Source organism: Marmota monax, unplaced genomic scaffold, assembly GCF_021218885.2.
Source record: "Marmota monax isolate L192 unplaced genomic scaffold, Marmota_monax_Labrador192_F-V1.1 WCK01_AAM20220418_F8-fsc00014, whole genome shotgun sequence".
Lineage (NCBI taxonomy): Eukaryota > Metazoa > Chordata > Mammalia > Rodentia > Sciuridae > Marmota > Marmota monax.
The window spans coordinates 18,285,611-18,399,662 of record NW_026695222.1 but is presented as its reverse complement, the minus strand read 5'-3'; the positions used below and the strand labels follow the sequence as shown (position 1 = coordinate 18,399,662).

Here is a 114,052-nt window from a genome sequence, read left to right as displayed (position 1 = left end):
CTTCCTCACTGGACCTGCTGCGTCTGTTCTGCCCCCTGTACCCACTCTGCACCTTCCCACCATCACCTGTCTTCCGTATTCAGGGGAATCTTCAAAACACAGGTCTGATCCTGTCTTTCCTGGCCTGAAATCACTCAGACACTTCCTAGGATTCTCAGCATCAAGACCCAAGTCTGGGATGGGGGTGTAGCGCAGTGGTGGGGTGCTTGTCCACCAACACCCCCCCAAGTTTGCTCTGTGGACCACACACTTCTGCAGGGTCAGCTCAGCCTGGACCTTGCTGGCCTCCCCTCACACCTGGCTTCTCTCACACATCATGGTCTCCTTTCTGTGCTCTGGACACATCTTGTATCCTCTGGACACGGGCTTTGCCCAGGCCTGCCTCTTCAGGGGGCCCTTTCCTTGTCCTCCTCACCTGCTGGACCCCTAATCACAGCTAAGAAGTCACATCCTCAAAGGAGTGGTCCCTGATCAGCCCTGATTAGGTTGGAGTCACCAGCTGAAAACCTGTTCCTCCCGTCAGTGCCCTTTTCCTGAACACTCTTCCCTTTTGGGGACCAGTCACCGTGTCTGTTAGAATGCACGCGCCATGTGGGCAGAGGCTGGATTCAGTTTTGCCAGCTGCATCCATAGTATCTGACACCAGTTGGTGCTCAAGAAACATGGGTGTTGAATCAAAAAAAATTTTTTTTTTGGTTGTTGTTCAAAGGATAAAGCAACAACTTAAAAAACATGAATTCATTCAGAACTCTGGGGCTCAAAGGGGGCTCAGAAACCAGGCAACTTTCTCCTGTTCAGAAGAGGAAACTGAGACTCAGAGACAGGGAAGGACCATCAGGGCTGCAGAGTCAGGGAGGCCAGAGAGGAGAGGCCGGGCTGCAGGTGCGACCCCTCACCTGCCGGTATCCATCTGTCACAGCCCACCTGCCTGTCATCACCTAGCCTCCACCACGGGTATCTGACGAATGCTAACAGACCAGTCTCAGCCCTAAGACTTCAGCAGGAAGACTCTGGAAGCTGCTGGCAAAGTCGCCCTGCTCGTCAATTCTTTTCTTAGTTTTGGAACAACCTGAAGATGCACCATCCGTCCAGAGAAGACCCATATCACCCCAAATCAAGACCAATGAGATGGCTGTGGCCTGAGATGTCGTAGCCTATTCCAGAAGGTGCAACTGAGGCCAGAGTGGGACAGGGACCTTCCTAAAGTCCCACAGGGAGTCGGTAGCCAGGCTGGGACCAGTGCTTGGATGTCCCTACCCTGGGCTCCGGCCTCTACTCCAGGCTGCAGCCACAGGTTGGGATTAGCTTGAAGGTCCATGTGGGCTCTGCGCTGCTCCAAGGCCAACACTCAACAGAAAGCAGACCTCCCTTTACGAAAGTGGCGCGCTGGTATTTCAAAAATCTTCACATTGGTTGCCAACATTTAAACTTTGAGAGATTTTTTACACGCAAATTTCAGATTTCCAGATTCTCTTCGAAAAAACAGATCATCTGGCAATACAAGCCGGCTTGCCGACACTTGGCTGAACTGAGTGTGGCTGTTCAGGCAGACACGCTCTCCCGGTCCCCTCAGGCCAGACTCCCCCTTCGACGGCCTCCCTGGCCCTTGCTGCCCTTGGTCTGAAGCTGCTCTCCCACTGGATCTGAAACCTACTCCCAGGAGTGTTCACACAGGCTTCGTTGATGCCTCCAGGGACCGGGAGGTTCCACTGCTGGTCAAGCGGACAGCGGGGTGAGGGAGAGCTCAGTCTGAACCTGGTCTTATCTGAAGCTGTGCATGACAGGTCCTGGTATAGTGTAATCCCGGAGCCTCATCATCTTTAATTGCCTCATAACCAAAGCGCTCTGTGCTTGTTTGGGCCAAGGCAGATAAGAGAGCCACCACTGGGAATGACTTCACAGACTTCCAGGCCTTGGTGATGAAGTCCAGACCTTGTTGTATTCTGGGCAAACTAGGGACCAAATCTAGAAGGCCCTTCTGAAGTTTCACAGGCCGCCAGAGAAAATACCAAGAGAGTTTGGAGGTCCTACCTGGGATTCTCAGGCAGTGACAGCTCTCAGACAAATCACCTTTCATGACATGCCGGCCGGGGGAGCTGACTCCCGACCTTGCCGGGTGCTGTCAAACATGTCTCATAATCCATGGGGGGAAAGTGGGAGTGGGGGGTCTCACAGAAATGTCAGGGTGCTGAGCACTTCATCAAGAGGCAGCCTGGGAAATCTGAGCAGATGCTCTTCATAAGTTTCTTGCAAATGTCCAACTTTGGAACTTTAAAATAGCAATGGATTTGTTCCCACCACACTTATTGGTCATCCAATCTCAAAGCCAACTGAAATACGAGAGTCTGGATTACTGGATCTGGGAGGGAACTTGGACATTTCTCTACCTTGAGAAGCTACCTACAGCCTCCTAGCCCAGAAGGGTCAGCCAGACTTGGGAACAGCTCTTCCCGATAATGGGTCAGAAGCTTTCCCCATGGAAACTTCTAGCTCTGCCCCAGTTTCATCTACAATGTAGGAACCATTTTTATCCCCCATTTACGCCTGCAGCCACGGGGCACACCGTGCTCGATTTTCTCTCATCTGCAGGCTGCACCTGGCCACCTTCCTGCAATTGGCCCGTGACCCTCTTCAGCATCTTCTCACAACAGCTGTGACCTTAACAGGACACAGTTCTTGCTCAGGGCCCTCCAGGGAGGAGAGGCTGTGTTGCAGCTATACCACGCCGCAGGCTTCCTCTTCCCAGAGTTTACACACAGACTGGTTTTTATTTCCTTAACACGTAGCTCTGTTTACTTGAGCAATATTAATTCAAGTCCACATGATCCTCTGAGATAATTTATGATCATCATTCCCAGTGTACAGATGATGAAACCAAGACCCAAAAAAGTGAAGTCCCTTGGCCAAAATGCCAGTTAAGCGGTGTGGTTGGGACCTAAATGCAAATCATGGGTCTGAAGCAGAAGCGCATGACCACCTGAGCTGCTTCTGCCCTCTGTTGTTGATGTTAACCTCGGGAGAAGGCTCCCGGGGAGACCTGGAAACACTTCCTGATAAGTCAGCCCCAGGTCCAGATGCCATTTGTCCAGTGTCACTAGTTCTGCAGTGATAGCGTTGGAACTTCAACTGGATTCCAAACTCAGGGCTCTTTGCTTTTAGCCTAGAGCTTGCTGAGTGGACTAATCTGATTTAACTGAAGTGGAAATAAATCCTGCAGGGTGGCAATGTCACAGAGATCCTAGCCAGGGCAGCGGAATGCGTTCTAACCTGGCTTGGAGCCTGGATACGTATCTGACAGGCCACTGGCACCCAGGAGGTCCCTGGGCCAGGGAGAGGAGAACTAACCAACCTGAAGAGACAGTAGGAGAGATGTGGAGACCTCATTCATGAACAGGCTGGCAACTCGAGCCCTCCTGGTCTCTGGTGATGTGAAGTGTGTATCACACTTAGACACACACTGCTCATAAATGGCCTTGTCAAGGGTGCTGTGATGGCACGATGGCTCAGTAGTGAGCATCTGTCCCCTGGAGCCAGGGGTCTCCCTGGAGGACAGGGGCTCACTCCTAAAGCTGATCATGCTCTGTCTCTTCTCCCTGTGAGTAAATCCCTGCTCCTTCAGTGCACACGAGTCCTGTCATTCTCGGCAACACCAGCACCTGCAGCGTGTCCCATCCCAGGACTGCTGCTCCTAGTGACAGGCATTACCATTCTCTCTCTCTCTCTCTCTCTCTCTCTCTCTTTCCGGTACTGGGGATTGAACCCAGAGGTAATTAGTCACTGACACATCCCCAGACCTTATTTATTTAGAGACAGGGTTTCACTAAGTTGCTGAGGCTGACTTTGAACTTGCCATCCTCCTGCCTTGGCCTCCCCAGCTTCTGGGATTACAGGCGTGTGTCACCGTACTCGGCCATTACTATGCTCTTTGCTTTCCTCCATACATCGGGACTCCTCCTGGAGGTGGGCAACAGGCACCATGCCCTTGACAGAAAGTTTAGACTTTGTGGGTCATGTAGCCTCTGACTCCACCACTTGACTCCACCACTTGAGGGTGGCAGCAGCGTCCGACGACACGCGAACATACAGCAGGGCTGTGTTCCAGCACAACTTTACGGGAGTTTTTACAGAAGCAGGCCGAGAGCAGGCTGCACACTGGGACATGGTGAGCCTTCAGACACATCCCAGAATTGGCTAATAACCATCAGCTGGGCTGGGGGCGTAGCTCAATGGCAGAGCACTTGCCTAGCATGTGTGAGGCCCTAGGGTCGGTCCCCAGCACCACAAAACATTTACCAAAAAAAAAGTAGCAGTCGAATCTCACCGCACATCTGCCACCTTATGGAACTGAAAGTCCTTTGTATTGCTCAGCATTCCTTCCTTGACGTGGCTAAGAGTGACACCTTTATTTTTTTAAGAGCCCACTGTTTATGCCAACTCTACACCAGAAAAGAGGGAGGGACAGACTTCATAGCCTAGGTCCCCTCACTGGCCATCACCGAGAGCCATAAATCAGGAGGCAGGAGGCAGCTGCAGAACTGTGGAGAAGACTTCCTTTATTGGGACCTCAGTTTCCCCCTTGTGTCAAACAAGGCTGTGGGTTTTCTACACCTAGCATCCTTCAAAGGCAAGGCTGGGCGATGAAAAGAAAGCTCTCTGGAGACAAGAGGGCCTTGGAGCTGAATCCCAGTTCCATCACACCTTGGGCAAGTCATGACGTCTCTGTCTCTTATCTGTAAAATGGGCTTGTTGTGATGTCAGTAAGTTGTTGGGAGATCAGGGTGCCAGCAAGATGGGGTTCTGGTGAGGGCTCACTGTCTTGGAGACAGACACCGTGCCGTGCCCTTACATGGATGGAAGCGAGGAGGTAAACTCCCTTGTGTCTCTTTCTCTAAAGGCTCCAATCCCCATCGTGAGGGCTACATTTTCATGAGCTAATTACCTCCCAGATATGATCACATTGGGAATTAGCCTTTTAACATGACTTGTGTGTGGGGGGAGGTGCAAATACTTAGTCCTTAGTGTTATTGGGTCTTATTGAGAGAAGGGTATTGAAATCTCCACTACAATTGTGTATATGTCTATTTTTACAGTTGTGTATATGTCTATTTTATTTATAGTTCTACCAGATTTTGCATTTTGTATTTTAAAGCTGTTATTAAATGTTTAAATTATGTACTCTTTATTAATTGACCCCTTTATCATTATGAAATAATCTTCTTTATCACTGATAATACTCTTTTCTCTGAAATCTCATTTGTCCTATACTATTATCCAGCTTTCTTTTGTCCAGTGTGAGCACTATGTATTTATTTTTTTTATTTTACTTTTAACCTATTTGTGTATTTATATTAAAAGTTTGTTTCCTGTAGGCAACATATAGTTGAGTCTTGCTTTATTTTTCTTAATCCAACCTGTCTCTGCCTTTTAGTTGAGATGTTTAAACTATTTATATTTAGTGTGATTACTGATATTATCAGGTTTTAATTTACCATCTTGTTATCCATTATTTTTCTCCTCTGCTCTTTACTTAATTTTCCCCTTTATCTATCTATCATCAGGAATAATCAAATAATTTTTACAATTTCATTGCATCTCCTTTGTTTTTTTAGCTGCAATTCTTTGTTTTGATATTTTAGTGGTTTAGAGCTTTCAGTTACTTCTTTATCACATTCTCACTTCATGTAACATAACACTTCAAAAATTCCCTAAGAGCCTTAGAACAGTACACTTCCACTTCTTCCCTTTTGTCTAGTTATCACACATTTCACTTTTTTTTTTTTTGTTATAAACACCAAAGACACTGTTCTTATTTTTGTTTAAAGGTCAATTTGATTATCTTTTAAAGAGATTTAAATAAGAAAACATGGCCTGGGGATGTGGCTCAAGCGGTAGCGTGTTCGCCTGGTATGCGTGCGGCCCAGGTCCGATCCTCAGCACCACATAGAAAGATGTTGTGTCCGCCAAATACTAAAAAATAAATATTAAATAAGAAAACATTACATATTTCCCCATACAGTTGTAATTTTCAGGGTTCTTTGTTCCTTGGTGTAGATCTAGATTTCCCATTTGGTATCATTTTTCTTTTGTCTGGAAAATTTCCTTTAACATCTTTTATTTTTCCAGTCCAGTGGTGATGAATTCTTTCAGATTTTATTGCTATGAAAAAGTCTTTATTTCACCCTCATCTTTTTTATATACTTTTAAAAAAAAAATTTTGTAGTTGTAGATGGACAGCATGCCTTTATTTTTATGTGGTGCTGAGAATTGAAACCAGTGCCTCACACGTGCCAGGCAAGTGCTTTGCTAGTGAGCTCCACCTCCAGCCCCTATTTCACCTTCATTAAAAAAAAAAAAAAAAAAAAAAAAACAACTTTTTTGATAAATATAGAATTCTAGGTTGACATTTTTTTTTCCCTCTAGCACTTTAATGATGCCATGTAATTAGTTCCTGGCTAACAGTGTTTTTTTTTTTTTTTTAATGAGAAGTTTGGTTTCATTCTTTGTTCATTTGCACAGAAGCCTTCTTTTTATTCATTACTATGGTTCAGCAACTGGACTATGATGTGTCTTCTTATTGTAGTTTTTATTCTTCTTGAGGTTTACTGAGCTTCTTTGATCTATAATTTCCGTCAACTTTGGGGAAAGGCAATTATTTCTTCAAATGTGTTTTCTCTTTCTTCTTCTTCTGGTTTGTATTTTTGACACCTGAAATTATCCCATGAGCTGTTTATTCGTTTTTCAGTCTGTCCTCGCTATGCTTCATTTTAAGTAATTTCCATTTCTTTGTCTTTATTTCACTGATTTTTTCTTCTGCAGTGTCCAAATTGTTGTTACCACTTTAATTTGGATATTACATTCTTCACCTCTAAAAAATAGCTCTACATCTTTACATCTATCTCTCCCATGTCTTTCTTCCATATGCTCATGTTTCCCATAGATCTTTAAGTTTTTGTAATATTGATAACTGCTGTCTTAAGGCCTTTCTTAGCTGATTCTATCATCTGTGTTACTCGGGGCCTATTGATTCATTTTTCTCCTGGTTCTGGGTCATATCTTATCTATTTCTCTGTATGGCTAGTGATTTTTTGTTGAATACCAGGCTTGGCAAATATTATACTGTTGAGTGCTGGGTTTCTCATATTTATTTAAACGGTTTTAGACTTTGTTCTTGTTGAGAGTCACAGCCGAGTCGGAATGACCCCTGGCATTTTGCCAGAAGTAATGGTTGAGAGGAGAGCCATGAAGATGATGCTGGATTGATTCAATTGTATATTAGACCTTTACTGTCTGGTAATAGGACGGCTCTTGCTGCCTCGGGCGCCGCTGCTTTGGAGTTCCCATTGAGTTCTCACGAGGTTCTGAGAGTGAGTGCGCGCGCAGCCTGTGCAGCCCGGTGGTGTTCCGGGAGAGTTGGTGGGGGGAGTTCCCGTTGGTGTGTGGTGTTCCTGGGGGCCGCGTGGGTGGCGTTTGGGAGAGTTCCTGGGGAGTGTGCATGGAGTGCTGTTGGAGTTCAAGCAATAAAGTTTCCCGTTTGAACATACAAGTGCTTTGTGGCCGCTCGGTGATTTGTGCCCAGCCAGACTGCGGCAGTTCTGATATGCAGCCAAGTTACTTCCAGATCAGTTTGAGGAATGCTACCAACCTTTTCTTTATTACAGTCTGGCGAGCACAGCCTTCACTCAGAAACGAGTTAGCTCCACTACAGAGGCATGATGTTCCAGTGCACTGGACCCAGGGCTCTGTGTATTATAAGGTCTCTTTGCTCTACTTAGTGGAAACCTCAACTCTTCTCAGCTGTTTGAGCTCTGGGAATTCTTCAATCTATTGCTTATTGTTTGATCTTGTGGTGTTTCACCCGACACTGATACTGACTAGAACTCACCTAAGGGTCAAGAGAACCTTCTGCAGACCTCCTGAGGTCTGCCTCTGTGAAACTTCTTTTTATACATTATTTCTCCCTGCAAAGTCTAGCCACCTCGGTCTTTCTGAACTCCGACTTTTGTCTCCTCAATTCAGTAATACAGTGGGCCTCTGGTTCCCTCCCTCTGTGCTGCAGCATGGAAATTCCCTAAATAAATAAGGTGGGATGATCACAGAGCTCTTCCCTCTCGGGGATTCATAGTCCTGTGCTTCCTGTTGCCCAATATCTGAAAGCATTTGTTTTATGTATTTTGTTTGCTTTTCTAGTTGTTTACAGTAAAGGGCAGTTCCCATAGCACTTAATCTTTCCTGGGTGGATTTGAAAATCTCTAACCCAGTTGTTATCATTATTGGTTTATACTTTAAAATGCCATTTAACAAATATATGATGACTTCACGGATGGTTAGTAGAAACATTTTTTTAAAATTGTGTTTGAAGTTAGTTCATGAATATTCTTGAGTTTTATAATTCTACCAGGAAGCCAGGCTCTGTCTACATTTTCGTGAAATGTTGAACTAGGAAGAGATCTTCAAAGTCCAGCTGAATTCATTAAGTCATAGCCCATTATTTAAATAAACTTTTTTTTTTTTTTTTTTTTTTGTGGCACTAGGGGATTAACCCCGGCCATGGCCTTGTGCACGCTAGGCAAGTGCTCAACCACGGAGCTCCACCTCCAGCCCTTTCAATGAACTTTTAAAATTCACATTTTAAAGTGTTCAAGATTTTGAGAAGAGACCATTCAAGGGGAAAAAACAATAATATTCCCATCAATAGATGATGCCAGGGCACCAGGAAACAAACAAACAAAAATAGACAAATTGGATTATACCAAACTAAAAAATCCCTCTGCATCGCAAAGGAAACAATCAACAGAATAAAGACACAATGGGAGAAGGCATTTGCAAACTATTCACCCAACAAGGGATTATTATACAGATTATATAAAGGAACTCAAATAACTCAAGAGAAAAAAAATAAGATGAAGAAAAAGAAAAAAAAATGCAATTAAAAAATTTGGAAGTGATATGAATAGATATTTCTCAAAAAAAGACATACAAATGAACAAGTATATGAAAAAACGCTCGACATCATTAATCACCAGGGAAATTAAATGAAAACCACAATGAGATACTATCTCACCCCAGTTAGAATGGTTGTTATAAAAGGCAAAAAAAAAAAAATACTAAATGCTGGCAAGGATGTAGAGAAAGGAGAACTTCTATGGACTGTTTGGAATATAAAATTAGTAACCCATATGGGAACCAATATGGAGGTTTCTCGAGAAACTGAAAGCACAGCGATCTCATGATCCAGCAATCCCACTAGGGGACGCCTACACCCTAAGGAAAGGAAATCGGCGTGTCAGAGAGTGACCTGGGCCACCATGTTTATTGTGGCACCAAGCAGACCAGCCAAGTGTAGGGTTTGACTTGAAGTGCTCCCCAAAGCTCATGTGTTGAAGGCTTGGTCCCCAGAGCAGCAGAGTTCAGAGGTGGGCCCTTGGGGAGGTGATGGCCCCAGGAGGGCTCTAAGATCATCAACGGGTTAACCCACTGATGGATTCACACCTTGATGGGCTATTATGAGGTCAAGGTCATGGAAACTTAAGGACAGGTCTAGTTGGAGGAAGCAGGCCATTAGGGCTGTGTCCTTGAAGGGTATATTTTGTCCCCAGGCCCTTCCTCTCACTCTCTGCTTCCCAGCTGCAAAGAGGTGAGCAGTTTGGTTCCACCCCACTCTCCCAAGGGCCATGATGTTCTGCCTTGTCCCAGGCTCACAGGGATGGGGCCAAGTGACCTCAGAAACCATGAGCCAAAATAAATCTTTCCCTCCTTTGTTTTCTTGGGTATTTGGTCACAGTGACAGAAAGCTGGCAAACACACCAAGAAAAACCTAGGTGTTTGTCCATGGATGAATGGACAGATGTGGTGCTATGCTTTGGATCTGCAAGGTCACCCAAAGTCTCATGCCTTGAGGGCTGGGTCCCCAGCTGGTGGCAGTGGTGGTGGAAACTTAGGAGGTGGGGCCTACCTGGAAGGCCCCTGGGGGTGTGTGCCAGGGAAGGGAATATTTTGTCCCTGAGCTGAGCCCCTTTGCTCCACCATGGCTCCCAGCCATGATTTCCTTCTGCCTCACCACAGGTCCAAAAGAAAGGGAGCCAGCTGACCGTGGACTGAAACCTCAGAAACTAAGGGCTAGAGTAAGCCTTATCCTTTCACACCCCTCCCATCAACACACATATATACACACAGGTGAACACACACACACACAATGAAATATTAGTCTGCCATTAAAAAGAATAAAATCCTGCAATCTGTGGCAACATATATGAACTTGTAAGACATTGTGATAAGTGAAATAATTCAGGCATGAAAAAATAAATACTGCATGCCCATTCATAGGAAGAAGCTAAATAACTGGATCTTGTGGAAGCAGAATACAACAGTGGTTACTAGAGCCCGGAAAGAATGAGGCAGAGAGGGATGGACAGTGGATGGGCATAGGGGTAAAATTGGATAAGAGGAGTAACTTCTAATGTTCTATGGCACAGTGGGATGACCATGGTTGACATTTATTTTCATTGTGTATTTCAAAATAACTAGTAGACTTCTCTATTTTGAATATTCCCTATACAAAGAAATGATAAATGTTTGAGATGATGGTTATGCTAATTACCCTGACTTAATCATTACACGTAGTATGCATGTGTCAAAATATCACACTGTACCCCGTAAATATGTACAATTATTTTGTGTCAATTAAAAATAAAAAATGGTGCTGGCACAACTGATATCTATATACAAAAGAACAAAGTCAGATTCTAACTTTATATTAGATACAAAAATTAACTCAAAGGAGATTAAAGATCTAAATACATGAGCTGAAAAGTACAAAATCTTAGAAAGAAGCAGAAGTAAATCTTTGTGGCCTCAGATTTTGCAATGCTTATTTGAATACAATCTCGGCACAAGCAAAAGGAAAAAACAGGTACATTAGCATTCATCAAAATTAAAAATGTATGTGAATCAAAGAACTCTATTAAGAGAGTAAAAAGATGGTAAAATATTTGAAATATTTGAAAATCATAAATTCGATAATGGCCTAGTATCTAGAATATATAAAAAACTTTTACAACTCACCAGCCCAAAAGGTAATTCACAAGGTAAGGAAAGGACTTAAACAGACATTTCCTCCAAAGAAGACACGCAACCAGCACAAGCAAAGATGCTCAGCCAGTACTTAGCAAGGAAATGCTAATCAAAACCATGAGGTATCACTTCACATCCGCTAGGCTGGCCACAGTTACAGGTGGAATCGTGGATGTCCTAGTGTCCAGCATCATGAATGTGACCTTATTTGGAAATAGGGTCTTTGCAGGTTTAGTCATGTTAAGATGAGGTCATTAAGGATGGCCTTGATCCAATATGACTGATGTCCTTATAAGAAGGAAGTCTGGACACAAACACAATGGGAGGGTGGCTATGTGAGACGATGGAGTGGAGGTCACAGTTCTGTGCCCACAAACTGAGGCACGTCTGGGGTGGCAGGAGGTGGGAGGCAAGGAAAGACCCTTCCCTAGAGGCTTCAGTGGGAACATGGCTCTGCAAACATCTCGATCTGATTTCCAGTTGCCAGAAATATCTATTACGTTAAGCCACCCAGCGTGTGGTACTTTCTAATGGAGCCCTAGGACGTTAATATAGCTCTAATTTTAATAATGGAAAATAGCAAGTGTCAGTGAGTACAATGGTCAATTTTATGTGCCAGCTAGGCTTGGCCACAGTGCCCAGCTATTTGGTCGAACATTCACAATGGTTCTGTGAATGTGTTTTTTCGATGAGATTAAAAGTAAAGTCAGTGGACTCTGAATAGAGCAGGTTTACCCTCCATAATCCATGGGAACCTCTTTCAATTAGTTGAAGATATTAATATGACAAAAGCGGAGAAGGAATTCTACGAAGACTGAGTCTAACAGCTGCCAGACTACTCCAGCAGACCCTGAACTCTGCTGTGTGGTGTGAGCCAATCCCAATTCCTGAAAGATCATTCTCAAATACACATGAGCTGAAAGTATAACATCTTAGAAGAAAACACACATCTTGACGACCTTAGATGATCTGGCAATCATATATATAATATGGATCAATTGGAACCCTTATAGGATGCTGGTGGAAATGGAAAACAGTATAGCCACTGTGGAACACTATTTGATGGCTCTTCCAAAAGTGGAACAAAATGACCACATGACCTAGGGATTCCACTCCGAGGTATACACCCCAAGAGAACTCAAGACTTGTTCAAACCCAAACTTGTCTGAGAATATTCACGGCAGCACTACTGACTGGGGCCAAGGAGTAGAAACCACCCAAATATTCCTCGGGATTAACAATCTGTGGCATGTCCGCACAATAGGATGCCATTCAACCATAAAAAGCCCCGAAATTCTGATACATGCTGTGCTGTGCCTAAACCAACATCAGGAAAGAAGCTGGACACAAAAGTGGTCAGGTGAGTGGTTGCCAGGTGGCACATGGGATGACCAGGTGCTGGGAGCGAGGGATATATGAGGAGTGGCTGCTCATGGATGTGGGGTTTCCGAGAGGGGGATGAGAATATTCTGGAACTAGTGGATGGTGAGGGTTGTGCAACGACACAAAGGTACTTAGAAGAAAACACACATCTTGACAACCTTAGATCTGGCAATCATATATATAATATGGATCAACTGGCTGTGTTCTCTGCTTCTTCCTCAGCATGGCCCACCTGAAGTTTGCCTCCTTGAGGGACCCCTGGCCTCCTGATGGCTGAGAACTACTCAGTATGCAGGTCACTGCTCTCACCTGCACCCAGCTCCGCCCCCTTTCCCCAGCTCCCTCACCCAAGCATCTAGCTAGCCACTGGCATCTCATCCTCTGGATTTTCCCAGGCAGGGATCCATCTAGGCCGACAGGGATACCTTCTGAGCTCCAGTGAGGTCTTTTCTCTAACATCCAAGGAAGGGATTGGTAGGGAATCAAACATACCACTGGCTTTCTAGAGCAATTTTTCCCCCAAATTCTCTTCCTTCCCCTCTAACTCCTTACCTTAGGTGGAGGCACTAAAAGGGTTGCAGGGTTTCGTTCGTGGGATCCAGTACTACCTGTCTGCATGCATCAATTTTAACTTCTTGTTCTACAAGTACAAGTTTGTTCCTAATCTGTCGCAGACATGGCATGAGACCCTTTTCACAAATATGTCACTTAAAGTTATTAATAGGTATGCTTATAGCTGCTGTGTCTCCCTGAAAACTAAGAATTCACAAAGGTTAACTGGCATTTCAAAATCCACGGAAGGGGCTGGGGCTGAGTGGTAGAGCACTCGGCTAGCATGCGTAAGGCACTGGGTTCAATCCTCAATAGCACATAAAAATAAAACAAAGGTATTGATTGAGTCCACCTATAACTAAAATAATATAAATATTTTTTAAAAATCTATGGAAGAAATTATGCAGGTAGTGAGTTTACGAATAAGATTCTCAGTAGGAAGAAACAACTCCAGTAGCTGTCTTTCCCAGAATTTCAGACCTGGGAAAGAACAGAGGTTGGTCAACCCTACTCATTTGCTTTAAGCAGCAGCTGAAGTCCCAGGTGGCTGCATGACTTGCCCAAGGTCATCAGAGTGAGAGATCAGAAGACAGTTATCACTTCTTGCAGTTCCTTTTGCTTGTAAAAAAATATTAAATTGATTTATACTGGTAATTTTAATATTTATCAAACCAGTGGTAAAGATGAATTTTTGATGCAAAATAACTATTTCATCTGAAAAACTGAGCAAACTGGGCTTTCAACACTACATAAAGCTGTATGAATCCTAACCTACTGTGCCGGAGAATAATGGATTCTTAATTGGATCTGTGCCTCAGAGTGGAAGAGCAATTTTTAAATGGAAAACTCTACAGAGGTGGTGGTGAGAAATGAGCTTTGCTAGATGAATTATTCCAGGACAAAGTAAGAGAGCAAAACAAGACTAGAAAATGGCTTTGTCTTACAGATCCCAAATAGACCAATGCAGCTGGTTTGTACTGGTGAACTGCTATATTTGCCCCCACCTTCCTGATCTTGCCACCGTCTGTTGTTCCAGGGTCCTTATGGACCCTGGTCTCCTGGGTTTCATGAAAATGTGTACAGCAGCACTAGGACACTATTCATTATCTGACAATTATTATTGGGAAGCCAGGACGTGTCATCCAGAGGTCGCAAAGACTCTATACAAAACAACAATCATAAGCTTTTGAGGTTGGGATGGACCAGCCCAGAAATAATAGTCCGACACCACATTTCATATACAAAACAAAACTGAGGCCTGGGGAGCAAAGTACCCAGTCCAAGAAGGTCACACAGAGAGTTAATGGCTCTAATCACAAAAATGAAGCGTTTTGACAGATTCATGAACTCTTGGGTAGCTCCATCCTCAGCTCTGAGACCTGAGTCATTCTGTAGCCTGAAGTGCTAATTAAACCAGAGGAATTATGGATTTACTATTTATAGGTAGTGGAATTAACTAGGCCATGATTCGTGGGGACACAGGAGGAGATCTTGTCCTCTGAGATTCACATATTACATTCAACTTCTGTATTTTAAAACAGAACATGGGTAATGCATAGCTCAACTTTCCTAAGGCTGGGCCAGGGTAGTCTTGATGGAGCACAGCGGTGACGAAGGTGTTTGCCTCATTAAGACCCACAAGTAACCCCACTTCTGGCAAATGCTGCCCTCACTCAGTGGGTAAGGTCAAATCAATCCTTTCGAACCTATCAACAGCTTCAAAGGACCTATTTCAGACCTTTTTTCTATTATTTTAGGAGTTTTAACCAATAATAACAAGTCAATATGCTTTCACTGAATGTAAAAGGGAAAAAGGAGAAAGGAAGCCTGCAGAAATGCTTTTAAAAGGCACGCGGCTGGGTCTGCAGGTAGCTCCCGTTTTGCTTCCTCTACTGGTCAGAGTGGCTCTCCCTATATTGCCAAAACCAAACGGCTCTCAGGAGGCCTGGTGGTGTTGACAAAAGTGCTGAAAGCGAGGAACTTCCAAGTTTCCATGTCAGAGACTGGCTGTGCATACCCGGGAGGCGTCATTTAACCCCTCGCCATCAGTTCCCACCTCTGCACAATGAGGATAAACCATGGCGGCGCCTCTCCTGGGTACTGTGTGGATTGGCTAATTAAAGCTAATGAAGACCCTGGAAAGAAACAGAAAATACTATGTAAGTGCTGAGTATTTATGTGCCACTAACAGTCGCAAAAATTCCTCAGGGACAAGATTCTATGCAGACAGCACACTCTCCATTGGTGATTACTAATCAGCCACTGCTTACAAAGAAAGCACTGCGTTTTCCAGAAAAGGGCAAGGAAAAGAAGCATCACACAGAGTTGTTCAACAACACCATCTTTATTCAAAAATATATATCTATGAGACATTTCAGAATATACTGCTGCCACCAATGGCAGCCTATACTTCTAAATAAAGTCCTAAATTAATATACAAATTTAAGCTTTAAAAATATTCTTTAAGAAAAACAAAACAAAAGCAAAGGAAGATTAAAGACTTTCTGAGGAATATGACCTAAAGGAAAGGTCCCTTGAGGCCTACGGATGCCCTAAGTAAAGAAACAACACAAACCAAAACCACCCACCCCGCCCCACAGACCACCTCTTACAGACAAGGAGAAAGGTTCACTTAAATTAAATGAAGTAAGCACACTTTGAGAGGTGAGGGAAAGAGAATAAAGATTTAAAAAAGCATTTCATTAAAACAAAACTAACTTCCTCACAGGAAGTCCACTAGTAACAGGTGTTAAGAGGCCAACACATTCATTTACATAATTGCTACAGGTTCATTTCTTGCTCTTGCTATAATAATTACGCACCAATCGGTGGATAATAATTAACTCAGGTGGATAAAACATAGCAGTGGGCTGAATCCCTCATGCTGTCGTATTTTCACTTAGCTGATCAGAGCAAATACAGTCTTTTGCCTGGTTTGTGGCTGGTAAAGTTTTGCCTCCTTGGTGAAAGCAGAGCATCCGAAGCAGGTCTGTTCAGAACCAGCTCCTGCACGACGCTGGAGCAGCACGGCAGGAGGGTGCGCACCAACAGCAGAGACTACAATTTATCTTGCAAGTTCAGTGAAGTCACCTACTGCCCTGTGGCCTCTGGGAGAAAAACCTTCTAGACTCATTAGTTTAACAATGACAGGACAATAGGCAGTGCCAGGAAGCCAGCCCCACACGGCTGCACCCACACCTGAGAAACGGCATCAGCACCACCAGGTTCTCCAGAGCCAAACCAGGCACCCGGCTCGACTTTTCCTTGTTGTCACGTCATGGTGCTCATGTGCAGGGGAGCTTCTGGAAGGGAGGCCTGTCATTCTGTGTAAAACACAGGCTATGTTTAACATGTAAAATGACATAGACTTTTGGTGATTCTAAAAACAGCAACTCAAAACGATGGAGACTCTCAAGCCCCCTGCACTGAATTCCTTCGTACAGGTCTTGGATCCAGCCTAGGGACCATATTCCTATTACACTATTGGGGCAAACTGTCTTCTGCCCTTTCCAATGTCAAAAACAGGCCTGCCAAATTTGAATGATTTTGGTTTGCAGGACTGATCTTTATGATACAAGATAAAAAGCCTCTGTAACCACATTATTTAGTCATAGTGTCAGCTGGCATGATAATGGAATTAAAAACCAAATCAATATACCCAACTTTCCCCTCCCCTGCCGAGATGAGCTGTTCAATAACATCTGATGCAAACGCTCCTCCTCCTCCTCACATGGGGACATGGACATGCGCAGTGGTGTGAAGTGATTGGCAGATGGACATGCTCAGTGTCCTATTGGCAGGGGAGATGTTCAAGTTTAGTCACCATACTGTGGACAACACCCACACAGTGGATTAAATGATCATCGGTGCCCTACTCCCAAAAGGGTCAGAGCCGTACCCCTGCAGAGCCCAGACTCAGCATGCCTCCATGTGGAGCCTTCATCTTTGGGGCCCACCAGTGCCATCCCTACCACCTACCTTCACAGCCAATAGGGGTCAGCAGGGTCCTGTTTTTAGGAACATGGAACCCTTGAGAAGTGCGGCCTGGGAAGGTTCTATGGAGGAACCAAGCAAGCAACTTGCTCTATGATCCCTGTTACTGTCTCCAAACTATGACTTTATGTCCCAGATCAGCTCTGAATCTTATTGCTAGATTCTCTGGTTTGGTTACAAAATGAATGCACCTAACCTTGACTACACAGCACTAGAGGAAGTAATGGAGGAGAGGGGGAGGTTGAGCAATTTGGCAACTCTTTATGACAAAGCTGCCCGTCTGTTGTGCCACCAACCATTGGGGGAAAGATGGTAGACATGAAAGCTAACATCAGCAGAGAGAGCCCTGCAGTGGAAGCCTGTACCTCACCTGGACAAGCCCAGCTCAGAAAGGAGGTGCTGCTTCCATGCCACATGCTATCACAAAGACAGGTTCTTTTGAAAGGTTCCAGAAGTACACGATTTTCCTAACTTTTTGGGAAAGAGAGAGCGAGCTAAGAATGGAAAACCAATAGGGGCAGAAAACATGAAATGGGAGAAAGTGTCTGTGTTCTTTACAAACACGAATCTAAACTGAACTCCACTCACGCTCTGACCTGTGTTCAGGGTGAGAGGTTGCAGAGGAGAGTCGGAAATCAGAGGTCACGGTTCTTTCTTGAGGCGGAGGGATCAGGTGGAAGAAGAGCTAGAACCAGGACCAGAAGATCATTTCCAACCATGACTTGCCCTCCTCTCTCTGGCACAGATGGGAATCTGGGGCATGACACCTGTCCTAGTCAGTTGAAAAGAGGTCACCAGCAGAGGGCAGAGGGGCCAAGCCACCTGTGACGTTGGGCAGCAGCGAGAGGTCTGGCAAGCTCTGAATATGGGACTTCAGCTCCTTGCGGACCTGGGTGACTCGCGCGAGCTTCTGCTTGTATTCCTAGGGAGACAGAGAAGACACTGCATGAGCCTCTGCGCAGCACTCACCCTCCCGATCTCCCAGAACCCACCGCCCCGCTCAGCCTCGGCCATCACAGGGTTCTCAGTTTCTCAAAGAGCAAAGCAGAATGCCATGCTAGCCAGGCTGGGTTCAGGGGTATTCAGGTGAGCACTTGCACTCTGGGAGGAGAGGCAGTGACACTTAATATTTGCTTTCTTTTTTAATTGGTTCTCAATAGTTTTTAAAAGCTTATAAAACAGAGGCTCAAATTTTATAACTATTCTGAAGGCTCCATCTAGCCACGGTTAGCAAAATCACTCCAAAGCTGTATTTTCTATGGCAGTGCTTAGCGATAAACCCAGATTTATCATTTTTCACAAACAAGCACCACTTAAGATCAGAACATTCCCCCTGCCACGGCCTGTGTCCAGGATGGCCTTGTTCCATGCTGGGTAACCACAGTAAGGCCCTGACTAGGCCTGTGAGGTCCCTGCCCCTAGTTCCTCTAGACATGCAGCCGGACTTACCTTCCAAAGGCTCAGCATCACAAAGCCAATGCTCCGAGGTGAAGCAGGCCCTTGCTATCTCTGTGACAAACTCAAGGCCTTCTGAAAACTGCTGCTGCCCAAACTCACTCCTCACTCCTTCCCACCTCCACTCCTGTGCCCAGGCCACCGCCCACACGGGCGCTTGTCCAGGACAGACCTTAAGCTTAGAGGTGCACTTTCTCCCAATGCTGGTGAAGCCCTGCCTCCACCCCTGTCTACTTGCCTGGGAAAATTCTTTCCCTCATCTGGGAGCCAGGTCCGGATCCCAGCTGCTCCCACTCCCCGCTTTCCCTCGAATCCCTAGCAGGCGCTCTGGGCTCTCCCCAGAAACAGCCAATTTCCACATTCCTCTAAGGCATGGCTCTCCTGATAGGAAGAGGCTAGATTTTTCTTTCTTTCCTCAGCTCCCAGCAAAGGTATATATCATCTGTACAGAAAACTGGGCCCCGTGAGATCTGTCTTAGGGACCCCTTGGGGCTTGTCTTTTTCCCTTCTAGGTGTTTCTGCAAGGCTAAGGAGGTTCTCAGGGCCGGACTCGGGCTGTGTAAAACCTCTCCTGCATTAAAGTAACCCAAAGCACAGGCTGAGACTCAAAGACCTGGCAGTGTTTGGGTTGGCTCTGCCTCTGACCTGCTGTGAGACCAGGGACGTGGTCCCCTCCTCTCCCTGTCTGAAAGGGAGGGAACTGAGCACACCACACAATGGACTTTAAGTTCTAAACTCCCTGATGCCAGACTCCTTCCACACACTGGAGGAGGCAGAGGGTTTGAGGGTTTGTGTAAATCATTAATGACTCCCCCATCAAACTAGTAAACTCTTGTAGGTCAGGACAAGACCCACCTGCTCCACCCAGCACTCACCATGTGCCCTGCAGGGCCAATTAAACTGCAGGTGTCTGGCACATTTGCCAAATGAATGACTAATACATGAAACAAACATTATGCATAAGCACAACATTCCTAGATTTGGGTCACAGTCGCCTTTCATTCTTGACACTGAACGCTGACTTCGAACATGAGGTTCCCTTGTCTCTTCACATGAACATTCATGTGAGGTTAATCTAAAGCATGAAGACCAAGGATCTCTTTCCCAACATGGATTCATTTAATAAACCTCTCCTGAATGCCGAAGCAAAAAAGGGTAATAGGTACCATAACACTCGCCTCACCTCAAATTCTCTGCCCGAAACTGAGAAATGAAAGCCACCTCGACTCAGAGTCATCCACTCATGACAACCAAAGAGACTTCACTGGAAAGAGCTCACCAACAACCGTTTGAAAATCACCAAGTTTCTTATGAGCTGAGGGATCAGAAACCAAGGCTTTTTACCCCTGGGGGATTATCAAACTAAAAACTTACCAAGCTCATCAGGTTGAAAGCAAAGGCAGATGACTGATCAGACACCACCTTAAGATTCATGTAGGCAATTAAAAACAAAAATCCCACCTGCTCCTGTTTGGAAGGAGAGAGTGTGTGTATGGGGGGTACCCTGTCATGCTTGGGCCAATAGTATATCCTAGACATTGCCAAAGAAATTCTACTTAAATTAAAGGAAATATATTCCACAAGAAAGCCTTCTCTCAGGCCACTCTCAAAGCAGATGGATCCTGCCCACACCTCCTCTTGCCACACGTTCCTCTTTTTATAGGAGGAATAATTTAAGAACAAGCACCCAGGCTCAGAAGGAAGGTTTCCCAGAGAAGGAGTGAGTGTGGCCTCACTGACGACCATGGAATCCATCAAGACCGTAAAAACAACCCCAAAAGATTCACAGACCAGGAGGCTTAAGCACCTCAGCAAGGGTGACTTGGTACATATACTGAATAGCTAAACACAGGTAGAGACGGCCTTTAGAACATGTACCTGCCCACCAGAGATGATCGAAAGGCCTAGCTTAACGTCCCTAGGAAAGAAGGGCAGGTTAAAATTCATGGCAAGCCCTGAGCAGGTCAGGCTGTAGCTACAGGGATTCTGTAAGCCCTAAATAGACTCAGTAGTGACTAATCTGTGATCTCCCACCCTTTTATTTTTTAAATAGATTTAGGCTTTCCAAATAAAGTCAGCTATAAATATTGCCAGACTTCCAAAACACAAGAGTGAATTCAAGCAAAACTATCCTCCAAATACAACCTTGGCCTTTACTCCTCCTCCTTATGCTCCCTGAGTTGGGTCAGGCACTCCCTTGCTCGCTGCCTTTCTAGGTTATTCTCTTCAGTTATAAACAGGTAAAGGAGATAGAGCTCAGGAAAATCCAAGATTCTCTTGCCTTCTAGCAAAGTGTGGTCTGTGAGCTGTTGCTACAAGACTCCAAATGGTGCCCTCAGCAACTCGTACTTTTTCAGAAGAAATCCAGACCTCTTCCCAAGATGCCGCTAAAACCAACTTCATATGATGAAGCCATTTGGAGCCTTCTACCTCCCTACAGCGTGCTTTGTCCCACAGCCTCTTTGGCACACCAAGTGCCACTCCTGTAGAGAAATGATGGCAAGGCGATCAAAGTTCCTTGTTTAGGAGGCCTTATGCTTATTTATAATGTTGGACTAAGCCTGTAATCTAATACTCACGACACGCTGCCTGGTGCAGGATGGCGGTGCCGGGCTCCTGCCTGGCTGCTTCTCCCTGCACTCAGTGCACCCCAGCCACGGTTTGCACAGCTCCACCCCGCACCCTCATCTTCAGACACTTGCTTTCCAGTTAAGAGCAGACACGGCAAACCCAGGAGCCCTTTGCCTTTCCTTTCTTGCTCACACATAACCCAGACGAAGAGGCGAGGGCCGAGTGTACCCTGCTCACCACGGACCTGCCCTAAGGAGCCAGGAAACAGGGAAGAGTCACATCAGACCTGCTGCTACTGCCCTGCTGCAGGATCCCCAAGCTGGGGACAGGCACCTGTGATGAACTGCCCAGGTTTATCTGTCTGTCAAGAGATGTTTAAAATGTAGAATGTAAGGCCCAATGTGTAGTTCTGAGATAATGCCTAGGATTTAGCTCCTGGCAAAGCTTTAGAATTTTCACTTCACAGATTTTCTGATCTTGTAGGAGAAGATGTGTCTGGACATCCCTCTGCTTCCTGTGGATCCAGCTGACACGGTGAACTGATCATCATGGAGCACCGAGACAGCTCACTGAGGGAACAAAGCTTACACATTCTTTTGCCTTTTATGGTCAGAGCAGTAAGCCAGACCAACACACTGCAGATGAGCTCTGAGATAAGAGGGTTAGAAATGACAGGAGCTGACAGGGCAATGAACTCTCTACAGGAATTTCACTTTCAAAACAAGCAATATCATAAATATTTCCTCAAGCAATTCATGTAAGAAATACTGATCAAAATGTAAATACTATCAAACTTATTCTCTTCCTTGCTAGGAAGTATTTACATTAGAAAAAACACATTAATAATAACATCATGGATGGGGTTTAACTTGGAAACCACTCTCCAGCATCCAGAATCAAGACTTGTATTTCCCTTTATGGTGCCCTGTTGTGCTGTTGGACATATGGTATATAAAAATCACCCCCTGCTCAGCTACCCCCAATTAACAGTCATAAAGGGTTATTATGCACGAAGCAGTTTATGAAGGCCCTGAATAAAGGTGACCTGCTATGCTGAATCTGAGTAGAAGAAGTGCTTCATTGCATGGAGCTTGAGAGTCAGCCAAAGAAGCTGATGGTCATTGGAGTAACCCTCCAGCCGGCCTGGAGCTTACCCAGTGCCACGAAGGTCCACAGGACCACACTTACAGATCTTGGTCTCTACTTAAACAATTTCATTTGTTCATTCATTCATTCATTCATTCATTCACTTACTCTTTAGAAAATACAACATATAAATTGTATTTGGATTGGTAATAAGAATGCTACCATTTTCTTCAGAGATCAATGTGGGAACAAAACCCATCACTGACCTGGCAACCTCTCTCAGCCAGCTCCATGCTCCCATGACTTAGTGGCAGCTGTGACATTTCAAACTGATACATTCTGGGATGTCACAGCAGGCTTAGAGCTGCTGAATAAGACACTGTGGAAGATACAAGGAAAAGAAGAAATTGTGGCCTCTCAGCTCCATGACCAAAACACACCAAGAATTTCCCAAAAGGAAAAAATGACAAAATAGCTAGAATTAGAGGAACATTCTCAGAGCACTCCAACCATCCATCAGAGTCGATGCAAATGGACTTTCTCAACTCGGAACAGCACCACAAAGTGTTTTCAGGTACTTCTTCCCTCCCAGAGGCCCCTCTACATCAGAGGCAATGAAGATAGATTTGACTGTCATAACAAAAACCCCAATATGACAGGGATTGGCAAAAGCAAGGGAGGAATAAAAAGTTATATTTCCACACACAGACTGACACAAATGAAACAAACTAAGTAAAAGCAATTTTAGGGCCAGGCAATTTTTCAAGCATTAATGTAATCATAAACCTAAATACATACAATGCCACAGACGTCTATAAAATGACTTAAAAATAATTATCTACAAAGAACAACAAGGCTTACTTACAAATTACTCAGTGGGGTCTCTCATTAGATAAAACCAAAATGCTAAAGACAATCTATAAGTTTTTTCCTCTAAAATTAACCATCAAAAAGGTATGGTTTGTTCAAGATCCTCCATAAACTGGCTTTCTCAGGGATCATTTTAATGGAGAGCTGGTTATTGATGCTGTGCAAACATCAAAGGCACAGACCATTCACACCATCTCTCCCTTTGGGCTGAATACTGGGAGTCAAAAATCCTGAAGAGCAGTTGAGAACAGAGTAGAAATGAAAAACTTTTCACACAAAATCACCTTCTCTGATGCTCACTGTGACTCTACTTGCTGGCGGGTCTACCAAGCAGTCTAGAGTTTACTCCTCTGCATTTGGATATAACTCTCTCCATAAGCAATAAAAAGACCAATTCCCTTCCATCAGCAAACTAAAAAAGAAGGAAAATCCATGTTTCCCACCTCCAAAAGCCTGAGTACATCACATCCCTCCCACTGGAGGGAGGTGGCTGTGGCAAAATAGAAAAAATTCTGGTGAGTCAGAAAACCCAAGTCTGAGTCGTATTCTGTCACTGCCTGTGGTGTGACCTGGGATGAGGCGAGAATGGGAATGATGCCTATGCTTCAGGGTGGGCCCCAGGCTGGGCTGAGGCCAGCACCTGCTAGGTGTTCAGTGTGAATTAACAGACCTAAGGGGGAGAGAACGATTGGCCTGCTCATATCCTAGTATTTCATGAGCAACACTTTATCTTCCTCATTTATAGATTAAGATGAGATATGCAGAATAGAATAAAAAAGTATTGTTAGTGAAATGCAAAATCCTTTCAACCAAACATCTGAGTATGTCCTTAAAATTTAGACATTAACTACAAGCTTCCTTAAGGAGAGAAAGGTCCTTTGGCACCTTTCTTCTTTAAAGGTCAAGTGTCAAGGCCAGAAAATAAGTCCCAGAATTTTTAAACTAGGTGGCATCATAGTCCAAATCCATCCAGCTATAGGCCCAGAGAGAAAGGAATTTGTCTGCAGAGCAAGTCCAGATCTCAATGGGAACACCCCCAAAGTGGAAGGAGTCCCCATTGAAGTATACTATAGCCTCGCCCAGAGATGAACCGAGCTGCCACTGTGCCTGCCACCCCGAAACCAGAGTGCTGGGCTAAGTATCAGGAGAGGACTGGGCACACAAGAGTGACTACGCAGACAGACACATGCAGGGGGACAATCAAACCACCCAGAAGCGGATCACAGACTGTGTGGGGCTGAGGAAGAGAGCTGAGACAGCACATGTGAGGGGCGGGCATACAGGCTGTAAGGGGTGGGGGTCTGTGGAAAGACTTCCCTTTGCAAATATTGTGTGACTTAAGATATAAAAGATGAACAGAAATTAACTAGGTAAAGATAAACGGGAGGAGCACTCAAGACAGGCAGAGAGAAAGGCATCCATAAAGCCCAAGACTGAAGCAGCAACATGGACAACACCACAGGACACAGCAAGAGACCCTGCTGAGGAGCTGCCAGGGGCCAGGCAGGGGTAGGGACGGGAGAGGGGCAAGGAGTTGGGTTCATATTTTAGGAGCAAAGAGAAGCCATTTAAATGTATAAGCAGGGGAATGACAAGTTCTAAGCTGTATTCTCAAGTCATCACTGGGGTGCCATGGGAAGGCATCGTGGGGCCTAAGAGCAAATAGATGGATCAATAATGAAGCCAGGCGGAAACACGCAAGGGAGGGGCGGGGATGCATGAGTTTGAACTAACCTCCAGGTAGAAGTGGAGACAGAGTCAAGAAAAACCAAGCGGAGAAAAATTGCAATGGCCTGGTGACTAACCAGCTGTGGAAGACAAGGATGGGAGGGCAATCTGGCACAGGTGCAGCCAAGGAACTGAGGGGGCTGGAACAAGAGGAGGCTGACACGACGGATCAGAGTGGGAACAATTAGGGAGGAACACTGGGTGGGGTCTAGGGTCTGGTTCTGATGACTAGCAATGCCACTCTCTGAGTGAGGTTAAGAAGAGGAAAGGACCGGAAGACAATGGTCTGTCTTGGCCATACAATTGGAAGTGTCTGGGCTAGCGACGTCATCAGCTCATAGGTGGTAACTGAATCCACTGTGAGTGTGATCACTCAAGGAAAAGGTCCAGCATGAGAAAAAGGCGAAGGGCATACGTGTGCAGGACTGAGAAGAGAAAAGTTTCCTGAAGCATAAAACAAGTCGACCAGAACAGCAACAGGTCTACAGAGACTAGAGAAGGAAAACGGGAAGGTGTTAAAAAAACAAAAACAAACAAACAAAAACTCCACACAGTATTAAATGCTACTGAGGGGGGCCAAAATGAGAGAGAACAGAAGACAGAGACTGAGAATGTCTTTGGGGTTTTGAGATTAGACTGCTGGATGGGGGGCTGCCCATGCTGCTTCAGAGGACTGAAGATACGCACGCCAAGCTGTGACGCACAAGGGCAAAGGGACATGGTGTGGTTGGAAAGGGACAGTAGAGTAGAAGATGTGCTCATCTTTTCAACATTAGAGTGGCAAGGCAGACTGCGTGCCAAGGACACCCTCAAGCAGCCTGCTGGAGGCTTTTTCCACAAATAAGAAAGTCAACTGGCCCTAAAGGTCCTGCACGCCAAGGACAGGTGGAAATTAAGAATTTCAGGTGAGGGTACGGGAAGCTGTTGCCCAACATGAAAGTAAAGTTGTTATTTTATAAAAAGAAAAAAAATCACATCAATGATAAAAGGCCACAGGGACCAACAGGCACCAGTGGAGAAATCCAGGAAAGGCCTGGCATAGGCACCAAGGGTCTCATTACGGAACTACCATCGGGTCAGCAGCTTCTTTATGCAAACGACTTCTAGTAAGTCTCTGCCCCACAGAAGAGAAAAGCTGTGAACAAAATAAAAGGCCTTGGAGAGCACCTGACACCTCACTCCAGGCATCGTGGAGAAGTGGGTGTATCATCCATAACCACTGTCCAAGTCCCAAAAAGGTTCAGAAGACTGCTGGTAAATTATGTTGAGCTGAAATTTGCAAAGTTATTGTGCTTGAAATTCTCAAAGCAGCTAACGACTGAATTAAGCAGAGAGTTGAGCACCCTTTTTCATCACGATGTTTAAAGATGAAGAACCTAAATAAGGAACAGAATAAATAAGGAGGTAGGCAAAACTATAGCAGCAGTTGACTGGTGCCATCTTTTCCTTCTTTTTGGTACCTGGGAATGAACTCAGGGGAGTTTACCACTAAGCCACATTTCCCAGTTTCAGCCCTTTTTATTTTTTTTAAGACAGGGTCTCACTAAATTGCTGAGGCTGGCCTTAAATTTGTGATCCTCCTGCCTCAGCCTCCCGAGTCATTGGGATTATAGGATTGTGCTACTGTCTCTGGCTGGTACCATCCTTTTTACATGAAGCTTTCCACAGTTTTGGGGGCTCATGGATTTTGACTGTACAGGTTTCGTTTTGACTTCTGATAATAAAGGACATTTCTGCCCTAATCACAGAAAAAGATGTTTCTGATCTTATTTCAAGTCCTACATTTTTATATACAGAAAAAGAGATGTAACTTCCAAGATTGCAAAGGATCCCGTCCATCAATTTCACTTTCTCCAAAATCCCTACTTGAAGTGGCAGAAGACCCACCTTAATCATAGGAGGAACATTCATAAAGGTCTTTGCTCAAAATAACACTGGGTCAAACAGACAGTTAGCTACTGGAGTTCAAATTTCTGTAATCTGAACCCTCCTCTCAAAATTATGCTCACTCAAGTCAATGTTATAATAAGTATCTGCTATTTTCCCACAGCTGTCTCAAATGTAAACAAGATCATTTAAAAGCCAGAAGAAAGTCCCATTTGTGTAATTAACTATTCAATATTTACTCCTTCATAAAACAAAGACTTAACTTGGAAAGAGCTATATATGAAAGCTTGATGAAATCCTAGAATGCTTTGAAAAAGAATGAGCCCTCTTGAGGCAGGAATGCACACTGGTAGCAAAGACCCTGAAATGCACACAAACTTCAGTGGACATAAAGACAAGCACACATCTGCACATACACAACCCCTTCTGGAAATGACCTGAAGACTAGCCCAAAGACAGGAGCTCAAGGCAGAGATGCTCTAAACGATTACTGAGTATCCAGCCACAGACATGTAAGCAGCCATTAAATATGTTTACAAAGTTTTTGTTAACAAGGGAAAATAATTACATTAAGTAAAATAAATGGAAAACTATTTGCACATTCTAATTTTAGAGGAAAAAATAAAGGAAATATATCAAAAATAGTCAATAGAGCTAGGCGCAGTGGCACACGCCTATAATCCTAGTGGCTTGGGAGGCTGAGGCAGGAGGATTGTGAGTTCAAAGCCAGCCTTAGCAAAAGCTGGGCGCTAACTAAGCAACTCAGAATGCAAAAAAAGGGCTGGGGATGTGGCTCAGTGGCTGAGTGCCTCTAAATTCAATCCCTGGCACCCTCACCCAAAATAGTCACCAGATTTTGAAAGAAATCATGATGATTTTTAAAAAATATTTATTTGCTAACTTTCTTTTGATGAAACAACTGAGTGTTAGGTGAATATGATCAAGGGCCCAGACGTTTTACTTGTATATGTACTTTTGCACTAATACACTCAGTAAGAGGTGTTCCAGGAAGCAGGGATTAATGCTGCCTACATTGGGCTAGAGGTGCAGCTCCAGGTACACAGCTTGCCAAGCATGCACAAGGCCCTGGGTTTGATCCCTAGCAGTCTCAAAAAAAAAAAAAAAAAAGAAAAGAAAAGGGGGGTTGTGCTATAGATAGGAAAACAATACAGATATGAAAACAGAGCTTTGAAACCATGTCACTTTTTCATTGTGAAGTCTCAAGTACTGGCAAACCATGTCATTAGGTCATCAAGTATATGAAGTACATTTTCTTACTCCTGGACTGAAAAGAAATATCCCAAATTTCATACCGTAATAAAGAGCATACACACACACCCTGATACATAAAACCTTCAGATATAAATCTGGAGGGTCAGCAGGGACCAAAATGAATAGAAGGAATCTAAGGATCGGATGAAGCTGCTAAACTTCCTATCACAGAACCAATGCACCAACTCAAAAAAGTCCCCACACACTGAAAGGAAGTCTGAGGGAAAAAAAGACCCCCCACAACTGTGTAAGGGATAAAAAGACAGAGACAGCAAGCCACAGCCTGCTGCATGGGAGAGGAGTGGAGTACAGGCCCCTCCCACCATCGCCAGATAGGTGTGAGCAGATCAACCTGATCCTACAGCTGCCCAGATGCTGAAAGTGCTGTTGGTCCAGCAGGGAGCACTGGGTGCTAAACAACAGTAGTGTGAAGGCCTAGGGGCAGTGTGCTGGTGCTACTAGGGCCTCTCAGGCCCCAGGAAACACAGTGGATGATCACTGCAGTTGGCAGATTCCAGTATTGGTCCTTGCTGACTTTCTTTGTGACCTTGAGCAGCTCACATAAACCCTGAGCTTAGTTTTCTTATCTAACATGAAGATTAGACCACCTGCTTTCATCTGCATCTACTCTAAGAGACAATGAGATAGTGGCTCTGATCATCATGGGGGAGAGAACTGACTCTAAAGTTGACAAAAAGGAGCTCTCTCTCTCCACCTACTGCCTGTCCCATTATTGAAACAAATGCTTCTAACCATCTGCACCCTGCAGGAAGGTGGGGGATGCTGCCAAAAACAACAGACGGCCATCAGTTTGGTTTAGTACCCCATCAGCTGCAGCCAAAGAATTTCTCAAGTTGTAATAACCACAATGCAAACAAAATATGAAGAGTCACAAGGCAGTGCTGGATTCTAGATCACTCCCCGCTTCCCAGCTGCTCTGTCAGAAGCAAAGACTCTACTCTGAGTATTCATTATAGCCAAGTGGGAGGTGCCAAGCTGGGGAGAAAGAGCAGCAGCCCTAAGTTCACTGAGGCCCACCCAGCCCCCAACATCAGAGCAAGAGATGTCACTGGCACAGCTGGAGGGCAGGCCTCTGTAGCAGAGTGGACTCTCTTACACTTACAGAGGTCACTCTGGAATGCTTTCACACAGCCATTTTAATCTCCCTACATAAGATGTCATTTCTCTACAAGAAGATTCTTGGGAATTGCTTAATTGATTCAACTTTGGCTACTCCTCTGCGCAGGATATTTTCCTGCTGTTTACTTCATTGAGTCAAGTTTAAACTAAATAATACAAACCTGATGGAAAGTAACCAGATGTCTGGCCTGAATTCTAACATCTCCTCTGGGTCTGAGCTGCTTCACCAATTCAGAAATCAAGCACACGATCTCTCAGGTTCCTTACAACTCCAATAATTCTGCAAACAACTTCTCTCACTCCTATTCAAGGCCTCTGTGTCCAGGAGAGAATTAGCACTGACTACTGCAAGGCCACCCTACTGCCCTTGATCTGTGGTCACTGATACTTATGGCATCTAGATAAGGCCTATATGTCAAATGCACCAGTAAGGGACACTCCAGGATGCTTCTGAAAATCCTGTAGCAGACTTAAATAAATGGAAAGACATCTCTTATTCATGGATTGAAAGACTTAAGATTGTTAAAAGGGCAATACTTCCCCAAATGATTTATAGTTCCTATATTAAAATTAAATATACAATCCCTATATTAAAATAATTAAAATATACAATCCCTATATTAAAGTAATTAGAATATACAATCCCTATATTAAAATTACAATGGCCCTTTTGGTTCTCTTCAAAAATGGAAAAGCTGATGCTCATGTTTATATGGAATCACAAGAGATCCCAAGTAGCCAAAACAACACTGAAAAGAACAAAGTGTGGAGATTCGATTTAAAACTTGCTACAAAGCTATAGTGATTGACTATGGTACCATAGGACTAGAGACATGGTCAATGGTACAGAATGGAACAGTCCAGAAACAAACCTACAAAACTGTGGCCAATTCATTATTGACAAGGATGCCCAGAATTCTACTGAAGGAAAAAAATAGTCTCTTCAACAAATCCTACTGGGGCAGATGGATGACTACATGCAAAAAAGTGAAGTTGGCCCCCCTATCTCACAACATACACAAAATAAACTAAAAAATGGATCAACAATCTAAATGTGAGAGTTCAAACAATAAAGCTCCTAGACAAAAATAATACAGAAATAAAACTTCATGACTTGGGATTTAGCAATGGGTTTGTTAGATGTGACACTGAAGTCAAGAGCAACAAAAGAAAAAATAGATATACTGGAACTCACCCCCCTAAAAAAAAACCCTTAAACTTTTGTATGTCAAAGGACAGTATTAAGAAAGGGAGGTGAGGATACAGCCTGGTGGAAGAGCAGGTACCCGGCATGTGCAAGGCACCAATATAAGAATGGATGGATAGATTGGGTGGGGGGAGGGGAGGCATGCAGGCAGAAAGAAAGAAAAAAACTACAGAACAAGAGAAAATATGTGCAAACCATCTCTCTGATAAGGACATAGTATCCAGAATACTTAAAGTCAAATAAAAACAATTTCAAAATGGGCAAAGGACTTGAATATTCTCCAATGAAGATATAAATGGTCAACAAGCACATGTAAAGATGCTCAGGGCCATTAATAATTAGGGAAATGAAAATCGAAATCACCATGAGATACCATTTCACATTTATTAGATTGGCTAGAATAAAAAGACAGTAGGTGTTGGTGAGGATGTGGAGAAATTGGTAGCCCTGTACATTGCTGATGGTAATATTAAATGGTGCAGCTATTGTAGAAAACAGGTTCCTCAAAAAGTTAAACATATGAGCCAGGGACTCCACTACTAGATACACATGCCCAAGAGAAATGAAAACATATCCATACAAAAACTTGTATATAACTGTCTCAACAGCAATATTCCTAATAACCAAAAAATAGAAGGAATTCAAATGTCTTAGACTGTGTCAGATACATGTAACAATTGATTCTTACTCTAATAATAATTATTAATCAGCCATAAATAGGAATGAAGTACTGATACATGCTATACCATGAATAAAATTAAAACATTACACTAAATGAAAGAAGCCACACAGAATTAGATAAAATATCCAGGACAGGCAAATCCGTCAAGACAGAAAGTGGTTGCCAGCAGCTGGGAGAAGTGAGGCATGAGGAGTCACTGCTTAATGGAATGGGGTTTTCATCTGGGGTGATAAAAGTGTTTTGGAACTTTACAGTTGGTAGTTGCACAGTATTGTAAACATGCAAAATGCCAATGAAATCAACATTCTTTAAAATGGCTAATTTCATATAAATTTCATCTCAACCAACAAATGTGCTGCTACATTACCCAAAGCTCTTCCCTGTGTGGCACGTAACCTATGTGCCTGACCGTGCAGCATGTGTACTACAGAAAGGATGCCCCCTTCCAGTTCTAGACCACTGACGGATGCAAGACCTAAATACAAAGAACTGATGTTGAGAAGGTAAAATTGCAGGTACCTGTTTTTATCTTTATTTTTTTAATTTATTTTATTTTATTTTTTTAAAGAGAGAGAGAGAGAATTTTTTTAATATTTATTTTTCAATTCTAGGCGGACACAACATCTTTGTTGGTATGTGGGGCTGAGGATCGAACCCGGGCCGCACGCATGCCGGGCAAGCGCGCTACCGCTTGAGCCACATCCCCAGCCCCGTTTTTATCTTTAATGCTTGTACAAATAGGTCTCTTTCTCATACACACATACACTAACTCCTTATTCTGATGGCTCCGATGAATATACCCTTATCACACTTTATCCAAAAAGACAAGATAGGAAGTCTCTCCAATCTAGTCAGAATAAGGCTTGTGGGCTTTAGAAGTCACTTGTGGTAACAGACCCGACAACAACAAACCTTTCCTTCTTCTAAGCAGTGACATTTCGAGGTTTTTCTGGCATCTTTGACCTCTACCTTTTATAATGGACACTTTTTCAGAGCTTCACATCCTTAGCCTCAGGTCTGGGTGGCCACACACACTTCCTTCCACGTGCCACCATTTCTAAGTTTCCTCACGTTCATGACAAAGCATTGCAGACCTTCAGCTTTCCCTCTAACCTTGCATAGAATTTAAGGGGAAGGCAGTAGGCCAATGTCAACCATGACGCCCAGAGGCAGGAGAGGAGGGTCTAAAAAATTATCAGCTCAAAATGAACCATGATTCTACTTAAAGGAAAGAAGTAGCACAAAGAAGAAAACCCAGAGGAATTTCTATCAAACAGCCATTTTTCTTTCCTAACATCGTCTTTACAACCAAAAATTAGATCAGATATGTTAAAACCACTCAATGTAACCTAAAAATAACTTTTTCTTTATTGGAAAAGTCACAATAAATGATGGATTTCAGTCATAGAACAAGTATTTATTGAGCAACAAATATGTTCCTGGCACTATGAGAGCAAAGAGCACACAGTTTAGCACACTTTGGAAGCCTTGCTGAAGGCATATGGTATTCAGGAGCAGTCCATGCATTTGATAATCCACCTAAACATCTCATCAAATTAAAATATTCTTAGCATTTTTCTTGGTCTGTTTTAATTAAGACACAATGAGGTAGAATATTCTCCTTCCTTATAACACTTCTCATATTCTGTGTTATGGCCTTGTTTGCTGCAGTGTCCCCTAGTGGGACAGGGCTTTGAGCAGAGGAGTACAGCTTGTCCACCATGACTAACAGGTGCTGCTGACTCTATGAAAGCACATGCAGCCCCTTAAAGACAGAGACCCTGGTTCCTGCTGGCATCTCCAGCACCTCCTTCCCTCACTTTGTCTTTATCTTTCTTCACAAACCTAACTTGACCAGTCCAGAGGATCCCCTTTATAAATATAATTCCTTTCTAACAATTGCTATTTCCTTTTACAAGAAAAGTTTTAATGCCTGACAGGATGTCTGAATTTACCTTCAGCCACAATCAGAATTGTTACTTGTATTCTTAATTTCACTACAAATAATCAGTTGGTTTTGGTTTTATATTCACCTAGGCTGTTTATACCAGAATATGATTTCCTTGAAACATAATCTCTTCCTTTGAGCCCTAACTGCCCCTCCTAGATCCTAGGCTCTGAATCAGCATATTCCCTACCTAGAAGTTTGGGACTCACTAAATATCTAGCACAATATTTTGAAGTTTAGGACTCACTAAATATCTAGCAAAATATTTTCAAGTGAAAGCAAAAAAGAGATGCTTATTATATGAAGCAGGATATAAACTTAAAAGAAAACACAAACAAGCCCAAGTGTTAACAAATTAGAACTTCTGGGGGAAAAAGCATGCCAAATGAATTGTTTTTCCAAAGAATTCCATGTATTTACATACGGAGGGCAATGAAAGGATTAAAAAGAAAAGATTTAATTCATTAGTTTTAAAATAAGGACTGGCTGTGTTACAAAAATAAAGGTTAAAAAAACAGATATATCTTATGTACTCTTCCCATCAATAAGAGATTTAGGAGGATTTGGAGAAATTCAGAGTATTAATGCATCTTTCAAGTTGCATGTCAGGTTTCACCATCACTTCAAGGATGTATAGAATAAAACCAGTCTATTACAAACACATGAGAGAGAATCTCAGCTTCTGCAGGGCAAGCTGTTCATGATTTTGGTAAGCATGGACAAAGAACCACCAGCTCTTGCCGTCTTGTAGTTTAGCTAGTCATTTGCACATTTCACTCTGTTTTTACTTTGGCTCTGCTCAAGTGGCTGAGAGACAGTTTGGTAGGAGAACTCTTAATTCAGACTCTGTGCTCTGCAGTGCTGGGACCTTCCTGTTCTGCTAAAGGACCAGGATTCCAATGTCATTCCACAGCATGAACTAGCAAAGGGACGTGGGCTAAAAGGCTACAGAACAGACCCAAATCTCTGATCCATTTCTGTGTCTCACATGACACCCATCAAACCACTCGTTCTACAGAAACCAAAATGATTCCCCAAGAAGTCGACAGGAAAGTGCAACTATGTGTTGAGAGTAGGGGGTGGGGGCAGGGGGGGCAGAACAAAGAGTTAACTAGCTCTACCAACAGTCTCCTTCTCAAAGACTCTGTCCTCTATGGTAGCTTGCCACGTTCTACCCAATAACAGCTGCTCATGATAATCAATGTCTGACAGATCAGAGAAAGCCCTTAATGTGTCGCCAAGGGGCAGTTCAACAGATGGCATGGTGACTTACAACCAGAATCATTAATTACACTCTCTGATTAGTCCCAGGGCACAGTGCTGAAAATGCTTTCTCAGTGAAAGATGAGCATTTCAGATAAATGACCGTCTGGTACTGCCTGCAAAACTCCCTTTAGGATTTCTGGTCAGCGCCAATTTCTACATTTTTACAGTTGTTTCCCACCTTCCATGTTCAGGTTGGTTAGGGATATGGAGTCCCCACCACCACCGGCCATCTCAGCTCCCACAAGCACTGCAGGTAAGGATACAGTGAAAAGCGCCACCACTCATTCCCCTCTCAAGCCAGCTGACTGTGGGTTAAGAAACATAGTCAGCACTAGTTCCATGTCCCCTCCCTGAGTGCCAGGGAACATGAAGGAGTGGGCTGGCTTTCCCTTTCCCTCATCTCCTGAGTGGGCTCTCAGAATATAATGTGACTGGTTTTCCAAATCAGAACGGTCCTCCCTTCACAGAACCATTGACCACAGCTCTTTTCTATGTATCTTAAAAAGAGAAAAGTAGACACTCCTAACAGAAAGGAGGCCTAGCAGCTTAAGGCAACAAAATAATCCCCAAATGTCCACACTGCTGACTCTGTTATCCCATGGGACTAGGTACTGTGTACTTAATTAAGAAGCCAAATAAGTGCATAGTGAGGAAACACTTCTCAACTTGCTCCCGAGGGCACTCAGACTTATGCCCTTGGCCCAGGGTAGAAATGAGTTCCTTTTTGACAGTTCGAGAATCTAGCTCCAGATACATTACAGAAGCCTGGTGTAATTACTGTGGCACACCTGTAATCCCTGTGATACAGGAGGCTGAGGCAGGAGGATTGCAAGTTTGAGACCAGTCTTGGCAACTTAGAGACCCTGTCTCAAAATAAAAGGGTCTGGGGACGTAGCTCAGTGGTAGAGCACCCCTGGTTCCAATCTTTAGTACCATAAAAACTAAAAAAACAAAACAAAAAATTACTGTGAAATTTTAGAACTAACATAAACAGAGCATGGAAGCAGATAATGTATTTGCCTTAGCAGAGATATAAGAAATAAACCCCAAAATGACCCAAAATAAAAATAAAAAATAAAAAAGTAAAGCATTTCCTAAATATCACCAAATAAATATTCTTTGATTTTGCTGACCATTTCTGTACTTTGATTTTTTTTTTTTTTAAAATGAGGTTAAACTAAAGTAATATTAAGGTCCTAAATGCTGTCATGAAGAGTTCACTGTTTTCTATAATCCAATTAGTTCTTTCCTGGACACATGAAAACATGACTTTGATTTTTAAGTAGGCTCAAATAATGGATGTTCCCATCATCTTTTTTTCCTGGTTATCTTAGGGATATATATACCCCCAGCCCTTTTTAATTTTTATTTAGAGGCAGGGGCTTGCTAAGTTGTCCAGGCTAGCCTTGAACTTGTGATCCTCCCACCTCAGTCTTCCAAGTAGCTAGGATTACAGGCATGTGCCACAGCACCTAGCCATCTTACAAATTTTTAAAAGATAAAAATGTTAACTAAGATATTAAAAAAAAAAAAGAAAGAAAAACACCCTCCCTACAGGAAGGGAGCCTCAGGCAGCCTGGTTCTGCTTTGCAATGTACTCACTTCCAGCTTTTTCTCCTTTTCTGACAACACGTCTTTCTGGTTCTGGGTGTACTCCACGAGCATCCGAGCCAGCTGGCGCCTGTCTTCCAGTTCCGCCGCGAGGCGCCCGTTATATTCTGCTAGTAACAGACATGCTTCATCTACTGTTTTTGAAAGACGTTCAGCTGCCTCTTTGTCTGAGTAAAAATGAGACCAAAAAAAAAGAAACAATAGAAATCACACAGGTACAACTGCAAACATTTCTGAGGGGAGATTTGCAGTTTCTCTCCCATTATGGATTCCAAAAATAAGCCAGAACCTATGGACAAACAATGAGCTGGCTGGCAAGAAACCCAAAGGCTCTGTCTGACTCTGTCAACAAGACAGGACATTCCTGAATCACCTGAAGGGAGGCAACTGTACAGGGGAGAAATCTGGCAACGATGTTTGAACGCCCATTCCTGCAAAAGCTCTCTGAACAAAACAAGCAAAAATATAATTAAGGTCACCCATGAAATACTTTTTCCTCATCTGAGAAGTTCAAGGGCTTTTGCCTATGTTTTTCATTAAATATTCTTTTTATATCCCTCTGAAATTAAAAAAAAACACTCATTGTTTCAGTGTGGAAACAGACAAAATATGATCAATGATAATTCAATATGTGGTCAGCTGAGAGGTTCAATGTGGTCAGTTGAGTTGGGCCTCAAAGTCAGATCTCTAAACCTACCTCTTCAACTATGAAAACCTGAAGCCTGAACTCTTTTCCTGCATTCAGCAAAATAAAGGTTCTGATAAGGAGCAGAGGCTTTCAAATGTTTTTGAACATGACCCACCATAGAAATATATTTTATGTAAACACATAGAAAAATAAACATTTCACAAAACAGTACTTACAATTACTTTGTGCCAAGTGTTCTTTCATTCTACTCCGCTTTTTAAAAAGGGTTGGTCATTACCTACTGGACAGAACTCATGTCCAATAAATGGCTCCCAACCCATGCTTTGTGGAGGGGGAAGAAACAAACCTGTCCTGAGCAATAAGAAAGGATATCTTTGGTAAGAAGTGGAACAGAGACTCAACACAAGGAAATGAGAACAAAAGGAAGATTTGTATTTATAAAGAACTGCTGTAATTAATTATATGTGGTGAGATTAGGACTTGAAATGTGTTACTTCTTATTCTTAAAAGACCTTTAAAGATCAAAACAGTAGGTAAATGCTTTGAAACAAAAAGCTCCAGACTCCAACAGTTCCATGAGACAACTAAAAAGTGAGTTCCTGGTGATACACATCTGTCACAGGCTGTCCGAGGTGAGAGACCTTGGCATTCTTCGGGTAACTGAGATTTAAGAATTTGTACCATCATATCTGTTTGGCAAACAGCATACATGCCTCCTTAACATGAATACTGGGAGGTGAACTGGTGAGGCGTTCCCAACTGGGCCTGATGCCAAGATCAGACACTTCCACCTCCTCAGGGACAAGGAACAAAAGGATGTTCTGGGTGAAGGGAAAGAGTGAGCAAAACAGGGCCCAAAGAAAGGGCCTCCATCATGGAGGGCAGAGAGGACTAGGACTCTTCTTCCACATCAGTGAGGATGGTCTGGGAATAAACTGTTGAGGAAAGCAGGCAGGCTAGTTTTAGCTTTATCATTGCTTGATTAACTGACTTTTTTTTTTTAAGTGGTTAATTCATTAAGATGTCTTAATGCCTGGGGAAAACGACAAGGAAATCACTAACTTTTAAGATTTAAGATTTTTTAAAAAATCAATTCTCACCCTCAAGAACCGCACAAAGAAAATAAATCATTTGCCCAAACAACTGCAACTCAGAAAAATAACTTTTTATTGTTTAAGGAGTCATAAAAAATTGTAGTCCAAATGTAGAAGCAAGATCTAGCTTCGGGGACTTACCTGTGACTGTGCTCTGGCACCTTGCCCTCCCTAACGAGCCAGATGAGCACTTGTGAGCCTCTGTGGTCACCCTCCACCTGTGCATGGGCACCACATACCTCTCAAGCTGATGTGAAGACTGTGTGACAGTCCTGTATTTCCCTGCCTAATGGATTCCTCTCCCCTTTCTGAAGCATTACTATCAACATATCAATGGACAGTATGTGTTCCAGCCACTCTCCAGCCACTGCCCATTTCCCCAGTCCTCTTTCACAGAAAATTCAAAGGTTGTCTCTACCCCTTGTAACTACCACTCTCCTCCTACACGACTAAATCCACTCCAATCAGGACCCCCACCCCCACCCCGTATTGTGGATGGAACCCAGGGGTGCCTTATCATTTAACTACATCCTCTTCATTTTTGCTTTGTATTTTGGGACAGGGTCTTGCTAAGTAGCAGAGGCCAGCTTTAAACTTGCAACCCTTCTGCCTCAGCCTCCCAAACTGCTGGGATTACAGGTGTGCACTACTGCAACCAAGCTTTAAAACCCATCAATCCTGTGTGTTCAATCTCTCAACCAGCCGAACAAATACCTGAGCTCTTACTGAGTGCAGTGGTTCTCAGAGATAGCAGGTGACAAAGAGGACAAAAACTCTGCCCTCCAGGTAGGAAGAGAAACAACACATAATACTGTATGCAGAGGGGAAAGAATGGGTCACTGGGGTGGGGCAGGGGACACAATTTTCAATAAGGTGGTCAGGGTAAGCTTCACTAAAGTGATATGCAAACAAAGGCCTGAAGGAAAGGGACACCACAGAACAGCTAATAAAAGGCTCTGAGAGGGGAGGGTACCTGGGAAGGAGACCAGAGGACAGCGCAAAGGGAAAGTGCTCAAAGTCCATAAGATAATAGGTCCAGACTGTGGGGCAATGAAAGCCTCCGGCTCCTACTGTAAGTGATGAGCAGAGTCCTTGGGATTTTCTGAGCAGAGGGTGACACGATTCGACTTTTGTTTAAGAGGACCATTCTGGTTATTACGTTGAGAATGGGATGAAGGTCAAGGATGGAAGAAGTGAGAAGACTGGGAAGGAGGCTACTGCAATAATTCCAGTGAGGATGGTGGTGACTTGTGCCAGGTAGCAGCAGAGTCGCTGACAAGGTACTGGTTTTGGTCCCAGTCAATGGGAATAAGGAGTGGGCCCCACTGAGATGTGAAGACCATGAGAGAAATAAGTTTCAGAGACCAGTTTGGGGCAGGTTAAGTTTAAAATGCCTTTAAAGACATCTACTAAAACTGAGCAGGAGGTGGTATGTACAGGTCTCAAGTTCAAAGGGAAGGTCAACACTGGAGATTAAATTAGGGGACATCAGTACAAAATTATCTAAATTCATGAGACTAAGTGAACAACTGCCAGTGAAACTAACTGCAGAGGGCTAAGTACTTAACACTAGGTGAACAAGGAGAAGGGAAGAAACAAGCAAGGAGGGAAAAGACTTGGTCAGAGGGAGGGGAGGAAAGCTAGAAGAATGTGGGGTCCTAAATGACTACTGCTGCTAAAACCAATTATTACCAGGACCCCTTCCTCCATCTCTAAAGCACATTCCTGCAATCTCTATCTCCTCATCTGACTTCTACTTTCCCACCCTGTGATTGCATGGGGGCCCACCTGGATAACCCAGGACACTCTTCCCATCTGCAATGTCTTTTTTGCTACATGTGATAACATTCACAGGTTTTAGGAATTAGGAATCAGACATTTTGGAAGGACTATTAGTCTATCTACAAAACCAAGTAAAGAAAAGTATTTTCAGTAAGAGGAAACAATGTACTGGGCTGAATGCTACTGGGGAAAGTTAAGGTAAGGGCAGGGAATATACTATAGAACACGGCAACAAGGCAGGCATCGCAACTCTGACAAGGGCAGGTTCAACGGAGTGGAATCGGGGGAAAATGGGAGGGCAGGACGTGGGGACAGCAGAAGCAATCCAGTCAGGGGGTCATGCTGAAAAGAGCAAAGAAATGAGGCAGTAACTAGAGAAAGATATGGGATCAAGAAAACAACTTTCCCATGTCAGGGCTGGGATTGTGGCTCAGCGTGAGAGCGCTCGCCTAGCACATGGGAGGCCCTGGGTTTGATCCTCAGCACCACATAAAAATAAATAAATAAAATAAAGATATTAAAAAACAAAAAACAAAAAAACTTTCCCATGCGGAAAAATACAAAATGTTATGGGGCTGAGGCTCTAGCTTGGTGGTAGAATGCATATTTAGCAAACTGAAAGCCTGGGGTTCAGTTCAATCCCTAGTGCGCCCACACACAAACGGCTTTATGTTATTCAGAATGATCCTGTTGGGCATGAAGAAGAAAAAGGGAACATGGGTGGCGCAATGTCCCTGAGTGAGTAAGGAGGAGCAAGTCTAACACACATGGGGAGCGGCAGGTTTGGAAAACAGATGTTAATCCAGAGAAATAAGAGGAAGTTGGCCTAGATGTATAATTTACTTTTCCCAGCTATGTTCAGCTGCACAGGTGTAGGAATGGAGCAGATAAAGAGCTGGATTTAAGGATGTGACTGCCAGTGGGTAAGGGAAGGGGAAAATGAGGAGCTATTGTTTTAATGAGTATAGAATTTCAGTTTCATAAGATGAAAATATTTCTGGAAACTGGTGGCACAGAAATGTAAAAGTACGTAACTCTACTAAACTATATTCTTTTACATGAATTTTTATCATAATTAAAAATCCTAACAGGCTAAGGGTGCTGTCACCCCAGGGACTCAGGAGGCTGCAAGTTTGAGGCCAATCTTAGCAAAATAATGAGATCTGTCAATATATAAGGGTGCTGGGCAAGGTGGCATCAAAAGCTCAGGAGGCCGAGGCAGAAGGATCACAAGTTCAAAGCCAGCCTTAGCAACTTAGTGAGGCGCTAGGCAACTTAGTGAGACCTTGTCTCAAAATAAAATATAAAACAGGGACAGAGATTTGACTCAGTGGTTGAGTACCCCAGGTTCAATCCCTGACATCAAAATAAATAAATAAAAATTTTAAAAAGTTAAAATAAAAATTAAATGAAAAAGGCCAGGAATGGAACTCAGTGGTAGAGTGTCCTTGGGTTCAATCCCTGGTAGAGGAAAAAAATAAATAAATATTTAAAAAACCAAAATAGGCTAACAGTGCAACTCCATGATAGAGGACTTGCCTCACATGCAGGGTGTGACTCCAGTACTGGGACAAAAAGAATGAGGTGGGCCATGGAATAATAATTCTTTAAAAGTTGGAGTTAACCAGTTTAGGGGATTTTACAGTGAAGGAGGAAAGAACAACAGATGCTGAAGGTGTATGTGAGAGAGGACAAAGACTCTAAGCTGAGTACAGACAATGAGGACTCAAAGGCTAGAAGGAGTTGCAGGATCAACAGACCATGTGTCCTCCCAGCAAGGCTGAGGTGTTGGAGCTGGGAAGCAGAACGAGGGAGTGCAAATGCTTCTCAAGTGACTCCAAAGGCCTCTGTGCTATGCTATGTGCTCTAAGCACATCTGGCCTTGAGGGTTTTCCATACTCTGTTCCATTTGCGTGGTGGAACTTTCTTCCCTCAGACAGCACCTCCGTTTGGTACCTTATTTAGAGTGCCCACAGGTGTGGCATGCCAGCACTTCTGCAATAATTCTTGGAATCAGTACTGACTATTTCAAGAGCTTCTTTGTTCAGCATGTGAGCTGTTCACAAATCCCAAGGTAGCAGAGCACCCAGTATCACATGAAAAGTGACATACACATGTCCTAGGGTTTGATGCTCTGTAGAGGGACTACACATAGGTTCCTCTTCTCTCCTCTTTCATCCACACTCCACTTTCTCACCTGTTATTTTTTCCAATAGAGAAACATCCTGCACTTCCTGAGGCAAAGAAGCAATTTTCTGTCGAACAGTAGCATCCCCTGATGCAGCATTTTCCAGATCCTGCAAAGCTTTGATCAGTTCCTCAGTCTATAAAATAAAAATAGAAACAACACTATAGTGTACAGACATATGAATTTTAAAGAAAATTAGCTGGAGTTAAATTAGGTGAAGGCAAATTTTAAAAATAGTCATTTCTGGTCTTTTGAAAACGTAAGTCTTAGTTCCAGAGCTTATACAGAAGTCAATGACAGTCTAAAAGAATGTACAAAATTAATTTTTCTAGTTCTCTAGTAGGACACAAATGAAATGTTGCAAAACTCTTGAAGGTATATATATATCAACTGTTCAACAATTGTGCATTGACTAATCAAATTGAGTTTGCTTTACAAAATGATCATCACTCCCCAAATTAAAAGAGTCAAACTCACTAACTATAAACAACGGTGAGAGGCAAAAAGAAAAGCAAACCAATATGTATTCTGTGTGTATTAAAAGGAGTTTATTAAATTGTCAGAAAAGAGAATACTGACAGGTAAGCCAGTCCATAATGACCTAAGAGTAGCTTACTCTGCACAGAGTGCTAAATGACCACAAAGCTGATAATTCAGGTTGCTCTCTTTAAAGTTTTTGGATGCAAAGGTATGTCACCTAATGCCATTTCATTTAATCATTTTAACAAGACACAAGCCCATTTACATAAGCTTTGAATTCACCTACGTGTAATAAAAGCTGATTTAGACAAAATAAGAGGGGCATGGGCAAGACAGACCTGGATTCAAATTAAGACACTGGGCAAGTTACTAAAAATCGGTCATTTTGAGTCTCATTCTCAAGGGCTATAAAATAGATGAAATAAACCAACCAAAGAATTCATAAGCTGACTTGTTTTATGAAAGCCCAAATAATGCAAACACATGGTTAAAGGCAAACTCCCTGTTTTAACATTTAAATTGGCTATAGTATAAAAGTTTACTCTCAGCACACAGACTGTTCTAGATATCAACAAGCTGTTTACTTGCAAAACACCACAACAGAAGACTGGAGACGTGCCACAGCGGACTTTGGAATGTCTTTTAAACATATTATCTACCCCTTTCGCAACAATCTACTTTTTAATAATATTTTTAAATTCTAGGAGTAAAATATCACATCCAAATACTTTAAAAAACATAAACTCGGGTCAAGAGTCACAGCAGGCTTCTCTGGATGAGATCTTGTATTAGATGCCCAGAACTGCCCTCTGGTGATTCCATATGATTGGCCACCAGTGCCACCTTGTGGCCATAATCTTTAACTAGAGGTCACTTTAAGCCACTGAACCCTATTTTGGGGGAGTCAAACATACCAAGAGGGGTCCTGCAGAAGGATCTTGGGGAGAGTAGCTTCCAGGGTAATCATCATCCTCCTCCTCCTGTATCTGCTGAAAAGTCCGCTTTAGAGATTTCTTTTCTTCTGCTGCTGGAGGAAATCAAAAGGTGACAAATTTGAGTTGCATATCCTGTTCTGGGCAAGGGTCAAATGCTACGCACAATGGGCCACATGTAAAAATAGGGCAGAAGGGGCATTTGTTTTCAGATGCCTCTTTATGTCAATTATTCTTAATTGACTGTGCCTCCTTATACTACTGAGAAGAGTCAAAAAGATCTGTCATCTCATTTTGACTGTTTGAAAAAAACACTATCAAAAACAAGCATCTAAAAATAAATCAAAATTATAGTATTAATTAAAACTTCATATCTTAAGAAAAAAGTTAAAATGGTAAGAAACCCATCTGACAAAATAATAAAGTACACCAATGTGTGGAAGGGATTATAGATAACTTACTGCATATAAAATGAGGTATTTCATCCTTTTCAGGATCATTTCAGAAAATAGGAGAAATTCAACAAAAAAACTGTGTCAAAAATTCTAAACACAAATACCCTTTAAGTCATCCCTTTAAAATGAACAAACCTAATTTTACCTTAAAATTTTAAAAAAAATAACATCATCATCATTCTGAGAAATATGATTGATACTAATGGGAGAACTTACTGAAGTTACCATTTTTAGATTAACCACTTTTGAGGCTGACAGGTAATATTTTTTATTCTGTACTGTTTGCTTTTACATTATTATGATAGATGCATTAATTCTAAAATTGTTCCTATTGCATCAAACTGGACAATATAAAATAAATGACAAACAACTGCGGGAAATAAAACTAAATGACAAATTCTGGTTTAGAAAGTAAAGAAATATTGGACACCTAATATGTCTAAGACATTACAACAACTTCTTTACATTTACTCATTCCAGTAACTCTGAGATGCCATGTCTCCACTTTAACGGTGAGAAAACAAAGGCTCAAGGAGATTCAAAAACTCATCTAAAGGCATGACTCTGAAACCTAAGCTTTTTCTGCACTTAGAATTACTAAGCACAAAACAAGTACCCTCTCATCTGTCAAAAAAAGGAGACATGGGGCACCTGCCTCAGAACTCTGAGTTACACACAGAATGAACACACACTTTTTGATTAAACCACTTCTGGGACCAAGCAAGTAGCTCCTGTTTTCTACCTTACACATTATCTCACCTAACTATGTTTGAAGTGAAAGTCAAGTCAATATCACAAATTGTATTTTTTAATATTCTGTTTTTTTCTACCAAAGGAAGAAGTAGTAGAAGTAAAAGAAGAAACAGCAACATTTGTGATATAGGCAGTCCCCCAACAAGAGCTCACAGTTCAGTACTGGTAGTGCTGCCTCCTTGTTTTGGGATAAAACCCATATGACAGTTCATAAAAATGAATCATCCAAACAGGGAATTGGCTACCGAGATGAAAGTGCAGCAAAGAAACTAAACCAAAGCTAAAGCCAAACGGCAGGTAAACAGAGCTCAGAAGAAAAGGCTAGCCGCGGGACACCGCCACCACCAAGACACAAGACCGCAGCCAGAGGAACTGATAAGGTCACAGAATCAACGCAAATGAAGAACGGGGTGGCAGCAGAAGGCTGGCAATGTCCTTGAAGTGATGCTGACAAAAACATCACACAAGAGGAACTCTCAAAGAGATTTCAGCACACTGAATGCACAAAGGACAAAATGCTGAACTATTCTCCAAGGCCTAGGAAAGATGCCCGCTCTGTCCAAACTAGACTGGAAGGTAGACACTGATCAAACTACCCTTGCTAACTTTATTACAGAGAAAACATTTTTACTCTCAATGTTTCTGATTTTTAAAATTTTTTTATTAGTTGCTCAAAACATTACAATGATCTTGACATATCATACATTTGATTCAAATGGGTCAATGTTTCTAATTTTTGAGTTAAGAAATACTAAGTAACTACTATTTTACCTTTTTGTTTTATCTATAGTAAGTTTTCAACGCTTTGACCACCTCCTCCTCAAAAAAAAAAAAAAAAAAGCATTATCTCACTGACTAGTAAGTTCACCCTGTATACTTCAGCTTGCATGGTCATTTCAGTCTTGCACTATCATGCAAAACAAGGACTGCTGTATTTTTTAAATGGAAATCTATCAGGATATCATTTAATATGAAACATCTGACAGAACTTCTCACACACTGCTTAATTAATGTATGGTACAGACATACAGATATTTAGCCTCTATAGCCTCAAAGTGGCCATGTGTAAGGGGTAGTATATATGGTTTTGTTTGCTTCTAAGAGTCCTCAATAAATAACTGTTAAAACACTAATCTCCAAACTCTTATACAGATTCTATCATATATTCACTACCCTCAGGACACTCTGAATCACTCAATTTTGGCAATGAAAGGCATTAAATTGGCCTTTGCTTTCCCACACTTCATTTTCTTGAGAATATCCAGCCCCACAGGTTGTGGTTTGTGCTAAGTCAGGGGGCTTGTTAGCCTAAGTCTGGGTCCACAAGCCAAAGCCTTCTGCCTCCACACTCTAGCAGTACAAGACTTTTATCAGTTTCCACTGATAAAAATAATTTCAAGGTCATTTCTGCCATCAAGAGGGAAGAGGGTATAGAGGAGATGCTAACTATCACCAGCCTACTTTTCCAGTGTACTTTTATTTTCAGCTGGAGAATCAACTGGTACTGCAAACCTAAGATTTCTAGAAATGAATTATCCATCCTTTCCCCCTCTGACTCCTATCCCCTAAGGTACCTATTTCCATCATGAAGACTTCCATTGGGCCCATCTTCCAAGTACAAAACCTTGAAGACCATCAGAACCTATCCCAAAGTCCTGACTTCTGTAAGATTTCACACCCCTGCGGGATGTCTGGCAAAACTCTCACCCCTTTCCAGGCCCAGCCTCTCATTAGCAATCCTCCCTTCATCACACCTTGTTGAAACCACTGTTCCACCTGGTCTCCCTGCCATCAGTTGCTCCGTTTCCAACTTAGACTGTATTGTTAAATTGCTCTTCCCCTCACCCTATCTTGTCTCTATGCAAAGATCTTGAATGGCTGCTAGTGATTCACACTGTCCTTCTAAGCTCAAACCCATTGTGGCTAATGGCAGCAGCATCGTGAGCACTCCCTCCAACTCCCACTGCACTTGGGCCTCTCTTTAAAAGCACTTGGCATTGCTGTTTTATGACTGCTGGCAAGCCTTCCTCCCTGAGAAGAACACTAAGTGTCTTATTCCTCCACCTCCTATAAAAGGGGTGACAGACCAGAGTGTATACCCTCATGAAGGGAGGAGTCTCAGAGCTTGGAAAGTGCTGGTGCTATGCCAGAAATGATTATTAAAGCTAAAAAGTTAGCAGTTATGATGCCCAGAATTCTCAATTGAGCCAGACAGTCATTAATAATAACCCAGGAAATCTGCCCGTTGCATTCCTACATCAGAAGTTAAGATAAGCCTTCAACAATCAATCTAGCTTCTGACCATGGTATTTATTTACATTCCCTTTTTTACTCAACCGCTCCGCACAGGCAGGATGGCACTACGGGAGGCTAATGTCCTTCTGTCCCATTCTGTGCACCTTCTCTTCTATCCTCGGACCCATCTTTATGTCTCCAGGAAGCCTTGTATTTGACTAACCCTCAAGTAATCCTGGTTACCTAAGGGGACAGTGCGTCTCTGAGAGGCCTTACTGGTAGAATTTCAGATACTATGGCAGACTGTGAAACTAACCTTAAGGCAAAAAAGCTGGCCTGAAGGCTCCCAAACCACCTTATAAACACAGCTCCCTACCTGCAAAGCTGGATTTTCTGAAGGATACACCTGAAATTTTCTGCAATTAAAACACACACATGGGGCTGGGGATGTGGCTCAAGTGGGAGCGCGCTCGCCTGGCATATGTGCGGCCCGGGTTCGATCCTCAGCACCACATACAAACAAAGATGTTGTGTCTGCTAAAAACTACAATGAATAAATAAATATTTTTAAAAATTCTCTCTCTCTCTCTCTCTCTCTTAAAAAAAAGCACACACACACACACACACACTCACACACACCTTCAGTTTTACATTACTTTTATTTGTTTTTGTTTGAGACCAAATTTCACTATGTTGCCCAGGATGGTCTCTAACTCTTGTTGACTTCAGCATCCCTCTCTCCTCAACCTCCCACGTAGCGGGAACTACCCATACTCAACACGTCACCAAGCTTTACATTACTTTTAGAAAAGAAACAGGAAATACTGTTGGCAACAGCTGCTTCATTCTGTCTCCTCCTTGAAAAATAAAGGAAATTTTTTAAAAAGCACATTAGACATTACTCGTGGGAAAGAAACTGAAAGAAATAAAGGGTTAACCCTGGAGGTATGGTTTTAAAAAGCACTCGCCCCTCATCTCACTGAACAGAGCAGCCAAGACTGGTCTGGAACCCAGACAAGCCCAGAGCTCTGCTCTTAATGTATGCCCTTGAGCCTTGCACAAAATCCAAGGGACTGAAAATACCGTAAGTCTCCTTCTACTTGAGCTACTGGCTCATATACAGGTGCTCAGAATATTAACTATTAGAATGAGAGGGACAAATAAAAGTCATTTTCATTGCTCCACTGATAGTATCTTACCTGTATTAACTCATCCTCACCACAACCCTATGAAGTGTAACTAATAACAACCATCCTCGATAGTGGGGAACTGAGGCTCAGAGGTCAAATGCTAAGCTCAAGGTCACAAGGCTTTAGCAGTGAGAACTGAGATTCGTAACTCTGTAAGTCTGAATACCTAAACTGCACTAATGTCCAGGCAAGTTGGGTAACCTCCTCATGAACTCATGTCACAACTCAAGTGTACTAGATCCTTGGGCTTTCAGGGGGAGAAAAAAAAAAAACCATTATGAAGTAGGTCAGCCTTAAGATCATACAGATCTGGGTTTAAAGCTGCCACTTCTTACCTATATCCCCTTTAACAAAATTGCCATGTATTTTTGAGCTTTAGTATCCTCACCTGAAATATGAAAATAACACCAAATTCATGAAGTAGTTTTAAAGATGAAAATAACAAGGCAGGCAGAAGATAAACTAGTACATTTCAGCTACCTGATAAATGCTCATTCTTTTTGTCTACCTTCCCTTTTTAAATTCTTCCACATTTGCATGACACTATGTGATTCAAGTACATAATAAAGTTCTGTCTAGTCAAACAACAACTTGAGTATTCCCAAGAACAGAGGCAACTTTAGAACACCTGGGCTTTGCACCTGTTGAGACAGTTATATAAATTCAATCTACAGCTTTAAAACAGAATTCCTAAGCTCATGCATGCTCCTTTGCAGTAAGAACTCAAAGTTCCACAGGAAATTTATTATTTCAAAAACTCTATAACGTTGTCTCAAGACAAAGAAGTACCCATGAATAAAAGCCAGAATATAAAAGAACTATTCAAATTTGGAAATGAAAACTTCTGGAGAACTTATCAATATTTTGAAAGAGTTGTTGTAAAACCTTCTGATAACTCAGGTCCAGAGGACGACAGCAAGTTGGCTGAGACCAACACACACTGAAACCTCTGCAACTTGCTTTTTTTTCTTTAAAAAACAGGAAAAGAGAAATTATCTTTAGATTGGCATTATCTTTCACATGGTTACTGCCTTTGTTATTTATTGTTAATGTCTGTCTAGACTAAACAACAACAACAACAACAAAAAAAATCAGAAACCCAACGGAGCGATTTTCCATACCACCACTGCCACACATCCCCCCTATTTGTTTGACTGCTCCCTGTTTCCCACTCCTCTCCTGTTCCTTCCTATGGCACTTAGCTTAGCCATTCACCCAAAGCACATGTCCAAATGCTTGAACTGAAATTCGACATGGCTTCAAGCATTCTTTTTCCAGAGCCCTCCTGCTTACCTAAAAGTGCTTTAAAAAACCAGCACTGTTTACCAAATGAATTGAAAGGCAGATTATAGAAAATAATGCTGGATAATTCCCCAAAGCTGTACAAAATAAATACCTCCAAAGGACACAATACCAACACTACCAGAATCCAAAGCAGCAAACATCCCACTTTTCAGCAACTCCCACCAGAATGACCCTAGAATTATTTCCTAACAACTCCAAGTAAAACAACAATAACTTGTAGCCTGAAAACATGTATGTCATCTTAGAAAGCCTCTAACCTTTAGTTTCACAGGAAAGTTAGAAATTACTGTAAAATGCATATCATTTTAGACCTGGAAGAGATCATAAAGGGTACATAGTTAAGGGTTGTTGAATGAATGATACTGTCACGCATGCTAATTCCAGCAGGTTCTATAGCAGAGCATGTATATGGTAGCAGAGAATAAGGAAGGAATGGTTACATGTGCCCAGACAAGCAAGGAAGCCATCAGAGTGAGAGAAGCACTCGGAGAACACATTCACACAGTAAAAGGGGCAAAAGGACATCTCAGGCAGAGGTAAACTGCAGATGCAGAAGAAGAGGTGAGTGCCAGCAGAGAATCCAGAGGGGAAACTTGTAATTCAGAATAGGCAAAGAATAGGGCATATATGAGAGAATGGAAAGGGAATGATCCAGAAAAGTGGGCTACTTCAGATTAGAAAGGTCCTCAAAACTATTAGACCTTGGACTTGATCCTCCAGGCAGTGAGTACATATGCAAAATCAGATCTGAAGCTGAGAAACATGTTATGCCAACTACAATTAAACTGTAACTTAACCAGAAGACAAATTATCCAATAACATTTGATCTGTTTATAACATGTGCCCTTTTGAAGAACTTGGTAAAATTCTCTTATTCTCTTCTCTCTCTCTCTCTCTCTCTCTCTCTCTCTCACACACACACACACACACACACACACACACACACACACACACACACACGTACTTACTTCCTAAGGATATCCTGGGCTCAATAAAAACAAAACATCATTTTAGACAACAAGCAAACAATCTTAAAGTACATTCCAAACCCACATTTATATTTAATAGGAACCAAGTTCTCAGAGGGCTTAGGGACTTATCCAAGATCCTGTAATAGTTAACAGCGAGGCTAGAACAAAATCTTAGTATAAGGTACTTCCTAGTTAACCACAACTCTGTTGCTCCTTACGCTTGTGCAAGGAAAGTCTCTGAAAGACAGGAGAGAGCCAAGGAGAACACATAGCAGAAGTTAGGGAGGGAGAGAATCAACAGCATGAATACTAGAACCAGGCTTGCACACTGCGAGCACTACGTAAATTCTCACCATCATTCATGATCATCTCTCTCTGAAGAATCATAAAATTGCTCGTGGTTCACAGCAACCCCCATTGCAGCTTTTCATATTTGATTCGAAAGTAGGCAAAGACCAAGAGCTGTAAACATGTGGTGATGTTTCTACCTTTGGGGGGAGGGCTCTTGGAGTCCTCCATAGACAGCTTCAGCTGCTGTATGAACTCGCCGCCATACACACTTCGTTCTTGCCAGATGTTCAGCAATCTTTCTAAAGGTTTTTTACAGCCTTCATCTGCCTCTCTGCCCAGAAAAGATGAAAAGATATATATAAGCTTAAATTTTTTTGCTTTTAATTAGGACAGATCTACTTTAAAAAAATCAACAACTGACTAAATGATTTACATAATTAAAAACAGAAGGAAAAGTAAAGTACATATTGTATTACTTGGATACCCAAAACTTGACCAGAAACTACATTCTTCCTGTGGTGGATGGGAAAGAGAGAGCAATCATATGACAGAAGAAATCTTTATTCTCCTTTGAAAGATGGGGCAAATGGCGGCGGGGTGGGGGGGAATCCAATGGCCAATTTTTATAGACAAAATATTATCAAAAATTGATCATATCAATTCTACAGTTTGCTTTTTAAAAGAAAACGTTAACTGGAATGTAGTGGGAGACATTCTACTAGAAATTAAAATTGGCCAAAACTTTTAAGAATTAAAAAAAAAGAAAGATTAACAAAAACAAATGTTTACATTGAAAAATTTACCACACCAACACACCAAACCTCTGCATGTATAAATTCAATTTGTACATACATATGCCAAGACTGACCTCAACTTTTAACTACTTCCTAATTATTTAACACTGGGCTAAGTCTGTGTTTCAAGCTCACACACAGGTGTCTCACTGATAATCTTAGAACACACTGAGAATAGGGAGGTCCTTAGTAAGTTATACCTGAAAGAAATTAGGAAATATGTTACACTCTTGATGTAGAACACAGCTGGCACTCTAAATCTGGCACCCACCATAAAAATGTCAACAAGCAGAAGAGTAAGAAAAGACTTCTTGAAAGGGAACAGAATTCCCTCATGTGCACTGGTTCTTGTCAATGGTTCTGTCTAGTGAGACTGTGTGGATGTCAATGATCTTGGACTGAGTAACTTTAACCAAGAAGGGACACCACAACATCTTAGGACCTAAGTCCATACCCTTAATGGGAACATCAAGAAGAAACCATACCAAGTTCAGTGCTGGCAGCACTTGTGTAAAGCTCATGCTAACATTCAAAGTGAGGTGAGGTTTCAGCCTGGCCTGATCAGCCTGTGTCACTTATGAATTATTAGGGGCAGATTTCATTGAACTGGGATTAAAAGTGTAAACTAAAATATATACAAATTAATCCTTTTTTATTGAATGTTTTCTTTCAAGATAGGGACCAGGGTTAAGAAAAAACTGCTACATTTATAGAGCTCAAAGATATGACCTACTTATCTGATATTTGTGATTAAACACTTTCTTATGTCACCTTTGAAATGTATCTAGAAATGAGTTCTCACCTTCCTCTGCTATGGACCTACCCAGCCACAGTCACCACCTGACTGGATTACTACCATGGCCTCACTCCTGGTTTTGCTGCTTCCTCCCTGTCCTCCTCCAATCTTCCTGCAAGTTATAATAATGTAACTCTAGCTGCTTATTAAGGCAGACCGTGTTTCTTTCTATTCTCCCTCATTATTAAGTGAAAGTCCTTATAAAGCCTTCAAGGCCTTTTCAGCCCAGCCCACTGGTTCTGGGGCTTCATCTCCTACCCACACCATCCTTCCAGTGAGTCCCTCCCTAACCTCCACAATGACGCCCCTGCCCCTCTTAATTTTTCTCAGTACAACTTTTCTTCTCATATGCTATAATTTGTTTACTCTTTCCGTTTGAAAGTAATTTCCACAAAGGCAGGTGTTGATCTCCCCCATCACCACTAGATGCCCTAAAATAAGCACAATAATTATTTGTTGAATTGTAATCTTTTTTTGAAAGAAACTTATGTAATCATACTTCGCTTCCAACAATCATCTTTCTACAACATGGTCAATTTGCATCAGAAATCAAATAAGCACTCACTAGCTCAACCAATGAAAGTTTACTACATATTATGCTTGAAATAAAGCCTTAGATCTTGACCTCCAGGGCCTGATCCAGCAGCACCCCAGATCCTTTGCCTCATCTTTCCATGCCCTATCTGGGGCTTCACATTCTAGCGGCCCTCAGCTAAACATATTTTCTACCCAGAACTTGTTCCTTCTCATGCACGGAGCTTTGCTCATGCTATTGCCTCTCCTTTGCATGGAACTCCCAAAATGGAATAAGGAAAAAGAAAGCAGAGGTTGAGAAATTCAGTTAGCTGAAGTATATAAGGCAGGTTGGAAACAGCAGAAGAATCTGGAAGACAAGAGTGGAATTAGAGAGGGCTCAAATGCCATATTAAGCATGTGGCCTAGCAGAAATGTGAAGTCCTGGGCTGGGGTTGTAGCTCAGTGGTAGAACGCTTGCCTCACATGTGGAAGGCACTGGGTTTGATCCTCAGCACCACATAAAAATAAAATAAAGGCAAATCTATAACTAAAAAAAATTTTTAAAGTTGGGGGGGTGGGGATGTGAAGTCCCTGATGTTATCATATGTACAAGTTTATATATATCTCATAGCACCGAACCAAAACTTAAGTGGTTGGTACTTTTACCATAAAAAAAAAAAAAAATCTGTTCTCTATAAATTCTCTGTATACTTCAGAGAGATACTAATCATGAGAACAAATACTTGAGAACTGAGTTAAGGGGGCATAATACCTACTTGCCCCACCATAAACCATTCCTGGGAATAGTTAGGACAAGACTGGTTTTGAGTACAGTTTCTGCCATATTACTTAACAATGGAACGATGGAAACCAATTTTCATTTTCCTCCTCCTCCTCCTTCTTCTTTTTTTTTTTTTGGTACCAGGGATTGAATACAGGGATGCTTAACCACTGAGCCTCATCCTCAATCCGGTTTTGGTTTTTTTTGTTGTTGTTTTTTTTTAATTTTGAGACAGGGTCTCGCTATGTTACTTAAGGCCTTGTAAAGTTGCTGAGGCTGGCTTTGAACTTAAGATCCTCCTGCCTCAACCCCCGGAGCTGCTGGGATTACAGGCATGCACTTACCGCACCCCACCACAAAATATTTTCCAAGGGCTTTCATTATTAAAGGCTAACGTTAAAAAGGAGGTCCAAACTTAGTGAATTTAACTAGCCAGAATAGGCTATTTCCTTGAGCAGTATAGCAAAGCAAGATTTTTATTAGATAGGTTTCAAAGTTATAGGTAAAAAAGCAAAAAAAAAAAAAAAATTTTTTTCACTGATGAGGTTTTGCAATAAGTAACTACAGTGAACTGAAGTCACTTTTGCATCTGGAATCAGACACAACTAAAGCAACAAAATAACTTTACAAAATAAGGGACATTCTTTTTTTTAAATTTTTTTTAGTTGTAGACACACTCAATACCTTTATTTATTCATTTATTTATTTAATTAATGTGGCGCTAAGAATCGAACTCAGTGCCTCACATGTGCTAGGCAAGCGCTCTACCGCTGAGCCACAATCTCAGCCCCAAGGGGCATTATCTTTATAGGTTGCACCAACTTCATTCTAAATTGAGAAATCTTTAAGTAAAAAAAAGACTAAAAAAACCTTTGCCATGAATCTATGAATGAACTGAAAGATGACAAATAATAACCTATATACTTCGTATGTCTCTCTCTCTCTCTCTTTTTTATTTTTGGTACTGGGGATTGAACTCAGGGGCACTCAACCACTGAGCCACATCCCCAGCCCTATTTTGTATTTTATTTAGAAACAGGGGCTCACTGAGTTGCTTAGTGCCTCACCGTTGCTGGGACTGGCTTTGAATTCACAATCTTACTGCCTCAACCTCCCAAGACACTGGGATTATAGGTGTGTGCTACTGCACCTGCTCATATGTCTCATCAATTTTTTTATGTTGAACACTTCATGTATATTTTAATTCTAACTAATTATAAAATCAATCAATGCTCACTTTTTTTCTATACAGAAGGCAAAATTGACCATAAAAGTAAACAATGTGGCTGGGCGTGGTGGCACATACCTGTAATCCCAGCGGCTCAGGAGGCTGAGGCACAAGGATCACGAGTTCAAAGCCAGCCTCAGGAATTTAGCAAGGCCCTAAGCAACTCAGCAAGATCCCACTTCTAAATAATATACAAAAAAAAAAGGGATGGGGATGTGCCTCAGTGGTTAAGTGCTCCTGGGTTCAATCCCTGGTACCAAAACAATAACAATAACAACAAAAAGTAAACAATGTGGGCTGGGTTAGTAGCTCAGTGGTTGAGCACCTGCCTCACACACGTGAGGCACTGAGTTCGATCCTCAGCACCACACAAAAAAATAGTTATTGTGGCCATCTACAACTAAAAAAATGTTTTAAAAAAACAGTAAACAATGTGTATATACCTGCCCGCTCCCAGCCCTCAACAAAATTGCAGCTTGGAAGTGTCAGCTGGACACCTGAGGCCTTTAGGGGCTTTTCTTCCTGCAGTTCCTGCATAAAAGTACCATAATTGTGTGCCTGTTTTTCCCAGGTTCAGCAGGCCTGTAGTAGGCCTATGAGGGGCACGAATTCTAACTCAGCATGCTCAGCATTTCTGACAGCACCCCAGGAAAGATGGAGCAGAAACGCTCCTTCACAATTGTTCAGAAAGAGGTCACAGAATGATGAAACCCGCTACCCTCAGAGAGGCCTGCTGACAAGTTGGGCCTTGGGATTTCAGGAGTGTTCCCAGTATTTCCTAACTGATCAGTGTGGTTTAATGTGTCTAAACTAATCATAAAAACAATATGGTTCCAAAGAAACAACTGTTTTCTTTCTAGGAGCCTGGAATGATGGCAGAGGGTGCTCTACATGACTGAGCCCAGGGAAAGGTCTGGGTGCTGAATCTCCAATGAGCTTCCAGGTTAGACTGCACTACACACATGCTATCCCAATTTAATCCTGGAGAAATTAATTAAGCCTGTATGACTCCACTGGGAGAGGACCCTTGGAAGTTTATTCCTGGAGTCTTGTAGTCTTTACTGCATGTACCTTTTCCCTTTGCTGATTTTGCTTTGTCTCCTTTAGCTGTAATAAATCACAGCTGTGAGTACTCCCAGGGAGTCATCAAACCTGGGTGTGGTCTTAGAGACCCATAAACAAGTACAATAAATAAATATCATGTGTATGTATGGGGATAACTTCCAAATTCATGTCTCTACTGAGTTTCAGCCTATTTTGCCCATCTGCCTCCCCAGCCTCACCCCTTGGACTCTCTATCAGCCATCTCAAAGTTAACATGGCCAAACCAATTTCTTTCCCTCTATCAAATATTTTCCCCAGTCTTCAGCTCAGTAAAAAGTACCTTCACCAGGGCTGGGATTGTGGCTCAGCGGTAGAGCACTCGCCTAGCTCGGGCGAGACCTGGGTTCAATCCTCAGCACCACATAAAAAATAAAGGCACTGTGTTGTGTCCATCTACACCTAAAAGATAAATATTTAAAAAAAAGTACCTTCACCTATCCACTTATATCAAAAACCTAGAGATCATCTGGGATTTCTCTTTTCCCTAGCAACTAGCTCCCACTCAACTCTTACACATCCTATTAGTTTTACCCCTGCAGGGCTGAGGTTGTAGCTCAATGGTGGAGCACTTGCCTTGCATGAATGACGTACAGGGTTTGATCCTCAGCACCACATAAACATAAATAAATAAATAAATAAAGGTATTATGTCCATCTACAACCAAAAAAATAAAAATAAATTTTAAAAAGTCCACCCACAAAGTAATCAATCACTCAATAGAAGCTATCTTCTCACTGCTTTAATCCAAGTTAATGTCACCATAGCCTGTACTACAGCAATAGCCTTCTAACTCCAGGTCTCTGCCTCCTTGGTCTCTGTGGGCCATTCTCCACGCCACACCATTTTTAAAGAAGAATTTTTTTTGAAAAATGATTTAACTTAATTTCTTTTTAAAAAATTTTAGTTTTTGTTCTTTCTAATTATATATAACAGTAGAGTATAATTTGACTTATTTATACAAACATGGAATACCTCTTATTCTAATTAGGATCCCAGTCTGTGGTTGTACACAATGTAGAGATTCACTGAGGTATATTCATATATGTGCACAGGAAAGTTATATAAGAATCAATCTTTCTTATACCTGCCCCCCACTTCATTCTCCTTTGTCTAATCTACTGAACTTCTTCACCCCCACTTGCTGTATGTTAACAACCACCTATTAGAGAGAACACTCGACCATGGTTTATTTCACTTAGCATAATACTCTCCAAATGTCATAAAGTCATTCTTTTTTATGGTTGAGTAATATTCCATTGTGTATATATACCACATTTTCTTCATCCATTTATCTGTTGTAGGACACCTAGGTTGGTTCCATAGCTTAGCTATTGTGAAAGACCTTTCTTAAAATGTAGGTTTGAATATATCATTTCCCCTCTTAAAATCTTAATTGACATCTTATAGAATACAATCCTCTCCCAAGGCTTACATGACTATTACCTGTCCACCTCTCTAATGTCATTTGGGTTTTAATTCTCCCTTTACTCACTATGTTCGAAGCACAGTGCTTTCGTTCTGTTTCTCTTGATGATATCTATCTTAGGTTCTTTTTAATAGCTGTTCCTATTTTGCATGATTGCTTCAAATGTCATTTCCTTTCTAAATGTGGCTTTCCTTAATCACACTGCCAAAAAGAGGTCCCACTCTAGAGCACTACCTATTTGGCTCTGTTCATATTATCACTCCCTGAAAGTGTCATGTTCGTTCCATCCTCCTTGCCTGCCTTAGTCCTGCTGCTCCCATGGTGTCTGGATCTGTATTTGGCACACAAGAAGACACTCAAATGCATGTTGAATAAAAAACGGTCTGTACAATTCCAAACTGAGAAGAAAACAAGACACTTGTGTAGATAATAAGTATATAATCTGGTTAATTAAACTGCTATTAAGTCAAATCTACCCTGGTCACAGAAAATGCATACAAAGAACATATTTTAGGCTAAGGCTACTGTCAGTTGAGAAGGTGCATCAGGATTGAAGTAGTGGCTGGACTTCTGTTGTAATAATACAGTGGGGAAAAGGACCCTAAAAACACGGGCATCCTAAATAGAGACCCAAGCAGGACCTTGAAAGAACTAGAAGAATGCAAAAGAAAGGAATTGGGGCTTTTACAGAAAAAGACCAGGATGAATCTGACAAGATGTTTTCACAGTGCCTCCTGCATAGATAGGTTTTAGGTTGTTCTCAAGTAGAAAAGGAATTTTTAATCCTGGTATTACCCACTCCTCTTCTCCCATTCCTTCCTACTTAGCATAATATTATAAGTTTGAAGGCAGCTAAAGATTATTGATCCATTTATAAGTGTTTAGTGTCTCTACAGGAGATTATTTCAGCCAATTCCCTAGACCAAACCTTTTCCCCAATGAATAAATATTAATTAACTCATTCAACAAATATCACAAAATTGCCCAAATCTTGGGACACCATTTTCATCAAGTTATATAAATGGTACTCCCTAAAGCTATGTAACCCAACAGCTTTGTGCTAGACCCTTAGGAGATCCCTGGCATACGGCAAAGAACAACAAAAAAAAGGACATGGTCCTTTCCTTTAGGAAACTTATAATTTAGCATATTCTAGTGAACAGGAAAAGAATGCAGATGAAGCATTGTGCTATGTACTTTTCAACAAATTATATTACTTCAGCTTCAAAATAACCCCGACAAGATAAGTGATATTCTAACCCCTTTTAACTAATTAGGAAACTTGGGATCAAAAGTTAAGTAATACGCCAGGCACAGTGGCGCAGCTCAGAAGGCCAAGGCAGGAGGATCGTGAGTTCAAAGCCAACCTCAGCAAAAGTGAGGTGCTAAGCAACTCAGTGAGACCCTGTATCTAAATAAAATAGGGCTGGGGATGTGGTTCAGTGATCAAGTACCCCTGAGTTCAATCCCCAGTACCAAAGGAAAAAAAAAAGTTATGTAATACACCCACGGTCACTCAAACAGTTTTTGAGGACAGCCAGTGTCTAAGAAACTGAACTAAATCTCATCAAAAGAAGAAATTCCTGTTTCCAGTTTCAGATAGCTATCTATAATCGTCTACTGTAGAGAATCCAATAATTGAAACTGGTAACACACTGTTACTTCAGTATCCATGTTCATCAAAAGAGCTAGCTATGCAGTTAACAAATAAAAATCTTTTTCCATCCCTAGAAAGTTAAACGTCATTTAAAAAATTTTTTAATTTTATTCCTTTAAATTTTCAAATCCTTTAAGGAATGCCAAACTTAATTTCCCATGTAAGGCCTTTCATGGACACCTTAGACCCTAGAACAATTCCTGTTTGACCCACTAGTCTCTTTTTGCTCTTTCCAACTTCCTTCTGCAAAGATCTATGTTTTTATATATATTTATTTATAAACATAATAGTCCACTGAAAACCAGTTCTCCTTTGCTCCTCTTGGGAATCCAACTTTTGCCCACAAAAGTTGTTGTTTTTAAATAAATAAAGATTATTTATAAAATCTTTAATCCAATGTATGCTGTATTAACTATATGTGTACTCTGGCTCCAGTCCTCTCTCCCACAAAACACAACAGTTGCAGACTCAATACAATTTGGCCAGAACAAACACCTACTTTTCCATACTAATAATTACTATTTTTGATATGATAATGATTATTTTTAGTAACAGACATCCAGACATTCAGAAGGAAGTAAACAAGAAGGCATAAGTAACTAATCTCTGCTATTGAAGATATGTTACTAAAAGACTCTTAAAGTACTTAGCTTTGTTTTTTCCTTATAAGCTAATGAGACAACTCAGCAAAACCAAAAAATAAAACAAACAAACACCATACTCAAGAAATAAATTCAATAAATGAATATGTCAGGGGAAAAGATGTGCTTCTAGTACCAGGCAAAATCTCCTTAATGCATCCTAATGTTTACAGGACTCAGTTCTTAGGGGCCCAGCAAAACACAAACTACAATCTGGCCTCCACAACATTCCTTGTGTAGAACAAAGCTGTCAATTTACAAAAGCTATCACAAAAGAGAATGAAAAAGTGGGAAAGTCAATGCATTTAAAAACAAAACAAAACCAAAAAAACTCAGACAACATACCTGGCAACATGAGAAAAAGCATCCACAAGGACAGATTCAAATTCTCTAGTGAACTCAGGTCCTTTCCTTTTACTGTTTTGGATGACATCGTTCGCCAAGTATAGAAATGTAAGTTTTCTATTTGATTTAGCTGAAAAAAAGAGAAAGGATAATTTAACTTACACCAAAGAAATTCTTAATTCACAATGCTTGTGCCACAAGTCTATTTCTAAGGAACATTAAGACAAGAATTATCAGTCAGCATGATGATCCTAGCTAGTTGAGATTTCGAGACCAGCCTAGGCAACTTAACAAGACCCTGTCTCAAAATTAAAAATTAGGGCTGGGATATAGCTCAGTGGCAAAGCGCCCCTGAGTTCAACTCCCAGTACCAGGAGGGGGAGTGGGGGAAGATAAACATTATCTACTCCTGGAGGTCCGACATAACGGGTCTGGAGGTATAATTTAGGAGGGAATGGGAGTTCAGCTTCATTTCTGTATAATTTTAACAAAGATAATGAACTGACAATAAAAATGAAGACAACTCAAAGGAAATTCCCAAAGGATAAACAGTCAATATTAACGTTAAAACCAAGGCTTTCAATTATTATACTACAAAGATAAATATTTCTAATGTACTCTTAATTTATTAAATAATATAAAAAGAAAGATTAAGTTTTAATTTTAAAATACATGCTTGTAATTTATGCTCACCTGAGAATTTCTCTTTGGTACTCCAATAACCATAGTCTGTTATCAACTCTACAAATTCACATAAATCTCTAGATGTATCAATGGCTATTTATCTCAAACAGATATGCAAAAATGCTATATCGTTATTGAAAATTTACACACATCTGAAATCTGGGTATGCAAAATTATGGCTCCCACAAAATCCATAGCTCTTCTCTGCTATATATACAAAGTGTAGTATTTTCTATTACTCTATCTGGTATCATATATTAAACCATAAAAACCTCATGCAATATGTCTGAGTTATAGTTGCTTGGGGGAACATTACTGAATTTCCTAGCTTCTATGCACATAACTTCTCAACTGTAAAGTTACATCATTACCATTTTTGGTCCCAGTTTTCTTTTAAAAGAAATAAATATATGAACATAATTAGATAATTTGAAACACTAAGTAAGTTTATTCTCCAATGCTAAAGTGCCTCAGGAAAGCTCTGTCAACTTTTACACACCTGTATAACTAGTCCTTGCTCTACTGCTCTCAGAAACCATTTCTCTGTTTCTTTTGAAATGCACACAGCATGTATAAGTTCTGACACAGCAGGCATAAAATCTGACATTTTAAAATGTAACTACAGGAAATTAACCCAAGTTAAAAACAAGATTTTAAAGCACACTGTAGTTTAAACTAATGCCTTAATATGCTCATAAAATTAAATATGATATCTTGAACTGTATTAACCTTCTGGTAATAACCCAGTTTAGATGGTCAACTGATAAGAATATTGGTAACCTGCAACTATCTTTAACTATTCTAGTTATTATTCAAAAGCAGGACCAAAATGTCAACAGTTACAATACCCACTCTTGTTACAAAGGTATGACTAGGACAAAAGCCTCTATTTTTTTAAAAAGCAAACCTTGTTCGGGGAAGTTGCAGTAAATAAACTACCGAGTTCACAATGCTATTAAAGTTAGGGGATATGATGTAAAACGGATCTTCAGCAAAGCAAATTTGACTAATTTACAAAGTCCCTATACTTTATGTTTAAAAAATGCTAGAATCCATATTGTAAACTATCATTTGAACACTCAAGGTCTAACTTATTTTTCAGTATTACAAACATGATATCCAAGAGGTTCAAGAGCCAAGGTTTTCGCTATCTACAATGCCAATTACTCTTCATCACCTCCAAACTTAACAATGGCAATTTACTTAGGATAAAACTGTAGACATCCACATTCAGCATCCTGAATAGTCAACATGAGCACCCTATGTGTAAAGGGGCTACAGAATGAACTCTAGAGCACTAAAACACATGTAGTCAATAATACATTGCAACACACACACACCCCTCTACCCCAACCCTGGTTGATAACTCAACTTCAGATATTTATTTCTAATATGACAAATTAGAACTTTTCACCAAAAAGTTATGCTCATCCAAAACTGGTAAAACTAGTTTGTAAACAAAGTTTAAACAAATGACTAATCAAAACTTTTTAGTTGTTTGGCTGGTTTTGATGTCTAAAGAAAGTCTTAAGTAATTCGGGGAAAAAGGCCTATTTACCTATATTCAGGCATGATAAAAAAAACACTATTAAAAATTATTCATCCTTGGGCTGGGGATGTGGCTCAAGCGGTAGCACGCTAGCCTGGCATGCTTGCAGCCCGGGTTTGATCCTCAGCACCACATACAAACAAAGATGTTGTGTCTGCCGAAAAACTAAAAAATAAATATTAAAATTCTCTCTCTCTCTCAAAAAAGAAAAAATTATTCATCCAAAAAGACTGTACATCAAACTATTCCATAAAGAAGAGGAGAAGTATATGGGCATGTTGGCACTATAATCCCAGCAGCTCAGGAGGCTGAGGCAGGAGGATCAGGAGTTCAAAGCCAGCCTCAACAATGTTGAGGTACTAAGCAACTCAGTGAGACCCTGTCTCTAAATAAAATACAAAAAAGGGCTCGGGATGTGGCTCAATGGTTGAGTGCCCCTCGAGTGTTCAATCCCCGTGCTCAAAAAAAAAAAAAAAAAAAAAAGAAGGTTTTTAGTTCTACTTGGAACAGAGCCTAAGGGGATGAATTAAGAATAATTCCTGCTCGGAACGGAGGCACATGTCTATAATCTTAGTGACTTGGGAGGCTAAGGCAAAAGGATCAAGGCCAGACTCAACAACTTAGTAAGACCCTGTCACAAAATAAAAAATAAAAAGGGCTGAGGATGTAGCTCAGTGAGAAAATACCTCTAGATTCAGCCCCCAGTACCAAAAAAAAAAAAAAAAAAAAAAAAATCCTTAAAAAAATGGAAAAAAAAAAAGTAACACACTAGGAATAGAAGTAGTATTTAAGGGAGAAAAAGTAATTTTTGTAAATCTCATAAATTTTTTGATGGCAACTCAGTCTGTGAACAAACACCTCAGGGAAGATGACTTCACCATAGATATAGATATCCAATTTAAAGATTCAAGGTAGGCTAGAACCTATGGGGCTAGTTAATTTAAATGTAAGGGCACAGAATCCTTTTCCATTTTAGTGTGGGGGCATTTTCAAATCATGAAAGAAGCATGTGTATTAGAGAAGAAAGGACCTCAATAAAGAATAGCTCTGCAGTGTCCAATATGGTAGCCACTAATCACACATGGCTACTGAACACTCAACTTGTAGCTAGCTTGGGAAATAAATTTTCAATTGTATTTATTTAAAACTTTAGTTTCTTAGTCACACATTTTAAATGCTCAATAGCCACATGTGGCAAGTGGCTACCTTGTTGGAAAGCACAAATAACACACTGCTACTGTCACAGAAAACCCTATTAGTGCTGTTTAGATACTTTACTAAAACACGAAAATGGTATCGAGACCAAGATTTAACTCCAAAACTTTTTTTTTAGTTGTAGATGGCCACAATAACTTTATTTATTTTTTATGTGATGCTGAGGGGCAAAGCCAGTGCCTCACATGTGCCAGGCAAGCACTCTACCACTAAGCCACAGCCACAGCCCTCGTAAACTATGTTTTAACAGCCTAACAGGCCCTATGCTAAATGCCGATGCATGACAGAAAAATCAGGTCAAATTTCTTACTCAAAAAAACCTAGTGAAAAAGGCATAACCAAAAAAGAATGAGGTAAATGCTAATTAATGTAATTAATTCTACTAAACAAAAACATGATAGGTTTGGTCAGAATCAGATGACCATCTTTATGCATCAAGTAGACTGAGACACTGGGTACAGTCAAGTTTTGACATCAGTGAGCCCTGGGCTCATATCCCAGCTATATGCCCCTGAATAAGCTACTCAGTCTCTATGCTATCTTCTTATCTATAAAATGGGGGTAATGCTGGCCTACCTAAAACATTAAGGCTCTATCATTTGACATTAGGGATAATGGAGCTTCTTCAATGAACACACTCTCCAAATTGTTACTTTTCAATAACTCAAAGAGGGTAGGTGAAGAATCAAGAAGGTTTCATGAGAGAAGTGCCATCTGAGATGGACTCTGACAATTTTAATATGATCAAAGAGATCCTTTCAGATAGAATTCTTCACTAGCAATTAAGTTTTTTTTTTAAACAGAGTGTTGAATGCCACAGTGGGGTACATGAAGCAGACTCTGGGACCCTTGGCTCTACCTCCCTACTACCTACAGTAGAGGGGATCTACATCATATCATAATTGGGGAACTGGGTCTCCTGAAAGAATCCTAGAATTTGGGGTCTGAGCCTCACCAGTTCAGAAGACTTGAAAATACCACTTAGTCACTTCATTTTTACTATCTGGAAAACAGATAGTAACGAACACTTCCTATACTACAAAGGGTCCACTGCATTATAGGGTGTCCAGAATAGATTCATTTCTTCCACCTGTTACGAAATTCATCAGGGTATCAAACAGCAGTGAAGGTGCCCATCTTTCCCCACCAGACTGCAAGCAACTTGAAGGCAAAGACCATGCCTTGCCTATGTGGTGGCGCCCAGAGCCTGAGATGGGAGGATCGAAATTCAAAGCCAGCCTCAGCAACCGCAAGGCACTAAACAACTCAATGAGACCTTGTCTCTAGATAAAATACAAAAAACAGGGCTAGGGATGTGGCTCAGTGATCAAGTACCCTTGAGTTCAATCCTTGATACAAAAATAAATAAATAAATAGAAGACACCATGCCTCACGCTGAGTAATCCATAGTCCATATCACCATGATTTACTGAATGCTACACTGTGCCTGACATCATGCTAAATGTTCATCTGGATAATCCTGTTTACTTCTCACTACAATTTGCTTATCTGAGCCTAAGGTTTTCCCTCATCTAAAAGCTCCTACTTCATAAGGCCCCAAGAGTTTTTAAAAAACGACAATATATGTAAAGATATGAGCACTGCACCTGGCACATGATAAAGACACAGTACTATCAGTTATCGCTACCTTCATGTTGCAGATAAGTTAACTAAGGGGCAGCCAGGTTAAGTTGCTGTGTTCAGTAAGTGGCAAAGTCAAGCTTAACTTCAAGGCAGTTGGCAGAGGCAACCTGCTGTAAATATAGTGTTCAAAACGGTGCCTGGCACATAACTGGCTGAGCCCAATGAATGTCAGTTCCTGAATGGGGCCTGAAATCAATGGCAGGTGAATGAGATTACCCCATTCACAAGGTGGTTCTGAGGACTGAGTGTGAGGGTGTAAGTAGAGTGGCTGGCATGGAATAAAGGCTTTGTAAGTGGCAGCTATCCTTGCTGTTTTACAGATGAAAAAAGAGAAGCACTGGGAGATGAAGAAAATCGCTCAGTACCACTCAGTTACTAAGTGGCTGTGCAGGACTCGGTCTATGCAGTGTGACTCCACTGGCTCTAACTCCAAGTACCCAGCACAGAACCGGGCACACAGCAGGATGGGCCGGTATGGGTGCCCAGTGCCGTGCCACCAAGAGAATAATAGTCACAAGTGTCAGAAGCAGCCTGAGGGAAAACACTTGATAAAATGGAAATCTGAGCGCCTGAGCCCTGGTCCCAGGTCCCTCAGACAAGTACCTTACACCTTCCTAGGCCCCGGTTTCCTTCTCCTAGAAATGGGGGTAACATTGTCTCCAATCTCAGAAGCGCGAGCAGAGGCTCAGCCTGAAAAGCAAGGATCGATTGAGAAGCTAAGGGTCTGCGGAGCGGGCGGGACGGAGGCCCACCCACCGCCGGGCCCGGGGTGGGAGGAGGCGTCTACCTTTGCGGAGCTCACGGTGCCACACGGAGACGATGGGTCCTGCGTGCTTGCGGTGGTGGATGAGCCACAGGGACAGGGTCTGCACGCTCTGCTGGGAGTTGCTCAGCTCCGAGAGCTTCTTCTCCAGCGCCGACTCCGAGAAGGAGGACATAGTGGCGGCAGTGAGGCCAGGCAGGGAGCGGCCTGGGCCGCCCAGTGTGACGGGACTAGCGTGCGATTGGGGCCTCACCAGACAGACTGCGGGACTTTTTGCCGACTGACAGACTGCCAGGGGCCCAAGGCGGGGGAGGGGATGGGCCTCCGCTGTAACAGCCGCCCGCGCCGCCGCCACAAGATGGCCACCCGACCTCTCACCCCCGCCGCGAGAACGGGGTCAAAGGGCAAGGGCCGGAGTAGCCGGGCACCGAGAAGCGCCGGAGCTGTAGAAAAACGTTCCTTTGGAAGCGGCGGCCTCTTTGAGCCTTGTTCAGGCCACTTCGAAGGAGCCAGACCGCGGGAAAGAGGGCAGTTCCCCGAGCCCCCGGAAAGCGCTTTGAGCACTCCTGCCCGTACGCCGGCGCAGTGAGTCTCACCGGAGCCCTTTCTCCCGCTCCTCAGAACCTTTCTGGCGCGGTTCGGCGCGCTACTTAGCGCGTCATTTCCGGCGGGGCTCTAGAGGCGGGAGAGTGAGGGAAAGACTGGAAGACGAGGTAAGGGAAGAGTGGCGGGAACTAGAGGGAGCCCAGCAGAAGGAAGCCCTTGGAAGGGAATCGTGAGAGGACTATGAGGCCGAGAGGCCGTGACCTGGGTGTGGGAAGGGGGCTTATTTCTCACGTGGCAGGCCCCGGGCCGCACCTCCGTATGTGTCCAGCTCTCAGGCCGCCCCCCAGAAAGCTGCTCTTTGGGTCTTCCAGGACACCCACGTGCGTCCACGCCTTGGCTGTTTCTCACCCGGCGAGCCCCCACTCAGTTTCCAGATGACCCCTTAATGTCCAGTCCTGACGTTCGGCCTGTGACCGCACTGCCCCCATGAAACACCCTCTGGGCCCTCTGCCCTTAACTGGTTTCTTCACTAGGGAGTTACGTGCACCCTCCCCTCCCTTGCCCTCCCAGGGCGTCCATTGACCTCGCTGGGGACACAGTATTGGATTTTAAATCCTTACCATATATATATATATTTTTTTTTGACTTATTACGTTCCGGTTATCAGATCAGAGAATTTTTTCCCCCCACTAATACAGGGATAGTAGAAGGTTTTCATAGACAGAATTTTAAAATTTCCTAATCATCATTGAATTTCCTAGTTGAGGGCTGGTCCCAATTTAGGAAACGTTGTTCTAGTTGCTTCTGTTTTTGTGCTTTCTTAGGTATTGTTGTTCTTGGCTTATATGCTTATATCCCTTCTTCAGACCAGAATCATCACACTCGGAGCTAACATCCAGAGGTTGCTGTGTGCTAGACACTGCTTTCACACAGTAACTCATTTAATCCTAACAACAAAGCTATGAAGCAGGTATTATATTCTCTCCCGTATAACAAATGAGGCTCAGAGACGTCATGCCTACCCAAGATCCTGTAACTAAGATTTGAGGGAACAGACTCCATCTTAGCCATCATTTTAACTCTAGCACTTGAGTTAATAAAGAGGTGAATAACCTAAAATCACAGTCAATATGTAGTCATCATCAAGTACAGCTTTTGAGTCCATATGTAGACTTCCTTCAATATTAAATAACATCTTCACATACTACATGCTTCTAAACCAAATTATGTGTATTCAGTGCATTACATAAATTCTTCCACTTAGCCCCTACAACAGTCCTGTGTGGTGGGGATTATTATCACTATTTGACATAAGAGAAAGCATAAAACATGGATAAGTAACCTAGCCAAGGTTATTTAGGCACAGCTAGGAAATGGCAGGGCCAAGAGTCAATCAAGGTTATCTGATGTCTGATCCCAAATTCTTCACTCCTGAGCCAGTGGTTCATTCAACAGATAATTTTTGAGCACCTAAAGACTTAGGTGCTTCAGACAAGCTCTCTTGTAGGCAGGCAAAATACCCATATCTTTAGAAGCTTGCTTTCTACTGGGGAAGATAGAAAAATAAATATATGAGTCAGGAAATGATAAGGGCATTGAATAAAATGGAGAGTAAAGGAGATAAAGAATGTATATGTGTGGGCAGACAGGAGTCTATTGTATATGCTTGTAAGAAGGGGCCTCACTGATCAGATCCTGAAAGAAATGAGAGAACAAGCCAAAAGCTATCCTTCCAAGCAGAGGAAAACCCAACTTTTAGACTAATTGTTGGGTTGTTTGTTCGTTTTGTTTGTGTGTTGTTGTTATTTTGCTTTTTTTTTGGAGGAACAGAAAGGATAGTAAGGCTGGAACCAGAAGAATTGTTAGAAATGAGCCCAGAAAAGTAAACCACACGTGATAGGAACATTTGTATAAAAGACTTACATGTTACTCTGAATGAAAGGTGAATCTACTGGACAGTTTGGAACAAAGGAGGAGCATTGTATCTGTTAGGGAGAAAATAGTCATGGTACAAGAGAGGCGGGAACATCAGTTTGTCATCAGTTGTAATAACCCAGGTAAAAGGATGACTCAAGCCACATAGAAGTGGTGAGAAAGGGACAGATTCTGGGAATATTTTAGGGAAGACATAACAGGATTTGCTGGATATGGGGTGCGGTGAGAGACAAGAGTTTAATAAATCATCTACGGGTGTTAGCCTGAGCAACCATAAGCATGGAGCTCCCAGTTACTGAGTTGCATAAAGAGCAGGTTTGGGGAGTAAAAGCAAGAGTTTGGATTTGGACATATCCAGCTGGAAATTTATCCAAGTACAATATCTCAGTATTTTCAGGGCATTGATTCTAGGACACCCCCACCCACTGGCAGGTGCCAAACTCCTCTGATAACAAATCTCATATAAAATAGCACAGTATTTGCATATATCCTTACACATGTCCTCTTGTATAGTTTAAATCATCTCTGGGTAATTTAGAGTACTTAATACAATGTAAGTGCTATGTAAATAGTTATTATTTTGTATTTTTTAAGAATAATGATGGGAAAGTCTACATGTTTGGGGTTTTGTTTCCTTTATATGCTTTTGATCTACGGTTGAATCCATGGATGTGGAACCCATGGATACAGAGAGTCGATTGTATACATAGGGGCCTAAGAAGCAATTGTGTTTATGATTCTGGTGTGCAAGGGAGAGCTCTGGGCTAGAGAGAAAAATGTGGATGTCATAAGGAGAAATAAGTTCAGAAAAAACTTGAGTCCTAGGACTTATCAACATTAAGAAGTCTGGAAAATGAAGATGGTATGATTATGTAACTTTTCTTCTTAAGCCTTTTAATATTGATTATACTGGTTGATTTTCAGATTTTGAGCCAGTCTCGCATCCCAAAATCCTTACACGCCTCACTTTGTCATAGTGTATAATTCTTTTTATTTATACTTCTGAATTCTATTTCTTGGTAATTTGTTTAGGATTTTTGCATCCGTATTCATGAGGGAAATTGATCTGTAGTTTAAAAAGTTTGTATTGTCTTTGATTTTGGTACTATAATAGTAGTAGCTTCATAAAAGGATTTGAAAAGTGTTTATTCCTCTTCTTTTTCTAAAAGAGATTGTGCAGAATTTGTGCTAATTCTTTAAATTTTTGGTAGAATTTGCCAATGAAACCGTCTGGCCTAGAGATTCATTTTCATATTCATTCTTTTTCTCCTGCCACCTCTGTCACGTGGAGTTTTAAATGACAAATTAATGTGTAGATTTTGGTAGTTTGTGTTTTAGCCATTTTGTTTATACAAAATAGATACCGCTTAGATATGGTCTGAATGTTCCTCAAGGTTGCATGTGAAATTTAATTCCTCTCTGAGGCATTAGGAAGGTAGACAATCTGACTGTGAAATTTAGAGGTGAGGCCTTTGAGAAATGATTAGGATTATTTAAGGTCATTAGAGAGGTGACCCATAATTGAAGTGGCTTCATAAAATGAGGACAAGAGCACACACAAATATACACTCCCTGCCTCTTGCCCTGTGCCACCTCAAGAACTCTGCCAGCAAGAAGGCTGTCACTTGATGAAACTCCTAGACCTTGCACCTTCCAGAACTATGAGCCAAAATAAACCTTTTTTTTTTTTTAAGTAGCTTGCTCAGGTATTTCATTAAAAGTCACAAAAAGACTAATACAATCTAAGTTGTCAAACATATGTTAAAAGTTATTGATGGGCCTGCAGTGGTGCCACACACCTATAATCCCAGTAGCTCAGAAGGCTGAAGCAGGAGAATTGTGAGTTCAAAGCCAGCCTTAGCAACTTAGCAAGACCCTAAGCAAGACAGTGAGACCCTGTCTCTAAATAAAATACAAAATAGAGCTGGGGATGTGGCTGAATGATTGAGTGCTTCTGAGTTCAATCCCCTGTACCAAAAAAATAAAAAGTTATTGGTGGTATTCCGTATTGAAAATTTTTAACTGATCTTAGTTAAATGTTTAACTGATATTAGTAATTTATGATATTCCTATTTCTCTCTCTCTCATTCCCCTCTCCACCAATTTTTTTAAGTATTTTTTTTTTTTTAGTTATTGATAGACCTTTATTTATTTATGCACAGTGCTGAGACTCAAACCCAGTGCCTCACACATGTCAGGCATGTATGCTACCACTGAGCCACAGCCACAGCCCCTCTCTACCAATCTTGCTAGAAGTTTGTCTATTTTACTGATGTTTTCAAAGAACCAGGTTTTTATTTCATTGATGTTCTTTATTTTCTGTTAATGTCATTAATTTTTTTTAAAGAGTGAGAGAGGGGGAGAGAGAGAGAGAATTTTAATATTTATTTTTTAGTTATCGGTGGACACAACATCTTTGTTTGTATGTGGTGCTGAGGATCGAGCCCGGGTCGCACGCATGCCAGGCGAGCGCGCTACCGCTTGAGCCACATCCCCAGCCCAATGTCATTAATTTTTTGATCTGATCTTTATTATTCTCTTCCTTCTATTTGCTTTAGGTTTATTTTGCTCTTTTTCTAGGTTCTTGAGAGGTAAAAGTTTGGATTTTAGTTTTGAGACCTTTTTCTTTTTCTAATATATGACTTAATACTGTAAATATATCTCTCAGCTTGGCTGTATCTCTTTGCACAGATTTTGATAAAATGTTATATTTTCATTTTCATTCATTTCTATGTATTTTTGGTTGTTTCCCTTAAACTTCCTTTTTGTTCCATAGATTATTTAGTTTCTAGATGTTAGGAGATTTTCCTGTTATCTCTCTGTTAGTAATGCCAACCTTGATTCCTTTGAAGTTGGAGAACATTCTGTATAATTTTTTTTAATTTGTTGAGGTTTGTTTTATGGCTGAGCATATGGTCTCTCTTTGTACATGTTCAACGTGCACTTGAATGTATGTTAGGCTCTCGTGGCGTGGGGTTATTTCACACATTTTGTGGCTGTTGTTTTATGCTTAACCATTTAGTCTTACTATGTCTTCTTACTAGATTTACCCTTTAACCACTATCTTTTATCCCCTTTCTGTCTCTAGTAACTTGCCTTTACCAGCTCTAGTCAAGTATAAAAACCTTCCCTTTGTATCTCTTTTCCCTCCACTTATAATTAATTTTAAAATCTCATGCATACATATTTAGAACTGCATCAGACATCGTTATAATTTTTGCTTTAACTGTTAAATACAATTTAGAAAACTCAAGAATGTAAGGAAAGCCTGTTGTATTCACACATATTTTTGCTTACCATTTTCCTTCCTGATGTTCCAAGATTCCTTTCTTTTCTAAATTTCCTGTTCAGAGAACTTCCTTAGCTGTGTGTGTGTGTGTGTGTGTTGTTGTTGTTGTTTTGAGAAAAGTTCTTCCCAAATTGCCCAGACTGACCTCAAATGTGTGGTCCTCCTGCCACCGCCCCCTGTGCAGCTGTGATCACAGGCATGTGCCACCACACTGGTTTAGCCATCCCTAGGATTCTGCAGTGACAGTCCTCTTTCTTTTCAGCACCTGAAAATTACTAAGCAACTTCCTTCTGACCTACATGGTTTCTCATGAGAAATCTATTATCATTTGAATTATTTTTCCCTAGTAAGCAAGATATTATTTTTCTCTGACTGCTTTCAAGATTTTTTTTGTCATTAGTTTTCAGAAATCTAATGATGTGTCTTTTTGTAAATTTCTTTAAGTTTATATTATTTAGGGTTCACTTAGCATTTCAAATAGATTTTTCAACGATTATTTGTTTTAAGCACTTGTTCACCCTGACTTCTTCCTCCTTCCCTTCTGAGGTTCTTACTTTTGCCATAGTCCCACTGGCCCCTGAGCTTCTGTTTTTTATTTGTTTATTTCATTTGTGTGTTTGTCTGCCACTGAGCCACATCCAGGGATGTGGTCCTTTGTGTTTTTTGAGACAGAGTCTTGATAAGTTGCCCGGGCTGACGTTAAACTTGTGACCCTCCTACTTCAGACCCCCAAGTAGCTGGGACTGCAGATGTGTGCCGCCACACTCAGCAATCTGGGAAATTCTGTTATTCAATCTTCTAGCCCTTAGATACATTCTTCTGTCCCTTTCACTCTACTGTTGAACTCATTCTCTTGAGCTTTTTCTTTGTAATGAATTTTCAATTAAAATTTCCTTTGTTCTTTATATCTTATATTTCTGCTGAGGTTTTCAATTTTTTCATTTGTTTGAAGCATGTTCATAATTCTTCATGGAAATATTTTAATCATGGTTGCTTTAATCTGTTAATCAAATCTAACATCTTTGTCATCTTAGTGTTGATAGTTGTTAAGACTGTCCTTTTCATTCAGTATGAGTTCTTCCTGTTTTGGGTATGATGGGTGATTTTTTTTTTTCCCCACTAGAACCTGGACATTTGTATATAATGTTCTGAGACTCCAGATTGTATTTAAGTCTTCTGTTGACTGGAATTCCCTTATAGCTTTCCTCTCCAGTAGGAGGGTAGTCTGTTTCATTACTGCCAAATGGAAATAGAGAGTCCAGGTTCCTCACTCAGCCTCCATCGGCACCCAAGGAGAGCTCCCTGTTACTTCTGGTTGGAGGTGGGTGTTCAGCTTCCCACTTAGTCTCCACTTACACTGTGGTGGGGTCGCCTTGTCACCACTGGGCAATGGTGATGGTCCTGACTTGTCACTAGGCCTCTTCTGACACGTCGTTGGTAAGGAGTAAGAAAGATACCTTCTTGCTGAGTGGGTATGGCAATTTAGGCTCCCTGTGTGGCCCAACTAACAGTATATTGTTCGGGATGATGTGGGACTGGGAAGGGCTCATTCTGGAGCTGGTGGGGTTGGCATTCCTCCTCCTACTTGGCCTTCTTAGATACCACCCCTGAGGGCGTGTTGGGAGCACCTCATCACACCCTCACAGGAGTGGAAGTCTAGATGCCTCAGTCGGCGTTTGCTGGGGTGAGCGGGCCAGCCGTTGTACTTCCTCTAGTGTTTGACTGGAGCGGAACAGTGTTGTCCAAAATCTTACTGTCTTGCCAGGCTGCCCTTTCCAGCCCTTCAGCTCGGGAGCACAGGTTGCGCTGGGCTTTTTGTCCCCGCCCTTGTTGGTGCTTCTTCAGCTCAAGGTGAGGATCTGTAGGCAGAAAGAAAACCCAGGTTACTTAGTACCCGGTCATTCTTCAGGTCCTGAGAACCCTCACCAGTTTCCTTCCCTGCCTCTGCCTTTCAGAGTTGTCTTATGTTTGTTTTATATCTTTTGGTTCAGCTTAAGAAAAGGTAGGTTTCTATTCTATCTCCCCAGAAGCAGAAGTTCTCTATATCTGTGTTCATGTGTATATGTGTATATATATATAAACAGAATTTTATTCATATAAATATTTAACTGTTAGTAAAGAAAATAAACATACACGTGCACTTATTAGTCACTTGGAGAGTTTATGCCCGTTTCTAATGCCAGGGCATAAGTGGGGGTTGAAGAATGGGGATTTACCATATATATTTCAATGCACATTATTTTCTAAGTTAAAAACTACTTTTGTAGAATATATTACTTGCCAAAGAACTTCTTGTGTCATGAAGGGGATGGGCACGTAATGTTCATGTATCACAAGGCACAGTTTCATAAGTATTCTTCAGAGGACAGGAGTAAATGAAGTACGAAGTGAGCCGAGAGTGATTGCTGAGCCTCCACATTCTTGTATGTGTACTTGGTGTTCTGCAGAAATCTCCCCTTTGCAGGGCAAATCCCTGTGGTGAACCTTCATCTCCCTTCATTCTTCAAGAGCTTAGCACTGTGTATGGCACATAGTATATGCTAAAGAAACATTTCTAGGTAGAAGGCTGGGTAGGAAGCAACAAAACCTGAGAATGCTGAAGGGTTAACGTCTGACACCTGCTTACCATGTGCACATCTCTTAACTTCTCTGATCCTTGGGCTTCTCTTCCTATTACTTCTTTTACTTACTTACTAGACAGTGAGTGGGTGGGAACTGCCTGGCAGACACTGTACCGGGGGCAGGGGAACAGCACAGAAAGCTGCAGCTCTAAGAATGTGCCATTAGTTGGGGGAGATGGGGAAATAACCAAAGACTATAGTCCTCTAGCATACTCAGCTCTACTGCCAGGTGGAGTACTGAACAAGGACAAGTCCCCCTTTCATCACCAGGTGCCTGTTCTTGAGAATGGAGAGCCTGTGTCGACTGTACACCTTTCAGGATTCCTGCCCCTGGATGTTCATCACACTGACCTTGTGCACTTTTAAAATCATAGATTCCCAAGTATACCTGCCCCCCTTAAAAGAGATTTTGATTCAGCAGATTTGGTGTGCAGCCCAGAAATCTGTACTTAATCATTACTCCTTGATTCTGATAATAGCCAAGTGACATGGTGCTCAACTAGAATCCCAGCTACTTGGGAGGCTGATGCAGGAGGATCTCAAGTTTGAGGCCAGCTTGGGCAACATAATGAGAACCTATCTCAAAATAAAATAAAAAGGACTGGGGATGTCGCTCAGTGTTAGCATTCCCCTGACTTCCATCCCCAGTACCACCCAACTACCGCAAAAAAACAAACAAAAAAAAAAAAAAAAAAAAAAACAGGCAAGTAGGAGGTTCTGGTAGTGGTAAGAACACACATGGTCTTTATACTCAGTCAGGCTTGAGGTGAATCCCTTGACTGACACCTGCTTGCCATGTGTACATCTCTTAACTTCTCTGATCCTTGGGCTTCTCAGCTCTTGGATGAAGAATTTATGTACATAAAATACCTAGCAAATGCCTGGCATATGATGGACTTTTTCAGCAAAAACAAAAAATATATTCTCTTCCTCCTACTGAAGAACTTGTGTTGGCAATTCTAACGTCTGAAGTTCTATCTCTGAGATCCTAAACCCAGTCTTCCTTTTCATAGACTAATCATTTGGAATTAGAAGTTTTGTAAATCATCTATCAAGTTTATTTTTTGTTGAAGGAACCAAAATTTGTGGAAATCATGTAACCAGGTACTGCAAGAGTCCAGACTAGAAATCATATCAAAAGATTTCTGAACTCATGATGTTTCCTGTTCTGGAAACAGCCTAAAAGTGAGCTACCATACAGCCAAAATCTAGAATTGTGATTGCCCTCCAAAATTAATATATTGAGGTTCTCCCCTGATTGATGAGATTAGTTATCTGCAGGAATAATTGACCCCAAGAGAAGACTAATGTGGCGAGTAGCTGAAGAATGCAGTTCAGACATAGCTGGCATCAAAATCCTACAAATGAGAGAACCAGATCTTGGGTTATGGCCACTAGTCCAACAAATATTTATTGAATAACTGCTCTGTGCCAGAAACAATAAACAAGCCAGTCAAACAAAGAATCACTGCCTCCTAGAGCCTATGTTTGAGTGAAGGGAGAGAGGAAACCAACAGGTGGATAATCTGGTTTGACAGGTGACACTAAGAAAAACTTGAAAGGCAGAGAAAGGAGATAGGGAGTGTCATGGTGGAGAGGTGAGAGGGTGGGCCTCGCTCGAAAGTCACCTTTGAGCAAAGCACTGTGCGAGGCAAGGAGCAAGCCATGGGAGATGGGAGGAACAGTGAGTGCAAAGCTCCCAGCATGCGCTTGCATGAGAATGTCACTCCAGGGTGAAGCATCTCTGTGGTCTCTTCAGTAGGTGCTGTGAGTTTTCTCCCTTCTGGGCAGTGCTTGTGACAGGCCTTTTGCTTTGAGCAGCCCTTCTGCCCAGCCCCACGCATATAGTCCTCCCACTCCAGCAGGGATCCTCCTTCCTCCTGAGAGCTTCTCTGTTGGTGTTCATTCTATTTCCAAACTCCTTTTGCACTTCTTCCCCACCCTTTTCATTTCTTGCTTGTGTGATAATAGTATATGTACCTTTGATCCACCATCTATCCTTTAAATGTCTTTAAAGTATTACACCTTGTCCTGTACAGAGTGTTCCATTTGTCTCCACCACCTGTACACTGTGATCTTACATAGCTCATCTGGTGACAAGACCGAGAGATGGGGAGCAGGGGAAGAGGATTGCCTGCTCTCTAGTTGCAGGTCTCTTCTGCCACCCCTGCAGTGGCTGCTTCCCAAGACCACACGGGTACATTAAACTAGAAAGGGGGAACAGCCTAGAACTGCGCATTCATGCTTTTTCAGTTATTATCTGAACTCTTAAGCATTTTCTCTATTTACCTGGAGTGAGCTTGTTCTGCAGGCCATATCCCAGTATCACTTTTGGGCCAGAAGACCCTGTTGATGTTAGCTATAGAAACATCACACTTCACAGCAGTGCCACTTTAAATAATCAGGGTTGCACTTTATAGGAGTAGAATCTAGGACTCATAAGCCTCTAAATCTTCAGACAGTTCCTTCTGTAATTGACGTATTGTCACACAAGTATGATTTCATGGCCATCCCATAAAGCTATATGATTGCCTTTTATAGTTATAAGAAAGTAGCAATGTGTTATACTGTCTTTCTTACAGAAATCTGGTTTATATATTTCTGAGCCTTAACCCATTATTTAGAAGATCTCTGTGATAAATCTTCATCTGTTTAACATTCCATTGAGAGAATATACCACAATATCCATTCTACTGTAGATGGCATTTGAGTATCCTCCCTAAAGGGTGATTGTGATGGTGTATTCTAGAACACATCTTCTGAGAAACTATTCATCTTCTGTTGGGTGTATATCGAAGAGTGGAATGGCTAGATCATAGAGCACACCTATATGTACCTTTAGACTAACAGGTGCCGCAAAAGAATTCCTGAAGTAATCATGCCAGTTTATGTATCAACCAGTACTGAGAGTTCTAGTCGCTTCATATCTTTGCTAATGTCTAGTATTTTCCTTTCCTTTTTTTTTCCTTTATTTTTTCAATTTAGCCCTTCTGAATTGAATTTTCCTGACTCATGATGTTGAATAGCCTTCTGTGTGTACTAGCATTTGTATATCCTTTGCTGTTATAGATCTGTGCAAGTCCTTCTCCATAGTTCTGCTGAGTTATTTTTTTTAATGGTTTATTTCTAAAATATTTTATATATTTGGATATGAGCATTTTGTTAAATATACAGCAAACATCTTCCTGACTTTGTAGGTTGCTTTTTCATCCTCAGAATGGTGTGTTTTGCTGAACAGTTCTTATTTTTATTGTTATCCAGTTTTTTGATTCTTTTCAGTGCTGGGGATTAAACCCAGGGCCTCATGCATACTAGGCTAGTGCTCTATCTTTGAGCTATATCTCTAGACCCCTTTTTATATTTTCTTTGGTGACATGATCTCACTAAATTTTGCAGTCTGGCCTTAAATTTATAATCTTCCCGTCAATCTCTTGAGTACCTGTGGTGTGCCCTACCACACCTGGCCAATTTTTTTCCTTTTCTGTATCCTGTTTTTATATCCTGTTTAAGAAATCTTTGCCTACTGCAAGCTCACAAAAATGTTCTCCTCTGTTTTCTTTGGAAAGCTTTCTTGTTTTCCATTTCACATTTAAATCTGATATGAGATGAAATCTAGACAGAGAAAGACACATGCATGAATGCACTCAAAAATACACACACACACACCGTCATCCTTATCTGCAGTTTTGGTTTTTATGGTTTCAGTTACCTCTAGCTATCCATGGTCCAAAAACATTATTAGTCTTGACTCTTTAATAAAGAGAGATCACACGCACATAATTTTTACTCTAGTATATTGTTATCATTGTTCTGTGTCTTGATTATTGTTGCTAATTTCTTACTATGCTTAGTGTATTAATAACTTTATCATAGACATGTATGTATAGGAAGAAACAGTGTATACAAGGTTAGGTATGCTCTGGTGACTACTAAGTATTTTTCATATGGATAGCTGGATGATGTGGCACCTCTAAATGAAAAGACTCTTCTTTCTCTCACTTCATTTCATTGTTACCTTTGTCAGATGTGTTGACCTAAATTTGAGCTCTGTTCTATATGTAGTTCTATTTCTGGAATGTATTATTCTCCAATAATCCATTTATCTTTCTTTATGCCAATTACACACTAATTATTGTACATTTACAGTCAATTCTGAAATGAAATAGTATAAATTTTCTAATTTCTTTCCTCTTCTTCAGGATTATCTTTGCTACTCTAGGTCATTTACACTTCCGTAACATTTTAGAATCATGTTACGGAAGTCCTGCTGGGGTTTTGCTTGAAATTATTTTGACTTTACCAATGGTTCTTTTCCAGGGGCAGTATTTGGGCTCCACAAGATACTTGGCCCTGGCTGGAGACATTTTTGGTTGTTACCCCTGGGGGAGTGCTTTTGGCATCTTGTGGATATATGCATGGCCAAATGCTCAAGGCCAAGGAAGCTGCCAAGTAGCCTACAATGCACACAGCACAGCCTTCCACCAACGGATGATTATGCAGCCCAAAATGTTAATAGTATAACTGCTGAGAAACTGACTTAGTGTAGCTCCTGTTCTAGTTAGACTTCTGTCTGCCCTCTTAGTGTTTGTTTTCTGTTTGGCTCATCAGTTTTGCTTTTTCCTCATTTTTGTCTTCCTTTGGATTAATCAAAATTTTTATTCCATTTTTACTGCCTGATGAACTTGTTAGGTAGATATCCCTTTACAATTATATTAGAGTTTATCATGTAGGTTTAAACATGTATTCAACATCTTGACATGCTACACTCTAACGCAAAAGATTTTACCATTTCCTGATACTATATATAGATGCTTAGAACACAGCTCCCTCCCCTTCCCTGCATTTGGTGCATTTTTATTATCTAGCATTTTAGTTTTATGTACACCTAAACTACAAAAGACATAATAGTTGTTGCTTTATACAGTTAATATTCTTTTTATTGACATATTTTATTTCCTTCATTCCTACCTACAATGCTGTGCTTCTATGTTCATTTTACCAGTTTATGTTTTCCTTTAGTGTAGCTCTCATAGCAGTGAATTTCCTCTGTTTTTTGTTTGTCTAAAAACATCTTTATTTTACTTCCCTCCTCCCTGCGAGGGATAGTCTACAGCCTCACAAGTGCTAAACAGGTGCTCTATCATTGAGCTATGTCCCCAGTCATACCTTCATTTTGTTTTTGGTACCGGCGATTGAACTCGGGGGCACTCAGCCACCTCCCTAGCCCTATTTTGTATTTTTAATTTAGAGACAGGGTCTCACCAAGTTGCATAGCACCTCACTTTTGCTGAGGCTGGCTTTGAACTTGTAATTCTCCTGCCTCAGCCTCCAGAGCCGCTGGGATTACAGGTGTGCACCACCGCACCTGGCTATACCGTCAGTTAAAAAAATGTTTTTGTAGGGTATAAATTCATAGTTGGTGGTTATTTTCTTATAGTATTTTTTGATTTCTAGATTTTGTCATTTCAGTTGAAAAGTAAGCTGTCAGTTTTATTGTTTCTCTGCTTTTAAGATTTTACTCTTTGTTTTTGATTTTCAACAGATTGACTGTAATGTGTCTGTGTGCCTCTGTTTGTATTGCTCAACTTGGGATTCCCTGAATTTCTTGAATCTGTGGGTTGATCTCTTTCATTTGTTTTGGACATTTTAGTATTGCTTCTGCTTTATGTTCTGTCTTCTGGGACTCACAGTGGGACCTTTTGGTATATCCCCCCTGCCTTTTATCACCTGTGTTTGCTATTATTTTTCCTTTGGTTGAGTTTAGGTTGTTTTTTATTTTTTTTAAATTGGTCTGTGTTCCAAATCATCAATCATGTTTTCTGCTAAGTCCAGTTTAGCAGAAGACAAACCTGATAAAACCTAAATAAAAGGTTCCAAAAAAAAAAATAGTTTGTAGAGAATATTTTATTTAAAAAAATAATAATTGAGATTTATACCATCACATATTTTAAACATGTTTTAAAAGAAAAAGTCTACTTAAATAAACTATAATCCTGGAATTTAATAACTATGTAGTCACCTTTTAAGTATAATTATATGGGTTCAATTGAATTCGTGTTAGAAAAACATACCTTGAATTCTTTAAATTGTCTAGTTACAACTTGTATCTTTAATATCTTCATATTACAGGTATAAAAGAAGATAGCAATAAGTAACATCTTTTTTCAAAAGAAAAAAAAACAGTGTTCCTTTCTTTCTTGACTATATTAATCTTATTTATTTTAAAGGCCTTGACTGTTAACTCCAATATTTGGGTTGCCTAAGGGTCTGCTTTTATTGTCTGTTTTTCCTCTTGATTATCAGTTCTGTGGTCTATATGCAAAAAATTCTTATTGTGCATAAGACATTGAAAAGAATCTTAGTGGAACTAGGAAATATTACTTTCCACCAGACAGGAACCCTTCTCTGTTCGGTTAAGAGAGGTAGGGAGCTGAACACTTGAATTTAAGGGATTAAGCTGGGTCACTCGGGACTGCAATCCTGAAAAGGCTCAACCCTGTCATCCTTGTTGATAGAGGGTGATTCCCAGGGCTTCAGTTGAGAACTTCAAAGGCTGTCTGTCTCCTTAGACTTGGAAGACTGTCAGGAGTCAGCTCTGCCCTTCCAGGGCTTTCAGCTTAGTTCTTTAACCTGCTGCTTCATGTGGATTCAAAATTTGCTAAATATCTTGAGAAGATACTAGCTAAGTATTGTCTCCCGTTTTGTCACTTTAACTTTGAAGAACACCCAAATACCTACTGGATTATTTGTCCCCAGCTGCTGAAACCTTGCATTTTGAGGTCCCTCGAGGATGTAGTTATGTCTGTTCAGCCTCACATGACCACTGTGGATTCTCTTTCCTTATTGATAGCCATACCCTAATCTTGAGTCTATGTCCAGGATCAGTAAATGCACCAAGGGCAAAAAAAAAAAAAAAAAAAGCAACTGATTGTTGACTTCCTCTGAACATTCTCCCCTTGCTAGGTTATGAGTTCAGGTAATGAATACTTTAAGAAATATTTTTGTAAATTATTGGACTTTGTTAGTCTTCAACATGTGTCGACCTGCCACTCTGTACTATATCCTGCTCTAAAGCAGAATTTGTACAGTTGTTGTCAGGTACCTATCCATGTTCTTGCTTCTAGGTTTAGAATTGCCGCTGCCTCAAAGAGCCCCGGTATAAAGTAGGTAAGACACATGCACAAGTAATGCAGCCTGTCACTGTAATAGAGGTGCATACAGTGGTAGGAGAAAGGAGACAAATATGAAATAGCACCATCTTTTTAGAAGTTGTATAATTTTATGTGATTATTGTTTAGCATTCAGGGGGTGAATCAAGAGTGAAGAAGTTGGTGAGATAGGCAGGGCCTAAAGGTAGAGGGTCCTATAAGCTGTGGTAAAATGTGTTTGTACTTTCATCAGGCTGTGGGAAAGTAGTTGAAGAATTTTAACCGTGGAGAAGAGTGATCAGAAAGATCTCGTGTCAGTTTGAAATGTGGGTTCAAGAAGGGCAGGCACAGGAGACAAGGGACCCGAGAGGAAACTGTTGCAGTCAGTGCAGTGTGACACGTGGAATTACCATCAGTGGCGAAATGGAGGGAGTGGTGGGATCAAGAGGGAGGTAAAAGGAAGCAGAGATTCTAAGGTTCCTGGTTGTAGTGAGGACCGTAAATCACAAAGGAAATATAATAGAAAAAGCAGACGAGTTCAGTTATGGACAGTGTGTGTTCCCATTTCATCAGTGCTGTTATAGTTTTTGTCATATCATCTGAGGACATAGTTTGGACTACCACTTTGGGGCCCCCAAGTTATCTACATGAAACTCTTAAAGTGAATAAGAGAGACACAGAGCCCCAGGCTATTGTCCACACACCAGAGACAAGAGACCCTTAGATTTTGTTTGTTTTATGTATTGAGTTTCCACTTAAACATTTTATTTGAAGAAAATTTTTCCTTGATAAAAGAAAAAAAATTACCATTGTTTCTTTTTCACTCATCTTCCCATCTTGGATCTCTGTTTTGTTTGAATAGCGCCCATTCTCAGGCATCTTCTCTGGTAGAACATATGGGTGATTCTTTCTCTAAATCCTTGCATGTTGTTCTTCCACCTTGACAGGTGAATGTCTTAGCCGTTCATAGGGTTTAGAGGCCACAACACTTTATTTATGATCAGCAGGTGCTATTCCACTGTCTTCTAGGATCCATGGTTGTAGAGGAAGAGTTCAAAGTCAGTCTCTTTTTCTTTCCTAAGTTATTTGTTTCTTCCTGAACATATTTATGATTTTTCTCTTCATCTTTAGAGTTCGGGGATTTTACTTGAAATCAACTAGGTGTGTATCCTTCAGGCTTTTCAATATCCAGATAAATCTTTTGACAACCAAGGGAAATGTTTCAGGTGTTTGTTTGCCTTAGCTCCTCCATCTGTTCCTTTTCCCCTTCCAAATTCCCAGTTATTTACACTTGCTTCTCCCACATCTGTCCCACAATTCCCAGCTTTTTATATTCCTGCTCAGAGTTTTATGAAAGGTCTACTGGATCTTCCAGGTCACTCAGTGGGTCTCAACAATTAACCATCTTCATCTTCTGTTTCATCAGTTGAACTCTTTTGGTATGGAAACTCATATGTTTTTAATTCTAAGAAATTTGTCCCATAATTGAACTTCTTTAATTGGTCTTTTTAATCAAATTCTTCTCTGCCTCTTTTAGTGGTTCTGTTAATCAAAGATTGACCACCTAGAGGAGTGCTGAAATACTCTTCCTACTTTGGACTGCTGGGTCCCATTAAGCAGTTTATCATTCTTTCCCACTCATTAGTCCAGTGATACCTTGTGCAGGGGAGATGGCACAGCAGCCTCTGGATCATCAGTGTGAGAGCTGATGCCCATACCAAGCTTTGTGGCATCCACACATGGCAGTTTCCTAACCTGCAATAAGGAGGATTTGAGCTTCTTCCTTTCTCTGACTTCTCGGGGACACAGAGACCAGGAGATTTCTTCTCAAGAAGCCACACAGAGGCCAGCAGTGCCCTTCCTCACAAGGGTCCCTGGAGCTCAGTGGACCAGACTCTCTAGGGTTTAAAGAGTCTTATTTGTGCCCTAGAGATCCCTGTTGATGGAGAGAGGAAGAAACCCAACTCTAGGTTTCTGTGCACTGAGCAGGTCTTGGCCCACACCCACCAGTCACCACCTGCCTGCAAGTCCTATAGCCACTGGGACCAAGAGCACTATTGAGTTGTGGGTAGACCGGCAGCAGCAACTTTCTTAACATCATCTTTTCAGAAGCCATAGCAAGCAGAGAAAAAAAGAGAAAGACCCCCAGGCTAGATGATCTGTAAACCTCCATCCAGGGCCAACATTTTCGGTTATACACACTTACAGGTTATACACAGCTTCAGCTCAATCCTCCATACCCTTGAGCCACACGTTAAAGCTTCCCAGCAAGCCCTGCTTCCCCAGAGGGAATAGGAGACTTTTCTCTCCTCAAGCCCTGTGTTAATCCCCTTTCTTGTTCACGGTCAGTCCATGACTTTGAATCTCTCCTCACAAACAAAAGAAAGACTCTCAGGTATTAAGTTGCTCAGCTTCTGCTTCTACCTATAAACTCATCTCCTTTGCCTGCCTTTTTTAGGAATCTCTTCTCCCAGGATTTCTGTGATAGTGTACCCTCCTGGTTTCCCCATCCCTCTAGGTACTCCCATCTGTTTTTGCATTGCCTTCAGTCTCACCCAGCCCTGATCCTTATTCTGTATTCCCAGCTGCCAGGGGGTCTTTTCATTGCATAAAGTTGATCATATAAGCCACCCACACTAAAAAACCTCTCAATGACAAGAACAGGCAAAAGGACTCTCTCGTCATAGAAGTCAGGATTGTGGTGGGAATAGGAATTGATGCACAAGGGCCTGGGGGAAACTTTTTGTGCTAGAAATATTCTCTGAATTGCTTTGGGTAGTGCTTCCATGGGTCTGTACATAATTTACTGAGCTTTACATTAAGGCAGCATGCTATGTATTCCTCAACTTTAACAAGATAAAACTTTCAATGCTCTGTCACCATCACAGTTAAAACCCAGACTCCTTAGAGTAGCCCACGGGTTCCTGTTCATTCCTCCCCTAAGTTGTGTTCAAGCATCATCTTTCTGTGAATCCCATCCTGGCTTTTGCAGGGATATGATTCCTCCACACGCCCTGAGGATCCCACGCTGAAGTCTATCCTAATCCTTAAGAGACTCTCATAACTGTATTTACTTCCCTCACTCGACTGGAGGCTTCTGAAAATAGCCCCTATCTCATTTCAGTTTTTTTCCTCCCCTAGTGTCTTGGGCAGTGGCTGACACATAGGCTCCCTTAAATGCCTGTTGAATGAATGAATACAAGTTCACTTCATATTTGCTTTGAGCTTGACCCTCTTTATCAAATCATTCCTTCCTCCAGCCTACAGGATGTTCCCTCGATGAGAGGAAGATTCGCACAATGGCAGTTGTTGATACTCCTGAGGAGGCCTTTGGTGTCTTACGTCCAGTTTGTGTTCAGCTCACAAAGACACAGACAGTGGAAAATGTGGAACATCTGCAGACACAATTACAAGCCGTGAGCGACAGTGCCCTACAGGAACTTCAACAGTATGTCCTCTTCCCCTTGCGATTTACCCTGAAGACCCCAGGTCCCAAGAGGGAGAGCTTGATCCAGAGCGTGGTAGAGTGCCTCACATTTGTCCTTTCTTCAACATGCGTGAAAGAGCAAGAGCTTCTTCAGGAACTCTTTTCGGAACTTTCTGCCTGTCTGTATTCGCCCAATTCCCAAAAACCTGCAGCTGTGTCAGAGGAGTTGAAATTGGCTGTGATCCAGGGACTTAGCACCTTAATGCACTCGGCTTATGGGGACATCATTCTGACTTTTTATGAGCCTTCCATTCTTCCTCGATTAGGATTTGCTGTGTCTTTGCTGTTGGGCTTGGCAGAACAGGAGAAATCAAAGCAAATTAAAATTGCTTCCTTAAAATGTTTACAAGTTCTACTCTTGCAATGTGATTGTCAAGACCATCCAAGGTCCTTGGATGAGACTGAGCAACAGCAGCTGGGGGACTTGTTTGCTTCTTTTTTACCTGGAATCTCAACTGCACTGACGAGAGTTATTACAGGAGACTTTAAACAAGGCCACAGCATCGTTGTATCTTCCCTAAAGATCTTTTACAAGACAGTGGGCTTCGTTATGGCTGATGAACAACTCAGGAGAATCTCAAAGATCCCAGCAAAACCTGCAGTGGGGCACAGAGTTGCAGAGCTAATGGTTCATAGGGAAGCAGATTGGGTAAAAAATACTGGTGACAAGTTGGCAATCCTTATTAAAAAGATAACCGAGTATGTTTCAGTTCACCCACACTGGAAGGTGAGGTTGGAACTGGTAGAACTTGTGGAGGTCCTTCTTTTGAAGTGCAGTCAGTCACTGATCGAGTCTGCTGGTCCCCTTCTGAAGGCTTTAGTGGGCCTAGTAAATGATGAGAGTCCTGAAGTCCAATCCAAGTGCAGTAAAGTTCTGAAACATTTTGCAGATCAGAAAGTAGTAGTGGGCAACAGAGCCCTTGCTGACATCTTGTCAGAAAGTTTACATTCCCTTGCCACATCTCTTCCTCGCCTAATGAACTCCCAAGATGATCAGGGCAAATTCTCCACTCTCTCCTTGTTTCTTGGTTATCTGAAACTCTTGGGCCCAAAAGTAAACTTTGTTCTCAACTCTGTGGCCCATCTCCAGCGCCTTGCCAAAGCACTCATCCAAGTTCTAGAACTAGATGTGGCTGACATCAAAATTGTGGAAGAGCGGCGTTGGAATGCTGAAGACCTGAATGTTTCCCCAAATGCCTCATCTGTGCGACTATGGAACCAAGTCCAGAGGAGATACTTCAGATTCTTCACTGATGAGAGAGTGTTCTTGCTCTTACGGCAGGTTTGTCAGCTTCTTGGTTATTATGGGAACCTTTATTTACTTGTGGATCACTTTATGGAACTGTACCACGAATCTGTGGTTTACCGGAAGCAAGCCGCCATGATCCTTAATGAACTGGTTACAGGGGCTGCTGGACTGGAGGTGGAGGATCTGCATGAAAAACATACTGAAATGAGCCCAGAGGAACTGAGAGGGATTGTGACATCTATACTTGAAGAATATACAAGCCAAGAAAACTGGTATTTGGTTACCTGTATTGAAACTGAAGAGGGAGAGGAGCTAATAAAGCAGCCAGGCCTCCAGGCCATCACATCCAATGTACACACCCACCAAGTTCTGTCTTCTCCAGCCTTCTCAAAGCCAGGTCCCACTATCTGCTCCTTGAACAGCAACATCTGGCAAATATGCATCCAGTTGGAAGGGATTGGCCAGTTTGCGTACGCACTAGGAAAAGACTTTCGTTTGCTCTTGATGTCAGCCCTCTATCCAGTACTGGAGAAAGCTGGAGACCAAACCCTGCTCATTAGTCAGGTAGCTACCAGTACCATGGTAGACATTTGCCATGCTTGTGGCTATGACTCCCTGCAGCACCTGATCAATCAAAATTCAGATTATTTGGTGAATGGCATCTCTTTAAATCTGCGCCATCTAGCTCTACACCCTCATACTCCAAAGGTCTTGGAAGTCATGCTGCGGAACTCAGATGCTAGCCTGCTTCCTTTGGTAGCAGATGTGGTTCAAGATGTCTTGGCCACCCTGGACCAATTTTACGATAAGAGAGCTGCTTCCTTTGTCAGCGTTCTGCACGCCTTGCTGGCAGCATTAGGTACATTGAAAGCCCGTTTTAATGCTGATTTGGGGGATAGGACTCAATATCCTAGTTTGCCTGGTCTTATTGTTTCAGTGTTTATGGTTTTGCAATGAAGGATGTTTGAAAGGTTGTCTCTTTGACAGCTCTTTGAAAGAGCCACATGTTATGATGGGGTTCCAGTGTTTATTTTTTATACTTTCAATAATCTATCAATTATTGAGCTCCCGCTCTGAGCCAGGGATATAAACCCTATAAGCTAAATATAAACATTTTTATTTCACAAAAAACCCAAGGCTCAGTGAGATCCTATTTAGCTAGGGTCACACAACTAATAAGGGATAAAAATCAGGATTTATGACAATTGTATTCTTTCCAGTACACCAAATTGCTACTGCTGATATTTAGTGTTAGCAGTATCTATGCTAATGGAGAACAGAAATAGCATGAATAATTCAGTCCACAAATGGCTAAAACAATACTGTCCAATAAAACTTTCTGTGATGATGGTACTACTCTATATCTTTTCTGTCTGATACAATAGCCACTAGCCACACGTGGCTAGTACTACTGGGAAATTGAATTTTTAATTTTGTTTAATAACTACACATAGCTGGTGTGGTGGCGCATGCCCACAATCTCAGTGACTGAGAAAGCTGAGGCAGGAGGATTGCAAGTTTAAGGCCAGCCTTAGCCACTTAGCCAGACCCTATCTCAAAAAATAAAAAGGGCTGGGGATGTAGCTCAGTGGGTTTCATCACCTGTACCACAGAAATAATAAATTATAGCTACGCATAGTCAGAGCAGACCTAAGAATTCCCTTTTAACCTTTTGAGTGAGTTGGTTTGCAGTTTTCTTCCCACAGATGTTATAGGGTGCCTATTGGAAATGTTAGCTACCGTTAGAATGGCAAAATTTTGGACTACAAGAAAAAGAATCCCTCAACTGGACAGTCAGTCTTTGAAGGAAAAAAACAATGAGCTGCGGTGCCTTTTATCCAGAGAGCATATCTGCATATTTATTCCAGTACTGCTGATAGCTTCTGAGGCAAGTGGAAAGGTCTTTGATCTCATTTTGGTGGATAAAACGCCAAGGCCATGTAAGAGACTTTCTCATGGAAAGTAACTGGGGCAGGGACTGTGCTCTGCCCCCTAGGTAATGCTATTTCCAGTGTTCGTTCATTCATGAATATTTATGTACAGCATAAATGTTCTCTTATTAACAATAAAAAGTGTTTGCCAAGTGTCAGATACTGGGCTAAGTAATGAGAATACAGCTATGGACAAGATGAATAAACTCAGCACCGTCCTGCTACTGCAAGGGGATGATAAACAAATCCTTAAACAAGCTCACTGTGGACTGTGATAAGCACTGTGAAGGAAGCAGCTCCTGGATGCAGGAGAGTACCAGAGACAGGCTGCTTTAGGTGGAGTGGTCAGGGAGGACCTGTCAAAGTGGCATGACACTAAACCTGAAGGATGAGGAGAGCCCATCAGTACATACAGGGCTGTCGTGAGGTTTATATGATTTGTAAGAATATTGAGGCAAAGGGAACAGCAGGTGTGAAGCCTAGAGGAAAGAAGAGGATTGGGGTATTTGAGAATAGAAAAGAGGTCATTGTGGAGAGAGAGGTACAAGGTGCAGTTTGGAAAGGAGGGCAAATTCTTCCAGGCCTCTTAGGCCAAGGGAAGGAATTTGGACTTGACTTTGCAGTCATTCACAGTCTTACATGATGGCAACAATCACTGGGGAGGCAGCTGTGAATGAGGCCCACCCAGGCCAGCCCTCATGGAGCTGCCTCTTGGGACTGGCTGGCTGCAAAGCTGCTCGGACAACCGCAGACTGGGACCAGCTCCCGGGGCCACATAAACCCCAGCTTCACTGCCTTGGGGAACTACACTGCAGTTCAGTTTGAGGTTTAAACAGGCCTGTGAAATATATCCTCCTGAGAGGTTTCTCAATTTGGGTCTTGAAAATTGAATTGCTTTAGATTGCTTGATGTCTTTGGACATATCTAAAGAAGGAAAGTCAAATCTTGTGTAGTGCCTTTTTTTTTTTTTTTAGTTGAGGTGGAGGAAGGAGGGTATCCCCTGCAGAAGGGAAAATGAAGATGATCAAGACTGGCTCTGGAACATTGTAAGAGAACAAGCAAAACTGGAGATAACATTTCTGCAAGTCTTGAAATAGCCAAGAATACACTTGAATTTTGAATAGTAAGTAGTGGAGTTGGTACCATCACTCGCCAGTCAAAGTAGCATTTGGTGCTAGCATTGCAATTTGTCCTCAGTTGTCTAACTGCTGGCCTCTCTTTGAAGACAAAAGTGGCAGTGTGCTCTCACAGAACTTCTGAAATGTCTTAAAAGAACCCAGTACATGTTTTAGGAAACTGAGGATGATACACTGTGCAGTGCCTGCGGTGACTAAAAGGCAGTAGGAGCCATAGAGACGGCAAGAGCCAGCCGAAGATCACTGTCTACCCACAGCTAATGATGGGCTGACTATTCATCATAGGAAAAGGCAGAATAGCTGAGAAAATGTTAATGACAGATACTCCAGAACCTGGAGATTGTGCCACATCCACCCACACAGGGCCGCTCATTCTTTTTACGGCTGCCTTGTATCCTGCTGTGTGGATGCACCATTCTTTTTTTTTTTTTTTTTTTTTAGGTGTAGATGGACACAACACAATGCCTTTATTTTTATGTGGTGCTAAGGATCGAACCTGGGTCCCGCCCGAGCTAGGGGAGTGCTCTACCGCTGAGCCACAATCCCAGCCCTTGCACTATTCTTTATTTAACCACCCCTTTCTTAGGAGATGTTTGGTGGTTTCTAATATTTTGCCACCACACACACATGCACACATATGTTGCAGTGGATATCTTTATAGGTGAATATATCAGTAGGGTAAATTCCTGAAAGAAGTGCTAGTTTAAAGGATATTACAGTTAGATTTTTGATTGAGAGTATCAAATTGCTCTCCTAAGAGGTTGTACCAATTTAAACTCCATCAGCGATGTAAAAGAGTGCCAATTTTGCCACGCCCTCACCCACACTGTATATTACCACGCTTTTGATCTCTGCTAATCCAATAGGAGAAAAATGGTACCTTATTGTAGTTTTAATTTGCATTAAGAGCGAGGTTGAGCTTCTTTTCGTATGTTTAAAAGCCATTAGTGAGCCAAGACATTTTAACATCTGGCACTAGCCTAGAATCTAGAAATAATCTTTGCAGCGAGTCCTGTCCTGGCCATGTAAATGCTGGGTCCAGGCTTTAACTATTTAGGAACCAATCCCTTTGAATGAACTTAATATCTGATTTATACCTGGGAATGGGCCATTGAAGAGATGTCATAATTGATTCTTTAGATAGGAACCTCCAAATACTGGATCGAAGGCCCTTGTTTCAAGTTCTTGCTCTGTGCTCCTTGGCCTGTCATCTCCATCTGCTGTCACTCTGGCCCTGTGCAAATGCTCCTTGATAAAAAGGAGATTAGCAGGTGCTAAAGGCTGTCCTAGTCTCTCCTTGCTGTCTGCAGAAGGCAGGCCCTGTGCCACAGCAGAGTTTCTCAGGCGATGGGATTTTTGTTGTTATTTTATTAAGTATTATGTCTTTTGAAATTAAGCCGTTGAGGGACCTTAATATTTAAAAAATGGATGAAATTAGAGTTGCTCTGGTTGAAGAAGAAATGGAGACCCCAGGATCCACCACCACCACTTTTAACGTGGGAAAATGGTGTCCTCCCTGTTGTGATTCCTGGGACATCAAGGTACGATATGAAAACCCCTGGAGTCAGTGATGTTTAAGGTTGGTACTGTGATAATACACCAGAGATATTAGAGCATCACTGAAGAAGGGAAGGCTTTGGAGAACAATGGCCAGCCTTCCAAGGCAGTTGATATGGAAATACAGGTGAGACTGCCCGTTTTCAAGGTGCTGTGGAGCCTGTCTTTACTACTGAGCAGTATGTCCTGTACTCAGAATTTTGTCACTTGTACATGTTTTCCAATCTTGTATGTTTTTTTCAATCAGCATATATTTTGAGCATCCACCCTCTATGCTAGCCATGTTAGAGTAGTGTCTAAGGGAGAGTCAGATACCAGGCAATACACACAAAGTAAACACATGGTTACCTGCCATGATGAGTTGATATGAAGGGAAAGACATGGTGCTAGGGAAGAGATTGAGTAAGTGATCTGAGTTACAGTGAGGAGTGAAGGGATGGCTTTACTGGGCAAGTTCTAATTATACTGAGACGAAAAGTGATTTCAAATTAGAGGTAAGGTTAAAGGGGAAATGAAGTATTTCGAACAGCAGTGGCATGCACAGTTTCTCATGGAGGAAAATGCTTGATACATTGGAAGAACTGGAATGTAGTTATCAGGTAACTGGAATGTAGTTATCAGGTAACTGGAATGGTAGAAAATGATGTAGAGACAGGCAGGGAAGCCTAGATGTGGGGGGCTATGCAGGCCATGGCAAAGAGTTTATTCTACTTATAAATTACTAGTGCCTATTATTATTAATGATCAAGGTAATCATTATAATACTATTTACATACAGCTCAGTGGTTCCCAGACACAGGAGATATGGGGCAACTCCAAGAGCAAAGTTTAGAGGCGGAGGGAAGTCATTCATGCCAAACAGCAGCACCTCTTGAGTACAGCACTACAGCGGAGGACATTGAACAGTTTGTGCTGAACTACCTCAAAGAGAAGGATGTGGCAGAGGGAAATGTCTCAGCTTTTGACAATGAAGAAGGTAACTACTATTTATTTTGCCTTAACTAGTTCTTTCTCTTTGAAACAAATTATTGTAAAAATAATGAAATGTCATTCCAGAAAGTTTGAAAATAATCACTCATAAGCTCACCATACTAATTTAGCCATTCTTCTTTTTCTGTGTGATCTTTTTCCATTCTGTTTTATTATAAACCTATTCATAAGTGATGGCAGCCACAGTTTTGGTTTGTTTTCAGTGCTAAGGTTGGAACCCAAGGCATGGTGCATGCTAGGCAAGCTCTTCCACCGAGCTAGGCCCTCAGCTCCCTGCAGCCGTAGTTTAAATGCAGCATACACTTTTTGCATCTAGTTATATGCAGTGCTCCATGTTGCTATGGAGTTTTCATAATTAATGTTTTAATAGCTGCTGCTAAGTATCCATTCCCCCTTGGGAAGTTGAGGTTGCTTCACTTTCTCTGTAATAAATAGAGCTGCAGTGGATGATTCTGGGCACATGATCTTTTCCTTCTTGCATATCTCTTCATAAATTCCCAGAAGTGGGATTTCTGGGTCAAGGATATGAACCTTATTTAATGCTTGCCAAATTACCTTCCAGAAAGGTTGTATCAATTTATACCTTTCCTTTAGCAGTGCAGGACTGATACTAGTTTGACCCTAACCTAGCCAACATTGGCTTTTACCAATTTTGCTTTTTCCTAAATTAATAGGTAAAGTTGAATATGTTTCTATATGCTTCTTTCCGTGACATTTTTCTCTTATGCCCATTGTCTCTTCATATGCTTTATCTATTTATTTATTGTTAGGAAGAGATTCTTACCTATTTATATGATAAAAGAAAAGAGAGTTCAGGCTAGTAGCAGCTCTGGCCTCTTGTTTTATTCACAAACTCAATCTGGAGCTTTGGGTCACAAAAGGATTAATAAATTATTAGAATCTCCTCTGCAAATATAAAATGCCAAGTCATAATGAGCTTGGTGATCTCGGAACTATCCTAAATTGAACTGAGTCCCAAATTAGTTTGTTAGGTTGAAATTGAGCAGATTTCTTTTCTTCCCCCACCCTTTTTCAGCCCCCCTCCATCTTCCCCTCTCCTTCAATCTAAACTGTGAGATTTTGTTGAACTGAAGCCAGTACTTCCAGGATAACAGGAGTTTGATGCACTAACTACAACAAATTTCTTCTAAACAGAAAAGCATCACAGACCACAAATAATGATTAATGCAGAGTTGAGTCATTGCTGTCCCCGAGGACAGCGTTTTCTGATTAGAAAGATATCTGACAGGCATTTTCTACTCAGGTTTGTTTGTTGATCCAGCCAATCCTTTTTGTGAACTATACTCCTTACCCAAACCTAGGAGCCCTGAAGAAGGGAAGGTATCTTGATCCTTTGTAATCCAGATTTACCATTCTGGTTTAAATTTTAAGCATTGTCAGTGAAGCTCTTCGTTCACGATTAGGTTCTTCCGGTTCTAGTGGATGCTGGCTAGAGCAGACAGAATGAATCAAACCCTCTTCCAAAACCAGAAAATCCACATCCCTCAAATAACATTCTGCAGTAGGTGAATTTCAAACAACAAACCCTGCTCTGGGGAAAAAGCATAGCCGTAGCATTCTTAGAATTACCATTCATCAAGTGCACATCACATACTTGGCATTATGAAGAATGTTCGACTTGATGCTGGTTTGACAAGAGCATTTTGTTTTAACCACATAAAAGCACCTATCCAAGGTCCCTTCCTCCAAGAAATCCTAGCATTCTACAAATGGATTTTCATTTATCTTTTTTTTTTCTCTAAGCATCTCTTAGAGAAAGGTACAGCCTCTATTGTAAGATTCTGTTTTTCCAGTAGAGGAAACTGAAATAGGAAAAAATTAAGGGAGCAGTACTTAGCTCAGCGGAAATGAGTACCTTTGGTAATAGGGGTTTAGGGACAGGGGTGAGTGAGGCTCTAGGTAGACAGGAAAATTTTTCAGGATATGGATTTTGGCCTAGATTTCATGCAACCCCAGTCTTTCTGGTGTTGTTTTAACTTATAAACTTACACCTGTCTCATGCAACACAGTACTTTAGGCAGTGAGAGAATGGCAATAATTGGTGACATTGTGTCATTTAAGTGTCTCAACAAGTAGATGAGATATATATGCTTTTCCCCTTTTATCTGAGTAAGCTAATGTAGGATGAGATAAATTGCTGATAGGTTGTGGAAGCAAAACTTGCATCAGTCCCCTCTGGCCAAACCCCATGTACTCTCGCACCAAACAGTCCTGGTATCAGTTTGTACAAAGATGAGTGAGGCTTGATACCGGCAGTGGAAGAGCTCGGGCTGGTGGGAAAGATGGGTGCAAACTCCTCTAGGCCAAGGGTGGACCAAAGGAAAAAGAGGGCAGAGAAAACCCAGCTTCAGCACTCCAAATTAGAACTGTGGCCTCATAGGTTTTTATTTAAATATTTATTAATTGAAATTTAGAGAAGAACAAAGGTATAGGAAAAAATTTAAATCACCCAATATCTCACAGCCCTGCTATTGATATTTTGTCATGCTCCTTCCCATAGTGCTCATGCACATTTTAATATCATACCTTTTTCTTTTTAACAAGGTATGTTTCATTTGTCATTAAAATCCATGCATTTTCCCCTGGTCATTAAAACCCTGATAAACATAAATCTGAGAGACATTGTAACTCACCACTGTTGCGCTGAACAGGGGTTTACAGAGCCATTCCCCTGTGAGTGGACAGAGAATGGTGTGCTGGTGGAACATGGTACCTGAGACTGGGAAATTTATAAAGAAGAGAAATTTACTTTCTTATAGTTCTGAGGCTGAAAAGTCTAAGATCAAGGTGCTGGTAGCTCAGTTACCTGATAAAGGCTGCTCTCTGCTTCCAAGATGGTGCCTTCTTGCATCCTCCCTAGGGGAAGAACTCTTTGTGCTCAAAGGCAAAAAACAGAAATACAGGTGAGCTGCAGGAAGCCTCTTTTATAATAGAGGCGTGATCCTGTTCACATGAAGAGGAGTTCTCGTGGCCTACCTACCTATTACATGCCCCACCTCTTGATACCATCACATTGACCATTAAATTTTAACACCTGAACTTTGGAGGGGACACATTTAAACCATAAAAGAGTTTTTTCCAGTTTTTAGCTGGTAGTTAATGCTATTGCAAACATCCTGACTTGAACAGCTTGACCCAAATTTCAGATGGTTTCCTTAAGATTTGCTCCTAGATGTTTTCCTGTAAGTGTTATTTCTGAGTGTAAAGCTCAGGATCAAGCTGGATTTGGATACCTCTCAAAAACCACTGTCACCAATCATGCTGTTTTTCCAGAGGAGTTATCAGACCCTCCCAAGATGGACGAGAATGACACCCTTCCAGATGTGGAGCCGCCACTGCCAGTGCATATCCAAATAGCCAGGGACGTGATGGAGCGCTGCATTCACTTATTGTCCGATAAAAGTCTGAAAATCCGCTTGAAGGTCAGTGTGCAGCCCCTTCTCTGCATTCACAGAGCAGCAGGACTGAGGTGTAGTCTGGCTGGCAGTGACTATGTGGATAAGTAAGGAACTTCCCTTATCTCCTGGTCCATGTGTGGTGGCTAAGAGAAGGCATCAAGAGGAATTTATCTGAGGGATGACATTTTCACATCTTTCTGTGTCAGCTCAGATGCCGAGAGGGAACTGAGTCCCCTACATTAAAAAAAAACACAAAGTTATGAGGATTCATTGAATCTCCAAAGGAAAGAAAGTCATTGCTTTAAAAGGGTATCATTTTCTGAGCTGACTAGATGCTGGATGAGGGTTTTAATACTTTAAAATGGTCATTTTTGCAAACCTGCCCCTTATCTCTGCTTCTGTTTCTATTTTCATCCTAGGAAAAGCCCCAACACTTTCTGTAACATTACACACTTGTTTGTTGGCAGTTTCCCAAGTAAACACCCCATCAGCAAAGACTTGAAATAAATCACAGGACAGTGGGATGAGGTGCTAGTGGGGGCCATTGCTTTCAGAATCATTTCAGAGATCATACACCCAAAGGAAAGCAGCATTCCTCCCCACCTGCAAGCTGGGGGCAGAAACAACTGGCTTAGTGACTCACTCTAGTGCTGAGAGCACATTGGCTTGCTTGGGGTAGGGGGCAAAGGTAGGAAACCCTGATCCACAGATGATCTCACAGGTAGGAAACGCCTGAGTCTGAGTTTCATAGAACTTGTTTGGTCTTCCCTAGTACCTCTTTTTAGCACCCTTGAATTCCATTCAGCAAGTGCTTTTCCAGTGTGTGTTACACATAAAACTTCATTGTAGGTGTTTGATACATTCAGCAAACTCCTGAATATCCTTCCAGATCTTCCTTTCATGGAGGCTTTGTAGCAGCTGTATAAACACTGTAATTAAGGGTGTCAATGTTGCAGTCAGACATACATACTTCAGTTCAGCTCTTGGTGTTGCCTCTTACCAGCTATGTGACCTCAAGGAAGTCAAATCACCATTTCAGGCCTTTTAGTGTTTTTGTAAAATGGAAACAAGGATACCTACTTCACAGGTTGGTTGATTGTGAAGATAAAACAATTAGTATGAGGTGGGCGTACAATCATTCATTCATCACTAAGGGTTAACTGAGCATTTGTGCAGGTCAAGCAGAGGCTATATAGAAAGGCATGATCCCTGTCTTCATGAAGCTTCTTGTCTGTTGTGGGGCAGTACACAAACACTCCAAGTCCAGGAGAAATGGTGTGAAGGTATTAAGCAGGTTCTATGACAGAAAATAGTAACTTAACCAAATGTGAATTGGGAACCTACTCTACAACAAACCCTGTTGAGTAAGACAGAGCTTACATTCTGATTTAGACTAGATGGTCCCAGGAAGGCCTCTCTAAAGTGGTAACATTTCTAAAGGTTGAGGAGTCATTATATAAAGGAGCAAAAGCAGGGAGAAGACCATTTCAGACAAAGAGGGGACGTGTGCATCTTTGAATTAGCAAAATATGATCTAACTTTTCCAGTTACTGACAGAACTCAGTTCAGAGCCAGTCAGGGATGCCAAAACCATTTCTGCTACAGTACTTTGCTCTCCCCTCTACTGCTGAGCTCTCTGATTTCCTTGTCAGTCACATCCCAAGGGCAGGACCTCTTTTGGTTCTGTTCCAGTCTCAGAGTAGGCTCCCAGTAAGGCCTAGTGAGGGTGGACTTCACTTGCCTCTGTGCTCCAACACGCACCTCAAGTGCACTGTGAAGGCTGCCCTGCAGCACTGTTGCAGGTTGTCTGTGTTCAGAGAAGTAAGAGATCAGGAAACACGTCCTCAAGGAACGTCAACAGTCAGGTGCATCTAGGTTAGCCCCAGGCCTCTCTGCCAGCCTAGCTCTCCAGGCAGCAGTAGCACCACTTGAATCCACACGGCCCCTCGACTCACTCCCCCTCCATCACCCCTGTCGCATTCCGTGGACCTGCTGCTCTCATGTTGCTGTACCTGAGCCCAAGTAGCTTTATTTGATACCTCTTCCTCTCCGCTTTGTGCAGTCTTCCTGCAAGTTAAACCGTCCAGTTCCAAAACAGATTTCAGATCTTTTTTCTGCCTCTGCCACCATCCCGTGGAAACATCCCTTTTGTGGACTTGTGCTACAACCTCCTCCTCACTTCTCTGTCCCCTTCAAGCCCTTTCTCCACTCAACAACTAGAATGACCTTAAAACATGAATCATATTATGTCACTTTCCTGCTCAAAACACTTAGTACAAAATAAAAGACTCTTAGTGTGACCCTCTTGTGGCCCAGCCCCTCAGTCATGAGCCAAAGGATCTGTCCTCATCTCCTAAGCACAGCAAGCTCAGGGTCTTCCTCGTGGTGCCAGCTGTAGAACACACCCACCCTGCTCAGGACTAATGCCTGCTCAACTCTTAGGTCTTGTTTTAGGAGCTGTTCCTCAGAAGCCTTCCCAGCAGTCTCTGCTTTAATTCTTCCCTTCTGCCCTTTACTTTCCTTCTTGACACAATTGGTAATCTTCCCTTTATTTGGTTGTTACCTAATTAAGGTCTTTCCCCAGCTAACCATACACCCTGTGAAGGCAGGGAAGCCTGTCTGTTTTGTCCCTGTGTGTCTCCCTGGTACCCAGCCTAGCCTACAGTAAACAGTTACTCTATATAATTCTCAACCTTACTCTTAAAATGGTGACTCAGGCCCGGTGTCTGGTTTCAAACTTTCACCATCTAATGAAATCATGTCTCTTTTTTCAGGTCTTGGATGTGCTGAACTTGTGTGTCGTGGTTCTGCAGTCACAAAAGAACCAACTCCTTCCCTTGGCTCATCGGGCCTGGCCCTCACTGGTGCACCGACTCACAAATGATGGCCCTTTGGCAGTGCTCAGGGCCTTCAAGGTACTGCACTGAGGTTCTCACTATCCATCAAGGGGGTGGAGGTTGTCAACCCAGAGCTCCTCAAGGTCTTTGCATCTCTTCTCTTTTCTGTTGGTTGCATGTCACAGACCTTGAAGAAAGTGTAGAAAAATAAGAAAAGGACAGAAAAGAAAAGTCACTTTCCTTTTGAATTTGAATCAGGATGAACTAGTAAAGCAAAAGGCCATCAATTTTTTATTGAGCATCTGCCATGTGCCAGGTGGTGAACTTGGCACTTCTCCACATGTGAGCTCCTCTCAGATCCGTCAGGGTAAGTGTATGGGCTCCACTTTTGGCAGAGGAGAAAACAGGCTCGGAGAAGTTAAGGAAGTGTCTCAAGATCATACAGCTAGTGAGCAACAGACTCAGACCCATGAGTTCATGCTCATGTTCCTTGCTCTGCACATGGGTTCCAGGTTTCTTGTGAAGCTAGCATGGGCATCTTCTGCCCAGCTGAAACACTTTGGGTGAAGCCCAGGACCACCCGTTTTAGGGGCCTAGGAATACCTATCCCATCCTTCTCATAAGGTTGTCAGAGATAAAATGAGACTCTGAAGGAGTGTTTTAACCAGCTGAAAGCCTGTGTAGATGCAGTGTGTTATTCTCCTTGACTTAGCTTGGCTTATATGAGCACATGTATTTTAGCTTATATATTTATATCCTTCTTTGTTCTAAAAAGCACTTATGACATCCTACAGAGATACATTTACCATGGCAAGCTATCATAAATTAGAAGCAGGAGAGCAAAACGAGACAAAGGAAAAAAATATGTGGGAATACGAAGGAAGCTGAGAATGCACTGAATATACTTGGCAAAAGTAGTAAGACCGAAATACCAGTTTACATTCAAACACATAAAATTGTTAACATGTTTTTCCAAAGCAGAATGCATACAATGACGTGGTGGGGGGGGGGGGCAAGGGGAAGGAGAAAGAGGGGGAAGTATTACTAAATCTTATTTAAATGCACCGTTTTCCTTTATGAAAATTAATAAGTTATCTGAAATGACAGCGAGTGTAGAAAAATGAAAAAACCATCACGCTGTGTGCACTGAAACTGAGGCTGCTTTCCGCACACAGACACATTAATGACACCTGAGGCCGGCAAGAGCCTGTGCAGTCCAGCCGAGGGACCTGCAATGAGTGTCATGTTCTCTGCAAAGTGGGCAGCCGCTCTGTGCACCGGTTATGCCTTACTTGCCAATTTTTAAAGAAATTTCTCTTCTCTTGTATACTCAGCCTTGTGCAGCAGGGCAAAACGTTTCAATATGTTCTGCTAGAGAAAGTTTAAAATGAGACATGCAAAGAAACCGCCTGTTGTGAAAGATAGAACGAGGGTGATGTACATAAGAGATTGTGTAGCCAAACAGAAGGAACGCAGAGTCGACTCCAGCCACGGAGCTGGCCCTGGCTCAGCCAGGAACCTCAGCCTGGTTCTCCCCTCCCAATGCCTTCCTGTGGCAGCAGCCGAGCCTCTGTGTTTGTGTCTGCTCAGCTAGCTAGAGTTAAAAGCACAAGTCTTTTCTCAAGGGATGTTAGAAAGATTCCAGAGATGATCTATGTGAATTGCTTTAAGTTCTCTCTCTTTTTTTAAACAGAAAGGGAGGAAAAATCAAGGTATTAATCATATTATTCATCCAACCCAAGATTCCTCTGAATTATTCTCCATGTAATCTGTATTTATGGGTAGAAGCAGCCATGCCTTGGGAGCAAAGACCTCCAAATTCATAACTGTCAAAATTACAAACCATGGGCAAGGAATTAACAGCAGTAATTCTATTTTTTTCCCCAAGTAGAGACCTAGATGGAATTGAATTACCAGGCATTCTTTAGCCCCCTTGCTGCTGTGGCGATTTCAGTCAATAGACTGGGGACTGTTTCTGCAGGTTTTACAGACACTGGGAGGCAAGTGTGGTGATTTTCTACGGAGCCGGTTCTGCAAAGATGTCTTGCCAAAGCTGACTGGCTCCTTAGTCACCCAGGCACCCATCAGTGCCAGGGCTGGACCAGTTTACTCACACACGCTGGCCTTCAAACTGCAGCTGGCTGTCTTACAGGGCCTGGGCCCCCTCTGCCAGAGACTGGACCTAGGTAGGTACCAACACATGTCACTGGGACACAGAGCTGCAGTGTTGTGTCCCGCAACCCACACCCCCCGACACCTCCCCACCACAGCCCCCCATGCTCTGCCTGGTCCTGCCATGCTCCCTCGCCTCCCCTCGTGTGTGCCCACTTCAGTCTCACTTTAGCCTCATCGGTCTGTTTACCTTGATGCCTTCCTGATTCACAGGGTGGAATATAGAGCTCAGGGAGCCTTGCCTCCCTGTGCCCATCTCCCCCCGTCAGCCATTGGTTGCTGCTTGTCCCAAATGAAGTCTGAGGGTCGATGCTTTGTTTTGTTTTTCCTCTCTGCAGGTGAGGGTGACCTGAATAAAGTGGCTGATGCCTGCTTGATTTACCTCAGCACCAAACAGCCCGTGAAATTACAAGAGGCTGCCAGGAGGTACGTCTGCTTGATCACCCGCATCTCTTTACGTTTGTTCTAAATTATAGATGATTTGCTAATGGCAAGCAGAGTTGAGGCATCTCTGCTCTTTTCTCCCCCTCCTTGCCAGGTTAAGATGATTTCTTTAGCTGTGCCAACCCTAAAAATGGTATTTTTACTAGATGCCTTTCTCTTTGCAAGTAATCTTTTCCTCTGCTGCAGTGTCAGCATCAATTTCAAAGGGGCAAAAAGCAGAACCACCATGTGGTGGAGGGGCTCTGCCCCCTTCCTGGTTAGAGGCTGATTCACCTCTAGGCCCTGTTCCTGGTGACCCTGTGGTCCTGGCACCTGTCCATGCCTCAGCTCTCTCCAGTTCAAAGTAAAAGCTCCAGGTTACTGATCTGCCATTCCCAGGCCCCACAAGGATCTAGGATGATGGGAAATTGCATGCAGGATTGGCTGTGTGTGCCAGCAGCACACGGGTGCTGTTTCTAGAGTCCACACCACCCATCTGGTTCTAGCAGGAATCTGGGACCCAAACAATAGCAATGACAACTGCACAGGCCTTGTCTAATTCTGAGATGACATGATTCTGATTTCTAAGAGTTTTGACCATTCTTATTAGAGAAGGGCTGTGTTACCTCTAATAGAAGAGCTAGTAGAATTTCCACTTCCGTGAGTACTAAGAGATTTTTCTCCTAAGCTGAAACTCTGAGCACAGCAGCTTGAGAGCATCCCCAGACTTGAGAGTCAGTGCATTCTGGCCTCCTTTCCCCAGTTCTTCTTTCATTTAGGAGCAGCAGTGTTCTAGAGGTATCCCCTGGTGCCTGCTGGGCCTGGACTATCTGGCCTGCCAGCTTCATGTCCCTGAGCAGAGTCCCTCCTCCTTCCTGGGCTCCCAGGGACAGTGCCCTGAGAGCCCTTGCTTGGGGAGGAGTTGGGAGTCACCCCATTCCCTTATAGGCTTCTCTGGCTGGAATGGGGAGAACCGTCTTGCTCCCTCATAAACTTGGTACTCCCTGGGAGTGACGGGAATATCTTTTTGAATTGATTTATTGTCTTTGCAATTTTTGCTATTGATTTCTCCAGTAGCCTTTTTTTTTTTTTTCCTGTTCCTTTTCTATCACATCACGTAGACCCAGAACCAGTGATAGTTTCTGGAGCACAGGGGTGCATCCCAAGGAGCTTCCTATCCCTGGCATCCCTATTCCTTAAAGAACCGACTTGGGGTTAGCACAGTCTTCTCTGGCAGTGCCCCAAAGCTGATAATGCTGTGATGAATGAATTTATCGTGAAGTAAATTTTCTTGGCTGCCTGTTAAGACCAAGAGTCACACAGCTCTGATCTCACCTCCCTGGCCCATCCTGCTTTCCTATACCCACCACATCCCATCTTTCAAGTTTAGAGCCATTAAACAAACCAATATTCATTATTCATTCTTTTTTCATTTCTGATTTTCTTTGCCGCTGCTGAACGCAGTTAGGTTCAGGATCAGACTGTGCTGAGTCCCTCGGTGGCATCTGGCGCCTCTGGGGAGGAGAGAGCGGCCCAGGCACCACTGCAGCGCTTGCTCTGCTTGCTCCCCAGCATTCCATTCAGGCCCTCCCTCTGCAGCAGGGGAGGAGGAAGCAGGCTTGATTGCTTCACACACATCGCCTGCAAACTTATTTTGAAGTCAGGGGAAAAATCAGTGTTGTCCTTGATCAAGAGCTGATTTGGCATCTTGATTCAGAAATTAATAAGCTCTCTAAATGGGAGAAGAATCCTGAGACAATAGGAAACTTGGTGTCTGTGAGCTGAATTACTGCCTGAGAGAGGGTGATGGTGGGCTCATTAGTGCGGGGACAATCACACCCGCTGGTACTGATGAGCCGCGTCTCTGAGCAAGGTGGGGTCCCCACCATCCAGCCAGTTTATCCTTAGTTCTTTTTCCTTCACACTCCACATACATTAGCACGAGTGAAGCCCGTCTACCTTCTTGCAAAGTCACTTAAAACTGCTTCTCTCCTTCTCCAAGCACAGTGTGGGCCAGGCACCATCACCCCTCAGCTGAACAACCACAGAAGCCTCTGTGCCGGTCCCCTATCTTTACTCTTGCCCCTCCTCCGTATTCTCTACACATCGCCAGTGACATATGCACCCACTCTTTTGGAAGAAGAGAGAACTGTTGTGTGCAGGGAGCCCTGTTGTTGGGGTTTACAAAAAGCCAAGCCTCCACTTAGTATTGAGAAGAACCAGTCAAAGTGCTGTCCAGAGATGACTGGCTCCCTCTGAGCTGGTGCAGTCCCCAGCCGGCTCCTCTGTCTGCCGGAGGCTGAGGGAACCTGTGGGAGCAGGTGCTGCTCAGAGGCCTCCTGCCTTCTGCAAGGAGGTGGATGAGCACTGTGGTCTTTGGGCCCCTCTGGCAGGTGGGGTTAGGACCTGAGGCCGTCATCATGTTGGAGTGGAGGCAGACTTGGCCGCTGCACGGAAATCCTTGATGTATGCATTACAGCCATGTTTCTCCTTCCTCTTGTTTGCTTTTCCTGGCTTCAAAGAATGACCAAGCCTGTGTTTGCTTTTTTAATTTGTCATATTAAATATAGCCTTTGTGGCAGGCTTTTACGTCCAGGCTGTAAACTCTGGAAATGGAAATTGATCAGGGGGTGGTTGATATAACCAAGGCTGTAAACGCTAAGAACAGAGATGCCATTCTAGTTTAATGCTTTTATCTAGTGAATGTGCCTTGTAAGGAGGGGGCATAAATCTTGGAACTTGGGGGAGGTGGGGGGCGGGGTATACCCTTGCTGCTTGTTACCACCAGGTGTCACTGTTAACTGGAGATGCCAAACATAAAAACAAAAAACAACCAGCTCCCCAAAGTTCATCCGGTTAAATAACTTCAATGGATAACGAGCAAATCATATTTAGGGTGTGGGAGGAGGGGTCAGTATACCGGGAGCTGTAAATAAGGCAGAGTCCCTAAGGGTAAGCATTGCATTACAAATAACCAGTGGGATCAGACACACCCTCTTCTCAGCCCAGTGCAGAGGCATACTTAACTGATTTTAATTCCCAGGTGTCCCCAGAAGCCTTCAGGATATGTCCCAGCATGCAGTGGGTCTCCACAGTTCTGTGCCTTTTCTGACCAGGGAACTGTTCCCTTCCATACATGAAAGGAATTTGAGATGAAAGAATATACCCCAAATTTCTGTTTTTCTTTTAAGCAAGTACATGCACTCAGCCAGGCTCAACTCCATTAGAACCATACTCCTTGGGCCAGCCTCTGAAACTCCCTGTCTTGCAGTGAGGTCTTACATCATCTAGTAAGCCTCACCCTGGACTACAAGGAAACAAAACTAGGCAGTACCTATTTTTAAAAAGATTCAGTCCCTGCCCAGCACATTCATGATCGAGGAACAAAACCTTTTGACTGCTTGGTCTCTACCAAGTTCTACTCCCACCTGCCAACCCCAGAGCCCAGCTAGGGATGCAGGGCACCAACAGCACAGCACCCAGTACCCGCCTGGCCAGAAGGTGCACCAGCTGGCCAGGCGGGTACTGGGTGCTGTGCTGCTGTAGTCCTCCATGTGTTGGAGGAGGGGCATTGCCTTCTCTGCTTCCTCTGCCCAGCCACTGTGTATGAGAGCAAAGGCAGCAGTCTTGGAGTTGGACAGACCTAGGTTCAGATCTTACCAGCCTTTGAAGGAATGGCTTAGTCTCCTTGCATTTCATTTCCTTCCTCCGTAGATGGGGGGTGACAGTAGCATCCTCTTCATAGGGTCTCCGTGTGGGACACGTGCTTTGACCTGTCCAGGAAAGTCCCTCAGTGCTCACTCATTCTGCGTATCACTGAGGAGGCTGTATGTTCCAGGCACTGTTTTAGACACCGACAACAGAGAACGAAGCCTGTGCCTCACTGTGCCTGTGTTCTAAGGTACTTGCATGCAGGCGCACACAGGGCGGGCTATATGTATAAATTTATCAAATTCGTGTTATGTGTAGATTCCACACACACCCACCTGAGTGCAGCGTCACTTGCCAGCCTTCTGAGTCTTAACTGAAACCTGAGCAGGAGTTTTCACTCAGAAAGGTCTTTTTCATGTTAATTGTGCCACGTCTTCCCACCCGCTCTGCGCAAGAGTGGGACAGGTTGGAAGGTTCATTTACTGACTGACTTCCCTGCTCTCTTTCTAACAGTAGGATCCCCGCCCATCAAAGAACCAGCGGTGCCTTCAAACCCTGGACAAACACAGACTGGCACAGGCTTGTCCATTTCATCCCCGTCAGAGCCCAGCTCCTGTCTTCACCCACACATAGGCCTATTATATTTGAATAGATCAGGAGCCACAGAGGTGATCCATTAGCTCAGCCGAGCTTGGAATGAGTGGCTTATTCCCTTAAATGGTGTGGGCAGTTTGTTTGAGGTTGGGCTACAGAACTGTTTCCCCTTCAGATTGCACCCAGCATGGAAATGAGGGCACTTCTAATATTTTTCCTTTTGACACTTGATTAATAGTTGACAAATCCAGACCCAAGTAGTTGGCTTTCCTATTATCCATCTTTTGACAGGCCTTCCTGCTTTTCTTTTCAAGGCCCATTGTTCTAAAAATACACTCAGATCTGAGGCTGTTCCCTGTGCATATATAGGCCTGATTTCATGGTGTCAGAGAGAAGAGACATCTGCCATGCAGATTACAAACAAAGTGGGTTGCTGGGTTTCAGATCTGAAGGCAGGGACCTCGGTGCTGCTTCAATCAGATGCTACCAGTCCTGTCCCTGCTTCCTCGGGTTGTCATGTGACTGATAATCGACCGCCCAGTGGGGTGTATTTGCAGATGTACATGCAGTGCTGGGTCAGGAACAGGATGCCCTTGATGGCAGATCTTGCCTACCAGCTGCGCTGCCTTCGCAAAGTGGATTGCAGTTATCAAAAGCCTGGGCAGACCACAGGGTAGCCATTTTGCCCGTCTGTCGTCTGTCTTGAACACCTAAGAGGCTGTCATGAATGTGATAATCTCAGTACCAAGCAAAGTAGCCAGGGAAATGGCCCAAGTATCTTACTATGTGGGCATTTATTTCAAAGATTGGTGGGAGGTGCTGAGGTTGAACCCAGGGTGTGAGACACGCGCTCTAGCACTGAGCTGCATGCCAGACATACAGTAAATACAGCCTGCGCAGTCACTGCCGCCTCTTAGGTGCTCAAGACAGACCATTTTTATTGGATCTCTTATTTTGAGCCAAGCACTGTGCTGAGAGTTGAAGATTTCAGAGATGAATACCAAGTTAGAGCTGGCCTCACATTGGTGTTCACTCCAAGTATCAGCTTTCTCGTCTACAAGACTGAAGTAATCCTACCTATTGTTTTCTATCTAATACAATTATTATAAGGTTCAGTAAAGTCATGTATATTCATTTTTCAACACAAGAAATAATGCCACAGAGTGAAAAGTCAATAATAGTAGTTGTTAATCATTATTTAAACTTTCTCCTTAATTCTGAAAATGACTTTGGGGCATCTTATAAACTAAATGTGTGCAGTAAAGAAAAAAGGAAACAAGCAAAGGACTTTTTTAAAAGGAAAAACAAGAAGAGCAAAAGCAAGGTGAAGCCAGAGTCAAGGTGGATGTGTAAAATGCAGAACTGGAAGTGGCTCTGCAATCCCTAACAGACAGCGAGGGTAGAAATGTCATCTCTTTTGCAATTTCCTGTGAACACTGGCAGAAGAGCTTAGAAAAAGAAAGCTCAGTAAGCAGCACAGCTGTCCTTGTTACTGAACCTTAAGAAAATGCCTCCATGGTCATCTGGGAAGAGCACAGGGCGCCATTGTGACTAATGTCCTCAGCATCCTTGCAGTAAATACAGAAGGGCGCTTCCAAGAGCCCTTAAGTCTTAAGGCATCTTAAGACTTTGCGCCAAAACCCAGCTGATAGGAAAATGTTTCTGAGAGGAGGGGGCAAAATATGTGAGCGGCTACCCGGACGCCCGTGTGTGCAGGGGGGCCAGGAAGCCACTGTGGCCTGAGCGCAGCCAGCCAGTGCCAAGCCCGGGTCTGTCAGCACAGGAGGCTGCTTTGAAATCAGTGCCCAGCAGCAGCAGCACCATGGGGTCAGGCTGGGAAGCCTGGAGGTTGGGGAGCTGACCAGATGGAAGGGGCTGCTTTTAAATCCAGCCCAGTGGGATTTAAACCCTTCTAGGCTCTGGCTTAGTCAATTGTCTGTAACAGATTGGGTCTCTCAGTGCCATATCCTTTTAAATATGCACAAGGCAGTGGAGTCATTCCACTGCATTTATGACACTTTGTCTTGTGGTACTTTCAGGGCACAATTAGCATCATACACTTCTATTGGTGTTTGTGGTTTTAAATCCTGTCCTTGTTGCATTTAAATATTTTTAATATGGGTCTCTGTGTGAGTATGCGTGTTGGAGTTAGATCGATAGATGAATGATTTTGAACACGTAAATATAGTTAAGTCTAAAGAGTATGTATAGCTGCAGAGGTAATTGGTAGTATTTATTTGGAAAGTAAATCGTTGCTTCCAGTCATAATCCTCCATTTCCAACATTTAGAAACAAAAAAACGACCTCCATGCAGGGGAAGATAGCTAAATTGAATAGCAAGAAAGGACAGGCTTGAAATACTGGTTCACCAATGAACCGAGACCCATTAGAGTAAATTACTGAGTGTGGAAACATAGCCCCACCACTTGCTGGCTAGGACACGTCGGCACCCTGAGCATCCATTTGTTTAAATAGCAACACAGAGCCTCATTTGCAGCATCGGCGTGCACAGAGTAATGGGAGAAGAGGTGGCCAGAGAAAGAGGGCGTGGAGGCTGTTCCACCAGCACAGGAATGACAGGCGCCCTCGAGTAACACTGTGGCCTTGCCTGCTTCCCGACAAGTGGGTTTCTTTCCTGATCACACTTACTTGTGCCGGTATAGAGATAGCCTGTGTCAGGTTCCTAAGGAGACAGCCCTAAGTAACTTCTTTAGAAGCCCCAAATAAATAAATAAATAAACAGATCACAGAGCTGCAAGTTCTTTACCACTGGCATTTACCCTGACAGCTCATGAGAGCATTTTATAAATCCAGAAAGAGACAAGGAACAGCGGACCCCTCAAGCAAGTAATTGACAGAGAAAGAATAGCCTGCTGCCCGGGAGAGCCGGAAGCCCCACGTTTCAGTTACAGTTTATTTAGCCTTGCTGGGCCTTGATTGGCTGGTGGTTTTCTAGAGTTCCTTTTGAGCAGATGTTGTCTAGACAGAAATGGTGAGGACACACTTTGTACTATGTGCTTCTGCAGCAAGGGGATTTCTGTTTGGTGTCGCCATGTTGTGGGAAGGGGTACAACCCAGCACTCATGATGGAGAACTGCTGTGGACCCTCAGAGCTGGAAAGCACCTTAGCAGTGGTCTAATCCACACCTCTTTACAGGGGAGCCCTGTCCCTCCTCAGGAATCCTTCCCTGGCCCCACCCACATGCTTCCTAGGATGGCCCTCGCCATATTGCAACATGGGCCTCTGTGGTCCGTCTGCCTTCCCAGCCAGACAGGTCTGTGAGACCAGAACCTCTGTCTATCCATCTTTGTATCTTAAGCCCTGGCATAGAGCCTGGGCTGGACCAGGTGCTAGTAAATATTTGATGAACCATGAAGAGATAAGACCCAAACCCAGCTGTGGATTCCAGGAGCACATTCCCCACCTCCCCAGGCCCCTCACCCCAGCTTGTTCCCTCCGAGCACCCCAATACCATCCTGAAGGAATGAGCAGATTCTGTTGTTTGGGCATCTGGAGTTTATTAGGTACTTACTGATACCCGTCAATTGTAGATGGGGCTGAAGTGCAGGGAAATGGCTGCCTGCATGAAGTGAAATTCAATAAAACCGCATTTTAAGTGAAAAATCAGTATAAACACCAGGCTTCTTTGCCATGGAAACAGAGGTTGCTTAGAAACTGCCTAACGGTGAGTTCTAAATTTTTTAAAGTCAAGTTATCATTTAAGCTACACAGCCCTACAGGTTATTGAGAGATAATCACTGGCCTCGGGACACATGGAGGCATGAGGCTCAGCTGAGCGCCTCCCTGTGCTCAGGGGACCAGGTAATCTCTTGATAACTATGCTCCCCAGAGCCACTCATTTGGGCCTGGGGGAAGGAGAAAGAAATTTTTGTTCATCAGTTAAATAGTGTACATATATTTTTTAAAAGTGTTTCTCTTTGGCTTTGAAAAAAGATGGAACTGGTCATTTTGGCATGTTCAACAGACATCTCTGCCACATCTCGAGACATATTGGAACAGTTCCCAGGTCATTACCCCAGTCACTTCAAAGCAGAGGTCCTGCCTTTGTCTTCTGACTTTCAATTATGTAGAACTGGCCTCCCAGGACTTCAGCTTTTGCTTTGGGCTCTTCACTCTGAGAGTCCCCTCTTCCCAGCTCAGGCTGGCCAGGAACTGGCCTCAGAACAAAATGGGAGCCAAGTTTGGGACAAAGCCTGGCTTCTGAGTGCTCAGACCAGACCTCTTGGTCCTCAGGCTCAGCTCCCAGGAGTTAAAGCCAAACAGGGTCCTGGTTCAGAATTTGTCGGTGTTTAGAGTTCAGCAGGCCGCGCGCCTCTCACCCAGCAAGAGCGCAGCTGCGCCTGCCAGCCATCTGCCTGCGTGGCACGGTGTTTGCGCCCCACCTCAGGCATGTGGAGGGCAGAGAGTTCTGCGTTTGTTTCTTCCTGAAAATAATAGGTGAAGTTAGAACCCCATTGGCTAAGAATCAGGACCCCCACCAAGGCAGCCTGGTGGGGTTATGAGTGAGACAAAAGACAAATGCTTTGCCCTTTTCAGAGTGTCTGAGAGGTACCCGTGGCGTGGCAGTGCTGCTGTAGTTGGTAGTGATAATTATTCCTTAGACACACACACAGTCTTCTCTCTCTCTCTGGAAAGAATGGTGTTTTCATTATACACTTCAAAATGTTTCCCCGCACTTCTCCTCAGAGCCTCAGAATAAACCTGTGGGGAGGGTGGGCCGGGTGTGGCCATCCTCCTTTGGAAGAAGAAGAAGCGGGTTCAGAAGGCTAAGTAGTCTGCTCCAAGCCTCAGAGGTGGGGGAAGGAGCTTGAGTTGTTGCCTGCCATTCTGGAGCAAAGAAATGAGACCCAAAACAATTCTTCCAAGAGTTGGGCTCTTAAGGAATAAAAAAGGTGAACTTGGCACACATTTTTTCTTTGCTTCCTGTTAGCATTTTATTTGGAGATCTCAGGGCAGAGAGAGGCTTCTTGCCATTTCCTTTTCTGCCAAAGAATACAACATCCCATTTAACATTTTAAAAAGGGCTCAGAAAGTGAACATTGCCACCTTTTCATGCCACATGAGTCAGAGGGCACCATGACTGAACTGGGCAGTGGCACCGGGCGTTGCCACTGCCACTGTTGCCGCTGCGTTGCTGGGTGTTGCCCAGATACAAACAGTCCTGGAAGCTGGGGTGCCACCCAGAGCTGGAGAAGGGGTTCCAGTTCTTGAAGGGGAAAAAAAAATCAAATGAAAGCATTAGCATTCTAACAGTCTTTGGCACCAGGGAAAACCGTCTACTGTGTCACGTGTAAACAGAAATCTGCCTCTTGTTTGGGGTGCGTTTTTTTCATCATTTCCCTTGCCACTCTAATTATCAAAGATATTTTTGTTTTTAAACAAAAATTGTCTCCCACGCAGGCCCCATCTCCTTTCTGCGGTGAAGTGGAAACAATGAATTAGAATATTCTAATCACTTCTCCAGCAAACAGTGTGCAGGTTATAAACACACGATTATCCTAAGCACAGGAAACTAAGATTGTTGGGGCACAGAACAGGCCGGGGAAGTGTTTGAAGTGCCCCCTCGCCTCCCTGCGTGCCTCCCTTAGTAACCTCCTTCACATCTGTCCGTCAGGCCCAGGGGAGGAAGCAAAGCTGGCTTCATAAGACCCGAATCCCCTAAGGGCACAGGTTTTTCAGATTAATAAAATTTAGAACCAGAAATTTACTTTTGGCTGACCAGCATTTAATTCCTGATTTGATGCTCAAAAAGGATGCTAGGGGCTCCCAAGAGTAACTGTCAAGAATAAATGGGGAGGGGGAAGTAAAATACCATCCATCAAATGGTACTATGTGCAGTTGTCCCTTAGTATGCGTGGGGGTTGGCTCCAGGACCTGCCGCATTTACCAAAATCTAAGAATGCCAAGACCCTTGTATAAAATGGCACAGTGTCTGCATAAATCCCGCACACATTCTCTCCCTTACCTTACATCATCTCCTGATGACTCACAACACCTAGCACCGTGTGAGTGCTGTGTGAATAGTTCTATACTCTATCATTTAGGGAATGGTGACAAGGAAGAAAGGCCGTACCTGTTCAGCATGGACACCGTGTTTTTTTCCAAGTAGTTTCAATCCACGGTTGATTGAATGCACGGGTGCAGAGGGCCGAGTGTAGCTTTAGTGGTGAGGGGGGTTCGCGTGTTAGGACTTGATCTCTGTTTCCTACTTCATCGAAACCTTGAAGAAATGAGGATACCAAGTCCAAGACAAGTGTGATTTCCTGCACCTCCGTAGCTAGTGATGTCACAGCATGAACCCTGTTAATATTTCTTACTTTTATATATATCTATAAGTATAGATTATTGCATAGTACTGGGGGTTGAACCCAGGGGTGCTTTACCACTGACTTACACCCCACCCCTTTTATTGTTTATTTTGAGATAGGGCCTCACTAAGTTGCCCAGGCTGGTCTTGAACTTGTGATCCTCCTGCCTCAGCCTCCTGAGTCACTGGGATCACAGGTGTGCACCACCATGCCTGGCCCCTTATACCTTTCCTGATGATAAGCAACTAATTTCTCCTTCATATCCTTTCACGGGATGTAAATATTCCAGAGAAGGTTGTCACCTTAAGTCATTAGTGAGCCACCAAATAAGCCAAAGTCACATGAAAATGAGGGCCTGTTTAATCATTGAATGTTTACTGAATGCTTATCATGGGCCATGCCAGGTGGCCAGGAATAGCAGCAAGCAAAATGGCCAAGGCCCTTGCCCTTGAGGAGCTTACACTGTGAGGAAGGGAAATGGTCATAGACAAGCCGCTAGCATGTATGGGAAGGGGCAGCCACCTGGACAGAGTAGGACAGCAGTCCCACTAGCAGGGGATGCACGAGCTAAGGCAGCAGGCCAGCAGGGAGGGCCTTATCCTTCCTGGGATTGACCAACCAGACTCCAAGCTGCTGTGGGAGCCTGACGGCCAGGTGTGTGAGGACTGCCCGCCATAGTGGCCTGGGTTCAACTGATGGTTCAGAAGTAGGAGTTGACCAGATTAGAGGCAAGGGCCACGTGACCTTGTAATCTCATCCTTGGCGTTTATGTGGTGGCCCAGGCCCTTGGACACTGTTGTAAGTCACGGGCAGGCCTCAGCTGGTCCTGTCCCTGGAAAATAAAGGACCCTTTGCCAGCCTGTGGAGCGCTGCATGATCTTTTGAATCTAATTGCTGTGGGCTCCTCTCCAGGGAGCCCGAGCGTGTGTCGGAACCACCAAGAATCCAGGACTCTTCATGGCCAGAGAGGGTCCATCTGTACAACTGAGCAGCAAGACCCTAGAGACAAAGACCAGAGGCTAGGACAGGAGCCCATCTGGGTCTGACTCACGTGCTTCCTCTGTGGTCCCCCATCGTGCCCGAGCCCTTGAGGGCTTGTAATGAGGGGTGGGCCCTGTCATTTTTCTTCATTTCAAAATGCCAGCTTTAGACTCCAAAACTCAGCCCGTGTCTTTGCCAAGAGCTTGTTGAGTGTCAACATTGTCTGCTCGGCCTAATTACTATTTTACTCTGTGTCAGTGGATATGAAACTGTTTACTTTGATTCCTGTTGGGCTTTGGGACCATCTGATGTCCCTGTCTTAGGAACTAAAGTGGGTTCCTTGTGCTGTTGGAGCATTTGTTATGATCGAGTTCTCAGCTCAGTGAACAGCTGCTGGGGTGAAGGCAGCACCCTACTCCATGCGGGCTCCCTCCCAGACTCACCCTCACTCCTGCCTCTCCCCACAGCGTCTTCCTGCACCTGATGAAAGTGGACCCGGACTCCACCTGGCTCCTCCTGAACGAGCTCCACTGCCCTCTGCAGTTCACACCCCCCCACACCAGCCTGCGCCCTGTGCTGCTGGGCATGGCCTCTGAACAGCAGAGCCCCTACGCCAGCAATGTGCTGCAGCTGCTCCGGGAGCTGCAGTGACCTGCTGCCAGCCAGAAGGTGGGCCAACCCACCCCTGCTGGAGGCGACCATGGTGGCCGCAGAGAAGGCCATGAAGGTGGAGCGGACAGCCAGTTGATTTGTAAGTTGATCGATCATAACTGCCTAAAAATTGGATTGAAGGAAAGTGGCTGGCTGTTGTTCATGTTCCCCACATCAGGTTTTCAGATGACACTGTTGGGCAGCCCTAAGGACAGCACCGCAGCCTACCGCCTCCGTGGCCCCATCTGCCTCCCGGTCCCCCCCCGCACACACACACACACCTAAATACTTAAGGACACTGGCACTGAAGTGTACTGCACGTGTCCTCTGAGCCCCCGAGAGCCACATTCAGGATCACACATCTAAGACCTTCTGAGTACAGCCCTGCCACAGATGGGTCCCCTCCGTCTGCACACACCACCCTCCTCAAATGAGGAGAAGGAACTCGTTTGCTGGACCTAAACTGTTCTTTGGAAGAAAATGAAATAAAGGCATTTCTTGGATGAAAGGGTGATCAAGAGCTCTCTTTGAAGTTCGCTATTTAAGTTGGGTGGGGTTTTTTTTTTTTTGGGGGGGGGGTAAGAGTTCACATTCTTGGGTGGCTAATACAGAACCATGGGGTCAAGTCCAAGCAGTGCAAAGCCAAACAGTAGAAAGGTCCCCTCCCTCCCTCCCCAAGGCCACCACTCAGGACAGTTCTGTGCGTGTTAAGTGAGAGATTCATTACTTAATTTTTTTCTGTGGATGATAGTACACAGACAGACGCCCACGGGCGTCTTCACTGGTTACCAGCTCATGGCCGGTCCTGCTCCATCTATCGCGGCCCACTTACCCACCACCATGACACCCTCAGTTATTTTCAAGCAAATCCCAGCTGTCTAGACTTTCGAAATGTATAACCACAATACCATTATCATAAAAAAATTAAGAGCACTTCTTTAATATTGTCAAGTATTCCTCACTCAGTGTCTAAATTTCCCGGCACATTTGAATCTGGATTAAAATAAGTTCTGTACATCCAGTTCTCAATGTGTCCCTTAGTAGAGCTCTCTGGTGCCCTCCACTTCTGTTTCCTCCTCCTTGTAAGTTTTCTGGCGAGGACACAAGGTCAGCTGTCCCAAGCTTTCCCCGCATCTGGATTCACTGACTGCGTGGCAGGGTCCTTTCCCGGGCTCTTCCTGTCCCCTGTGTTTCCTGTAAGTTGGGAGGAGAGCAAGACTCCTGCCTGGGTTTGATGTTGTCCTCTTGGCTTGTTTTCTGGACTAGTCCTCCAGCGCTGGCCTTCCTCACTGCCATCAGGAGGTCTGGAACATCTCGTTTCTTTCCGTAGTTCTGGTTTCTTCCTTTCGTTCCTCAACCGTGAGGTAACCTGGAGCTCCTGTTTATTAGAAAAGGCTAAGAAGATAAATACTGGATTTTTTTTTCCCCTAACTGAGGGATTTTACAGATTAAGTAAATTGAGATCCCAACAGGGCTGGGAATGTAACTCAGAAGTAGAGCACTTCCCTAGCATGTGCGAGGCCCCGGGTTCAGGCCCTAGTACCTCAAAAAAGAAATAAAAAATCTCCCCCCCACACGGGCGTGTGCACGTTGGAAGACCCCAAGGGTGATGAGCATTCCCTCACCAGATGCGTGGGATGCACCAGTTAGATGACTTGCGTGAGTGACATAGGTAATTCCCCAAGCTCTACAGAAACCCAAAAGGTGATTGGCATGGGCACACCATAGAGTCAGGGTCCCCAGCCACTTCTGGAGAGGAGCTCTGATTTGCTTTCCATCTCCCCTACCAGGGCAGTGACATATCCATCTCAGGGGGAGGTGGCAGCAACCAGGAGGTTTCCTCCTCTCTGGGCTTCAGTTATCCAGCTGGAAAAGTAGAGGGATTGGGCCGCAGGTGGTGCTCTCAATCTTTTGGG

General features: G+C 42.7%; 2 protein-coding genes across 4 annotated transcripts; one reads left to right on the top strand and one right to left on the bottom strand.

Annotated features, from left to right (window-relative positions):
* Nucleotides 1-15,330: 15,330 nt before the first annotated feature.
* On the bottom strand, nucleotides 15,331-65,779 carry Rprd1b (regulation of nuclear pre-mRNA domain containing 1B). Of its 2 annotated transcripts, none has more exons than XM_046433055.2 (7): nucleotides 65,214-65,779; nucleotides 59,335-59,464; nucleotides 50,244-50,377; nucleotides 42,829-42,941; nucleotides 41,444-41,570; nucleotides 35,713-35,888; nucleotides 15,331-17,920 (listed from the first exon to the last, which is right to left on the bottom strand). In XM_046433055.2, exons 1-7 carry the CDS (start codon nucleotides 65,362-65,364, stop codon nucleotides 17,771-17,773), a joined length of 981 nt encoding a protein of 326 aa, XP_046289011.1. In that variant the 5' UTR covers nucleotides 65,365-65,779; the 3' UTR covers nucleotides 15,331-17,770. The 2 variants fall into 2 exon arrangements, with proteins under 2 accessions (XP_046289011.1, XP_046289012.1); XM_046433056.2 differs by having other exon boundaries at nucleotides 42,829-42,938; nucleotides 65,214-65,778.
* Nucleotides 65,780-65,795: 16 nt separating this feature from the next.
* On the top strand, nucleotides 65,796-112,644 carry Tti1 (TELO2 interacting protein 1). Of its 2 annotated transcripts, XM_046433054.2 has the most exons (8): nucleotides 65,796-65,902; nucleotides 83,989-86,323; nucleotides 90,867-91,064; nucleotides 94,373-94,521; nucleotides 97,272-97,412; nucleotides 99,316-99,520; nucleotides 99,845-99,932; nucleotides 111,953-112,644. In XM_046433054.2, the coding sequence occupies exons 2-8, from the start codon at nucleotides 84,028-84,030 to the stop codon at nucleotides 112,134-112,136; spliced, it is 3,261 nt and encodes a 1,086-aa protein (XP_046289010.1). In that variant the 5' UTR covers nucleotides 65,796-65,902; nucleotides 83,989-84,027; the 3' UTR covers nucleotides 112,137-112,644. The 2 variants fall into 2 exon arrangements, with proteins under 2 accessions (XP_046289010.1, XP_058431695.1); XM_058575712.1 differs by lacking the exons at nucleotides 99,316-99,520; nucleotides 99,845-99,932; nucleotides 111,953-112,644 and adding an exon at nucleotides 97,520-98,325.
* Nucleotides 112,645-114,052: the final 1,408 nt, after the last annotated feature.

Excerpts from the sequence above, each read along its gene's own strand:
- Rprd1b (XM_046433055.2), bottom strand. The coding sequence starts at position 65,364 with ATGTCCTCCTTCTCGGAGTCGGCGCTGGAGAAGAAGCTCTCGGAGCTG. Across the intron at positions 50,378-59,334 it reads GCTTTTTCTCATGTTGCCAG|AGAGGCAGATGAAGGCTGTA; the intron begins GTATGTTGTCTG and ends TTTTCTGGGCAG. Across the intron at positions 17,921-35,712 it reads AAAAGGAGAAAAAGCTGGAA|GAATACAAGCAGAAGCTCGC; the intron begins GTGAGTACATTG and ends CTGTCTCCCTAG.
- Tti1 (XM_046433054.2), top strand. The coding sequence starts at position 84,028 with ATGGCAGTTGTTGATACTCCTGAGGAGGCCTTTGGTGTCTTACGTCCA. Across the intron at positions 86,324-90,866 it reads CGCCTTGCTGGCAGCATTAG|CTCAGTGGTTCCCAGACACA; the intron begins GTACATTGAAAG and ends ATTTACATACAG. Across the intron at positions 97,413-99,315 it reads CAGTGCTCAGGGCCTTCAAG|GTTTTACAGACACTGGGAGG; the intron begins GTACTGCACTGA and ends CTGTTTCTGCAG.